This window comes from Spermophilus citellus, assembly GCF_964194105.1.
Source record: "Spermophilus citellus genome assembly, chromosome: 1".
Classification (NCBI taxonomy): Eukaryota; Metazoa; Chordata; class Mammalia; order Rodentia; family Sciuridae; genus Spermophilus; species Spermophilus citellus.
In genome coordinates, this window is record NC_138182.1 from 264979055 (window position 1) to 265123233 (window position 144179).

Below are 144179 nucleotides of genomic sequence, written 5' to 3' on the forward strand. Positions count from 1 at the left end.
TATGCCCTCAACTGAAACCAAGAAATAAGCAAAATTAAGAACCAGAGACAACAGAGTCCACCTAAAGGCCAAGAGCTAACCAGATGCGGAGGGCAACACTAGAAAACACTAAGCTCTCGGGTCATAACCACTTGGAAATTTCATACAGATATCAGAGAACTGAAAAGTCTGCAAGGAGAGCTTGGATTCCAGGGAGGCTTCAAGGCTGGCTTTCTGGACACAGGAGGGGGCCTGATCAGAGGGAAGGACAGTGTGGACAAGCAAAGAAGCGGCAAGCCTGCTGTGCAGGTAGGGAAGGTCAGAGAAACGAAACTTTTAAGACCAGACATGTCTCAATCTAATAAGTACTAAACAAAACTAATTAGATAAAACCCTACCCTCATAAATCATTTCACTGTGCTAGCTCAAGGATCCCCTCTGGGAGGAAAAACAAAGCCTTTTCTGTCAGTTTTAAAGGAACCAGATCCCTTCCAGCAATACAACAATAGATTCTAAAGTCACATATCCCCGCAAAAGCAAAAAAACAGTGGTGTTTAATCTCAGGAGTTAAAAACTCTTTTCTTTTAGTTACCCTATAAGGCCTCCTAACCCGACTTTATTTTTCTTGATAGCATTTTATCACCACCTGGAATTTTAAATATCTGTTTAGTTACACATTCCCTATCACCAGCCAACTGCACACGCGTGCACTCATGCACAGGAACTCCTGCCTGCTCTTCAGGAGAGCACAGCCTTGAGATTGTCACAGCTCTTAACGTCTGTGGTAGGGCCTGCCAGGACCCAGGCAGGCTTACCAACATTTCCTGAATGAATGAAAAAGATTTCTCCATGTGTTAGTTCACACCAAATACAGCAGTGCTTGTAAATTGTGCTTTAATTTCTGCAATCAGATATGATGCAGTGAGATACAAATACAAACTTTCATTGTGCATTCAGAAAATAAAAAGCACATTTATACAGATTTAGCCTAACAGCTTATTCCCTAAAAAAAAACAAAAAAAAACAAAAAAAACCCAAAACAATAAAAACCAACTTTGACTTCCATTAAAGCTAGTTTATCTTCAGTGTAAAAACCTGGAGGTATAAACAAAGTTGAGACATTACATACAGTGAATTATTAATGTACAATTCCAAACTTGCACAGTGCAGCATTTTAAACAAAGTAAATGGTCTCATTTCAGCTTTTACTATTAAGCATGATCCACATCTAAACCTTGAATATAAATTTCACTATATATAAACCCACTGAGAATTCTGTACACAAATACAAGTTATAGAAATTGATTTCAAATATAAATACATAAATCATCATGACCTTACATGTTATAACAGCTTGCTTGTCTACTTATTTTTCTATTATAATTTTAAAAAATTATAGAAAAATATTTCGATGCACATTCAACTGCTATGACAAGGGCCATGACCTTGTGCCTTTAAACCATACTTCGTGGAGTGTAAAGCATCACACCACGCATTTTTGGAATGAAAATTACTAAGACTGAATAGGTGACTATAAATATTCATGTTATAATATGGTAACAAAAATAGTTAGCTCCATAGTGTAGCTGGGAGGCAATGGTGCAGATAAGTGAGTGGAGGTTAGTGCTGGTTTAAAAAGGCCCACAGAACAAACGAGAAGTGGTAGCTAAGGAAATAATGTATTTTAAAAATCCCTACTGCAAGCCTAACACTGACCTCATTCACAAGACTTTTTTTTTGGGTACTAGGGATTGAACCTAGTGGTGCTTTCCCACTGAGCCACATCCCCAGCCCTTTTTATTTTTTATTTTGAGACAGGGTCTCACTAAGTTGCTTAGGGCCTTGTTAAATTGTTGAGTCTGGCTTTGAACTTGAATCCTCCTGCCTCAGCCTCCCAAATTGCTGGGATTACAGGCATGCACCACCATGCCCGGCTCATTCACAAGACTCTTAAGGCAACCAAGACTGCATGTGTGTTTGGCCCCCAGATGAACAGATGTCACCCTACCCTCCACCTGTCATCTTAACAGACCAACCTGGCTTGTGCATTAAGGTGAAATGAGCAAAATGATTGTATGTACAGAAAACGATTCAGTGCAAATCAGAAACTTCTCTTTATCAATAGTTTCAAATTTTCTTATTGCCCTTGAGCAACTGAAAGTTTTTTCTAAACATCTAAATGGTAATCTATCCTGGAGAGCAAATATATATAAAAGGCAAACATTCAATTTAAAATATTCTAATGTAGATTTTTTCCTTCTTTTGTAGGATTTGACAGGGTTCCAGTGAGCATGAAAACACTGGTCCTTACAAAGTACGCTTTCCTCCATTAGAATATAGATCACTTAGACAGCAGACCCAAGGGGGCCAGGCATCGCTGAGTTTCTTTATGGCTTTTAAATCACTGAGGTATCATGTGATAATCATCACTTCTGACGTCATGCTTCACTGCTTTCCTATGAAAGCCACATTCAAAAGTGACCCAGCCAGCAGCCTGTGAAGGTAATATTGAAGTGGGGCAGGGGGGAGTAGATGAGGTGCTGCTGCAAAAAAATACAGTCACAGGTGCTCCAAACCCTTGGCACATGATTAGCAGAGGGTGAAACACACTGTGTAGACACTAAGACTCCAGAGGAACAGAAGTTCCTCTGCGCAAAGAGATTCTGCCAGGTCAGCTGATAAGTTGAGCAGCAAGACACTGGACTATGTGCACCAAGGTGGGCAGCGGGAAGGGACAGTGGCATGTGGCATGGAGCAGGCAAAGGAAAGACCTGGAGCTGTCAGCACAGGAAAGAGGGTGGGTAGCTGGCTAGCCACCCTCACATACAATGTGATACAGTCTATGACACATCCAGGAAGGTGGAATGGACACATCTGGGAAGGAAGGAGACCAGACTAAATGTCAGGATGAGTGACACACTGAATTGCTCAGCTTTTCTACAGAGAAGGAGACAACAGAAAGGAAAAATGCTATTGGTAAAGTCATGTCATATGACTTACTACTTTTATCTCAATCTTTCAACTTGTAAATACCACAAAAAACTGAACTTGCTCCTTACTGAGATGGGTTATAGAGAACCCATTCTCAATGGCTGGATAAATTATATTGGCACAGAAAGGATTGGAAGAAAGTATCATGTCCAAGCACATCCTATCAAAGTTCTTTGCAGGTTGTATGTGATGCTTAGACCTCAGAAAATGGCCACAAACCTATGATGGGTCAAGTAGGAATTTCTTCCAATTAGTAATACTGGAGATATGATTTTAATTGCATAGTCTTTTGTAACCATGAAAAAAAAAAAAATAAGAACCCGATCTTTTCCTGAAGGCCCAAGTTTTCTCCAAGAGCGCCAGGCTAATGACCCTCCCAGCCTTAGCATAGGACCAACCCAGGGATCAACTGTCCCATTCTCTCACAAGTCATTTTCACAATCATTGTGCACACAAGTCACACATCCCCTAGATCCACAAACTCATCTTCTCGTTTGGCCAGATCTTCTTCATCTTCCAAAGCTTTCCAGCCACTGGTGGGCAAGACCGGCTTAGATGAATGTCGCTGGAGCAAAGCGAAAGGAAATAAAGAGGACAGGCGGGCAGAGTTCCTCAGCAGGCAGGGGGCCTCTGCCTGGAGGGCCTCCTGGCTGTGGTGTCTCTCATCGATTTTCTCTTGTAAGCTCTGGACTTCCTCCATCATTTCCAAGAGTTTGCTCATCGTGGCCACTCTGCCACCACCTGGGATTTGGGCTTCTGGAATCCAGCGCAAGTAGCGCTGGGCCCAGACTTTGATTTCTGGCCCCTCTACACGAGGCAACAACAATCCATGGTAGTCAGTAGGCTTGCTATGCCAGCTGTCATAAAACTCTCGAAAGTTGTCTTGCAGCTCATCAGAAGAATTAATAAGTTTACTAATTCTCTTGCCCAGAAGGTTTTTAATTAAATGATCTGTCTCTTCCCTGAAAAATCCTCTTTTGGGAGATGACTTCGATTGGGTGAGTGGCAAAGAAAGTTGTCTTTGGTGCTTTGAGAGAAAATAAATAAAAATATCTGGTTAACAAAAGAGGTAAGGTTACAGTTACTGTTATAAAAAAAAGGCACAGCTCTGCTTTAACAAATATCAAGAGATATCAAAATTGTCATGTGAATGCATACTCATTAAAATGCAGTAACATATAGAAAGAAAGAGTGGGTTCTTATTTATTCTCATGATGCAAACATCAGACGCACACTGTACTCTCTTATTATAAAGGTGCATATGGCAGCAATGCAGAAAGCATGCTGGGACAGCAAGTGGTGCTTTCCATCCCCCACCCCCTGGAATAGGGGTACCAAAGGACACAAAGTACTTTTAAGGAATGGGTTTAAGATAGGTTAATGATTTAGGAGAGTTTAGGGATGAAGACTAATCATTCTTTAAAGGGAAACAAAATGTTTCTTCTTTGAGAATATCGGGACTGTTAACTGCTACTATATTCTGAACATCTCCAAGGAAGCAGCACTGACAACCTGAAGATTCTATCATGTGGCTGCAGCAACTTGGTAGTTTATCAGGCATTTGGCTAGAATTCAAGCCTCAAATCATAAGGATTCTTTTGAACACAGAAAACAGGCAGACGGAAGCAAAGGAATTTTGCTAAGAGGAACCGACTAAGTTGGCCAGTTGTTCTTGTCTGACATCTATATAGAGTAGAAAATATGAGAGCATTTAAATGTTTTTCCTCCTTGATAATTCTCTCTACAGCCAAAGCAAGGCGTTATTTTTTTGGGTATGCTCTAAGAGGTAATAAAGATGGCTGAAGTGATCAGAAGGTTCCAGGAACTCCTCAGTGCCCAAGGGAGAAGGTAAAAACTGTCAGGAAAAGCTGTTTTGTTTTGTTTTGTTTTGTTTTCCCCTGTCTCTTTTGTTTCTAACATGTTCATTTAAATTAAGAATAGATAAAAAAATTTACTTTCATCCTAGCTTTATAATCTAACGTATTTTTGCCAGTGGGTCTTCCTTGTAAAAAAAAAATGATCATGGAGCAAAAATTTCCTTATGATAGATTATGAAATAACAATAAAAATATAAAGAAGAAAACAAAATTATCCACAATCCACAACTGACCAGATCAGAAATGACCAGGATTTTTGACTCTGTATCTGGAGATAGGACAGATGAAGGCCAGGAGTCTTTCTCCATAGTCATCAAGGTAAGTGAGGCAGGAAAGGGAGTTGGGGAATGTGGAGGAAACCTGTTACTGAGCACTTACTGCCTGCTCAATTCTGTGCTCACTGTTATATGTACTGACTTACCCAATTCTCAAAGTCACTATTATTGCCCCATTTTATAAAAGTAATCTGTCCAAAGCACCAACCACCGTAGTTTTAAACAAGCTTGGCTCCAGAGTCTGCGTTCTTAACTGAACTTACTTGGTCTTGGAAGCCCTCTTCTCTCAGCCTCCTCAGTGAATGGCACATTCAAGATGTGCCTAAGGGGGAGGAGTACCACATGCCCAAAGCCTGGCTGAATACTGGAGTGAAGCTAAGACTACCTGCCTGAGTGAATCCTGCCCCTCATGAGGCAATTCACAGAGCAGTGCTTGATCCTTTACCCTTACATACAGTTACTATGGAACTTCTCTGAGGCCAAGGTCCCAAGGTCCCAAGGTTCCTGTTGCCCAGCCCCAACTCTGCTTTAATCTAATAAAACGTCTAGCCCTTCAGCACCAATCTCTCCACCAACCTCTCTTGGAGGTGAGGGACACTTAGAAAAACTGGGTCTGAGGAGAGAAATTAAATCCATTCTTAGAAAGAGCTGTAGGCCAGGTGCAGTGGCACACTCCTGTAACCCCAATAGCTCAGAAGATTGAGACAGGAGGGTTGCAAGTACAAAGATAGTCTCAGAAAAAGCGAAGTGCTAAGCAACTCAGTGAGACTCTGTCTCTAAATAAAATACAAAATCGGGCTGGGGATGTGGCTCAGTAGTGGTACAATCCCAAGTGCCCCTCTCCCCCACAAAAAAAGATGGTGTTTCTGAGGATCCTTGCTCCAAGGGCATTCAGCAGTTCTACCATCCCAGCCCAGCTCTCACAGGAAGCATGCAGGTAACCACCAGGGGGCACAACACACTGAAGGAAAGATGATTTTTATAGCCACCTTGTTCCTGGGTTTGTAGCAATTTTGGTCAAACTAACAGAAAAGTGGTTGAATCAGAAAAGGGAAGCAATCATCTAGGGCCTGAGGACAACTAAGAGGGTCAAGTGGTAGTTCTACACTGCACAGCAGAAGACACTTTCTCTGAGTGCTGGCTTTGGTTCATGTCTTAAGAACAGAACCAACTGAACTGCAAGCTTCCTGGAATCTCTCATGATCAGGCAGGACTGGAAGGATGGTCACAACAACTTGGATTTATCATTACTGCTATCCATCTCCTCTATGGCTCCACTGGCAAGAGATTCCAGGCCAGACAGAGTTGGAAGTGTGTGAGGATGGCCTAAGGCCTGAGCCTAAGCAACTCCATTTTAAAAACTCCAGTTTGAAACTCCAGTCTCATTAGGCATATCCAATAGATTCCTCCAGTATGGCCTCAGACAAGTTACTTCCCCTCACCCTGATAAACAGAGTGAAGCCTCTGGCAGGCTATACTTGCCTGATAAGAGAGAAAGGTGAGAAGATCAGGGTGGATACCACCAGACCAGATGTTTCTGACCCCAGGGTAAATTATGTAGTGGTAGCTGATAAGGATTGAAAGGGGGGGGGGTGTCAAAGCCCCAAAATTTAGTATAAATAATGGAGCTAAAGAATAGGGATTCAGCCAGCTGAAACAAGGATGCACTAGAGCTGGAGAGCCTGATGAGAACCTGGACTGACATCCCATCACTTGTCATCGTTTCCTGATCCTCTGCGTGATCCACACTGCTCTCAAACTCTACTGCCTCATCTGGACCCCGGTGAGAGCTGCAACTTCTCCATACAACCCTTTCCTCAACCGGTCATCTACTCCACACCTGGAAAAGCCTACCTTGGTTCTGGACCTGATCAATGTGGACTGAGTAAGTGTGCATCTGCTGGACGTAAAGCCTAAGGCTTGAGACTTTTGAACTTAGCATGCAGAGGGAATGTCTGTCATTAGCCTGTCATGATTAAGTATGTTTGCAGTGCTAAGAATTGTTTGCAGTGTCCTATTGCAGTGCCTAGCATTAAGAATTGTCGTTTTCTTGATTAAGAACCTATAGAGTGGAATTGTATTGAGTAATTTGAGTGAATAAAGCATTGAAAGGGGCAAAAGCATGTGGACATTCTTTATTTCTCCCCTCGACTATGTACGTTGCAATTTTGCCCCCTTGAGACAAAGTGCCATTTAAATAATTTACCAGTGGAGGAATTTTTGAGTAAAATAAAATCAGGAATGAATAACTGAAAGGAAACTAAAGCTTTGACATTGTGGTTGGGCAAAATCTAGTGTGGCACCTGTTTTCATAAATATTGCAACACAGCAAGGCCCATTGATTTGTGTACTGTCCAGGGCCACTTTAGTACCATGACAGCAGAGGGTAGTTGCAACAGAAACCATATAGCCCTTGACAAAAAACGTAGCCAGCTCCTGGTTTACAGCTACAGCTCATTACCATGTAATGCATGACTTACACTATACAATCAATGTTCCTTTTACCTTACTAGCTACCACAGATGTGGGGTAAGAGGCATGATTCCACACAGCATGACTAAGGGAATAGCATCCACAGTGGCCTGCAGCAAACAGCCACTTCTCATCAGGCCAAAGACTACCTGCTAAAAGCAAAGGATTCATGTAGTGGGCCCTAAGGACTTGACCACCACACATCTTGATCCTTTACCCTTACATACAGGGAAATGAAGGGGATTTAGATGTGAACATCTTACTTTAAAACGCATTCCTTTCCGTTGGCCTTTGTCCAGTTTTGACTTTTCCACATAGAGAGGGTTTTTGAGCAACATCTGGGCTTTGGGTTCAAACTGTACAGACCAATCCCACACGGTGAGCAGATTCAAAGGCTTGCTTTGTGTATCTGGGCTTTCTCTACCCTGCCAAAATAAGCACAGGTCACCATGGCTTCCAGGGAGGACTGAGGAAAGAAAACATGCATTCTCAGAAACAGGCACCAGGAAGGGGGCTCCACCCTGCTCTGAGGCTGAATGTTCAGGGCACTTCATTTTCCACAGCCCAGGATATCAGTGCTTACTCACTAAAAGCTCTAGGTGGGGGAGGAAGGTGTGGAGCACACTTCTTTGGGAGGGACCACATATCCCTCTGGGCTGGACACTTTACCAACATCCTTGTAAGGTAGCTATTATTTTTCTAATTTTTTATTTGAGGAAACTGAGGCTCAGAAAACTGAAGTAAACTGCCTGAGATCACAAAGCTAGTGAGTCCCAGGAAACTCAGATTCGATTACTCCCACTTCACTATGGGATTTGGTAGCACTACAATCTCAAACAAACCCTGAGGCCAGAAGGCTGCCTGGAGGCAACTGATTTGTTTAGCACAGCTTCAAGAGTGACTCAAGGGCTTTAAGAAGCAAAGTCAGGCTGGCTTTTCTGTTTTGCAGTATTCAGTATCTGTTCTCCTAGGAACTCCAGACATGAAGATGAGGGAAGAGAAAGCACCTGGTCTTTCTGGAAAAAGAAGAGCTTTTAATTTGGCTTAACCCCTGCTCAAACACTAGCTTCAAATATTTACGATGTGACCTTGGGCTAGTTGCTTATTCTTTGTGTGCCTCAGCTTCCTCAGGGATAATAATATGTAACCCAGAGGGTACTGTAAAGATTAAATCCTTTCCAATTGTGAGTACCTGGAAAGTACTTAGAACAATGCCTGGCACACAGTCAATGTTAAAAGAAATATTATTTTTTAGTATCAATGTTATTGCATCCTATTTGTGAGATGCAGTTTCTTTGATATACAGGTTTCTTAGAGGGACTCTTACCATGTTAGTATCTTTTTGATGAGGTGAATTGAAGAAGAAGGTGCTAAAAATAGGTATGTACAGGCTATCTGACAACACCGTCAGGTAAGTCTCTGTGAATTCAAATGCTGGGGAATGCTGGTGCACCAGCTGCCAGACACAATCTAAGAAAAGCAGGAACACAGGAACCTACATGAAAACAAGATACAGGTTACTTAGAAGGCACAGAGCTCAACATGAGCTGTAAGGAGCTCACTGTATAGCCATTTCAGCAGCTTTGAATTAACCACTTCTGAGCCCTATATTCTCTGGGAAACATAGTATGCTCCATTCCATTCCAAAAAATAAACATGCTCAACTGAAACCACATGCTTTCAACTAATAATGGTATTTGGCACTACCCATCTGTGTCAGAGACTTCAAAGATGAAATATGGATCAGCATCACCAGATGAACATTTGCAATTAATTCTGATGACACAAAATAGCAACTTTAAACTCCAATTAAGTGAAATGTTGCCTTCCCCCCAAAGAATTCCTTGTCCTAGTCCAATAACTGTTCAATGCAAAAATCTGTACTCAGTGATTGTTATTTTAAATTTTGTCAATAAAAAGTTGTGTGTTTGTGTGTGTGTGGGACTACCACTACCATTACCCACCCACACACCAACTAATAGGGTTGGTGTGAAGAGGCTGGAATGAGAAGCCTTCCTTCTCCATATCCCATGATGAGGGCCCAGAAGACAAAAGGGATGGGAGAGAAGGCAGCAAGAATGAGTTCCTAGCATTTTTTCACAAATGTTTTTCTTAAAAAATTTATAGGCTTCCTTTACTAGCCACTCAGAAGTGAGCCCTTTATTTAGTAGGGACAGTAGTTTCTAAGGTGCTTTATATTTACAAATGCTATTCTTGATTCACCAATGATTCTGCAGGCTGCATAAGACAAGCTATGTGACAGTCTCTCCCTTCTGGAAGATTAGTGGTGATGAGAGGCTGGTCAAGGTCTCAAATGGAGCTGGCAAGAAAGAGGAGTTAGGAATTCAAACTATTGGTTCAAAGGCTATATCTACTTCAGTTATATCACAAATTAGACCACCTGATTCTCCTTCAAACTCTGATTTATTGATGCTGAGGTGCTAAGAACCCCTTTTCAGAAACTTTAGTTCACACTTCATTTTAAGCACAATATCACTAAACAGAATGAAAAATATATGAATCTCACTGTATAGTCAGGGAAATGGGCTCATAAATTGTGAGTGACTCTCCAAAGGCTGAGTGAACAGTAGATTAGGTCTTCTCTTGGCTCTTTCCCCACTAAATAGGGTGCCAGTCACTATCCCTTTTCTCAAGATATACAAAATCATATTTTTATTCAGATAATACTAGTTCTATCCTGCTTCATGAGTACCATCAACCTTTCATATTATTTCCCCAAAGTTCCTTCTAAGACTAAAAGATGGTGACTTCTAGTCAGCTCAGTATCACACAGAGGCATACAGACTGGGCCTGAAAGAAACTGCCTGGCCTAGCTAGTAACAGAGGCCTTGGTTTCCCCAGAAACCCACCCAGCTCTGCATGGCAGAAACCATGGCTCTCTATTCCCACAGCATGCTGTGTCAAACTGCTCTGCACCACAGACAGACATGCTGTATATCAGGAGTAAGAAAAACCACAAGTCACAATACCAGTACATGTTAGCTCTACAGTGACTTATGAAAGACAGTGGGTCCATTTCCATTCTTCCTTCTACCCATCACCAATGAAGCAGCCAGGAGAGTCTGTATGGCTGTTGCTTAGACAAGTCAACCTTAATTTGGGAGTGAATTAAAACACTAACTTTCCTGGTACAGGTCTGAGGCCATTTACCTAGACACAAGCAGAAGAGGCTGCAGTATAGCCCACACACATCACTGCTAAGGCCCTGGCAATCAGACAGCATTAACTCAAACCTGTACTTTCCTTGGAAGAAGTTTATGTGGTAGGAAAATTTACCTTGTTATCATGTATTTCCTGTAGGAAATCTGCACAACGAATATCTACTTATTGCAAAGATTAACTTGGCAAAATTTGTAGGAGAATCTCTCACTGGGTTATTATATATGTAAGCCGGGTGTGGTGGTGCACGCCTATAATCCCAGTGGCTTGGGAGGCTGAGGCAGCAGGATGGTGAATTCAAAGCCAGCCTCAGCAAAAGTGAGGCACTAAGCAACTCAGTGAGACCGTGTCTCTAGTTAAAATATAAAATAGCACTGGGGATGTGACTCAGTGGCCAAGTGTCCCTGAGTTCAATCCCTGGCACCCAAAAAGAAATCAATATTACTCCTACTATAAAATGTATTACATTCTTGCTATACACAACGTAGAAGAGAAGACTCTGAACATGCTTATCTATATCTTTTCCTTTGGGAAGGGCTTCGATATTGTTTAAAGCATTTAAAGTTACACATGATAATCTGATTCAGTTTTCCTAGTGACTGTGTGTAGCAGGTACTTTGTAAGCAGAAACTCTACGTCTGAAGAATGGTATTGGTGAGAGACTGGGGAGTTCTCCCTGTGCCTGAAACAGTCTTCAGTGAGGGAACTCACCTCCTCCTTGTCACTCTGGCGGAGATGGTTGCAGCGATCCAAGAAACAGTGGCCACCCATGACCCACTCCTTTTGGATGAGGCTCTGGAAACCAATCTTGGTTCGGCAGTGGGGGTCCATCATCACTTGCACCAGAGAGGAAAGGAGGCAGCAGAGGTCGGAGGCATTTTCCTCTAGGAGGGGCCCAGTAGCAGTGCCAAGAGGAAGGAGGGCATGGAGTGTTAAAAGCTGCAATGCTCTCACCACACAGTTAAAAGCAGGGTTCCCAATACCAAAATCTGCTATTAGCACTCAAGTTCTTACTCCCTCCAGGAAAAACAGGTAATGAAAAAAAAAAAAAAAGCTTGATATTTTCAGACCAAGAGACAAAATATTTCCAGCTTGTCTAGTACAGGTTCTAGCACACACTGGTGCTAAATATGGATTTGCTTACTGAATAAATGCAGCCCTGAAAATCCACTTTCAGTATTTGGGTGTTCAGATATACCACATAACCAGAGTGGAATCATCCACATGACGACAACCTGCCAGGCACAAACTGAGTCTGAATTCCTTCCCTCCTGGTGGGGCAAACCCTCAATCACTGAGCTCACTGCCCCAAGGCTTGCTATTTCTCAGACTCACCTTAGAGCTCCTTTCCTCTACTTCTTATTCCTCCTCTAACTCAACTTTGCAGGAAGTTCAAACTTTCTGGACTGTACCAAAATGATCTTATTTTCTGCCTCAAGGCTCTTTTCTTTTCTGTTTGAGGAGTGGTCTACAGGAGAAATTCTGCTTGGTCCACCTCCATGTGCTCACTTGGAATTCCCTTTACAAAACTCAAATGACTGAAAAGTCCATTTATATACCTGTTTAACATTCATGATTCAGAGCAAATAAAATCATGCATCTACAGCCTTATATTTGTCTTAAAGGATTTTTTAGTACCAGGGATTGAAATCAGAGGCACTCAACCACTGAGCAACATCCCCAGCCCTATTTTGTATTTTATTTAGAGACAGGGTCTCACTGAGTTGCTCAGCACCTTGCTTTTGCTGAGGCTGGTTTTGAACTCATGATCTTCCTGTCTCAGTCTCCCAAGCTGCTGGGATTACATGCATATATCATTGCACCCAGTTCAACCTGCTTTTTAAAAATGTCCGTAAGGGGATGTGAGGGCAATATGGCTGTGACATCTGTCACCCTACTGATCACCAGGGTTGATCTGGCTGGCTAGACTGGTGTCCTCTTCCTCCCTCACCCCTCTATGTACACTTCTCCTGAAGCTGCATGCTCTGTGGAAGAAGAAAACCTTCCTCTTTGGTCAAGGGTGTATGAGTAGCTGTACTTCTCTGCTAGAACCTCCAAACAAGCTCTCAAAAATGTCCATGAGCAGAATGGTGTGTGTATGATTAAAGAAACAAGGATAAATTTATTATTTTGGGGGGTAGTACTGGGGATTGAACCAAGGGACTCACATGTGCTAAGCAAGAGATTTACCACTGAGTTACAGCCTCAGCGTCTTAAATTTTGAGACAGGGTCTTGCTAAGTTAGAGCTTTGCCTGACACTTGCGATCCTCTTGCCTTAGTCTGGAATTGCAGATGTATATAGCACTGTGCCCGATTTAACTAAGGATGAACTTCAACTAGGAAGTTACTCCTACTCTTAGCACTTTTTCATCCTGACCCCCCAAATCATGAAGTACCACAGGTCTTGGCTTACACTGGTCTCTTCTAGGAAACAAACCTAAACTACAGGAAGACATGACTTCAATGAAAACAGATTTTTGTGCTTATCTTCTAGTGGTGTTTTAATTTAAAACAAGTTTCATTTTTCTTTAGCAGTGCTGGGAGTTGAAAGCAGGACCTTATACATGCCAGGCAAGCATGTTATCACTGAGCTACATCACCAACCCTACAGGTTTCATTTTTAAGGGAATCTTTCTTCTTGCATTTGAAAGATAATTATATCCTTCTGAGAGATGGGAAGAAGAACTAGACAATGAGACTTCAGAGGAGACAACTCAGAAGTCCATCAAGGAGTGGAGGACATCTCACTTCCATTAGCCAAAGATTCAGACTTCATTTCATGGGACTCTGATTATTGCAGTCTGGCCTTGAGTCCTACATTTCTCAGACTTCCAATCTTCCTCCTTTCACCAGTTATTTGGTACTCAAATAATGCTCTTTTTCAGGTCCTTATAAATACTAAGGTAGAAGCACAAAATCTGCACATTGTAGATGCTCAACTCCAAGTTAGTAAGCTAGTATCAGCTGTTCCAGAAGCCACCAGAAGATACATTTTCTAGATTGCTCTTAGAAACTAAGTCCCAACAGTCAAGGAAAGCATCAGAAAAAATGACAAAAGCTTGGATTTATAAAAGCATGAGAAAAAAATTTCACATGTAGTGTAGGACTAGAAGAAACAAAATATTATAAAAACCAAGCTGGGGGCTGGGGTTGTAGCTCAGTGATATAGCACTTGTCTAGCACTGGGTTCCATCCTCAGCACGACAAAAATAAATCAATCAAATAAAGGTATTGTGTCCATCTACAACTAAAGAAACAATACATATATTAAAAAAAAAAAAAAAAACCAAGCTGGACATAGTTGTGTAGTTCCAGCCTCTCTGGAGGCTGCAGCTAGAGGATCAATGAGCTCAGGAGTTTGAGGCCAGGCTGAACAACATACAAAGACATTGTCTCCTAAAATAAAATTTTAATAAGGTCTTTTAGTTTGAAACAGGATCTCAATAAGTTACTCAAGTTCGTCTCAAACTTGCAATTTTCTTGCTTCAGGCTCCTGTGTTGCTGGGATTACAGGTGTGTACCACTGGGCTTGGCTACAGCAATCATCCTTGTAACACAATGGTTTATACTTGCTTTTACACATTCTGAATGTTTATGTCACTGCCTTCATGTTTGCCAAATTAAATCCACTGAGAAAAGGGAAATCACAGCTCACCAACTTTCTATGGAAAGTGTCAAACGGGGGACTGTGTCAAACGGGGGACTGGGGTTGTGGCTCAGGGGTAGAGAGCTTGCCTCACACGTGCGAGACCCTGGGTTCGATTCTCAGCACCACATTAAAAAAATAAATAGGTGAAATAAAGATGTTGTGTCCAACCACAAACTAAAAAATGAAATTTTAAAAAAAAGTGTCATCGGATACAAAAATAATAATTAAATCATCTATGAGTCTATTGGAAAGGGATTACTAAAAAACTGTGACTTCAACCTAGTTAATAAAAAACCAAATCCAAAACATTAAGAAATGTGAGCTTTGGTAAAGATATCAAATAATTTCTTCTTGGGTTGTGAATAGATCTGCCAAGTTCCAAGTGAAAGAATTTTATTTTAAACTCTAACTCTGAAATCTAAGGCAAAGGATTCCAAGGTTCAGGAGAAAGACACTGGGAGGATTTTTACAGTAGCTTACTCTCTCATAAGACAATTACAATCCTGTTAAGTTACATACACAAAAAATTGAATCACAAGTGAGATAAAATGGAAAATAATTTTTGTGCTTTAAATATGTTACCTAAAAGAAGAACGTTCATGTTTTGTGCTTCCATACATTCTATGATCTCTATTGCTTTTTTCAGGCAACGTCTGAATAGGAAAGAGACAAGAAATGGGCATTAGGTCTTGAGTTTGGTACCATGAACAATAAGTTTAGAGATAGCATGAATTGTTCTTCAGCTTTTCTTTTTTTTAACACAATACCTTTATTTTATTTATGTATTTTTACATGGTGCTGAGGATAGAACCCAGTGCCTCACACATGCCAGGTGAGCACGCTACCACTTGAGCCACAGTTTTATTCATGAAAATAAAAATTAAAAAAAAATACTTAACATTTACACTATTCAGATACTGAGAGATGTTTATCTGCCTATTAGAAACTGAGGCTGGGTGTATATCCAAAGGGATTAGACCAGTTTCTCAGGTATCTGTACTCCCATGTTCACTGCTGCATTATTCACAATAATCAAGATATGTAAACAACCTAAGAGTTCACTAACAAATGAATGGATAAGTACAGTGGGGTGTGTGTGTGTGTGTGTAATGGAATATTATTCAGTACTTTAAAAAAGGGAAATTCCACCATTGTCATACCATGGATGAACCTGGAGGAAATATGTTAAATGAAATAAGCCAGGTACATAAAAACCACACAGCATGACCTTGGTTTTACATGAAATGTAAAAATGCTGAACTCGAGCTGGGGTTGTGGCTCAGTGGTAGAGCGCTTGCCTCGAATGTGTGGGGCACTGGGTTCAATTCTCAACACCACATATAAATAAAAACTAAAGGTCCATCAACAACTAAAATGAATAAAATAAATAGATTTAAAAAAAAAAGCTGAACTCTATTTATATAGAGTAGAATCCTCCAAAGGGATGTGAGTGGAAAAAGTGGAGAGAAGTCAAAGGAATCAGACTTTCAGTTATAAGATAAACAAACCTGGGGGACCTAAAGTACAGCATGATTGGTGATGGATGTGTTCATTTGATTATGGTAATCATCACACAATATATGCCAAACCATCACACAGTGTGTCTTTTAAAAAAACACTGAGTATTTTGATACATACAATCTTTATCAATTAAATACTTAAATATTTAATTCAGAATAGTTAATAAAGAATATTTAATTCAGAAAGATTTAATAAAGAAATGGAAATTTTTTTCAGAAGGGAAACCCAAGCTAACATAAAAGTGCTCCTAGGCAATTTCTAAACTATAGATTCTAACTGAAAACTTACATCTGAGTCTTCTGGTGAGTCCTAGTAAAACCCACAAACATCAATTCCTGGAGAATATGATCTATATTGCTTTATTCAAGGTGAATGTATGAGAGTGTCTGAAAAGATCCAATCTACTCAGAAAGATTTTTTTTTTTTGTAGTTGTACACAATAACTTTTTTTTAAAAATTTATTTTTATGTGGTACTGAGAATCAAACCCAGGGCCTTGCACATGCGAGGCGAGCGCTCTCTCGCTGAGCTGAGCCATAACCCCAGTCCCAGAAAGATTTATCTCTTTCTATCCGTTATTCCCTTTAGGACTGTAGCCACAGCTTGCAGCTTTGATTTGTCCCTAACTTCTAGCTAAGGAGCCATTTAATATATGAATTAGGAAAGGCAACATAACCATCCTCTGGGACTCTTAACCTAATTCCAAAACCAAAAATGACTAAATGACATTAACCATGGTTTAAAAAAAAAATTAAGTGGGTCATATACATATGACACAAAATTCAAAAAAGTATTTAGTGAAGTCAGTATCCCTCCTATTTTCATTCCCCAGTTTCCTCCTGGAGGGCAGCACTGTAGTCTCAATTATAATTTTGCATCATCACACCCTTTATTGTAGTCTTTCTATAGAGTATATTTCTTTGTAAGCAGGTAACATGTTGGTAAGTTCTGTCAAATGTGCACAGAAATAATAAATATAAAATGTAAAATCCAGCCAAGCCCTGAATAGAACATATGGTCTAAGAATATTTAATTGTGAAATATCAAAGAGTTAAATTATTTGTCAATTAGCTCTACTACTCTGAATTAGACAACTGAAATTCATGAGCAAAACAATGGTTTGGAATACCTGATTATGTCAAGCCAGCTGCTATTTTCCAAGAGCGAAAACCATTTTATGTCTGTGTCCCAAAATTCAGTACTGTTATCTGAAAAAAGGAAAAGCAGAAAGATATTACACTTGCCACAAAACACCTGTTATTCCACTGTGCTGTTCAGATCATTGGTCCTAGACTTAACCTGCAGAATCCAGGCACGAGACTCTATTTTAAGTAAAGAACATTTCAGAACTTCAGCTGAAACAGTTTATGAAATGTAGGCCTCAAGAAGGGTGTGGTTGTCAAGAAGAGGTCTTCCTTGCTGAAATAAGAAAAGCCTCTACCACATACTCAAAGCCATGGTCTACCCTATAATTCAACTGAGAGACTGACATGCTTTAGGCAGAAACAAGTGACATGGAGGCTGCTATTCCTAGAAGTGGAAAATGCAACCAGATGTATACTGCCATGGACATCTAAGGTGAGACTTGACTTTTCTAAGAAATTTAAATACAAGTTCATGTACCTTGCACACCACTGTAGGATTCCCCCTTATACATCTTATAAAGCAGAAAATCTTGAATTTTAATACATTTAAAATAAATTTAATACATTTAAAAGTTGCAAACTCAAATCAGTAAAGAGAAGATATTCTGGAAATCCTGGGTAATTAAAATAAAACTGTAGAATCTCAGTCCTGGATCAAATAGGACCTTGCCTCCAGATCTCTACTTCTTACAATCTGTTTTATAACATGTATCACAACATGTTTTAGTTAGAGGCATATACTTCTGTTTCCCCTGTAAGAGTATGAGCTTTTGTGTTACATTCGCCTTGGGTAAATGCCTAGTGAAGTTAGTATATACAATGGGAATTCAATAAATGACAGCTGAGTAAATCCTAAAATAGTTAACCATTTGTCAGGTTAAAAAGTCCAAGTTAGGAAAAGTTACCTTTAAGCAAGCACACCTCAGAGAGTAAAGACTCATTCAAGAATGGAGAGAAATGAGACTAGTTCTAATTGTTACTAGCAGACTATGAGAGTAGGGAAATTGCCAAGGGTGTACATTTCTGATTAATTGTATTGAAATTAATTTTCATCCTAAGAAACTGAACATGCCTAATCAGGAAAGAAATATTAAAAATATTTCCCCTTTGGGAAAAAAGTTCCCTAAGGAAAAAAGATCATTCACTTTATAAATATTTATGCATATCAGTGATTAATAGGTAATGCATAGTCCAGAATTTTAAGTAGAGAAGCCAAAATGCTCACCACTGAGCAACCTGGTATGCTGGGAAAGAAAAGAGGAGAAGAATGCCTGTGTGATCACTGCCACAACAGGGGGGCCATGGAAGAAAAGCCTGAAGAGAGATGTTCTGCATGCAGCATGGCAGTGGCAGCTGGCCCCTTGGCTATTGACTCTTCCACTACATGATAGTGACCTTCGAGGCTAGGAGCATCTGTGTATCACCAAAAGGGACCCAGGGGAAAGGTACCAACTTGCAGCTGATCCATGTGGCATGTCTTTCCCCATTTGACAGAAAGTTTTGCTCAACACTCTTCTCACCTATCAGAAATAGCTGTTTAAATTTAGAGTATGCCGTCTGGATTTCCTGCAAGGATATGAAGTTGCTTGATAGATCTTCATTTTTAACAATTTCATAGGGTGGCCTATGGATGATCTTGTAAATTCTAGGTATGAAAAAGTAACATGAAATTAGAAGAGCTACATGAATTAAAAGATATTATATTTCCTAAGCAATTACTATGTGCCCCGATATGTTCCAAAAGGTCTGCAGGTATCCCCCTCCCTACCCTTACCTCTGAGGCAACTGCTGCAGGACTGCTCTCCCCAGTTAACAGTGGGAATGGAGAACCCAAAGTAGAACTGCCCAGCCCAAGGTTATCAAGTTTCTAAATAGATGGGGCCATGATTTGGACCAAGGCAATTTAACTCCAAAGTCCACTTTTTTTTTTTTAAATTTATCCACTTTAGATTTTTTTAAAAATATTTTTTTAGTTGTTGATAGACCTTTATTTATTTACTTATATGCGGTGCTGGGAATTGAACCCATTGCCTCACACATGCCAGGCAAGTGCGCTACCGCAGAGCCCTAGCCCTAGCCCTCCACTTTGGATTTTCTTTTCTTTTCTTTTAAATACCTTTATTTATTTATTTATCCATTTGCTTGATTATTTATTTATTTATTTATTTATTTATTTATTAATTATGGTGGTGCTAAGGATCGAACCCAGGGCCTTACACACGCTAGGCGAGCACTCTGCCACTGAGCCACACCTCAGCCCCTCCACTTCAGATTTTCAAATTTATTTTGAAAAATTCCAATCATGTAGAAAAGTAGAAAAAGAACCATAGTGACATATATCATGACCTAGATTTGACAGGTATTAACATTATAGACAATGAGTGAGGGTGGTGGTTCAGTGATAGAGCACTTACCTAGCATGTATAAGGCCTGGGTTTACAAACAACAACAACAACAAAAACCAGACACAAAAACGAAACCCAAACATTATAGATACTATGCCACTTCCTCCCTAAATACTTCAGTGTACATCTCTAAAAATAGCATAGTTGACATTCTTTATTTTTTGTCATTTTTATTGCAGTGCTGGGCATTGAACCCAGGGCCCTGTGCATGCTAGGCAAATGCTCTACCATTGAGTGGCATCCCTAGCCCCCATGAAATTTTGATTAGTGATTATGTTATACTAATTAGTGATTATGTTATATTGACTCCTTGAAAAGTAATTAAGAATGACCCCTATAGGTTGTATTTTTCTAACACTAAGCTACCTGTAGATACACAGAAATGGACACTACTAAGAACTAGTCCCTGCTTCTTAGAAAACAAAAACAGATGAAGAATAAGTACTGACCCATCCAAGACACTCTTCTGTATTTGCAAAACACCATCATCCTGTTCTTTGGGCGGTGCTGACATTTTCAAAAGGGCACTTCCATTGTGGCAGGACCAACACCATATCTGCAGGGGGCAGAAGACATTTGCCAGATGGAACATTCACAACCCAACAGGGAAGAGGTAAGCTTAGCATTCAAGTTCAGCCAGGGAAATTTATCTTTATGAAATAGCTGGATATATTCAATTTTATTAAGTCAGGGAGAATTTATTAAATGAAGAGAACTGATTTAATATTAAAATGAAACTAAAAAACAGGAATAGGTAGTTACATTCAGACTTGCTTATGGTCTAACATACATCTTTTGACTTGACACTAAAGTGCTGGTGACCTCGATAATGATGATGACAACATTATTATTAGGATAGAAGCCATCACTAGAGTGCAGCTTACATGTCAGCCATTTTACATGAATTAATTCATTGAATTCTCATGGTAAGTCCTTGTGATGGGTATGATTATTATCCCCATGCACAGCAAGGAACTGAGGCTTAGGGAGACAAAGGATTGCCCCAAGACATGGAAAAAGTAGCTGCAGTATAACTAAAGGTGATGCTTTACCTTGATGGCAAATTGAGGGGTCTTCCAACATCAGAGAAAGTTCATAGGAGAAAAACGGAGAGCTGGCTAATCAAGACAGTGAATAAAAGACTCGCACACGGAAGGCACTGCACCAGGTTGTGAGAGGACAGAAAGGTGATTAAGGGATTGCTCTACTTTTGGAGCCCATACACTCAAAATATGATAGAAGGTAGAACATGGCAGACAAGGGGATGACAAAGAACAATAAAGGGGAGGCAAGGAATAAAGATATTCTATGAATGACCACAAATAATAGGCTAAGGGGTTCCACCTTTTTTCTGGATACTATGAGAGATTTCAATTACTTATTTTGCAGGCATAAAAGGAGATTAGAACTAATCTTGGAGCAAAGTAATCTGCCAGTAGAGCCTAGAAGGGAGATAGGAAAGAGCAGGTTGAATAAGTAGGTTCAGCTGTAGTCTCTGCCCTGCATACAGGCCTGACTAAGGGCTTAAGACTGGCTAACATCTATCTGGTCCTTGCTCTGCTGACGAAGTCATCAGCCCTGGATCAACAGTTAACCCAATGAGAGAAATACTTTTGTAATTGGCTGCCTGAGTAGGCACCATTTTGGCTTCTACCCACACGCATAAACCATTCACTGGTTATGCTAGCAACAGCCTGGGCCAAGAGGTAAAGACCAGCATTACAATCCAGAAAACACTTCGTACTATACTTGGAAAGTCAGAAAGAGGAACTGGTTTGGGGTTTCTGGGGAAGATGATGGGATTGGCACTGTGTGTTGCATGTCTAGTGCCATTAGGACATCCATATGGAGATACTCAGGAGGCTACTGACATGAAGGCTATGAGTATAAGACAGGAAGGCAGGACTGGAGTGCTGGACATGATAACTGATGGCCAGCTAAAGTACAAAAGATGACAAGTCCACCAGGAGAGCAAGGACACAGAAACACAGAACAGCTTTAGGAACTGCCAAAAAGAGCAATAACTCCCGAGAGCTAAACCATACTTTAAGACTCACATGCAGTGGAAGTATTAGAACACTATGACAAATTCAAGGGACATTTGCTGTTCTCTTAGTCCCTTTTCTAATGTCATGCTAAGCAATGTGCAGAAACCACCACAGAGATCTAGGGCCTCTGTGAAAGGTGGGGATATTCTTAATGCTCAAGGAGTTATGACCCCTAATTGGTACAACTCACTCAGACATAAAGGAGTGTACTCTTAGTCATGACTGGATGATGGGATCTAAGAAATTAAAGTTTACCTCCCTTCCTGGGGCAAAACCAGTAGGCCCTTGGTGTCATCCAACCACATTTCATTTTCTAGCTGGGACATGTGTAGTGATAACCTCTAATCAGAATTACCTTATCTTATCTGAGCTACAAAGAGGTACCTATTCTTTATTTGAAAGATTAAGTAGAAAGGAGTGAAATTCCTGGTCAGAGAGAGACTTCTCAGGAATTTAGCAAAAAGTCTTCTCCTATCATTATAATATGTACAGCTTCTCTTGGGAAAGAGCCACAGAGTTCTTAGTACTAATTACTTAACAACAGGCAAGAATCAATTTATTGATCACATTTATTTTCTAAAGGAAGAATTACTTGTTACTTGTTTTCTTTTGGGGTGCATTTTAAGGTGTCTCTCTGTAGAGTCAAAGAACTTTAGAGTAACACCTATAATCCCAGGTTAGAAAATAGTGCAGTAAGGGGACCAAGATAGTACAGTATTTCCAAAGTCAGGACTGGAATTTTAAAAAGGCAGGACATAATTAGTCAAAAACTGCAACAATGTTATAGAGAGGTGGGGCTGTCCAAAGCTCAATGTCTTCTGAGAGGGTAGTGTCCAAGTTGGGGGAGAAGTCGCCTTGTAAGAAGAAATAGCAGCTGGTGGGCGTGCGTGTGTGTATGTGTGTGTGTTGTGTGTGTGTCTCTCTCTCTCAGTAGTAGAGTGTGTGTGTCTCTCTCAGTAGTAGAGTGTGTGTGTCTCTCTCAGTAGTAGTGTGTGTGTCTCTCTCTCAGTAGTAGTGTGTGTGTGTGTCTCAACAGTAGAGTGTGTTTAACATGTGTGCAGCCCTGAATTTGATCACTAACACCCCAACCAAAAAAAAAAAAAGAAAGAAAGAAAAAGAAAAAAAGGAGTAGAAAAAAACAAGTATAGACTGTTTACATATACTGGCAGTATAGGAAAGAACAAAGTAGTAGCTTCACTGTTAAGAAAGGGCTTTCTTAGAAGAGACTTAAAGATGTCTTGAGAGAGAGAGAAGAACATGCTTTAGAAATACAATGGAAAAGGGAAGGCTGATGATGGAACCAGGCTCCAGACAAGGCAACCAATATTGCTGGCAGAGGTTCAGATTTGGTGCGAAGGAAGCAGGAGCACAGAGAAACAATAGGAGGTCAGAATAAGGAAGCTGTGGGAGTCTCGGGTCCCACTATAGTAGGGGAAAGGCTATAGCTGAGAGTGTAAGAATTAACAATGATTTTACAAAAGAAATGAAAACGTGTTTACTCAGGAAAGTATGATACAGGAACCACATCAGGGCCTGAGCAGGACAAGGACCAGCAGGGGCAAGGATGCCTACAGTTTTCATGAATCCCATTAAGCACAGTCTGCTATTTGGTTTGAATAATCTATAGAAACATTCTTTGCCTCAGAGCAAAAATTAAAAAAAGATAAAAAAAAACCTCAGGGCTGGAGACTAGAGGAGGGTCAAGGAGGCCAAAGTCTCTAAAATGGTAGCAAGAATTTGAATGAACTGACAAATTATGCAGGTCATGGCTTTAGAGATATATGTGAAGGTAGGAAGGAACAGAATAGATGAAAAGCCAAAACAAAAAAGCATGGAGATATGAAAATGTTCTGGAACTAGATCAATGTCGCGATCACACAACATTGTGAATATACTAGGTAATATGTATCTTTTTTTTTTAATATTTATTTTTATGTGGTGCTGAGGATCGAACCCAGGGCCCTGCATGTGTGAGGCAAGCACTCTACTGCTGAGCCACAATCCCATGTGTATCTTAACACAATTAAAAAAACAAACCCTATGAATGGTACTGTAGGCCCTTCAGAGTTTAGGCCCAAATCATCTCTTTACTCTTGCTATTCTCTGATGCTCCTATTGCATATAACTGCTGCTATTATTTTTGTTGATGTGATAGTCCTGGGGATTGAGGTCAGGGGCACTTTACCACTGAGCTACATCCACAGTCATTTTTATTTTTTTATTTTGAAACAGGGTCTCACTAAATTGTGGAGGCTAGCCTAGAACTTGTAATCCTCCTGCCTCACATATGTGCCACCTCACCCAGCTTAACTGCTACTATTGATGTACGTGTTTACTTACCAAATCCTGGAGGAAATGTTATATAACATTATAGATCAGTGGCTTTCAAACTTTTTGGTCTTATTCCTTTAATACTCTTAAAAATTATTTAGAACCCAAAGACTTTGTATTTGTGTGGATTATAGCTATTTAACACACTAGAAATTAAAACTGAAAGACTTTAAAATATTAATTCATTTTAAAACAATAATAAACCAATTGCATGTTGGTATAAATAACATTACACACACACACACACACACACACACACACACACACAGAGTAAGAGAAGTGGCATTTGTTGAGTGTAGTAGTTTATGCCTATGATTTTGCTACTCAAAAGGCTGAGAGGCAGGAAGACTACAAGTTACCCCGCCTGGGTAAATTAGTATAATCCTATCTCAAAAAAAAAAGTGATAGGGGTGAGTAGTTCAATGGTAAAGTGCTTGCCTAGCATGGGTGAGGCCCCAGGTTCCATCTCCAACACCAGTCCACCAAAAAACAAAACAAAACAAAGTAGCATTGTTTCATATTTTTGCAAACCTCTTCCTTTGCTTTAACATAAGCTTAACTGTGTTATCTACTCAATAACAACCAAGAACAAAGGAACACAGTACAAATAGATGGCAGGCTTAATAGAAATGAGAAGGAAAGACAAAGAGGATGCTTATGAATCCTCATGCTACTAACAGTCATATTTTCTATCTGGTGAGACATATGCTAATTAACCAAGAAAAAACTAATATAGATCATCTTAAGGCAGAATTTTCAACCTGTGTTTGCCCCACAAGGGACATTTGGCAATATCTGGACATACTTTGGTTGTCAGCAATGACGTTAACTATTCTATAATGATAACCCTGAAACAAATAATTATCTGGCCTAAAATATCAGTAGTGTCTAAATTGAGAAATTACGCCTTAAACAAAACAAAGAGCAAGTGGCCCCAGATTGCAATACTGATAATTTTAAAGGAACATTTGAAAGGTTTGGGTTTTCTAGGTCAAGGTACATAATTTCATCAATTCCAAATATAAAACACATTGCTTTCTAATTTGTCTGAGGTCATTTCTGGTGATCTTCCTATTCTAGTCAAATGAAAGTCTGAAAGAGAGAGAGAGAGAGAGAGAGAGAGAGAGAGAGAGAGAGAGAGAGAGAGAGAGAGAGCGCGAGCGCGCGCGCGCATGCGCGCGAGCCAGCAAGCCAGGAATGATAACCTACACACGTAATCCCAGAGACTCAAGAGGCTGAGGAGGGAGCTCAGTGGTAGAGCATCCCTGGGTTCAATACCCAGTGGAAGGCAGGCAAGTAGTTAGGTAGGAAGGCAAGCTGGGGTATAGCAAGCACAAAGTCTTGGATTTCATCCTCAGCATTGCAATGGGTAGTGGGAGAGGGAAAGAGGGAAAGAGAGAGAGAAAAAGGGAGGGAGGCAGAGAGAGAGAGAGAAGGTGGGGAAGACTGACTGAAAGCTCTGTGTTCCCCTGGATAGATGTGTACATTCCATCTTGTATATAATTTTTCTGCTGTCTATTCATACAAACTCAACTAATGATTTTCAGAATATACAATTAAAGTAGAACTAATGATTAAAAAGTTGGTGTTCCTTACTTAGGTCTTACAAGAACATATTCTACTTCTCAACCCTTAGGCTTGGCTAGAACACTGTGTATATAAATCTACATATGTGGATCTTTTTTTTTTTTTTTTTTTTTTTTGGAACATTGAATCCAAGAGTACTTAACAACTAAGCCACATCCCCAGCCCTTTTTATTTTCTATTTTGAGACAGGGTCTCATTAAGTTGCTTAGAATCTTGCTATATAGCTGAGGCTGGCTTTGAATTTGCAATTCTCCTGCCTCAGCCTCCCCAGCCCCTGGGATTACAGGAATGTGCCACTGCACCTGGCGACAATTCATCTTTGTTTCTTCCAATAGAACACTTTCTTTTCTAGGTTGCTCTGAGAGAGGCTGATCATTCCTCTAAGACTCTGATTTTCAGTAACTAACTGGGAGGTCTCAAAACCCTTTCAGGTGGTCTGAGAGGCCACAACCATTTTCATAATAATCCTAACAATATAATGTCTTTTCCATGGTGTTGACATCTGCACAAATGATGCAAATGTAGTGGTAGCAATGTGTTTTGTATTTGGAATTGATGAAATTATGTACCTTACTGAAATGATACAAATGTAGTGGTGGCTTAGCACCAATCAAGGAAGGGCCACACAACTGTAGTGGTTGTCACTGTGTTCTTCATCGATACCATTAACAGGAAAGAAATCTGATTCTTTTGAGATTGTCCTTAATGAAGGATTAACAATTATTATTTTTATTATTGTTGACCACCACATGTATTTTAAATATTCTGTGTGCAAGAATGGGAAGTAAGCACTGAAGTTAAAATATTTGTCCCAAGAAAAAGCTCTTTTATAACTGAGTTGAGAACTGAACTTGTACCCTCTTTTAAACAAATCATGGGTGTTCTGACTTTGGTATCTGGCAGATATTCATTTTTAAAAAATGAATAAAGTGGCCGGGTGTGGTGTGCACACCTGTAATTCCAGAGGCTTGGGAGGCTGAGAAAGGAGGATTTCAAGTTTAAAAGCCAGCCTCAGTAAAAGCAAGACTGCTAAGCAACTCAGTGAGACCCTGACTCTAAACAGAACACAAAATAGGGCTGGCGATGTGGTTCAGTGGTCAGGTGCCCTTGAGTTCAATCCCAGTACCAAAAAAAAAAGAAAGAAAGAATAAAGTGAGTTTATTACTTCATGGGAAAAAACTGATAATCTACTGTAAATGATAACAATTAGAATTTTGGAAAACTAGTACCTGCTACTTTTGCTGGGCAGATTCCCAACATTTAAAGACTCTTCTGAAGAGACCACAGTAACAATGAATAAGATTTTTTAAAAATTTTATAATAAAATGTGTCAATAGATAGGAGTTCTTTATAACCTATGAACCCATATTTTCCAAATGGTCAGGATACACTAGTACAAAATCATGCACGTTTTAAGATCCACTCAAAATGTAAGACAGACCAAAGGTTTTAATTTAACAGAGAATGGAAAGTTCATTATGTTTTCAGATAAGTTATTGCAAATAACCTTTATGAAATTTTCACTTGCCAACTTTTTGGTGTACCATCAGAGAATAATATTCTCAATTAGGCTGTTAAGTATTCTCTAAAAAGGCTATTAAATATTCCTTTCTTTTCCAAATACATAGCTTTGTGAATCTGAATTTTCTTCATGTACTTCAATCAAACCCCCAAATTACCACAATAGACTGAAAAAAAGAATCAGATATTAGAATCTAGCTGTCTTCTATTTTCAAGAATGTAAAATAATGTTATTCAAATTTACTGTTTTGAATAGTTATTTTTCATAGAAACATGTTATTTATGCTAACATGTAATGTTACTTAACTTTTTTTAACCACAGGTACTGGGGATTGAACCCAGAGACTCATAAATGTCAGATAAGCACTCTGCCACTGACCTATATATCCCCAGCCCCTTTTTATTTTATTTTTGTGGTACTAGAAATTGAACCCAGGGGCACTCTACCACTGAGCTACATCCCCAACCCTTTTTATTTTATTCTGAAATGGTCTAAGTTTTCCAGGCTGGCTCAAACTTGTGGTCCTTATGCCTCAGCTTCCTAAGTAGCTTGGATTACAGGCATGCGCTACCATGCCTTGCTGTTACTTAAATTAAAAAGAAAAATTAGTCTAAATTTTTATATGGTTAAGTACCAACAGTTACAACCCATATAAACAAAAGCTCTTGGAGAAAACTTTGATACTTTCTAAGAGTATAAAGATTCTGAGACCAGAAAGTTTGGGAACTGCTGCCCAAACTGCCCAAAGGTTGCAGATTGGTGGAATGTGTTTCAACTTTAGCCCAAACACATGTTTTTTAAGCTTTTGGATGAGTTGTATATATTTTGAGATCAGAAAAATGCACATGGAAATTATATCTTCTGGCTACCCCTAAAAAATCAAGAATCTGGCAACACTCAGCTCATTTTCCCACATGGTGCTGAAGAGCTGTACCCTTGCACCAAGCAGAGGGGCCCCTGTTCACTGCAGGGGCCTTGCTCAGTACCTGCTTGGCTTCCATGGGCTTCTGAGCATGTAATGTTGCTTCGCCACCTTGCTTTCCACCCAGAATTGATCCTTTTGGTGAACCAGCCATGTACATAGCATACCATTTATTTATAAATTCTCATTCCTTACTAAATTCCCCACAGGCTTGGCAACTCCCAACCACCAATTAGAAATGGGGATGACTGCCAGAGTCTTGCCTTCTTTGATCAGTGACCCATTAAATATGGCTCCCATCCCATTCTATTTAGTAAAAACTAAGAAATGTTGTCTCTAGGAGAAGACACCACCATGCCCATACCAAGATTAACTGTGCCAACCAAAAAGAATCTGAAATTTTACTACCCTGAGTGGTCAGCTCAGGTTCAAAATGATTTACGTGTTAAACCAGGCTTGCTTTCAATAGCAGACAAATCTGTAATCCTCTTAAATCTTTTCAATGTCTTTTCTAAAACTCAAGTGTATTTATGAAAACTTCAGAACTCTATCTCACAGAGCCTCATGTTTAAGAGACTCTTCTAGGGAGTTCTTATGGTATTTTTGGATCACTCTTGGACTGAGGACAAACTCCTGAGTACCAAAGCCAAGAGCTTTAAGTAGGATCATTTTGCTAGGATGGGCCAATGAGCAACCCATGTCTCTTCAGGATTTCAGATACACTTACTGGTATGTTGTGACCCTGAAAGCGTTGCATATCCTCTTCAAGAAGAGGGGTAGGGACAACAAAGTATGCTGGCAACCTAGAAAAAAAGGATATCATCAGACTTTAGTATTATACATGATTTACAAAATATGAAAGCTCAATTTCAATGAATATAAGAAAGCTAAACAGAGTGTTATAAAAATGACCATATCTCCCTGTTAAGAAGAATCAGCTCAGATGAACTGCCATTCTGTTTGGTATAAAGTACTGTGACCAAATTACTAGTTCTAATCCTAGCTCTGAATCCAATTCTGCATAATGTTGGGTAATTATACACCTCTCTAGGTCGATTACCTTTTCCATAAAATGACGGGACTGGAAAATATGATATCTAAACACACATGAATTTCAAAAATGGAATAATCTTCCTTTCATAGTAACAATATAATATATATAGTAACAATATAAATACTTATGTTGCTTTTAGTTAAACATGAAAACCTGTAATGATGATGACATCAAGTGCTCTAATAACAAACATTTGAGTACTAGACACTGCTGTAATATATATGAATGTGTATGTATATATATCCATGTGTGTGTATATATACATACACACACATTACATACATATGTACAATGGTACTGGGAATTGAACTCAGGAGCACTTTACTACTAAGACACATCCCTAGACCTTTTTATTTTTAATTTTGAGAGTGAGTCTCACTTTGTTGCTTAGGGACTTACTAAATTGCTGACGCTAGCTGAACTTGCAATCCTTCTGCCTCAGCCACCCAACTCACTGGGATTATAGGCATGTGTCAATGTGTCCAGCTCCCAGGGCCTTGAACACACACTGGTCAAGCACGCTACCACTGAACTACTTCCCTAGAACACTCTCCGCCCCTCACTTTTTTGAGACAGGATCTAGGTGAGCTATTTAAGCTGGCCTCAAACTTGTAGTCCTTGCTGCCTTCAGCCTTCTGAGTACCTGGGACTATAGTGTAAACCACCACATCCAGTCCCCTGGGTGGTTTTGATGTACAGTAAGCTCTGATAAGCACTGACTGGATGGTAACTTATAACAGGCTGCTGTTTCTCACTCTTCTCAGGACAGTCAACCTGTGGAGTTCTCAGCTCCCCACTCAGTGGCTCATGCTATAAAACTGGAAGGGGGCCGCCTCCTAAAAATTTGCATTTTTCAGATATTACTGCATTCAAATAACGAGGTTAAATATTTTATAGTACTAGTTCACCAGTTAATTTTCTCTTATAAAAAGACTCTTACCAAAAAAAAAAAAAAAAAAAAAAGTTGGAACCAAGGGTATTAGTCTCCATTTCTCAAGAGAGATGAAGATGACTGCACCCAGTGAGGGATATGGAGGGTGCCCTTACCTGTCCCAGTGAACTCAGGTGGATTCCACAGAGTTTGCTGTGAGACTGCCAATGGATACAAGCAATTAATCCTCCCTCCCTTCCTGCCCCATACTGGAGATAAAACCCAGGGCCTTGTGCATGCAAGGCAAGTGCTCTACCACTGAGTTACATTTCCAGATGAAAACAGTCTTTGGTATTGGGGGATGAACTCGGGGGCACTCAGCCACTGAACCACATCCCCAGCCCTATTTTTATTTTATTTTATTTAGTGACAGGGTCTCATTGAGTTGTGTAGCACCTCACTTTAGCTGAGGCTGGCTTTGAACTTGAGATCCTCCTGCCTCAGCCTCCTGAGCAGCTGGGATTATGGGCATGTGCCACTGCACCTGGCTGAAAACAGTCATTTTAGTTATTTGGATGAGTTTAGAATACAAACAAATAGACTTTCTACAGGACAACTTCAGTCATGGGAAACTGAAGGATCCACTCAGGCTCAGCCTGGTTAGGGTGAGGGAATCCCCAGAGCAGTAATGTATCTTCTTGTTCTAGCATCAATTCATAAGTCTTCTGTTGTACATACCCCATAGGGCTGTAAAATTCATATCTCCAAAAAGAGGTGGATTTTTTTTTTTCCTGGGCTGGGATTGTGGCTCAGTGGTGGAGTGCTCACCTAGCATGGGCAGACCCAGGTTTGATCCTCACCACCACATAAAAATGAAGGCATTGTGTTGTGTCCATCTACACCTAAAAATAAATATTTTTTTAAAAAGTAAGTTTTTTTTTTTTTTTTTTAGGATAAGACTGAAAAAAAGAGAAGGAACAGACCTGTGGCATTAGAAGCCAGCTCTAACCTTGGGGAAGGTGAAATGGATACTCAAGTTTCTCATTCTTTGTGTGTGTGTGTGTGTGTGTGTGTGTGTGTATGGAGCTGAGGATCAAACTCAGGGTTTCATGTATGTGAAGCAAGCACTCTACCACTGAACCATATCCCTATCCCCTGAACGTCTCACTCTTATTCAAACTGACTGGAGTCCATTCCCCTAATAAGACTTACATTAATATATTCAGTTTTTCCTATTTATTGAGCATGTCTCAGAAGCCAGACACTGTACTTTGCACTGATAAAATGATAAGCAAAAACAGTATATCCTTGATTTCATAGACTTATAGGCTGTAGAAAAAACATTAACCAAATGATGATACATATAGAAACCAATTTGCAGTTGCAGAAAGTGCTACAAGGGGTACAGTGTAATGAAAGTTCTTGCAAGCAGCCCTGACCTAGTCTTGGAAGACTCTTTAAAAGAGTGGCACTGAGCTGAGATTTGATCAATTAAGTGGGATTATCTACCTATGTGCAGTTGGAAGCAAAAGGTGCTTCCAGACAGGAAGGAGATGGTGAGTCCAGGCCTGTGGCAAGGCTGTCAGTATGGATGGTGGAGTGTGAAAGAATTGGAGAATTAGGTGGAAGTCAAACCATTATGGGCCCTGGAGTGTTAAGTGTTCTGTTCTATACCAAAACCAGTCGGAAACCACTAAAGCTAGAATAAGTCTGATCAGATGCATATGGAGAGGTTCATTTTACCTGCTGTATGAAGAATGAATGCTGGGGAAGGGGTTATGGCCACATAAAAATAAATAAATAAATAGTATTGGAGGACCAGAGAATATAGGAAAGGCCATGGAGGCAACTACTGTAGTGGCGTAGGAGAAACAAAGCACAGCCTTTCCTGTATTATGTTGACAGCTGGGGCAGTTCAAGTAGTATGTGTCAGCACTGAGTGCTCAGAGTCTTAAAATCCAGCTAAAGCTCAATTCTCCCCATTCATCACTAATCATAAAGTTTTCCCCTCTGACCTCTTAACCAGGTTTCATTTATTTATTCTTATTTCTTTTATGTAGTACCAGAGACTGAATCCAGAGCTTCCTGCATGCTAGCCAAGCAATCTACCACTGAACTACACTCCTAGCCCCAACCAGGTATAGTTTTGAGATGCTGACACCTATGTAAACACCCCAAATCAGTATGTATCTGAATTAAAAAAATAATAATTTAGGGCACTGTGCATGTGGCACATGTCTTGGGAGACTGAGGCAGGAGTTAGAGGCTAGCCTAGGTAACACAGCAAGACCCCATTTTAAAAAACAAACAGAAAACAGTTCTGGGAATGAGGATGCCTTACATTACTACCAACCTCCCATTACACCTCTTAGGAACAGGGGTTTCTAACTTCTTACTGAGTGAGCGCTAGCTTTCCCCTTTCAAGCTTTTCATCTGGGAAGTGGAAGCAGCAGTGTGGGGCTAACAGAGAAGTTCTGGGAGGATCCTTCATAGGCCTCACACTGTCACCACAAACTGCATTGTTGGGTGTCACCTGATAAATGCTTGAGACTGATCAAAATCTAAACTGACCTGCTAAAGAGGCCTATCAGAACCTGAATACAAAAACACTAACAAACAACAATATTTTATGAAATTGTTAGCAGGATGCTAGGGAGTATGCTCCAAAATGATAAGAGTCAGGTTTCTAAAAACAGATTATTCAGAGTCATCCTTTTAAAAAGTAGGTCAGATCACTCCCTGCCTCTGCTCAAACTCCTCCTCACTATTTTCAGTGTCAGGAAGGATAAATTCTTCTGAAAGTGCCCAACCATCCCCTCTTTTCCCTCTCCTCACCTCTACTTTTTCCTTCACTTTTTCCTCTGCTATCCCTCATCCCCTCACTGCTGCTCACACAGCTCTTGCCTCACTGTTCCTTCCACCTACAACACTTCTCTGCCAGCCACTCTCAAACTCAATCTTTCATTTGCTTCAAGGCTTTGCTCAAAAGTCATTTAATCCTGAGGCCTTCCTGACCAACCATCCCCACCATAACCCCCAGCACTCCCCAGCCCTTTGCCTGATCTATTTATATATATATATAAAACTCTCAACTGAGCTACAGCCCCAGCCCAATTTAATTTTTCTAAAATATTTTTTAAATTGTGGATTGACACAATACCTTTATTTTATTTATTTATTTTTATGTGGTGCTGAGGATTGAATCTAGTGCCTCACACATGCCAGATGAGTGCACTACCACTGAGCCAAAACACCAGCTTAATTTTTGTGTGTGTGCGCCAAGGATCGAACATGTGCATTCTAGAAACACACTCTACCACTAAGCTGTACCTCCAGCTCCCTAGCAATTATAATATATGATATTTTACTTCTTTATTATTGTCTTCCTCCCACTAGAAGGAATGCTCCAGGAGGACACAGGTTTTCAGGTGCTTGTCGACTACTATCTTTCTAGTAATTAGGACACTTCTTGGCATATAATAGGCATTCAAACTTTTTGTTGAATGAATAAACAAAGCATTCAATAAAAGGAAACAAAACATTATAAATTAAGAAATTCCTTTTTTACACTTAGGTTATAGCACAAAAATGGCAACAATCACAAAAAGATACAAACTCACTTTTGAGTACTTTAAGAGGTTTCTTTTAAAATCTAGTGTTGAGGGCTGGGGTTGTGGCTCAGCAGTAGAACGCTTGCCTAGCACATGCAAGGCCCTGGGTTCAATCCTCAGCACTACATAAAAATAAATAAATAAAATAAAGGTATTATGTCCAACTACAACTAAAAAATAAATACTTAAAAATAAAATAAAATCTAGTATTGAACCTAGCATGCATAAGGCCCTGGGTTTGATCCCTAGCACTGCAAAATAAATAAATAAATAAATAAAAATAAAAAATAAAGCTAGTGTTGAGGGGTTCAAGGTACAGTTCAGCAATAGAGCAATTGCCCAGAATGTATATGACCTGAGTTCCATCCCAGCACCATGACAAAAATATAAACAAAAGTTTCCAAACACAGTGACACATGCATGTAATTCCAGCTACTCGGGAAGCTGAGGTAGGAGTATTGCAAATTTGAAGCCAGACTGGGCAACTTAGCAAGACTCTGTTTCAAAATAATTTTTTATTTTTTTTTTTTAATTTTTTTTAATATTTATTTATTTTTTAGTTCTCGGCGGACACAACATCTTTGTACATGGTGCTGAGGATCGAACCCGGGCCGCATGCATGCCAGGCGAGCGCGCTACCGCTTGAGCCACATCCCCAGCCCCCAAAATAATTTTTTAAAAGGTTTGGGGATGTAGCTTAGTGTTAAGAGGATTCAATCCCCTGGATTCAATCGCCAATATTGCAAATTAAAATTAAAAACACAAATACATAAAAACATAAATACATAAAAGCTAGTGTTGATTTGAAGAAAAGAATCCTTATACACTGGTAGTGGAAAGTAAAATGGTACAATCATCATGGAAAACAGTCTGGCAATTCCCCCCCAAATTAAACCATAGTTACCATATATTTTGGCAATTCAATTTCTAGATTATATATCACAAAGAAATAAAACCATATATTCATACATACACAAATGTTGTGAAGGCCTAATTTACAAGAGATGAAAAGTAAAAGTAACCCAAATGTCCATTAACTAATAAAAGGATAAATAAAATGTTGTATATCCATACCATGGAACATTATTTGGCAATAAAAAAGAGTGAAATTCTAATAATATGCTACAACATGGATGAATTTTGAAAACATTATACTAAATGTAAAAGGCCAGTCATTGAAAGACTATATATTATATGATTCCATTTATATAAAATATTCAGAACAGGGAAATCTATAATAGAGACAATAATTAGATTAGTGGTTGCCTAGGGCTGGGGAGAGGGAGATGTTCAGAGGAAATATAGAGTGATTGCTAATGGATGTGAAGATTTTGGGGGGATGATGATGAAAATGTTCTAAAATGGACTGTGATGATGGTTACACAACCCTGTCAATAAATTTAAAAACACTAAACATTTCAAATGGTTGAATTATATGGCAAGTAGCCAGCAAGAAGAGCTTACCTCTCAGAGATTCTATAGCCTTCATTGACACTCACTGCTTTGTACTTCACATTGCCTTTTGTCCGTTCCAACTCCCAGCACCAGTCCTTAAGTGTTTCAAACATTACTGTCTGGTTCTTGGGATCAGTAGCTATCAAAACAAAATCAAAAAGACAATAAAATCTTTCTTTGAAGCACTGGTATTTTAATTACGTGGAAGTCCATCCTCAGACCCCAATTTCTATCACTAAGCCCATTTTTATCCAAGCAGAACTGGCTGCTTAATACTAATCTTGCTCCATTTTTTTTAAATCTAAGTTAAATTATGACTGAAGTTGTTGTTTTATATTGTAGGAAAGGAATTATTCACATTCTATTTCTTGCAAAAGTCATTTATAGCTACATTTTCAGTCATTTGACTATGAGACAATTTATATAAAACAAAAGGATCATGTGAAACAATAGAAGACAGGCTTGCACAAAAGCTAAAGTAATGAAATACTTTTAGTCCTAACAATATGTTCATAAGACAGTAAACTGATTTAAATAGCATGTCAGATTCTTAAATGTAAACTCTTTTTTTAGTTCAAAGATGCAATGCCTATAAGAGGACTGTCCAGAGGACTGTCAACACTTTGTTACTGATGGCCATACACAGACCAAACAGCTATGGTAAGGGTCAGGGCCTGCTTCCAAGGGCCACATGATGGTGACAGGTACTTTTGCTCCTAATGCAGTCCTGACACTAACCGCTAGAACAAAATGCCCGGGAGTACTGCTCTTACAGCCTGGCAGTTGGGTCCTTGGTCTTCTCCTGGGCCATCACAACTTGTTGAGGTGACATGCACCAAAATAGTCTTTGCATATCTAAAAAACCAACCAAGCCTTCTGGGAGAAACAAAGTGTTTGATAAAATAACCTCCTTGCTCCTTTTAAGAAATCCAGATCATGGCAAAAATAATAAGAAAAACGATGATGACAATATTCAATTCTTAGGGCTGGGGATGCAGCTCAGAGGGAGAATGCTAACTTATCATGCTCTAGGTCCTGGGTTTGATTCCCAGCACTGTGAAAACAAAAACCAAACAAAGAATGCTTATATAGGCTGCATGTCCCTTATCTGAAAATCTTCACACCTGATGTGTGACAAGTTGCAGTCAAAACCCAGGGGCACTAAAGATACTGTACTATCTTCATATAAGGTATATTTATGCATTTTATGTTTAGACTTGGGTTCTCTCCCCAAGATTATTTCATTATGTATGTGAAAATATTACAAAATCCAAAATACTCCTGATCCTAAGCATTTTGGATAAGGGATATTCAACCTGTACAGCACTATTGTCCCAGAAACTGTTCTGAGCATATTATACTTTATTAGCTTAATCTTCACAACCTTACAGGATAGGTAATGTAAGAGGTAATTTAATTTCCTTGATGTTACAGATTTTCCTTGATATTACAGAAAGGGCAGCTAACTTGCCTAAGTCATACAGAGCTAGATAATGTAGAACTAGAATTCAAACCCAGGCAGCTGTAAAGGAAATATCCATAATGAATGAATGCAAAAAAAAAAAAAATCCCAGTAAGTAATAACAATAGTAGGAGTAAGAAAACATTCTTAGTAATATAGAAAAATCTTTCCCTAAAATGCCCTGTCAGAGACATTTAGGACCTTTCATTCAAAACACATTTGTGAATTATGAAGCCAGGGAATAATGAAATATATTCAGTTGGTAAAGCTCCCACCTGTACAAACCCCTACTCAATTAAGAGTAAGCTAATTAGCCAAGTAGCATCTGTCAAATTATAACCTTTACTTAAAAAAAAAAAAAAATGGAGGCTAGAAGGAAGAGAGGAGAAAGATGGAATTAAAATAAAATAAAGATGCCTCAGATCCTGAGTCTCTGGCACAAAAGCCACCAGAAGGTAATGAAACAGCCATGATCAATCAAGATAAGGGTTCTGGCATGCTGATCAACATGTTGGCTGGCCTGGAAATCATCCTATGCTAAGTCCAGACCTAGAATCAGAATATAAAAGGCTGAATTTAAAAATCTGAGCCCAATAAATGCTTATATGAATTATAATAATAAACAAAAAAGTCATTTTTTAAATATTTATTTTCTAGTTGTAGTTGAACACGATACCTCTATTTTATTTATTCATTTTTATGTGGTGCTGATGATCCAACCCAGGGCCTCGCATGTGCTAGGCGAGCACTCTGCCACTGAGCTGCAACCACAGCCGCTCTATTAACTCTTAATGCCTGCACCCTATGTGCCACGCTATTCACACTTTGTGATCTTCACAAAACTTCAAGGGAAGCATTAACATTGCTGTTTTTAAAATGAGAAAATGGAGGTCCTGAGGGATCACTGTCATTTCCAAGATCACAAAGCCAGAAAGTAGCTGGGCAAGGATTTGAACTCAGATGGGACAGACACCAAAACCTATACCTGTATCATTTCATCTAAATTATCACAGTTCCCAAAATGTAACATGCTCTCTGAGACAGCTCTGCCTCTGCACTCCTCTAAACCTACCAGATGCTTCTACCATCCTCCACTACTTATTCAGGCATAGCCTTCTCTGATTTTTTGCCCCCCTCAGAGAGGGTGGGTATGTCCATCAGAGGACACATCTCTCAGCTTCTACTCCTATTTGTGCACTCCTTGAGGCAGGGATTAAGTCCTGCTCTCCTCCACGTCTGTATGGGATGTGTCCCACAGCAAGCATTCAATAAATGTTTACTAAATGAGTGGATAGTAACTCTGCAGTCCAGAAAACTTTATTTGTTGGTGGATTTTGTTTGTTTTTGTTTTGTTTGACACTGGGGCCTCAAACATGCTGGGCAAGTGGTCTATCCTGAGACACATGCCCAGCCCTATACATAGGCTTTTAAACAAACCTGCCACTTCCTTGATATGGGATTCAGGATCAGTAAACATCAACTTTATGGTAAGAGTAATGGGCACAGCAAGTGAATAGACTAAGGGAAAATAACTGGAGAATGAAGAAGACAGACATCTACAAAGACATATGCTAGGCATGGCTAATGGTTAATTCAGATGGCCAAAGTTTGTTACTAAATGCAAACTAAGGTCTGGGGATGTGGCTCAAGCAATAATGTGCTCGCTTGGCATGCGTGGGGTGCTGGGTTCAATCTTCAGCACCACATAAAAATAAAATAAAGATGTTGAGTCCACCGAAAACTAAAAAATAAATATTAAAAAATTCTCTCTCTTTAAAAAAATAAAAATAAAAAAATAAATGCAAACTAAATGGAAAACATTTGGTATTTTAAGTTTTCTCTTAACAAAACAGCTTTCTGAATGGGTTTCCTTATGTACAGATGTCTTATTTCCCTCAAAATATTTGCTATAAAACAAGCTCTGGTTGTTTAAAAACTTTCAGGAATGCAGGACATTCTCTAGAATCTTATGAAATGAAATCAAGTATATTTAAAAGAAACCAGGGATTAACAGGGTTATTTTCAAATAAAAAAGAATCCAGGGAAAAATAGGGTTATTTTAAACTTGTTCCAGTTTTTTGTTTTTATATAGTTTCACACTCCTAGTATAATATATTGATTTTACTTTTCATAAAAAGCAACCAAATAGGGGATGGGGTTGTGGCTCAGAGGAAAGAGCACTCACCTAGCACGTGTGAGGCACTGGGTTTGATCCTCAGCACCACATAAAAATAAAATAAAGGTACTGTTTCCATCTACAACTAAAAAAAATGTTTTTTTTTTTTAATAAAGCAACTAAACAGCAATCCAATTCAAAAAGCAAATAAACAAATCTAAAAGGTAAGTTAAACAAAGATCACTGGAAAAGGCAGATGAGTTAACGAATGCCTATAATCCCAGCAACTTGAAAAACTGAGGCAGGGGGTTGCAAGTTAAAGACCAACCTCAGTGACTAGCAATGCCCTATAAGTAACTTAGCAAGACCCTGTCTCAAAATAAAAAATAAAAAGGGTTGGGATATGGCTCAGTGGTTAAATGCCCCTGGGTTTCATCTCTAGCACAAAAAAAAAAAAAAAAAAGAAAAGAAAAGAAAAAAAAAATCACAGGGAAAAAATATAAACCTTTTGAATGAATCACCCAAGCAATAGATGACCAACTGCTAGAGAAAAGAAAAACAAAAAACAAAAAACCCTCTCATGCTTACAGATTTTTTAAAAAAGTATGAAGGACACTGTCTATCCTCTAATTAAACCCAGAGATGCTTACCTGTATTGTTTTGTGCAGCAGTTGCATAGGAAAACAGAAATAATCTCTTAAGAAGTATAGAGGTCTGGGTATGATGAATTATGCCACGGACAATCTAGAAAGAATGGACCAATGGGTATAGTTATGATTTTGACAGGTAAACACTAAGAAAGGCAGGAGCCAAGTTGTCTAGGCTCTCAGTCATGCTAATGGAGCTCTAGAGTCAACCCAGTAATCCTTGTTAAAGTATGAATCTATAATTTAGTTGTTGGAATAATGCCAGACCAACAGAATACTATTTTGTCAGACTTATTGAGCTCTGAATTTGTAGGGACAAGTTTTTATAATATAGTCAAATTTCTCAAAAACAAAGTGCTAAAAATCTTAAGTGCCCTATTAAAGTCAGGTATTCCAAATATCTGACATGTTGAAGATTTACAGGTTATATCAGATAATAGCCAAGACACTTAGCTGTTCTTTCTGACTCACCTGTGGTCTTTAGAATCTTCTAGAAGATGAAGAAGAACTCAGTCTACTGTGCCTTCTGTTTGTCTACTGTACTAAACAAAATTATGTTTTGATAGATGACTAAAATCAATGTTCTAAGTGAGGAGTCCAGATTCTCAGTGCCTTCTCCATATTTATACCACTCTTTCTCCCCTCAGAATATGTACACAAGTCATGTGTGTCATTCTACCTGAAATACCACACTACCATATGAAAGACAATCAAGCAGTGACCTGGAAGTAAGTGTACATGACTCATTACAGAAAAGACGCACTAGACTCTTGCTAAATCTCCCCTGATGTATGATACTGGCAAATGTGAGATCTTTATAATCTCAATAAGACAAATCTTGGAAGTTATAATGAACACCAAATTGCTACAGCCATTTTTTCAGTTCACTCAGTTATGGATCTCAATTTGCCATGACAACCAGGGAATCATGTTCACAGTCTCCAAAGGCACACCCAGTGACTCGGCTTTGTTCCTCTAACCTTAGCTGTTCTTAGCTGTACCTCCTCCTTTCAAGCACAACCACTACCTCCAAGAGTGACTCATTTATTCACAGGAATAGGAAGACAGTGCAACTGTCTTTAGAATAGGTTGTCAAACATAGGGAGGATAGCAATGAGAGACAACTTAAACCTATCCCATCCTTCTCTTTCTCAACTACTTCCTGACCTGGCTTATCACCTCCCATCTTTTAGTGGCTCTAGAAATCAAAACATTACGAATTGAAGGAGTAAAGGTAGCATGTGCTAAGATGATATGCAGGCATGCTTTATCCAATTACCTCTCACATTCTGAAGAAAGAATATGGGATCCACAGGGTGGGGTGGTGCACACCTGTAATCCCAGTGGTTCTCAAGGCTGAGGTAGGAGGATCACAAGTTCAAAGTCAGCCTCAGCATCTTAGTGAGGCCCTAAGCAACTCAGTGAGACCCTGTCTCAAAATAAAAAATAAAAAGGGTCGGGGATGTTGCTCAATGGTTAAGCGCCCCTGGGTTCAATTCCCAGGATCAAAAAAAAAAGAACACTGGATTCAATTTCACAGAATAAAAGGCTCCCCTCTACCTTCAGTCAATGTAAGCAAAATCTAGAGTCAGTGGGGAAAACCTGAAGGGAAACAAAACCTAAAAACAAATGGGACTAGTTACCCTTTTGACTTCCTCTTCTTTTGTGTATCTCAGACAAAAGTGAAACACTCGGAGGTCTTTGCAGTGGATGATAAGTTTCTCAGGGTATTTCTTCAGTTGTCCAGAGAGAATTTTTTTTTTCTCATCAAACACTATAGACCAACGATGAAATTGGGAAGAAAAATTATGTTATACAGCAATAAATTAATGTGAAAACAAGGCAGACTGCTAACTTCTTAGAATAGGCATTCAGACTGTCCCAGCAGGGGCCCTGACTCTGAGAGCACACAGGGTTATTCACTGCCCTGGAGCAAGCATAGGACCCAAATGGACTGGCCACTATTAGCAGAATAGATTTCACTGGCATGAAGAAAACACAGCTCTGAAAGCTGAGATCATAAAGGGTGGAAGAAAGAGCACTAGGGACATGCATTTCTGCCAGTCAATCCCTAGTTTGTGCTGAGGCCCCTCCTGACACCTTCTTTCCTGTCCCAGAGCTACCCAGTTAGCACCTATTGGTACTGAGAACATCATAAATAGCTATTGGATAACTTCTGTAAGTGCCCTGAACACAAAAATGGAGAAGGGAAACAGAGAATGAATTGGCAGGAGAGGCCTGTTTAACCAGCAGAAAAGATATTCTGATGCAATACAACAGACCTTCACAAATCAGCCTTAAACATGAATATAGAAGGATCAGTACTCCTCTAGCTAAGTAACTCCAAATAAGCTACTTCGCATTTCAATTTATCATCCATAAAACTGACTTAAGTAAGGTAATTTATATGAATATATTTTTGTGAACTATAAAGGGCTATAATAATATTATCATCATTACTAACTATATATTCAAAAGCTGGCAATAATCCAAAGGAAAAGAGATCCTTACCTCCATAAATCTGATCAACACAGTGGAGTGTAATGTCATTTTCTCCCATAACCTTATTCTTAAACTGAGTTTCCTAAAAGATTCAAAAGGAAATAAATGTGACTCCCTTCTATGCACTGTTAAGACATTTATAAGCAAAGTAAATCACCATTCTCCACTTGCACATTGAAATAAATGGGGGAATGCATCTGTATATTCCTAAGAAAGGGACAAGTGAGTATGGGAGAAGAGTTTATAAGCACCGATTCTTTCAAACTTGGGCAGACCATGCAATTTCTGGGCTGTTTCCAGGCCCACCACTCCACACAGTCACTTTGAGAAGTATGGGCAAGTGACGTGCAGGTTAATGTTCCTCCACATAAATGCTGAGATGACTGACAAGCTACCTGAGATCTTTGGGAAGAAAACACTGGGAGATTAAAGTTTATGGTGAATGCTGTCTTTATAAAGGAAAAGGAATTAAGTCACCAGAGTGGACAGCAGCACAAGAGACCAGACTTGGAAGCAGCAATCATGCTGCTATTTAAGAAGCAAGGGAGGAGCCAGGCAGGCTGGCACGAGCCTACAACTACAGCTATTGGGAAGGTGAGGCAGGAGAATGGCAAGATTGAAGCCAGTCTCAGCAACTTAGGAAGAACCTGTCTCAAAACAAAAAGTAAAAAGGGCTAGGGGTGTAGCTTAGTAGTAAAGCAACCCTGGGTTCAGTCCCTAATATTGCATAAATAAATAAATAAATAAATAAATAAAAGCAAAAACAAAAAGCCAAGGGTGGTCCAGGATGGCCTGCATATTGTGGGCATAGGGCGGGGGCGGGCCTGACTGGGCTTCCATTACCACACAGTGCTCTTCCAGTGTTGCAGACAGTCTTCTCCTTCCCCAGCAGCTCAGTAATAAGTAGGAACAAGTCTCACAAGAATGTTGCCACTAGATTAGGCATAAAGTAGACCCAAATTCAAATGCTACACTTGCGATCCATTTCAGTATCGAACTTAGTTTCTAGATTTGAGGAAGAGTTTAGAATAGAGAAAACATGGGGAAGTAGTACATTTGGGGACATGTTATTTCAATGATTGGTTGATTTTTTTTTTTTAATATATTGGGGATTGAACCCAGGGGCACTTAACCACTGAGCCACACCCCAATCCCCCCTTTTTTTCCTAAAGTTGGATCAGTATTGGTGACCCATAAGTCTCTAAGACTCTAGCCATTCTTTTTTTTTTTTTAAATATTTTTTTAGTTGCCAGTGGATTTTATACTTTATTTGTTTATTCATATGTGGTGTTGAGGATTGAACCCAGGGCCTCACACATGCTAGGCAAGCACTCTACCACTGAGCCACAATTCCAGTCCCCGTTTTCTTTTTTTTTCTTATTATATTTTTAGTTGTAGATGGACCTTTTATTTTATTTATTTATTTTTACATAGTGTTGAGGCTCGAACCCAGTACCTCACACATGCGATGCAAACACTCCATCACTGAGCCACAGCCCCAAACATTCTTCCCCCAGCTCTCACCTTTTTAAAAATGTTATCTTGTAGTTGTAGATAGAGGACAGAATGCCTTTGTTTTATTTGTTTACTTTTATGTGATGCTAAGAATGGAACCCAGTTCCTCACACATGCTAGGCAAGTGCTCTGCCACTGAGCTATAGGCCCAGTCCCTCTAGCCCTCTTTGTTTTTATTTTGAGACACGGTCTAAGTTGTTTAGGGCCTTGCTAAGTTGCTGAGGCTGACTTTGAACTGGTAATCCTCCAGTCTCAGCCTCCTGAGTTGCTGGGATTAGAGGGGTGCACCACAAGGCCCAGCTTCAATGAGTGCTAAAATACAGAAGAAAATTAAAAAACATTGATGGTGTCAACTTTTGAGGTTAAAAGCAAGACAGCATGACATGAGGCATAGGTGGGAAATTTCTGAATGGTCCTACAGCTGAAAGAAACTCCTGAAGGACAGAAAGCAGATAAGTGATGAGACTTCTCTCTTTTGTTTTTATTATGTGTTAGAGTTGGGGTGGAAGAATTGAGAAGCTGAGGGAAGAAACAATGGAGCCATAACTCCATTCCCTCCAAACACAGCTCATACATACACCATTATCCAATGCAGATTCGTCATCGCCTAAGAAGGCAATCTTGAAGTCTGTGCAAACAAGTCTCCCATAGACTCCACGCTGACAGGAATCTTCCTGCACATACTTCAGGACAGTGTTGGCTTCACAAAGCAGCTGTTCACCTGGTGGAAACCAAAACAAGTCCTTCTTAGGGTCCTCAGTTAACAAAGTATGCAAACATTAAGAACTTTCTGCACTCTATTTAATGAGGACAAACATAGTACAATGCAGCACTTCAAAATGAGCCACTTTTCGAGAAGGTCAAGAAGTGCAAATTTTAGGAAAGAAGATGAAGCAGAGTATGGAAAACAAAATGGCTCAGATACAGGCTGGGGACTCAGCTCAGTGGTAGCATGTGTGAGGCCCTGGGTTTGATCCCTAGCACTGGAGGAAAAAAAGAAAGAAAAAAGACTCAGAGGTGTCTCACTACAAATAATGGAAGTTTCCAAATAGGTGGTACTGATTTCAGTTTGCACTTTCAAGCATATATTTTATTTTATTTTATTTTTTTAAAGAGAGAGAGAATTTTTTAATATTTATTTTTTAGTTTTCGGTGGACACAACATCTTTGTTGGTATGTGGTGCTGAGGATCAAACTCGGGCCGCACGCATGCCAGGCGAGCGCGCTACCACTTGAGCCACATCCCCAGCCCCTCAAGCATATATTTTAGTGTTTTTATTACTTTGACCCCAGCAGAGGTTCAACAACTGCAATACCCTAAGTGAGCAAAGACTGGAGCAGCTCGCTTGCATGCCTGGATGCAGGTCCCACTCCCTTTTCCTGTGAGAGCTCCAGGATTTCCTCAGACACAAGAGGCACTGCAGCCTTCCACAGCATGACCACCTGGTTCTGGCTGCACACTGGGAGGATGAGAGGAAAAAAAGAGGTCAGAGGCAGTGTGTGTGTGTGTGTGTGTGTGTGTGTGTGTGTGTGTGTGGTGGTGGTGGTGGTGGGGGGGGGTGAGTTTCCTCTCTTTCTTAGTTGAGAACATTTCCTCTCCAGGTGTCACTTCTCCTGCTCTATCTGCAGGCACCCAGCCGACATGAGAAGCTATATTTCCTAGAGACAGAAATTCTCTTTATAGTTAAAAAGTTAGAACTGGGGTACAGGTAAGCATTCTCTGCTCCATGGAAGCAGAGATACTCATGAGGGCTGAGATGTCTTGGTGAGGGTAGGAAAGAGAAGAAAAAGGGGAAAATGAAAAAACTAAATGTAAATACTCTGCAACAACAACAACAAAAGGAGTTTTCTTCTCATTCAACTATCTTCTCCCAGAATCTCCCTCTGGATTTTTCCATCTTTAAATTTATTTTTTGGGCTGAAAATACATTTTGTCTAGCTTGCAATAAGAAAACAAAGAAGAGGGCTGGGGTTGTGGCTCAGTGGTAGAGTGCTCACCTAGCACATGCGAGACCCCGGGTTCCATCCTCAGCACCACATAAAAATAAATAAAATAGAGGTATTGTGTTCCACTACAACTAAAGAATAAATATTAAAAAAAAGAAAACAAAGAAGAATTTCAGGCACTCAAACAATCCAAGGGGCACATATTACAGCGTTTTCTTTTTTTATCTTTCAAGGGGTTAATTGCCCCTGGCTGAAACACTAAGGAAATATTGGAAGATGGCTCAGTCACTAGGTCATCCTCTTTAAACAACAGAGTTTAAAGAAAACAATGAAGTCAGAGCCTCATTAGGGTTTAAAATAGTCCCCCCCAAAATGTCACAGCTTGGTTCAAGGTGAAAGACACGTGGGCAAAGTTTCCTGTGCTCCAACTCCTAATGTGCAACAGCTTTTATCAGCGAGGCTCTCCTCAAGACCAGGATAGCCCATTACCAGAGTTCTGTATGGAGCCTAGAAATCAGCAATGTAGTCCTATTACAACCTTCCTGGCGAGACTCTCCACAGACATGGCAAGCTGCACCATGGTTACAAATTGTTTGTACCAGACAAACTCTTGAATCATGAGAGTTGGGAGTTGAAAACGATCTTAGTCTACTTTAGAAAACTGAGACTCAGAGAAGTTAAACTGTAAACTCACAGCTGTGCACCTAGAAGAGACGGTCTAGTAAGCCAGGAGAAGGGAGAATATGACACAAAATTTAAAACAAAAGTTAATTTCAGAATCTATAAGTCCAAGAAAAGAAAAAAAACAACAGGAGATATGAATCAAGGTTTAAGTCAACATTGTAGGAAAAAAAAAAAGCCTTTGAAATTTAAAAACATTAAAAAAAGGTGGAAATGATCAAAATGTTATATGCAAGTACGAATATGCTGTATTGAAGCCCACTATTCTGTAAAAATAAGATGTACTATTAAAAAAAGAAAAAAAGTTAAAGGGTTCTAATATGTTTTACCAAATAACATGGATCAGTCAGAAACTTGTACATATTCACATTCTCTGGACAAACTGGAACAAAGTTTAAAAATACCAGAATTGCGTCTCTATTGTTTTGGGAAAATGCACATAAAATTTTATTTTAAAAGTTATTTTGAATTGGGAAAAAATGGAAAAAAGAATACATAGCTGACAGGAATTTCCATAAATGGAGAGGATATTTCACCAAATAGTTTCTGTTCCTGAACTCAAATGTGATAAAACCCAACTTAAGTTACTGCCACTTTTTCCAGTCTCAAAAAAATTCAAGCAATCCATTCAAATAAATGACTCAGAGCAAAGCCCCAGTGGCCCCAGGATTGGTAAACCCCAGTATCCCCAGGACCCACTCTCAGATACACCAGCACAGATGGCAGGTGAGACCATCTACCAACACCTGCCCTGGGAGGCATGGGTAGCTGCACTGTCCAAGGGCAACTACAGACTTGGGCAGCAAGGACTGGGATTTTCCTGACTAGAAACCACAAATACTGGATGGGACCAAGTAAGACGACCTCATTTGCTTGTCAAAGAGGCAAGAATTTCCCAGGTTTATTTTCATCAGCTGGGGGTAAAAGGAAACAAGAAAGATTTTTTTTCCAGATAGTGTAATACTCAGAGTCAGGTGTACAGTTATTGAACTAAAAACCTTGATATCTATGTCTAACTCATTACTGTTATATGCCAAAAGATAAAAAACAAAGAAGTTTATATACAGAAAAACTAGGGATGATGTAATTTATCATTGGTTTTGAGTTGCACTGGAAGTATGAGGCTAACATTACTGTTACCTGGCAACAAGTGAAGAGTTACTTCCTTCTCTGTTACTTCCTTTTCGTTTGTGTGAATTTCCTAAAAAAAAAAAAAAAAAAAGAAGGAGAAGAAGAAGAAGAGCAAAGGATAATATTTTTCTTTGTTTAAAGGTTCATAGTAATATAAAGACATGCTTATAGAATACACACTAAACCACAGGAGCTTTATTTGACAAGCTAACTTGTTAACTAAAGGAAGACAGAAAATTCCAAAAAGTTAGTGATAATCAAGATATTAAACTAATTATTTAGGATTGATAACTATTAGTTGTCCCAAGCACAAATGCAGGGGTAGGCATCCTTTATGTAAAGGAACAAGTTGAAATAACACATAGCAAAGTAGAGTACACAGAATCAGAAAGAAAAGACACACCCCAGCAATACTGCTTTCTATCCAGTGAGAATCAAGGATTGAAAGCAAAAGATCATTAGTTCTTGAGAGAAAACTGACATATATAAAAGGCTTAAAGGCAAAAATAGGAAAATATGACTGTACCTAGTTGGTCCAGATCCACTTACTTTATAGCATACTAAGGCTCAGTAGAGAAAGCTGGAATGTTCACTGCCTGCTATTAGTTACCTAAATCCACAAGACAGTGCCAAGGAGTGCAACCACCTAATGGGTAATCAAGACCTTGTTCTGTGTCTGTTTCTCAATAAATGTATCTTCGAGTTACTCTATTTCAGGCTCAGTATTTATTGGATATGCAAAGATAATTAGCAAACTTTAATGAATGATGCTTTCAAAATAATGATCATGAATGGCTATTAAGACAACAAAAAGAGTGACGTGGTAATAAGCCTCCTAATGAAGTCTACCGTACCTCTATGAAGTATTCTTGCCAAAATATCTAATCTCAAACTGCTTGAGCTTTTATGGCAATTTACTAATTAATAAGAAACACTCAGACAAGAAACACATTAAATAGCACCATGGGAACATAATCAGTCCAACCTTAATTGGAAAATTCTATAACACAGGCTGGGCACTGTAGCACATGCCTGTAATCCCAGCAGCTCAGGTGGCTGAGGCAAGAGGATCACAGGTTCAAAACCAGCTTCAGCAAAAGCAAGGTGCTAAACAACTCAATTTAGAGACGCTGTCTCTAAATAAAATACAAAAAAGATCTGGAGAAGTGCCTCAATTAATGAGTGCCCCTGAGTTCAATCCCCCTCCTCCCAAAATTCTATAAAACACAACAAGTTTTGTCAACAAATAAAACTGTATTATTTTATTTTATTTTTGGTAGAAGGATCCAGATATAGTAAGTTTTCTAAATTTGTTAGTTCAGAATGAATTAGAAGAAATTTATATATACTTGAGGCAGGGGAGATTAGATAGTCCATCTTAAGGCTGCAATAGAATGCCACAACTTTTCCAGGGAACCCATATAGAGCATGGTCTACTGTGGAGGTGACTATGATTTCCATTCCAGGCAATGGCCACAAATCAAGTCCCTTGAGGCAATGCTTCTCAAACTTGGGACATGTTTGGTCATCTGGAAAGCCTGTTTCATACACAGACACTCAGACCCACTCTACCACAAGCTTAAGGATGCAGACAGGGCCTTTGGTTTTATAAAAAGCTCCCCTGCTGATTCTGATGCATTGTACTAGGGTTTATACAAGAGGAACTATTACTGCATATGTAAATACTACTGAGTGTTTTTGTAATTTAAAAATTCTCATTGAGAACTTTCATTGTCTGTCATTTGCAAAAAACAAATTAAAGCACAATTATTTTTGACAGGTTCTACCATCATTATCTGAGAAGAAAGCAAGCTATTCATTAAATTTAGTCAACTGTTGGAAAACTACAGAGATCATCTTGACTAGTTCTTGGAACTCGGTACAAACCCTGGAACCAGCACAGAGAAGACTAGCCTATTGTTAAATCAACAGAAGTATACCTTCCACATTAACTTAAAACTACCTATATTAATTCTTGAAATGGTTAGTGAAACTCTTTCTTTACATTTCAGAAACAAAAACACCCAGAGGTACCTTTTAAGATTCTGTCCTATCCAAAGCTCCCTTTCCCTAAACCACTGGTACCAGCTCCTACAACCCTCTGGAGTGAGATAACTGCACAGAAAACTAACATGGATACTGGTCCCACAGACATGGGGTGATTCACTTTTGTCTTTCCTATGAATTTAGCTGAAGGCTCACAAATCAAGCTGGCTACTTAAATGACAGATTTGTAAACTGAGCCATGAATGTGGGGAAGGAGATAAAGCTGTTCTGCAGAGAATGGGATACACCGCTGTCAGACACACAAATAATGGCCTGGATTCCCATGGCTTTCCAGGCTTTTGTAAGGCCCAAGCATACCTTTGGCACAGCTCCATGAGTCATGCCTATATTGTTATCGTAAATTATCTTGTTAGTATAAATTAGCTAGAGTAGGATTCTATTAATTGCCAACAAATATACTGACTTAGGTCAACTGGATTAACAATAAGAAATTAGAGATGATTAGAATCATGTCACTCAATATGACAATGTACAGTAAGTATATACAGACCTCCAAGAGGAGAATCTAATGTCACAGCTATCATCTCATGAGTAAGACTGGCAGAGAAAAGTCCTCAAAGTAGCATCTACTGTCTCAAGTATGTGGGCTCTAGGTGAGGGCATGATGTATGGAGTTTCTAAACAGAAAAGCCCTAATAGGATTTTACCATCATTCAGCTGATCAATACCCCTGTCTGCTACCACCTCGTTCCCATCATGATCCCTGGACATAGAGGTATACAATGCCCTCCTGCCAAACATACACCAGGCAGAAAGTGACTTTAAAACTTAAAATTTAACAAAAAAATCCATTTTATTCTTAGCTTTGTAATTTCTAAACTAAAAAAGCAGAACACGCTACACTTCTAAAAGTAGCTGACATTTGTAAATGGTCAGGAAGAAGGTCATTTATAAGTGACAAACTAAATTTAAGGTACTAAGTGTTAGTTTTACCAGGCACCCAAAGGCAAACAGGAGTTTGTAGTCCAGTGAGGAGAACAAACAATACTGACACACCTTCATAATCATATATACAATGGGTACGCTCTAGCAAAGCATGAATATGAGGGTATGGCAGCACAAAGAAGGAGCACCTAACTGTAGTTTAACAGTGGCCAATATTTTGGGAGTTGTATTTAGCAGAGTTGCTTTAGCTTCCCCTCTCTTTGTCTAGAACTCTAAATTCTAAAGAAAAGTTACACTTAAATGATTAAGATGTTAAGTGTTAAATAATCTTTCTTTAGATTTATAGACCCTAGAACATTTGTTAACTGTCAGATTATATCAGAAAGTGTAAAGATGATGCTTAACTTATAGAAAAGTAATATTTGTCTAAATAAGTACAGGAAATAGCTCCAGCAGGTCAAGGTCAATTGCAGTGTTCTAGGCAAAGAAAAAAAGACATTGTATCCTGGATGATGGGAAGACCCTATTCAGGGAAGACCCTACTCAACACTTAATCTTTCTGCCCATTGTCTGTCCCACTGTACCTCCCAATAAAAGCACTTTTGTGTGCACAAGTTCCCTAATATGGTGCTTTAGGACAAAAACCCCCTTCATCTTCTCATTGCCAGTCCTTGAATAAATCTGACTTTCCTTCCTACCAACTCTCATCTACAGAGTACTGGGTTTTGAGCAGTGAACTGACAGACTTGGGTCCAGTAACAGTAAAAATATCAAATGGGGTGGAGGGGGTAATTATTCAAGCCAGTCCTTCTAAGAAAATGACACATGTGAATCCAGGTATGGAGACACATGCCTGTAATCCCAGCTACTGTGGAAATTGAGGCAGAAGGATTGCAAGTTTGAAGTCAGCTTTAGCAACTTTGTGAGACTATTTCAAAATGAAAGGGTTAATGATGTAGCTCAATGGTAGAGTACTTGTGTGAAACCCTGAGTTAAATCCAAGAAGAAGGAGAAGAAGAAGAAGAAGAGGAAGAGGAGGAGGAGGAGGAGGATGAGGAGGAGGAGGAGGAGGAGGAGGAGGAGGAGGAGGAGATGGCACGTGTAGAATGTTCAGAATTTTAATAAATGGACAGAAAGAAGAGGAAAGAAAAGAGAAGTTGTAAATACTTATAAAGGCAGGTAATGTTGCAAGAGAGGTAAGAAATATGGCTGGTATAAGCACAGCCTAAAGGAATTTGAGGAGTTTGGGCTTAATCCTGTCGGCAATGGGGAACAACTGAAGGATTCTAATCAGGGGAGTGAATTAAGCACATATTATTTACTATCTCAAACTTTCAGGAAAAAGCACTGGACTAAATCAGGAACCTGGGTGGCTCCTACTCGACAAAGACACCAGGAAGTCCTTGGGCAAGTGTCCCAGTACCAGTGTCCAATCTGGAAGAACAAAATGAGGAGCTGTTCTGCCTACTTTGTGAAGTGATGCACAAGAGAGCTGTGCATAGTTAAAATCACAATATGATTTGAATCTGGGTATCTGTGTTCAGAGGGAGGCAGGGTGCTTGGTGGCTTTCCCTCATTAGAAATGGAAAAGGAAAGCTAGGATTGTAGAGTGCATGCCTAGCATGAGTGAGGCCCTGGGTTTGACCTTCAGCAAATACTCTCTACCATAAATAAAAGAGAGAGAGAGAGAGAGAGAGAGAGAGAGAGAGAGAGAGAGAGAGAGAGAGAGAGAGAGAGACAAGAAGAAGAAGAAGAAGAAGAAGAGGAGGAGGAGGAGGAGGAGGAGGAGGAGGAGGAGGAGGAGGAGGAGGAGGAGGAGGAGGAAAAAGGTGGGAAGGGAAAGAAGGAAAGAGCAGGAGAAAAGAAATGGGTCTCCATTCTCAACATCCCAGATCAGTCATAGAATGTATGATATTCATCCCTGTGAATACCTGTTACCTGGAGCATTTCCTGAAAGGAAAAAGGAGGAGGCAATGTGACCTTTTCCCACTCACCCTCATTTTATCAGATGCTTCAAAAACTCAGTGTACATTTTTCATTTTAGAAGTATTGACTCCTCTTTTTCCCCAGAACAAGGTTAAATATGTTTTAATGTTGGCAGTATGCTGCTGACCAAAAATCAATTTGATAGAGAAAAGGGAAAACTCAAAAAGCAGTTAGGTCATCCAGGAGCCAATATTTTATTAAGCATGAGATAATTCTACAATGGAAGAGGATGACAGAAAAACCACCAAGATTCCTGACAGCATTCAACTTCCTACTAAAGTTGCTGCTATTCATCTGACTTCCTTCAGCACTGCAGATAGGGAAAGGAAAGGTCAGAACAACAAAGTACACTGCTGTTGAAGAGCCAGTGTCTAAGAAAAATAACCAAATCAAATACATGCAAGCCCCTGCCTCAAAAGCAACTAAATCAACTATACCAAGACCCTATTCATTCCAAACCTAGATCATATAGCAACCTTTCACCTATTTGGAATACTGCCCAAAATCATAAGTCAAAAAGACTTCTGAGCAGTAATAAAAACATGTCCAACTCTGCAAAACAGATATCAAAGTCCTCCACAATCTGTTTGCCAGACCGATTCCACCACAACTAAATGCTTTTAATTCTAATGATAATAGCCAACTATCAGTAAGTTTCTATTATGTGCAAGATAAGTACTCTTCATTAGTATCTCATTACTTCTCATAACAATTCTAGTATTACCACCATTTTGTGAAAAGGAAACAGATTTAGGGAGAATCAATAACCTGCCTTAGATTTTAGAGGAAAAACAAGTTACTAGTCAAGTATTAGCCCAAGCCCTATCCTAACTCAGGACTCACAATCTTTCTGCTGTTTGCTTGTAGAAGTTGAAACCAGTTTTACTACAAAACTGATTAGAACAAATTAGAAGAAATCTCTTAAGAGAACTGTATTTCACTGTACAAGGAACTGCCACATACAGGATAAAAACACACAAAAGTTAAAGTCGGCTACAGCTCCTGAACATCTGCTAAAAAGACCAAGAGGCGGCCTGGTCATTTTCACTCAACTAGTTCACAAAAAGTCAGTTCTCTGATTTCTTACCAAGTTCACCTTCAGAGCACACATCTTGTCAAAAGTCGATGGACCTGAGGGCACCTCACAAAAGTCAGAAAAGGGCCCTCCCTACCAGAAAGACCAATGACCTTGAAAAGAACCAGGTGGGGGTTCACAAAGACACTCTCAAAGGTCAAAATGCTTATAAATGCTCAAATCAACAGCTTTCAGTCAAAAACTGAAATTACTGTAGTGATATGAATTTTATCCAGCAGGGGAACAAACTCTTAATAGGCAACATCCCTCAAGATCCCTAAAGATTCCAAAACACAATTTCTTTCCATTGCAACAAAATGCTAAAAGGACAAAAAACACAGACACTGCACTTCCTCAAAGTTGCCCTATTTTTCTACAATGAACATTTAATACTCTTTGTTTTCTCCACTAAATAGAAAATCTGAGAAAAATGTAGTTGCATCCACAAATTTGCATCTACATGTGTATCTTAAAACAAAATTTACCTTTTTTAAAGCAAAAAGTTGTACTATAAATATAGCATAATACCAATAATTTAAATTTTGCCTTTCCCCATATTTCTCTAATCTTCTTTCTGTGCATGAATTAAAAACAGAAATAATACAGATTTGGGGAACACAGTCCAAATCTGGCTTTGGTGCCTACAGACATAACTGGGCATGTCACTTAAACTAAACTTCAATTTATTCCTATATAAAATGGAAAAAGTCCCACCTAATAGAAAAGCTTCAAGCTGTTTATATTTGTAAACAGCTGGCACCAGTATTTAGTAAATGGAATTGTTATAACTATTGAACATAGCAGTCTGTGCTGCTTCTTCCTTTCCTTTCATGAGTAAACAAATAATTTAAATATAATACTTAAGAAATGAAACTGTCCAAGGTTCTGTCACATGAGTACAATAATTTTTTCTCTCACAGTTGTTTCCCACATTAAAATAACTGTACTCAGGAGGTCCCTCATTCTTTTTTCTGTGATTCAGAAACTCTGAAAACCTGCAAACCGAAGTTGGCCCTAATTCTATAAGACTCTGACTACACAAGAATATCTACAGCCATAGAAAAATAAATAAAATGGTATTTTTCTATTAATAGGAAGCTAAATCCATAGTGATTTAGCTCTTATCACTGTGAATCCTATATTCATATTTTGCAAAGAACATACTTTGAATTCACCATAAGACCAAAGACCAAAAGTGTAGACTAATTTTTTTTTTTTTTTTTTTGTACTGAGGACTAAACCCATGGGTGCTTTACCACAGAGCTATACCCCAGCTTTTTTTGTTTTTTATTTTGAGGCAAGGTCTCATTAAGTTGCCAAGGCTGGCCTCAAATTTGTGATCATGTGGCCTCAACCTCCTGAGTAGCTGGGATTATCGGCACATGCTAACATACCTGGCTACTATTATTGCAAATAGATATAGTTGCTGTAAATTGGTAATAAATTGAAAATAACTGATATAAGCACTCAAACATTGCAATTTAAGGTCTGACACTGTACTCAATCATCACTGATATCTAACCCTTTTCTGGTTAACACTTCAAAAAATTACAAACTATGCAATTCTTACATATAATTAACCAACATCAATTACATCAACCACCCCCCCAATTAAAATATACACCAGTCCTAAGAAGAGAAATAACCTAAAGAACTCCAACAAATCACCGTATGCAAACAAAAAACATGAAGAAATCCACCTCTCAGAAATAGCTGACTGAAATTTTTCTTTGAATTTGGTTTTCAAAAGTTACCTGCTGTTTGGTAAGGGAGGGAATAGAGGAACAGAATGGATAGTATTCATTGTTAATGTCCTATAGTCTCTTTATACCCCTGTGTTTCTAAACAGTTTTTTTAATTCTACAAGAAAAACAAAGAAGGTACTAACAAATAGGGAGGTAATATATCGATATTCTTAAAATAGTTATACCATCCTTTGCTTGTTGATATCAGAAAAATGAACAGAGCTGATGGGAAGAAAAAGGAGGTAGATACTAACGAGATACAGAAGAGTCCAAATCTGGATGAGCTGAGTCCTGGAGGTGGACTTCTGTTGGTTCTGGACAAGATAAAATTTCCACATGTGAATCCTACTCCCGATCATGCTATTCTGATGGCATATAAGCTACTGTCTTCCTCAGCAAGTTTACTGGACAATGATTACAAGCTATGCAACTTGACATTCACAACTGAATGAGTACATATAATTTCTTCCTTAGCACATTGTAAGTTACTACAACTTGACTCGCGGATTGTTTGTGGACTGTAAAGAGCACATCTATCCAATCCGTGAATGCCAAAGTCTACTGTCCCTCTTTCCAAAGTAGGTACAGGGCCAGCCCTGAGGTAGAGAGCTAAACAATAAACATTTACTAAGCCATAAGTGCCAAGCATTGTTTAATGAGATTTTTATTTCTTTTGTTCATTTTCATTTTTTTTATCTTTTATTGATTTTATTTTTTTAAATACACAATAGCAGTGAAATGCATTACAATTCTTATATATATAGCACAATTTTTCATATCCTTGTATATAAAGTATGTTCACGCCAATTTATGCCTTTATGCATGTACTTTTGCATTACAATTCTTATTACACATATATACCACAATTTTTATCTGTTTGTATATAAAGTATGTTGACACCCAATTCAAGTCTTCATACATGTACTTTGTATAATGATGTCCATCACATTCCACCATCCTTGCTAGTCCCCTGCCCCCTCCCTTCCCCTCCCACCCCTCTTCCCAATCTAGAATTCATCTAATCCTCCCATATGAGCTTTACATTTATTAACTCATTTAATCCTCACAGCAAGTCTCTGAAGTAGAGTTATATCCTCAAGCATCTCCATTTTACAGATGAAAACACCAACTGGTACATGTTGAGGTGGAATTCAAGCCCACGTACACTGGCTGTCTGTGTTCTTATCAGATGCCTCTTATGTGGAAAGAAGGAATAAAGTTAAAGAGGAAAAGCAAGACAGAATGATCGGCTAGACACCCCTAAACCAGATGAAAACAAGCATTACAATCACCTAGGCAAAACCTCAACGAGCACTGTGGAGAGGCCAAAGGAAGCTGAAGGGGAAAACACCTACCCTTCACAAATAATGAACTTAAGTGACACTGGCCAGTCACATGGGGAACAGAACCTTGGGGCTTCATCCACACCTGCTTAGAGTTATCTCTTATTGACTTACTCCATTGTGCCCCAAGGCATCAGTGTCTAGGATCTTATTCCAACTGACCTTGAAGAGTTCAAGGAGAAGGGACAGATCCACTGCACTCTGGGAGAGCTCTACCTACAGAAAACATTGCTACGTACTACACAGAAATTCTGCGTCTGCCTCAAAGAGCATATAATCTAGAGGTCATTCTCTGAGTTCCCCTTTACACCTCCTTCAATTTTATCCTCAATATCCAATCTGTCCCCTGATCCTACCAATATTATCTACTAAATACATCTATAATCCATGAGTTTCTTTTATGTTCACCAATACCACGGTATTCCAAGTATTCTCATCTCTTTCCTAGACTCTTTCCTAGACTACTTTGCAACTGTTCTACTTGCATCTGTTTAATCCATCTTCTCTCTTCAGGCAGGAGTGATCCTTTCACTTTCCTTTTCACAATCTACTTTGCCTTACTCATGGGATGACATGGTCTCCAAGGCCCTACACAATCTGGCCCATACTTACTTGCCCAATGTGATCTCCTTCTATCACCTTCCCTCATCTCTCCATTTTGGCCTCCCATACCTGCCTTGTGCTCTACCACATTGACAGTCATTTCCACAGGCTGTTCCTTCGATTTGGAATGCCTATCTCTCTTCGCCCTGTGAATTTTTTGTTTGTGGTAAAAGGGGTTGAACCCAGGGTCTTGCCCATGCTAGACAAATGCTCTGCCACTGAGCTACATCCTCAGCCCTTGTCCTGTGAATTTTTTGTGTAGCTATCAGATCTCAGGTCAAGAGTCACTTCCTTAAGGCAATTACCAGGTTCTAACAGCCTCATGGGTTTCTTTCTTGTTACATCTGTTTACAATTATAATGTAATATTTGTTGAAATAATTATTTAAGTCTATCTCCCCACCATCTATAAGTCCTTTGGGGACAGATATTTGTCCCTCGAATCTAATACAGGTCTTGCACTCACTAAGTATTCATGTTTTTTGTTAATGGCTGGGGATGTAGCATAGTGATAGAGCACTTGCCTAGTACTGCACCAAGTCCTGGGTTCAATACCCCGTACTGAAAAACAAACAAAAAAGATTTTGTTGAATCATTTCATTAATAACAACTTTAAGTAGTGAGAGGTTTATTTATTTATTTTGTGGTACATATTTTAATTTACTAAAGAAAGAGAGCATTCCCTTAAAGTCCACCGTGTATGAAGGCTGTCCAAAAAGAACTGCATCAGGGCAAAAGCTGTGGATCTCATAGCCAATTTGCCCAGCAGCCAATGAAATGATTCAACCAAGTGCCTCTGTAGTACCCTTGTTTTTAGGGGTGGTAGAAGCTTCTTAAACCACCACCTAGTTTAGGAGAGGGGACCAGAATTCCCCTTATGCCTTTATTCCTTCTGTCATGCTACCTTTTCATTCTGCCACTCCCTGCCAACTGCCTACTCAGAAAATGGGGGCAAATCTTATTTCTGCAGCTATAAAAAGTGATATAAAATTCCATGCCAACCTCATTAACTATCACATTAAGTGTGAATGTGTAGGGAATAAAAGAAAGAAAAGGTGTGGTTATTTAATAATCAAGAAGAACTGGTTTTACTGGTTAGGCTAAAAGACTTCTCAAACACTCATTTGAAAGCTACACAAATTTTCAACAAATGGGTCTGTTAAAAATGAACTATGTGCTCTGTGTAGCACCTCTTGCCATTCATTTAGTTTTCACAAAGCTTGCTATTATGGCACAAAAGAAAGGCAAAATCTGCTAGAGCCATAACATGTCCAAGTTTTTAAAACTAGGCTATCTCAGTGTTCTAAATTCAATTAGAATAGATGCATGATGGAAATGAAGAGTAGTTCTGTCAAAGGGGTAGGATCAGGGCTAGGTTTTTGTTGTTGTTAATTTCATATTTTAAAGTTTATCTAAATGTTATGGCTACTCTTTTTTATTTGTTTGTTTTACTTTAAAAAGAGGATAAGATCATGAAAAATAAGTCTTTCAATTTCCTTATGCTTTATCCCACAGATCAAAAGGAGCTATCTATTCTAGCTCCCACGGTGAATAAATAATTCCCAGGATGCACAGTTACTACTTTACCCATGACATCTAAGAACCTCACCCATGCTGAGCCAGAAGCTTTCCTCTTCTAACAATGTCTACCCCAGACAAGATACAAGAGTTTGAGAGCTGTCATCCATTCTTCAACAAGCATACGGTCCAAAGACGACACACCTACTGGAACTCACATCAATCAGCAATGAGAAAGTTGTCAATCTGATCTCTTTGCTTCTCTGTTCCTGAGAAGGAGTAGCCCAAATCACAGGGCTCCAATAAGGCTAAATCAACACTCAAGCTATATGTCTGGTTCTTCCAAGAGTTGCACAACAACTTTATTTCTCATATATATTAGTTCATTTCAACAAACAGCTCCTGAATATCCTAAAAACAGGGTCCTCTGACTTCCTCATAAGGCCTGTGTTCCCTGGATGAGTTCTGATCATGTATTTCAATACTTTTGGCTGATGACCCCGAATGGTTCTTCACCAAGATCTGTTGTCAGGGCTTCAGACCTGGACACCCTAAAGCCTTCCAGCTGCCTGTACTAGAATGTCCCTCAGATCCTTAAAATTCACATTTCAAACCAGCTCATCACCACCTCCATTTCCTAGTATTATCCCAGTTACTTGGGAGGCTGAGGCAAGAGGATGGCAAGCCTGCTCCTGTGGGCTCTGGCTAGCTTACCTAATCATACCAGAAACCTGGAAGTCACTCTTAACTATTCCCACCTCTTACATACTTGTGCTCTGCTTTCTGAACACCTATAAATCCATCTACATCTGCCCCTGCCTGTTGCTGCTCTCTTACCTCAGGTCACCATCCTTCACATGCTCCTGTGACTGCCCATCTAACCACCTCTGTCTAGCCCCCATGCACCTACTAGGCCCACCCAATCTACTATCCCCAGTCCTGTCCATCCAACTCCCCATTCAATCCTCTGTCCACACAGTACAAGCCCTTTGTGAAGCTTTCTTGGATTGAAACTTTCTCCATCAGAAAGAGTGTGTGAGGGGGGACACCTTTTCTGGGTGCCCAGATCATATCCTGTATATGATTCCATTGCAGCACTTTTCACACTGTAGTGCAATAATCTCTTACCTAGTCTGTCTGGCCAATCAAAGACACAAATCGAGGGCTTAGGTTATATCTTTATGGACTTTGAGCTTCAACTCCTAGTATATAACTCCTGATAAAGTATATTGTTAATGAAAGTCCACTGAAAGTACACATACATGAAAAAATACAAAAAGACAAATACTTCTTGATCCTGGTAATGTTCTTTAATGCCAGGCATAGTTCCTTTTTTTGTGGGGGGGAGGGGCAGGTACTGGGGACTGAACTCAGGAGCACTCAACTACTGAGCCACATCCCCAGCCCTATTCTGTATTTTAGTTAGAGATAGAGTCTCATTGAGCAACTTAGGGCCTTACTAAGTTGCTGAGACTGACTTTGAACTCATGATTCTCCTCCATCTTCAGCCTCCCCAGCTGCTGGTATTATAGACATGCGCCACTGCACCCAGCCCAGACATAGTTCTTCAGAGGTAAAGAAATAGTTCTATTAAAAATCCCCAAGCTGGGCACAGAGGTGTACATCTGTAATCCCAGAGGTTCGGGGGGCTGGGGCAGAAGGATCTCAATTTCAAAGGCAGCCTCAGCAACTTAGTGAGGCCTTAAGCAAGACCCCATCTCAAAATAAAAAATAAAAAGGGCTGGGTATATGGTTCAGAGGTGAAATGCCCCTGGGTTCAATCCCTGGTACCAAAAATAAATAAATTAAGTTCCAAGTGCTACAGTTAAGACCTGAAATGTACATCAAAAGCCCATGTGCTAAAGGCTTAGTCCACAGCTTGGTGCTACTGGTAGGTGATGGAAACTTTAAGAGGTGAGGTCTAGCTGGGGGTGGTGGCACACATCTGTTATCCCAGCTACTTGGGAGGCTGAGGCAAGAGGACAGCAAGTTTAAGGCCAGACTGGACAATTTAGTGAGACCCTGTCTCAAAATAAAAACTAAAAAGGGCTGGAGATTGCACGAGGCCTTAAAAAAAGGAAAAAATAAAAAAAGAAGAAGGAAAAAAAAAAAGGTTGGGCCTAGTGGGAGGTGTTTAGGTCACTGCAGGCATGCTCTCAAAGGGGACTGTGAAACCCAAGTCCATTCCTTTTTTCTACATCCTGGCCATGAAGGGAACAGTTTGCCCTAGCACATTTTCCTGGCAGGTTCAACTGAACTACTGTTCCATTTTTCCCTTAGCTAGCTTTCTGAAATATCCTTTAGTTTTATTGATGGAGTAGGGGCATACTCAAAATCAGACTTTAAGACTTCTCATTGAGGATACAGACTAGAGTCTGAATGAATCCATCCCTTATCCAGTTCTAGGGAGCTAGAAAGAGAAATAGGATCTGTTTCCTACAGTTAGTTCCTAGAGCTGCTGATTGCCAGCTTCTGGCTGGAGGGGTTGGCTCTCTCAGAGTCAGCCTGACTAGCAGCCTCATTCCATAAGCCTCTGAAAGCATGACCAGGTAATAGCTTTGCTGCTGACCACAGCTCTATTCCCCTAACTATACACTGCCTGTGGCAGTTACAAGCACCAATTACTCTGACAATAAACCAAGAGAAACAGCATCTGAAGCCAGGGAGGCAGACATGCAGTAAGACTAACCGACAATCTCTGTCTGGTCCCAAGGTAACAGACCACATACATAGATGACTGTACCTAGTCTTTAAGGACTCTGCTGTTTAAATACTTATTATGCAAATCAGTTATCAACCATAAAAAATGCTTATCTCATAAGGCTATTTGGAAACTCCAGACAGCATTTACAGACTAAGTGCTGTTACAAAGATATACATCTAACTAAACACACAAAAATATAATTTGTTGGAGGTTTTACTGTGACCACTTTCATATGTCTCATGTCACTTGACAATCCTGTAAGGTATTTTCATCCCTATTTTACAGATAAATCCAATGAAGCTCTGAAAATTTAATAATATGCCCAAGGTTCATATAGCTAAATAGATGGTAAAGCCAGAACTCATTTTCAGACATTCTGACATCAACTTTAGTACTTCTGATCCTTAAACTTTTTTCTTTTTCTTTTTTTTTTTTTTTTTCTGGTATCAGGGATTGAAACCAGGGGCACTTAAGCATTGAGCCACATCCCCAACCCTTTTTATTTTGAGACAGAGTCTCCTTAGTTGCTTAGGGCCTAAGTTGCTGCGGCTGGCTTTGAACTTGTGGTCCTTTTATCTCAGTCTCCCAAGCCACTGGGAATACAGGTGTGCACCATCAAACCTGATTTGAGGGCTGGGGATGTGGCTCAAGCGGTAGCACGCTCGCCTGGCATGCGTGCAGCCCGGTGTTCGATCCTCAGCATCACATACAAACAAAGATGTTGTGTCTGCCGAAAACTAAAAAATAAAAATATTTAAAAATTCTCTCTCTAAAAACCTTGATCCTTAATCTTTTTTTTCTTGTTTTTTAAACATTGGCTTGCCTGCCTGCCTGCCTGCTTTCCTTCTTTCTTTCCTTCCTCCTTCCTTTGTACTTTTGCCTTCTAATTTTACCTCCTACTCTGTTCTGGCCTGCAAGCAATGAGTTGCTATCTAAATGTCAGCTCTGGAAATTAAAAACATAGCAGAGACTGATATTTTCCTACCTAATTATTTGTTTTTCTCCTCCTAAAATATACATTTAAATGTCTTCAAATCATAATGCACAGCATTTAGGCAAAAATTTCTGGACATGATAAAAAAATGTGATCCATAATCAGGAAGAAAATTAATCAATAGAAACTGATAAAATAATAAATAAGACATAAAAACTACTCAAAATGGCTAGAACTTAAAGGTGTTTATGACCCAGGGTTGGGCATTTTTCTTATACCTTATGTCACGTAGAAAACTACACCCCTAGATTTTAGATGATCTAACAGCTGGAGACCTCCCCTTCCCAGTCTGTAGAGATTGCTCACCAGATCCCCATAATTGGCTGGGTTCAGATTTTGTTATGCTTGTGGAAATCTGAGAAAATGTGACTACTATTTTTTTTTTTTAATATTTTTAACCAGACAAAACATCCTAAACTACTACTTTGCACTCTCTGTGCTACCCAAGCACAACATCTTGGGAACCTAATGTGGAAACCGGGACAATGGAGAGGAAGGACCGCTGATGTTGTCTGATGGATGTCGTCTGGTGGTTCCCTTGCAGCACATGCCCCTTCTCTGAAATAGTCCTTGAGGTCACAATGATTTGTGAAAAAACCTTCCCCTCCCTACAGTCCCCGCCCCCTTGTGCCTGATCCCGGTGAGTTGTTGCCCTGAGCAGGTCTGGTTAGTTGATAAATCAGGAGGAAAATTAATCAACAGAAACTGATGAAATAATAAATAAGACATAAAAACTGCTCCCAATGGCTAGAACTTAAAGGTGTATGGCCCAGACATCAACCCTACTCTGTTTGGGTAGGGCTGAGGGAGAAGCCAACTCATCCGCAGAGTCTACTCTTTCTCTGTGCACCTAGTATGGCTCCTCCTGCCTAGAAGAAACCAGTTCCACAACTCACCTATTTAAAGAGTTTAATAATACAAAGTATTAAAATGGTGTTCGATATATTCATAGAGTTGTATAACCATCACCATAATCAATTTTAGAGCATTTCCATCACCCCATAAAGAATATTTTGGCAACCACCAATTTTAAACCCCTTTCTTCTTACAAAGTAACACCTACCAATGTCCTTTCAACTGTAACAAATTTCTCGGGTGGGGAAACCAGCAAGGACTTGTAAAAGTACACTACTCTGATAGCTAAGCAATATTACTTACTCATGTGGCAATTAAAAATCCTTTCTTTCACATTTAGACTTACTATTTTTTGTTTTTGTTGTTATTATTGTTGTTGTTTGCCCTTGCCTTAGATTTCTCTCTCTTTTTTTTAAAGGAAGATAGTAACTGGTCAGTAGGGTGTACACTGAATTCCTCACTCTGTTTTGACAGCTCATTCTTTATTGAAGGCAGTAAAAGCATTTCTTATTCATACTTCTTAGCAAGAATTATCTTCACCAGAATTTATTAAGCCTTTAAACAATCCAAACACTATATCAAACTCTCCCTAGTAAGAAATTCAAGTCAGAGAAGAAATGGTAAGACCCAAATGCCAGTGAATCCACAGAACCTACAGGTCTGACTTCACCAAACAATTGACTGGCTTGGTTCTCTCACTCTCTGAGTCACACCCAACAAAGAGAACCTATATACCTGATGGAGTAAGGAGTTGCCTGTGGAAGCAAAAGAGCAGCCAGAGACATAACAGGGGAACAACTGGGCTTCAGGCACCATGACATGTCACTGGTTCAACAACTAACTGCCATACTATTAGTAAAAGGAGTATTTCAAGGCAAAGCACCTTATGCCAGAACTGATTACTGGGGCATAGAGACTGAGACTGGAGTCAGGGATCACTCTAAAGAGCTAACACAGGGGCTGGGGATGCAGCCCAGCGGCAGAGCACCTGCATAGCGTGTGCAGCTGCAAAAAAAAAAAAGCAAGAAAAAAAAAAAGCCTAACATATCTCACAACCTAAAATCTTCAAAACATATTCAACAGAAGAAAAAAAGCCTCTGAATGATGCTAATCACTAAGAACCAGAAGTGCAGACAACTCATATACAGACCAAAAAAAAAAAAAAAAGGCGATGCCAGTTATGAGGACAGACAAGGCTGCAGAGGCTGAAGGGACAAGGGCCTAGATACTGCTCATTCAGGAGCTTGTCAAACTGCTTCTCACATCTCTCCTTTCTCTCTACATATTGTTGAGTTTTCCATGATTTCTTTTGAAATAGCAGTTCTCAACAAGGGATAAGGGAAGAGTTCAGTTACCTAAAATTTTGAAAAATTTTAGATGATCTAACAGCTGGAGACCTCCCCTTCCCAGTCTGTAGAGATTGCTCACCAGATCCCCATAATTGAAAATGTAGATTACTACAGTGCCTCCCTCCCCTACGGTATAATTATGTCTCCTATGCAAAAATTTTTATTTTAATTTTTTGTATTTACATATCTGATTCTCTAAAAGGTTCCTTGAACAAAACATGTTTTAAAATTCTATAGGAAATGAGACCTCAAGGTCACACAAAAATTGGCCAGAGCTCAGGCTTCCCAAATCCAAGCTGATGCTCTTTCAACAAAACCAGAGGCAGGCTGAGATCCTGCATGAGCCTTGAAAGCTTGTTAAGATTTGGATCAGTGGAAGGGGCAGGAGAAGCAGAGGGCTCTTAGGTGGGAAAATGACAACATGAAGACTGAACTCAGCAGGAGCCTGGCCGTGGTGTGCAGAGGATCTCTTGAGAGGTACAGATAGAAAGAGGTGGGAGGTGGAGAGGACAGTCAAGCTCTTGCAGAAAGTGAACTCAGAAACAAAGGGGGATACTAGACAGGAAGGGTGGCACCCTGGGGACTGTGACTGGTTTGGAGTACAGGTGTCTAGGAAGAGAAAGGGGCTGCTGACTTAAAAGGACAGAGAAGGAAGCTAAGCCGAATTGAAGGTGTCAGCTCAGGACTTACAACGCTACCAAACTTCAAGTCCTCCTAGAAGTTGGGACAAGAAAAGATAACTGCTACAGGAGGACAAAAAGGAAACCATGAATCTATTTACTGAAAAAGAAACTGCAGTTAAGGGAGGCCCTCTGGATAGAAAGTAAAGTTAGTCATGGTGGATAAGGTATAGTCATTCAAGAGCAAAGGCACCCCTGTCAGGTCCTGAGCTGGGTATACATAGTTGATTTCTTCTCATCCTCAAAATAAGCCTGCATGGAATATGCCTATCCACATATTATAGGTGAGGAGAAGTTTCAGGTGAAGTCCCACATTTAAGGTCACCATCAAATGGCTGAACCAGGATTGAAAAACTCCAGAATCAAAGGCTCTTCTACGATATCATGGTACCTCTTTCCCATCTCCAAACTCCCACTTCTGGGAATACAAGGAAGAAAAATGCTCAAAGGAAATGGAGGTCAGGTCTTACCATTATCAGAACCAGACTGACAGCTCAAAGAAAGGAAGAATAGCAACTAATTAACACTACAGGGCTGGGTTGTAGCTTGGTTGAAGAGCCTAACATTGGGGAGGCCCTGGGTTCAATCTCTAGTGCCACAAAACAAAGCCGGGTGCGGTGGCACATGCTTGTTATCCCAGTGGCTTGGGAGCTGAGCAGGAGGACCACAAGTTCAAAGCCAGCCTCAGCAAAAGAAAGGCGCTAAGCAACTCAGTGAGTACCTATCTCTAAATAAAATACAAAATACTACTGGGGATGTGGCTCAGTGGTCGAGTGACTCTAAGTTCAATCCCCGATACCCCCCAAAACCCCCAAACAGTAAAACTACACCTTCGATACTGTGTTAACAGCTTTCTATGGATTGCCTCATGTAAGACTAATAGCAATCTTAGGGGTTAGAACCTATTATTATTCCCATTTCAAAGATCAGAAGACTGAGGCTCAGAGAAGTTAAATAACCAGCCCAAATCCACAGTTAGCAAGTAGCAGAGTTCTGATTCCACAGCCACGCTCTTAACTACTACATTATTTGGTGGTGTTAGGATGTGTAAATGCCAGAGAAAAAGGTGGTAGGTGGCGGTTACAGAGCTGTCACTGCCTTATAATTTAAGCTACAGGATGTGACTAATGGCAGCTGCAGAAACACATGGTGTTGCCTTCTGTGCCTCCCCCTCCACCAACTCCCTTAAAACCACTCTATAAACTCCAAGTTAGCCAAATAGGTGGGAAGAGCTCAATGCCTTGGAGCAAGAGAAGGACAAGAGGAAGCAGGGAGGGACGAATGAAAAGGTATCTACAGGCTCGCTAAGGGCCAGTTGACCTAATGGTAATGCAGCATGTTACAAAAAGAAGGAGTCCTTTAAAAAAAATTTCAGAATCATGTCCTAGAGGTGCTCCTTGGATTCTACTCAAGACTTCTCTCTCATTTTCATGCATGAGTACACATGTCTTATATAAGAGATGGGGACAGATGCTGTAACAACCCAATCTCAACATACCTATGAGCCTTTCAAGCTGTCCCTCTTGCCTGCCTGCTACATTATCCCCCTCCTTCCCACACCAAATCCCATTTTAACACTGGCCTTTCCAAGTCCTACGCAGCCTTCATAGAAGACCAGATGCTGCAGTGGGTTCTGTAGTGGACTCTCCTCCTCCGTGCTCTGGAGCATTCTGGGTTCCCCTCCCTCTTAAGTAGGCAGCTCCTACCTCCCTGCATTAGAGCCATCTGGTGATCTATAGTCTCCCCAACAGAATGTGAAACTCCCAAGTACACATTTTTCTTTGGAGTCCTAATTTTAACCTAGTGTTTAGCAAATGGTAGGTACACAAAAATGTTGCTCAAACAAATACTCTTTCAGTGCAAGTTATTATTAATAATAAGAGCATCTAGCAGCTATTGAGTATCTTCCATTTGTCAGGGCCTGAGCTAGGTACACAAGTTTATTTCTTCTCATCCTCAAAATAATGCTGCATTGAAACTATCCACATGTTATAGGTGAGAAATCTTACAGGGTGAAGTTCCACATCTAAAGTCACCATCAAATAGCTGAAGCAGGACTGGAAACCTCCAAAATCAAAGGCTCTTCCATGATAACATGGCACCTCCACTATAGGTTTATTCCTCAGATGTCCCTCTGTTCAGCACCAGCCACAGTGACATCCTGGCTCATACCTACTGAGGGCTGTTCTTATGTACCCCAGAGTGCTCCTACCCCTCTTCTGTCTGCAAAACAGATCACATCTGAAATATGGAGTTCCTTAGGCACTAATTATACATACACTGGGGTTTCTCTTATCACCCTTTGAGCACAGACCATCTTCTTTACTCAGCAGGTAGCAGACAAAGGCCTTTAAAATATAAAGGAAAAAGAGCAAAGCAGCATAAGGGATTACTGAGGCAAGTGAAAGTGAAGCAAAAACTAAGCAAGCTGGGTTGGGGTAGGGAGTACAGATAGATGATAGGTAGGTAGATAAAGGTGAGAAAAAGAGGGGCCATGGGCTGGGGATGTGGCTCAAGCGGTAGCGCGCTCGCCTGGCATGCGTGCGGCCCGGGTTTGATCCTCAGTACCACATACCAACAAAGATGTTGTGTCCGCCGAAAACTAAAAAATAAATATTAAAAATTCTCTCTCTCTCTCTCTCCTCTCTCACTCTCTCTTAAAAAATATTTTAAAAAATTCTCTCTCTCTCCTCTCTCACTCTCTCTTTAAAAAGAAAAAAAGAAAAAGAGGGGCCAACAGACGGTATTTGTGGTCAAAGGAGAAGGCATGAGATGTGAACATGGAGCCCCACCCACAATACCCTGGGAGATAATACAGGTCGGGTTGATGAGACACAATTCATCCCTATGACAGAGTCCCAGACTCTCCTTTAACTAACATGATGTCCAATACCCCAGACCACGTCACTGGAGAAAGTGCTACACCTACTATTTTGCAAACACAGGCAGCACATCTTCAAAGGGAGACAGAGTGAAAGAATCATGTGTCCCAAGCACAAGGAAACACTGGGAAAATGATCTTAAAAGAATTCAATTTTTTATATTGTTATATAAAATCATCGTTATACAGAATACATGTATGATGTTGTGATGAGAAAAAGAAAAAAAAGTATGTCACATTAGACTGGATAGAGAGAAATGATGGGAGGGGAGGGGAGGAGTAGGAGGGGATAGGAAGGGCAGCAGAATAGAATAGACATTATGACTGCTGTATGTATATAGGTGACTCTATGACCAGTATGATTCTGCAATCTGTAAAATTAAAAAAATGAGAAATTATACCCCAATGATTTAAATGTATGAATTGCCAAGATCACTGTATCATTGTAATGTCATGTGTAGCTAATAAAAAAAATAAAATTAAAAAAAGTATATAAATTATTAGTCTGGGCCTATGACTAGAGAGGAAATCAGTAGAAATATAAGAAATAGAATAAATGGGAGTAAGTTCAGAGTTGGTTTTTTTTTTTAATTCAAGAGGCAAGGATTTTTTTTTTTTCTTTGAGGCTGCCTTCCTCTCCCACTTGACTCCATCACTAGGCTCCTAGCAATCTCCCTCCTTCCATTCTTCCCCTGCTAAGATCTGTTGTGTGCATAGCAGCCAGAGTGATATTTTAAAACTTGAATTAGATTATGTCCTGGCCTAAGCAAAACCCTCCAGGATGCCCCTTCACCTTGGGAACAAAAACACAAAGTCGTGACCCCCAAACCCAAAGGCCTACACCATCTAGCCTTCAAACAACTCCCAAATCTCATTTTCTATGAATCTCTTCTGAGCTGTTGTAGCCCTGGATTCCTTGGATAAGCTCAGCACATTCTACCCTCAAGGCCTTTGCACTTGCTATTGAAGAGGCAAGGATTTAGCTAATGCAGTATAGCAGCCAGATTATAGAAGTCTTGGTGTTTGATATTTGCTGAGGCTCATCTTCTATAGTAGTTTCCTAGGGCTTTCATAACAAATTGCCATAAATTGACTGGCTCAAAAGGAGAAATTTATGTTCTCATAGTTCAGGAACCAGACCTCTGAAATCAAGCCGTTGGCAAGGTTGACTTTTTCTTGGAGACTCAGGGAGAGAAAATAATATGTTTATGGTTTTGTTGTAAAGTAGAAATCTCATTTTATTTAGATTGCAGAAGTTTCCAGACTTACATGAATTTGGGGATGGGACACTATATAACCCACTACATCTTCTATTGCACAGTTGGAACAGGAGGAAAAGTTAAGTGTGGATCAGAGTAAGTTCTGTTCTAATGATTTCCACATTTTTCTTGTGAAGTTGGTCCATCAGATAAATCTCAGATACATGTAGATTTCATAATATTTAACTGAAAGATGGAAGTGGCTGTTGAGAATGGGTGATTGTTGGCTGACAAAGTGTATTACCATTAAGGTTTGTGATCAGTAATTTAACGTGGTGCTCATCTACTGCTATGAACTTGAACCTCAGATTTCAAGGTAATGCCTTCAGAGCTCTCCGTTATCCTAACACAAATAACATTTTCACCTTTTGTGTTTGACCACCAACACATTATATACCCATACAAATCTATTGTTGCATAAAATTTTTATAACAAAATCATAGCTACATGTTCCTAGTAATTTTTTTCCAGTTTATAATTTCTTTTTCTCCATTGTCCGTCTACCCAAAAAGATTCTTCATGTGTATTTAGATAATTTCATCCTTGCATGTACTCTGAATACATTTGTTAGATCCAAAAAAAAAAAAAAAAAAGAATTCAATTTTTTATCCAGAAAAAAGGCAAGAATATAGTGAGATTTTTTATTTTAAAAACTGGGCTCATTCCCTTCAAGGCATTCGCAGGTATTTTAAACTCTCTTAGCAAAAACAAAAATAAAAAGACCAGCAGTCAGCTGGATGTGGTGGCCCATGCCTCTAACCCCAGCAACTTGAGAGGCCGAGGCAGGAGGATCTCAAGTTTGAAGCCAGCCTAAAACTAAGACTAAGTTCCTAAGCAACTTAGTGAGACCCTGTCTCAAAATTAAAAAAAAAAAAAAAAAAAAAATTAAAAGGGCCCAGGATGTAGCTACGTGGTCAAGTGCCTCTGGGTTTAATTCCCAGTACGGAGGGCGGGGATATGGATATATATATATATATATATATATATATATATATATATATATATATATATATATATATATATATAAACTCCAGTAGCTCAGGACCATTGTCTGAAACAGAGATTGACAATCTGTCCAAGAGACAGGTAGATTTCAAAATATTTCGCCACTGTGGCCAGGGCTTCCTTTGTCACCACCCACACTTAAGCTCTGCTGTCTTGTGGCTAAAATCCCTTCCTTCCCAAAAAATAATGGAGTTAGCATGCCACTTCTGACAGGTTGCCCACCAGACAGGTCTATAAGAAATGATGAAAGACAGGACACAAGAATATGATGACAGTATTTGGGGGAAAAGTATTTAAATATGAAACCAAAATACCACAGTCTTGCAACTGCCTTTGAAATAAACAGTTATTATTCTGAGAGATAATTTGATTTTACTTAGGCTAATTGTGATTTTACTTGATTCAGAAATCACAAATATTCATAAATGAATATTGGACAAATGAGTTGACTGGACAGTATTTGGTCTTTGTCAGAGTGGCCAGTTAGAAATGAGGAAAGAGGAAAAATAAGTCTTTAATGAAACTAGCAAAATGTCAAAGGACACATGTTAATAATGAAAAGAGACAACAACTAAGTGCTGTCATTAGACTGGAATTTTAAATATAATCAAATCATTCTCAAATGTATAAAGGAACAAAGAAAAGAGGAAAAGAAACTTTTAGAGATAGTGAAAAATATTCTAAGAAAGAGTTACCACATGTAGTGAACTTTCCTGGCATGATACTATGGCAACAACCACAATAACAAAATACTCCACTTTTATTAATACCTTTGCTGGGAAAGATTTTTGAACTCCAAGATTAATGATTAAGCACTTTATGAAACCATCTCAGCAGCTCTGACCAATTTCTGAATAACAGTAATAGCTCACTTCTATTGAAGGCTAACTATACAGCAAGTATCCTGTCTAGGGCTTTACATATGTAATTACAGTTAATAAATTCATAATTATTTTTGTGGTTCAAGGGATTGAAGTCAGAACCTCACACATGCTAAGCAAGTGTTCTACCACTGAGACACATTCCCAGCCCCACAAAAATGTTCATACATACCTATCATATAAGATGGGCATTATTATTATTATTATTTTTCCCACTTTTCAGGCAGAAAACAAGCAAGGCTTTAAGTAAATTTCCTAACCCTCAGCTAATATGAAGAGCCACTGACAAGTTTTTGCTTTCCTTAGAGATGTGATCAACAAAATAGGCAGAGGGAAATAAAGGAAAGGTGAAGCCCTGGAAATGAAAAGAGACAACAACTAAGTGCTTTCCATCTCTGACAGATTTACTCCCTCCTAGAGTCCTTCTCTGCTTTTACTTCTTCTTCCTCCCAAAGCAACAGTAGAGGTTAAAAGAATTATCCACTTTAATCCAACTTCCCAATATATCTCATGAGGTTTATATTTTAAACAATTCCATTAACGATTTAGAAAATATTTTAATATGGCTCCCATCACCACAAAACTTACTTCAGTGACAGTAAACTCAGGGTGTCAAACTGAGACAACTTTGGTTTCTCAACGTGGGTGAACATGTATTTGACCAAAATTCCATCTATCCAAAACCTCTGCTATTTGTTAAACTTCACTTAAGTCCCCACATGTGGCTACCAAGGCATAACCCTAACAAAACCAGAGACTCGGCTTCAGCCTTTTTCTGGATTCACATATTCTCTTATCAAAGACTACAAACCCACTGATGAGAAATAGAGGGTGGTTCCCAGCTATTAAAACGACTCAAAGTATATGCTCCACTCATATGCATCAGCAGTACCTAATCCATATCAGATTCCAAAAATGACAACCACACATGAAAGCTATATATTTTTACACACAAGTAGAATCACACACAAGAACAAAGCTTGGGCATACTATAAAAATGGAATAATTGCTTTGGCTAGGGTACCATAAGTAAGGGCAATTTTTTAATTTTTAACTTCCAAATACCAATGTTATTACACTTGACTTTATTATAACAAAGTATGGACTTTTTACAAAGATTTCTGGTCCCTGAAAATCAGATTCTCTCTAAAGCACACTGTTGTATAGGATAGTTTTATGTGGAAGTATTCCAAAATATCCAACATTCTATTGAGGATATTCATAGAAAGATCTAGAACTTTTAAACTTCTAAGTGTGATTCCCACAAACTAAGATTCTGATAGTAGTACTGTGGGGGGAGGTGTACATGCACACTGAAGATCAAACCCTGGGCCTTGCACCTGCTAAGCATGTGCTCTACCACTGAGCTATACCCGCAGCCGCAATAGTCCTTATTGTAACACTGCAGATGGAAGGCTACAGAGGAGTTTCTGGCTCTCAGCTGAAGGCTATGCGTGTGGCAGCTGTTTGATCGCGCTACAGGAAGTGTTGCTTGGCAGAGCCTCATGATGCTTTATGATGCTCCATCTGCAGAAGTTATGTGGTGTTGGATCTGGCCCAGGGATAAGCTGCAGGAAGCACATGCAGGAGAGAAAAAGCGGAAGCTTTAGACAGATCATCAGGCTAAAGCCACAGCTAAGAAAGTGATTATTTTAGGAAGAGCTTTTATTGTCCTTTGTTGGCCTGTTAAATCACTATCAGTGATTCAATCTGAAGGAGAAAATTCCACCATGAAAAAATTATTTGGGGAGCTGGGGGGATAGCTCTGTGGTAGAGCGCTTGCCTGGCATGTGCAAGGCTCTAGGCTCTAGGCTCACAGCACTGCACGCGCACGTTCACACACACACACACACACACACAAGCCTGTGGAGGGGCTGAGGACAGGGGGCTGGTTGTGTATTTTAGTATCCTATCCCTATTAACAGAATCAAAGCAGTGTGTCTCACACACAGTAAGTGCCAAGTTAAGCACCGAAAGCATTCAAAAGCCAGAGGGGAAGGGGCTGGAAGTGGCTGCTCAATATAGAGTACCTGCATAGTATGCCAGAGATCCAAGGTTCAATCCCCAGCACTGAAAATAGACAGACAGATAAATAAATAACAAACAGATAAATAAATAAAGTCAGAGAGGCAGGTGTTCTGGGTTACAAAAAATCAGTTGGGAATGGAGAAAAAGTTTATGAAGTTATAGATTCTTTTAAAAAAACAAGCAGGGAGGTGGTGCATACCTATAATCCTTGTAACTTGGAAGCTGAGGCAGGAGGATCACAAATTTCAGACCAGCCACAGGAACTTAGAGACAGACCGATCTCAAAATTAAAAATAAAAAGGGCTGGGGATGTAGCTCAATGGTAGTGTGCTTCTAGATTCAATTCCTAACACCACCATGAAAAAAAGAAAAAGCAACCAACGGATCTGGACTTTTCTTTCTTCTTTCTTTCTCTCTTTCCCTCCCTCCCTCCCTTTCTGTCTTTCGTACCAGGGATTAAAACCAGGAGCACTTAATCACTGAGCCACATCCCCAGCCCATTTTTATATTTTATTTAGAGACCGGGTCTTGCTGAGTTGCTTAGGTACTCACTAAATTGCTGACGCTGGCAATTTGAATTTACAATCCTGCCTCAGTCTCCCAAGCCGCTGGGATCAGGTGTGTATACCACCACACCCAGCTGGACTTTTCTTTAAAGTTTTTTTTTTTTTTTTTTTTTTTTTTTGATACCAGGAATTGAACCCAGGGCGCTTAACCACTAAGCCACATCCCCAGCCCTTTTTTGTATTTTATATAGAGACAAGATCTTGCCGAGTTGCTTAAGGCTTCACTAAATTGCTGAGGCTGGCTTTGAACTCAAGATCCTCCTGCCTCAGCCTCTCCTGCTCCTGAGATTATAGGCATGCACCAAGCTAATGCTACTTTTATTTACCAGGACTGAGAGAAGGAAGTCTGTTTTAGGATAAGTCATCTTTTCTTGTTATCATCATCATCTTATTAACATCTATCCACCAAAGTTAACAAAGTCAATGATCCAGCAGAAAAGTCACCTCAATAATTTTGTTTTGTAGACTGATATAGTCCTACTCAATACCTAGAATAATGTCTGGTATTTAGCAGGTGCTAAGTAAACATCTGTTAAACTAACGAACTGCATCTGTTAAACTAATAAACTCTGCCTCTAAAGACTAAAATATTTAAGGGGTCCCTGTATCTTTTTAGCAGTCACCTAGTTGATCATCTAACAAAAGCCTAGAAAGAAATGGCTACTGGAGAATACCAATGAGAAAGCACTTTAGTGTACAAGGGCCAAGTATAACTGTAAGCAAGTTTCATTAATATTTCTTGCACTCATAAGTATAAGGATAAAAGAATGAGTCCTGGAGTCAAAACTTTTTTGGAGGTGGGGTACACTGGGGATTTAACCAAGGGGCAATTTACCATGGAGCTACATCCCAGGCTCTTTTTGTTTTGGGATTTCACTAAGTTGCTTAGGGCCTCATTAAGTTGCTGAGGCTGTCCTTGATCTTGAGATCCTCCTGCCTTGGCCCATCTCAAGCTGCTGAGATTACAGGCATGCACCATTGTGCTCAGCTGGAGTCAGACTTTTAAATCTGGCACCAAAAATTGCTAGTTTTGTTTGTTTTTGGTGGTACTGGGGATTGAACCCTGATCTTGCTCTACCACAGAGCTATATCCCCAATCCCACTAGTTATGATCTTGAACAAGGTACTTAACTTCTCTGAGCCGTTTTCCACATCTGAAAACAAAGGGGAGGGGGGTTATAATAGGATCTGTTTCATAAGATTGTTGAAAATATGAAATAAGTATAGATCCTGGGCACAGAAATGCCTAATAAGTATATTAGGAATTACTCTGTCTGTTTTGGTATATACCCACAGTCCTATCTCTGGGAAGAATACATTATCACAAATTCACTTCTCCTCACCAAAGGAATGGGTTAAAAAAGGGCTGTGCAACTTTTCCCTGAGGGATAAATTAAAAAAAAAAAAAATGGCTCTCACAACCATTATCTTATTTATTTATTTTTGCCCTTCTCAATCTTCATCTCTCTTCTTGCCTTTTCTTCCCACATCTATATAAAGCCTTTCATGAGTTCCTGTGGGTCTTGGCTTAGCCACTGACACTGCTGGATCTTTTTAGAAGACAGTTTTTAACTCTGATCTCTATTCTGCAATACCACTGTGCTCTTGAGCAGGACATTTAACCTGGTAGGTCTCAGTTTTTCACATCTATATAATGGAAAAAAGTAGAGAGGTGGACTAGATTAAAATCTTTCAAACCTAAAAATCTATCATTGATAATAATTATTATTATATTCTAGTGAAACATCAACTCAAGCTCTATTAGAAAGTACATTGTAACCATATTTGAAGACCACACAAAAATAAGTACAAGTACAGCAGCAATTTAAAAGCTAAATTTTTCCAGGTCAGTTTTAAAGAACATGCAAGCTCCCTGAAGCTCTTATTTTACTGACTATCACAATGAAACGGATTCTTGTTAAATCAGAACTTTCTCTTAGGATCACCAAATTGTCCTTTATGTAAAAGCTTCACAGTACAGTGCTAAGAATTTCTAATCATTATAAATTACCAAACCAGTGCTAACAATTTCAAGGTATCTGAGCAAAGAACTGATACTCTTGAAGAATCAGAATTGTCATTCAGCATCAGAAAAAGTTCCTAACAAAACTATTTGAATTTGAAAATCATCTCCTTTAGCCGTTTGTGCTACTATAGCTTTCCACCACAGTGTGTTTCTATTCAGGAAGAGGTTTGTTTGTTTGTTGATGTAGTAAACACTGAACCCAGGGCTTCAGCATACTAGGGAAGCACTCTGTCACCGAGCTACATCTCTAGCTCTTGCTAATTTAAAATAATGTTGTAACTGAACAACTGACATGGTAAGATGTTTATAATACATATTTTTGGAGAAAAACATTAAAAAAACAGTATAATTAGCAGTATTAATCCCATTTTTGTAACATACATACTCATATATATACATATATATATGAGTATGTATGTACTTATACACATATCTGATGATACATAAATTGTTAGTAAGTTTATAATTTTTACTTAACATTTTTGTATATATTTGTCTTATTTTTCTGTAATGAACACCTATGTACGGCTTCTGATAAAATAATAATTTAAACTTTAAGTGTCATATTTTAAGATGAAAGATGGATCCAGCATCCAAACTATAACTAGATACCTGCCTGGAGCAGATCTCAGTACCCAACAGTTCCCTTGCACATAGGCACCAACATCCTTTGTATCTTGTGCTTGGGACTGAGCTAAGATAAGGGTGCTGAGATGTTTTTAGGCACCTAACATCAAGTACAAATATGGCCCCAGATTCCTCTCTCTTGTTCACCTAAATGTTCAGAGCCTTCAGCTTCCTATTTACTAGTAACTCTCTGAATAATTTACAAAACTTGGCTACAGGTCCCCAATTACAGTTCAGAGTTTTACTTGTCATATTCACTGACTTACCAGAATTAAAGACAGAAGAGCACAAGTTACTCTGGCAGAGATTCAATTTAAAAGTTGGGGTTAATTATTATCTCTCATTTTAGGCTATCAAAAGTCAGTTCTTTGTTTTTTTAATTGTAGATGGGCACAATATCTTTATTTATTTTTATGTGATGGTGAGAATCAAACTCAGGGCCCCACTCATGCAAAGCAAACACTCTACCACTAAGCCCCAGCCCCAGCCCAAAAAGTCAGTTCTTTTTTTGTTTGTTTGTTTCTAAACAGAGAGAGAGAGAGAGAGAGAGAGAGAGAGAGAGAGAGAATTTTTAATATTTTATTTTTTAGTTTTCTGCAGACACAACATCTTTGTTTGTATGTGGTGCTGAGGATTGAACCCGGGCCGCATGCATGCCAGGCGAGCACGCTACTGTTTGAGTCACATCCCCAAGTGCGCTACTGCTTGAGCCACATCCCCAGCATGTCAGTTCTTTTTGATCAAGGAAAAAATAAGCCTATGTTTAACAACATTATCTTCAAATACTTTATCAATACTTTATTTTTGTTTTTCAACACAAAGTGCTGACTCTTGATAGACTTTTTGGTATACTGAAGGCCACTGACATTGAACATTCCAGGATCTGATCAGCCAAGAATAAGCTTTTCCCTACTTAGCTATCATTACACTGTAAGGCTTAAAAGTTGTTCTGGCAGCTCAGACATCTACCCAAAAAAAAAGCACTGAGAAACTGCAATTTCCAGCTAGCAAAAGAAAGAAGTGGTAGCAAGCCATATACCAAAGGCTTGTAAAGATGAAGGCAACATGAGGGACACAGGAGTAGAAACAGTGAATGACAACTTTAAGTGTTCTGAGGGACTCTCCCACTGGGTGAGTGTAGAGGTTACTAGACCCAAGGCTCTGCGACACATAAACAATGCCTCAATGCTGCTCACATGCATTTCCCATAATGGGAAGTCTTGAAAAGCTATATACTTAAAAATAAATTCTTTCTCACCTCCTCCTACCCTTACTTAAAAAAAAAATCATCCATGATTTAGGTGAGAGCCTTATCCTGTTACAAAATATTTTTTTTTTAAAGAGAGAGTGAGAGAGGAGAGAGAGAGAGAGAGAGAGAGAGAGAGAAAGAGAGAATTTTTAATATTTATTTATTTATTTATTTATTTTTTTAGTTCTCGGCAGACACAACATCTTTGTTGGTATGTGGTGCTGAGGATCGAACCCGGGCCGCACGCATGCCAGGCGAGCGCGCTACCACTTGAGCCACATCCCCAGCCCTACAAAATATTTTTTAGAATCAGAATACAACAGAGAAGAATAGCATCTGACAGCATTATTTTAATGCAAGAAAACAAAACTGCCAACTCTAAGGATCTGAAAAATGCAATCACTCAGGCTTATCTGGGGGCTGAACTACTCTCCTTTCCTAATTATCCCTCAAAAGAAATATATCAGGAACTGTGGGCAAAGAGTGAAAATATGTCTAATTACAACATGTGCATTTGGTGGATGAGGAATTTGAACATTCTTGAACTCTGGCCACATTTCCGAAGACTTTCCACTTGTAAGTTTAATCTCACTGAAGAGGAAAGGTTAAAGACCACTTGTTCTTCAACCAGGGCTCTATTAAAAAAGACACAAAAAGAAACTGACCAGGCTGGGGTTGTGGCTCAGTGGTAGAGGGCTTACCTAGCATATGTGAGGCACTGAGTTTGATCCCTGCACTACAAAAATATAAAACAAATGAAATAAAGGTATTTTTTTAAAGAGAATATTTTAAAAAAAGAAAAGAAACTGACCACATTACTTACATGTGATTACACAGGAAGTCTGCTGAAAATTTAAGATGACCGTGACTCCATATAAAGTACTAACAGAGGAAGTGGTTTTTATTTTAAAATTAGGACTAAAGATAAGGCCCATATCAAAAGTACTCTCCACTAGAGAAAACACACTCATCTTGAATTTGAAAATTCATATGCAAAGATTATGGAGTCCAGGTAGTCTTGAAGAAGCAGTCCCTGATTAAGACCTCTCATCCACAGCTCACTTGTCTCTGCCTTACAGAAGTGAAAAGTGGGAAGAGAAGACATCTGGAGATAGGGAATTTGATAGTTGTGTGTGTTGTTGATTAAAGTGCTGTATGTAGGGAAAGGTAGATTAAACCTTCAACAAATCCAAAATGTGAAGGCATTTAATTAGGCATTCATTAAAAACTACAGTTCTAAGAAACCATTAAAAAGGTCCAGAAATTTGCCTTTACCTCTCCCTCCTGCCCATAGGGCATGTGCAATGCGGGCTTCCCTTGTGCTCCTCCAAGCTTTCATGGCTTTCACCAGGCCACACCAAGCCCAGCTACCTGGACCACTCTTCGCTCATGTTTTGGCTCAAATGCCCCTTTTCAAGGATGAAAAAGATGCCTTTTGTTTCCCATTCTTATCTTCTAATACACCCTATAATTTGCTTATATATCTATGATTTAGTCAGTTTCTCTTCTCCCTCTCATATAAGCTCCGGGGAGAGATCTTTGTTCTGCTCACTGATGATGTACATCACAAGTGTTCAGAACAGTGCTTCCTGGCACACAGTAGGAGCTCAGAAAGTATTTTAAGAATGAATGAATGAATGAACGAACGAACTTCTTGACAGTAAAACGGCAGGGGAACCACAAGAAGCGGGGGTGATATGAAAGGGAAAGAAATAAAACAGAGGAATTCACAAGGGTCAGACAGAGACAGGCTGAGGCCAGGGCCGACCCACATTCTAGCCGCAGCGCAGCGCTGATGGGAGGCAGCAGGTGGTGCAAAGTATCCCCCCAGTGGCATCAAATGGCACTCAGAAACAGGCAGCTGGGACAGGAGAGCCCTGAAGACTCACGGACAAAGTCCAGCGCAGGACAGACCCACCGGGCTGCGGACTCTAGGAGCCGCCCCATGCGGGTCCCGAACACGAGCCCTTCCGTCTCAGAGCGGTGCCCACAATCCCAGTTCACCACTAGAGTACCCCAGGGCGGCCCAGCCGCAAGACCTTCCCGGCTCCGGCCCCTTCATTCGTTGGCCAGAGAGCCCGGCGCTACGCTCTAGCACCTGCCTGCCCGCCCGGGGGTCCCGGCCCCGCCCGACCGAGGCCGCTGCGGCCCTAAGGCCTCGCCCCGCCCCGAAGACCGGCAGGAAGCGCCCGGTTCCGCGTCAAGGCACGGTTGCGATACCCCTGGTCCTGGCCACTCCAGCCCGACGCTGCGCCCGCGCGGCGCACTCTCACCTCCGGGCGCACGTACGACACGAAGGAGGGCTTTGGCGCTTTGGTGCCACCGCCACCGCCGACTACCCCTTTCCCCAGCATTCCGCCGCTCTGGGAAGCAGCGACGCGCGGGAACTAAGGCGGCAGCTCGGTCTCCGGCTTGGGCAGCGGCGGTGGCCACTAGCACAAGCGGCCGGGGCTCCGCCCATTCCTAGAGCCGCGGCGGCCGCGGCGCCGCCCGCATCCGGCTCCGCCGCAGAATCCACTCGCCCCGCCCAGGCCCGCGCGCCCCGCCCACTTGCCTGGAGCTCGCAGCTGGAGGCCACGCCCTCTCCCTTCACGGAAGGTAGGTCTGACCGCAGAGATTTTTCTCCGGTGACTTGTTCTATACCACCCCCCTGCGGCAAGGCCGGCCCCAGAATTCCTCTGATTGGCCAGAGGTGCTGCCTGCCTTCTTGAATTACCTTGAGAGATGTTTCCTGTCACCAATCCAGACAGCGTTCACTCCGGGTTTCCTAGCGATTGGATAGCGAGTATGTCGCTGTCATCCAATGAGCCTGCGATCACTAAGTTGTTGTGAGCAGTTTTTCAGCGGCGTTGCTCCCCTCCGTTGCTTGCCGCTTTGTAATAAAACGTCCAGAAGTGTGATTGTATAGAGTCTGACCGTATGAATTACAAGTCAATAGCGTTCAAGCTTTATTATTTTTAAAAGGAAGAGGAACCAAGAGTTAACAGACACTAAGCAATAGGTTTGAGAAATGATAAAAAGATTTTTTAATGAATTTTTTAAAATATTGATAGATCTTTATTTATTTATTTATTTATTTATATGTGGTGCTGAGACTCGAACCCAGTGCCTTACACATGCTGAGCCCACAGCTTCAGCCCTGATAAAAAGATTTTGTCAACCGAAACTTTTTCGTTTGTTTCTAACAGAATGTCAAAAGCCCTTAAAGAGACTTATCTATTTCTCAGGTTAACAACAAACTCATTTTTAGTCAAGATTACATAAAAAAAAAAAAAACCTCAAAATTGTTGTTTCACCTTTAGGGGCTGGGGATATAGCTCAATGATAGAACTTTTGACTAGCATTGAGGGCTTGAGTTTGACCCTCAGCACTGTAAAATAATAATAATAATAATAATAATAGGGCTGGGATTGTGGCTCAGTGGTAGAGTACTCACCTAGCCAGCTTAAGGCACTGGGTTTGATGCTCAGCACCACATAAAAATAAAAAAAAAGATACTCTGTCCACCTACAACTAAAAAATAAATATTTTAAAAATTGTTTTTTTTTAAAAAATAAAAATTTTTTTAGTTGTAGTTGGACACAATACCTTTATTTTATTTATTCATTTTTTATGTAGTGCTGAGGATCGAACCCAGGGCCTCGCAGGTGATAGGCAAATGCTCTACTGCTGAGCCACAACCCCAGTCCCTAAAATATAAATATTAAAATAATAATAATAATAATAAATTCCAGATGAGTAAGATGGGCTCCACCTTCCAAGAAATTTAGTGTAGTGGGAAACACTGATAAATATTTGCAGTTAAGTTTCAAGTATCAGGTATTATGCTATAATTAAGCATTAGTCATATCAGTGACCTTGCTTTTTACCCAATTAATCTTTATGTGCTCTCCCTTCACAAATTCACTCTGGGTAAATATACAATGTAAGTGAAGCAAGTGTGGTGGCACACACCTGTCATCCCAGCGGCTGGGGAGGCTGAGGCAGGGGGATCTCGAGTTTGAGGCTAGCTTGGGTGACTTAATGAAACCGTGCCTCAAATTTTTAAAATGGGCTGGGGATATAGCTTGGTGATAGAGAATTTGCCTGGTATGGGTAAAGCCCTGGGTTTAATCCCCACCGCAAAATAAAATAATTAAACAAGTTGATCCCACCAAGAGCTGGTAGATAAGAACTAAAGAGATGATGGCTATTCTCTCAACAAAAAGGACATAACCTACTTTGTTTCAGGAATGGCAGAAAGAGAGAAAAGTGACCCCTCCCTGTTCTTCAGCTGTGGGATCCTGTTAAACAGATTTTGATTTTAATTTTTATTTTTGGTGGTGCTGGGGATTGAACCCAGGGCTTTGTGAATATGAGACAACCACTCTGAAAGGAAAGTGACCACAACACTCGGAGTGACCAAAAGATCTTTATTGCAGCAGTGCAACAAAGAGAAAAGAAGGAAGGAAAGAGAGAGAGAGAGAGAGAGAGAGAGAGAGAGAGAGAGAGAGAGAAAGAGAGAGAGAAAGAAGAGATGAGATGAACAGAGAGAGAGCAAGAGCAAGAGAGAGACAGAGAGTGAGCGCAAGAAAGATAAAGAGAGCAAGAGAGAGAGAGAGAGAGAGAGAGAGAGAGAGAGAGCAAGAGAGAAAGAGCAAGAGAGAGAGGGGCCTGGCAGGAGGGAGTTTTTATAGCCCAAATCTAATGGGGCCTCTGGGTCTGCAAGCTGCCTTGTTGGCCCAAGTGGGGTTGAGTGCTCAGCCTTGAGCAGGGTTGAATGTTCAGACTTGACACAAACAGGTGATAAAGGACCAGATAGAGGGGGGTTTGAGTGTGTGGGCTATCTTGCAGCCAACATCTGTTCAGCCTGCCCTGCAGACAACACAGTTCAGCCTGCTCTGCACCCAACACACTCTACCAACTGAGCTATATCCCCAGCATTGTTTTTTTTTTTTTTTTTTTTTTTTTTTTTTTAGTAATAGATGGACACACAATATCTTTGTTTATTAATTTATTTTTTATGTGGCTTGAACACAGTGTCTCACACCTGCAGGGCAAGCGTTCTACCACTGAGCCACAACCCCAGCCCCCCAGCATTGTTTTTTTTTTTTAAGAGAGAGTGAGAGAGGATAGAGAGAAGAGAGAGAATTTTTAATATATATTTTTTTTTAGTTGGCGGACACAACATCTTTGTTGGTATGTGGTGCTGAGGATCGAACCCGGGCCGCCGACGCATGCCAGGTGAGCGCACTACCACTTGAGCCACATCCCCAGCACCCCCAGCATTGTTTTTGTTTTTAACTTCTGGTCCAATCTTTGAACCAGAAATAATGGGTTTTAATAGAAATTCAAGCAAATTTTCCTTCCTTCAAATCACCCTGCATTAAATGCTTACTTTACCCCGAACTTCACCATTCACTTGTGGTCACCTTGGTTTGTAATGTAATGATTATGAAAATGTTACCCTACCACAAGGTCCATACACTTGCAGAAAACTATAGCTAACAAATGCAGAAAGTTTTTAAGGAATGAAAGTCCAGCTCTTATGTCCCCACAAAGTCATGTTGGAACTTAATCACCAACACAATAGTATTAAGAAGCAGGACCTTTAGGAGGTGATTTAACCTTGAGGGAGGAGCCCCCATGAATGAAATTAGTGCCTTTATAAACAGATTGGAGGGAATTCCCTTGCCTATTGTCCTGAGAGGATGGAGAAAGAGGGTGCCATCCTTGAAGCAGAGCAGCCCTCACCAGACAGAATCTGATGGTACCCTGACACGGAACTTACCAGCACTCAGAATGGTGAGAAGTAAGTTTCCACTATTTATAAGTTATTTTGAACAAAGTAAAATCTGTTCCCATCTTGCTCTTAAGGTTCCCCAGCAGCATATTTTTAGATGCTCGTAAGGTGTAGTTCTAACCTCAGAAAAGTCTTACCCAGCCTACTGAAAAATTCCTGTCATGCTGAAGTCAAATAATACGCTACCTACTAATAAACTCTGATGGTAGCCCCTGGGATTTGAAATAACTTACACACACAGTAGTTGAAGGCCACTCTTTTAAAAATATTTTTCCCTTCGTTGTTGATAGATCTTTATTTTATTTATATGTGGTGCTGAGAATCGAACCCAGTGCCTCACACATGCAAGGCAAGTGCGCTACCGCTGAGCCCCAGCCTCAGAAGGCCACTCTTTCTCGCAATGCTGCCTTAATTTCTGGGAGAATTAAATATTTGCACTTGAGTGAGTGAAATGGCATTGGATGAAAAGCAGACAAAGCTGTGATTAGTAAGCAAGCAAGATATATGCATACATATATATTCAGGGACTAAAATGAAAGTGCTGTTTAGTGGCTACTTGCCAAATTTCAACTTTAGCAAATGGTCTGGTATCTTCAGACCTCCCTCTTCTTTCACAGGAAATAGAAAATTCCTTAGCCTCTGGCTATAACAAAGGGTGTTTTGATTCTCCTATGAAGATGGTGAGGGATAAATTTGAAGAAAGAAGCATTTAGATCATTCTTAATCTTGTGATGCCATAATATAAGGATCTGCTAGAGAAAATTTCTGGTGATTTATTTCTCTGTGTGTACATTGAGTGTAAATTGGTAGGGCAAGAGGGAAGGCAATTTTAAAAAGTGTATCAAAAATAGCCTCAGAAGGGGCACGTGTGAGGTCCTGGGTTTGATCCTCAGCACCACATAAAAATAATTAAATAAAATAAAGGTATTGTGTCCAACTACAACTAAAAAGTAAGTAAAAAAAAAATAGTCTCTGAAACCCGTGTCCAAGCTTATTCACTATAGCATAACGGAAGAAGATTGGGAAAAACCTAAGTGTTTATCAATAGGTAATAATAATTTACAACAGCCATTCAATGGGATATTATGCAGCTGAGAAAATGAATTAGAAAGTTCTTTAGGTTGAAATTGTAAAGTTGGGTGGTTAAAGACAAATATTCTGAAATCAGACTGCCTGAGTTCAAGTCTGACCCACACCAATTATTGGATCTGTAATTTTTAACTTAATTGAAACTCAGTTTTTTCACCTCTAAAAATGAGGTTTGGGGACTGGGAGTGTAGCTCAGTAGTAGGGCATGTGCCTAGCATGCATGAGATTCTGTATTCAATTCCCAATACATATGTGCTATGCACCCAAACAAAAAAAAAAAAAAAAGGAAAAAAAATAAGGGTTATGAGCATATTAATAGCATCTACCTCATATGATTGTTGTGGGAATTAAATTAGTTAAGTGTTCAGTGTTGGCGCTTGTGGTAGATGATTAGAGCAAGGTACAGAACAGTATGCGTAGTAGATTAGCTACCATTTGTGTAAAAAAAGAGAGCATTAAAAACATAGAACATCATCAGATAGTTACAAAAGAAACTACACACACACACACACACACACACACACACACACACACAAATCCTATGACACCAGTTGCTTTCAGAAAGGGAAATTGGGTATTTCAAGAAAAGATAAAATGTTCTTAATGTACACACTTTTTTACCTTTGGATTCTGAACCATGAGAATTACTATTTAGCTTCAACAATAAATAAAATTTTAAAAACTTTTTTTTGGTTGTTGCTATCTCAGTGTAGCTTCCTCAGCCTGCTGAGGTGAATGTCACATTAGCCATTTTATAGTGAAAACTTTAAATAATTTGAATTATTTCAGTGATACTGGGGATCAAACCCAGGGCCTTCTGCATGCTAGGCAAGTGTTTTACTACTGGGCTGCAAAGCTAGCCCTGAACAATTTGAATATTAAAGACATGGTCCTTCAAGAATTTGCCATTTTCTGTCTGCCAGTCTTGGCATAGGTCTCTTATCATTTCCTACTCCCAATATCAAGCCTCTGTGGATATGTTCCCAAAGATGGCCAGTAATAGGATAGACCTTTTCTGAATTCCTGGGCATCTAGAACTGTATGGTGCCTTGTACATGCTTGGGATAACTGGAATTAAGTCCGTGTCTTTATCGTCTTCCTCAGAGTATGCTGGGAGATCCTCAAGGTCAGAGGCCCCTCCTGTGCTTCTGGATGCTTTTATTCTCTCCAGAAGAGTCCTCAGTGCTTTGAATATACTGTCAAATGGCAAAGTCTTCAGGACTTGCATGATCATGCGAGCCCCAGGGACAGGGAAACTGCACCCTCTACAGGACTATTTAAAAAGTGGTGAGAGGAAGGTATTCTCAGTCAACTGGGAAATTTTCTTAGCTCCATAGGGAAAACACTAAAGGAGTTGGCGCACATTCCTTTCTTGCTAGCACTCTGTCACCAGGCTTCCTCTGCTCAGCTACAATCACATAAAGTATGGAGTATTAACTGAGCTGAACTGTGGGCTCTAGGAGCGCACAAAGTCCCTGTGGGGGATTGGGGGTACAGCCTCCCTGACCTGAGTCCCAGGGGCTTATCTCATCTGTCTCTAGGCCTGGAAAGTGCTCACTCAGGAAGTACAGACACTTCCTCCTGCCCCTGTATAGCTCAATAGCTTGTTTTTTTCCCTGGTGATGAAGCTGAGTCCTTATCCCTTGGCAGTTTATGCATAGCCTTTATTGGATGTGCCTTTTTCCTCTGCTGGGCACCTTAGTTTTCTCTCCTTATTACCTTCCATATACTTGAGGGCCATGGAAAACTTGGGAGACACAGAAGCAAGCACCAGGTAAAGCCATGCCACCATTTCAAGTACTTTGGCTGGGGGCTTGGACTAGGATCAGCAGGGCTACCACGTTCCTAAACTTCCATACAAGGGTGTAAGACTCAGGCCCACTCTTCTTGCAGTTTCCCACAAATTATAGGGAAACTGTAAGGCAGGTAGGTGATTAAGTGTATGGACACTCTCTGGTCCTTACTCTGTCCTCTCTGTTCAGAGCTAGTTCTCTCCCTAGCTCACAGCCCTCAGTATCTGGGGTGTGTATGTGCTGGGAGGAAGAATTAAAGTGTCACAGGAAAGTGGGGAACTGAAACTCCAAAACTCAGTCCTTGTGCTCCCACAAAAGAAAATTTAAAGTCAGGCACCAAAAGCAAGCACCAGAGAGAGGTGGGGAGGGGGTGGTGGTGCGAGCGCGCATGCGCTAGCCATCTCTGATCAGATGTTGTCTCCAAATTTATTACTGTTTGATGTTTACCGGAAGAACTGGGGAATCATCTATACCCTTTGCTGATCAGTTGTTGGACTCCTTCTTCATGTAGGGCAGTGTAGTTTTGTTTTTTAGTTGTCAATCCATTATTTATACTTGGTGCTAAGGATCGAACCTAGGGCCTCACACATGCCAGGCAAGTGGTCTACCACTGAGCCACAACTCCAACACACAGGGCAGTGTAGTTTTTGACCTTAGTTGGTCCTCTCCGGTACTTCCACGGTGATCATCCTATTTAGGGGGCTTCATCTACAAGTCAATCCCATGTTAATGTGGGCACTAGGGTCAGTAGCTGGTCAGAAGTTACCTCAGTGTGTCTGCACTACTAAAGGAATCTTTCTTCCCAGGCAAATGGAGACACCTATAGCCATAATTTCTAGCTTCATATCAACATCAATGGACCCTGTCAAGAGTTAGTCCCATTTTCTTTTGACACATTTTCCTATTAGCTCCTTTGTTTATTTTCTACAAATTGAGTACCACCCTTTGCTTTCTTGTCTACATTGGAAGTAGTTTAAAGAAGATCCTAATTTAAAGAACACTTGTGACTTGCCATGCATTTCCCTGCTCATTGCTAGCTACTACCTAACAAAAGGGAGGCCAATAAAACCTGTTGTTTTGGTTGGCCCTCCATTTAAATTTCTCTGGACTCATTCCATGATGATAGAAGTCAAGATCTGGCATCCAATTTGGGATGATCTCTAGGAAGGAGGAATGAAAAAAGCTGTTGATGTATCTCAAATCATTAACAGCTTGACACTTTACATATCATTGACTGCTACTGGGTGATATCACAACTGTTACGAAGATTGTGTATCAAAATAAAAAATGTGTTATTCCTTTTTGAATGTTAACTAAGATCAAAGTATTAAGTTTATGAGTTTCTGGTGGCTGGAGTTGTAGCTCAGTGGTAAAGCGCTTGCCTAGCATGAATGATGAACTGGGTTAGATCCTTAGCACTACATAAAAATGCATTAATAAAATAAAGGTATTGCATCCATCTACAACCAAAAAAATAAAAGTTTCTGGTATTGCTGGACAGGGGATCACGAGGCACCAGCAGCCATCAGTTTAATTTGGTACTCAATATGGCTTAAAATATGGAAGAAGAATGGGAGGGTGCTTCTTTTCTACAGTAAAGGACCATTGGTATTTGGAGCCTAATGATTTTATTTTTTTTTAATATTTATTTTTTAGTTTTCAGCGGACACAACATCTTTGTTTGTATGTGGTGCTGAGGATCGAACCCGGGCCGCACGCATGCCAGGCCAGGCCAGGCGAGCGCGCTACCGCTTGAGCCACATTCCCAGCCCCATTCCCAGCCCCGAGCCTAATGATTTTAGATGAAGAAAGCTGTTGCAATCTTAAGTGCCAGCACTTTCTCAACTAAAAACAAGCTAGACAAGCACTGGGGCTCAAAGAACAATCAGGCCTGTTTTGAGCTTGGCTCACCGTTCTCACTCTCTGAAAACCTGAAAGGTTTATTGTTCAGGTGTCTGTAAAAGAAAAACAGGGATTTTAAAAGGCCCTGATTTATGTTAGAAATTGTCCTTTGTCACAAAGTTAAGATGTAAGGAAAATTTTTGAAAAAAAAATTGTCCAAAGGCAGAAAGAGAACATAAGGAATTGCTAAGCTGCAAAGAAATATCTCCATGTTTTTTACAGACTAACTTTTCTGCTTGAGCCCAGCTGAACAAATAAGCCATTTTCCCACCTCCATACCTACCTCCAGAACACTAGAGTCTTATTCAGCATTCTTTCACCTGGTTTTTGGAATAGGTTGTGAGGGCAGCCAAGTAAAAGCTAGAAATCTCAGACTACAAATACCTGAAGACCCAGAAAGAGTTGGGGGGAAATCAATTCATCTTCTCAACTCATTTGATAAAATACTGAGAAAATCATTGAAACCACAAGAGGTCAGAAGTAACCCATTCATTTTCAGAAAGAAGTCCGATCCACTTTCTTCCTGGTCCTCTCATATCATCAGGGTGGCACCTCTCCTCACCTCAAAGGAAAGGCTTTTGCCACTCTTGGTCAGAAGAGGACTTCACAAAGGCTTCTCAGGCTGAACTCAAAGAAAAACCAGGACTAGGACCAGCATGTCAATGTAGAGGTGAGAGCAGTTGGCTCTGGAGGTTGCTATACTGTGGGTCATAATGCAGAGTGCTGGAAGACTGGAAGGACAGGCTGGAGGTACATTTATGGGCCTTGAATGTCAAAGGATTCTGCAATTTATTGTTGTGTGTTGCCATCTATCCTTAGAAGGGTCTTCACATCTTTTTTATTTTTTGTAATATTGGAAATTGAACCAGAAGTACTTTACCACTGAGCTATACCCCCAGTTCTTTTATTTTAAAATATGCGGTGCTGAGAATCGAAACCAGGGACTCAAACGTGGCAGGCAAGTGCTCTACCAGCCCCTTATTATTAATTATTTTTTTTTTATTTTGAGACTGGTATCCCTAAATTGTCAAGGTTGGCCTTAAATTTATGATCCACCTGCCTCAGCCTCCCAGATAGCTGGGATGACAGGCATATACCACTTTACCTGACTTTAAAAAAAGAATTTTTTTTAATTGATTTTATTTTTTTAATATTTATTTATTTTTTAGTTCTCGGCGGACACAACATCTTTGTTGGTATGTGGTGCTGAGGATCGAACCCGGGCCACACGCATGCCAGGCAAGCGCGCTACCGCTTGAGCCACATCCCCAGCCCTAAAAAAAGAAATTTTTAAGTATAATTTAAGAACTGATCTCTGGCTTTTAACTTTTGTCACTTAACAGTAAATCTTTTTAAAATTTTTTTAGTATCTATTTTTTAGTTTTCGGCAGACACAACATCTTTGTTTGTATGTGGTGCTGAGGATCGAACCCGGGCCACACGCATGCCAGGTGAGCGCGCTACCGCTTGAGCCACATCCTCAGCCCAACAGTAAATCTTAATAAAATAAAGTCAGGTGCAGTGATGCATGCTTATAATCCCAGTGACTGAGGAAGCTGAGACAGGAGGATCTCAAGTTCAAAATCAGCCTCAGCAACTCAGTGAAGCCCTAAACAAGTTAGGGAGAAACTGTCTCAAAATATACCAATAAATAAATAAAACAAAAAATAAAAACTCCAAACAGAAGAAGCGCCAAACTGGAAGCATTTTGGGAAAAAAAAATGGTGTGTGTATGCATATAAATGCACACATATTAAAACAAGAGAATACACATGCGTTTACTCTACTTTTTTCATTGAATGTACTACATAGTTTTTTCAACTTTTCTTGACCACATTGCTGAGTAACAAGGAAAGGGTTTTAAGGATGGGACTTTCCCCTTTATAATCACTGGTCTATAATATCATTTAATTGGTTGGGCTGTATTTCACTGAACTCCTTAACAGATTTTTCAACTGTTTACGAGTCTTATGCTGATAATGTATCAGTAAATATACTAGAACTTAGAAATTTATACATGTATCTGGTTTTTTTTTTTTGGTACCAGGGATCGAACATGGGGGCGCTTGACCACTGAGCCATAACCCCAGCCCTTTTTATTTATTAATGTTTTAGACAGGGTCATGCTAAGTTGCTCAGGGCCTCACTAAATTGAAGAGGCTGGCTTTGAACTCTGGATCCTCCTGCCTCAGCCTACCAAGTTGCTGGGATTGCAGGCATGCACCACTGTATCTGGCTCTATATGTATTTTTTTTTAAAGTTAATTTATGTTAACTCTGCTTGTGCTCCTTGATTTTTGAGATCTTGGTATTCCTCAGACCTTAATATTTTCAATATTACCTTTAATAAAAAAAAAACCTTATACTTATTTGATTACTAGTAAGGTTAAAAAACCGACTTCATATAGTTATCAGCCACTTATATTTTGAGAATATGTATTTTTTGAGAATTGTCTGATTGTGTAATTGTACATTTACCCTTTTAAAGAAAACTGATATTATAGTATTACCAAAATGTTTCATGTTCATTTCCAAATAATAGGAATTAGTTGAAAAAAGTCATGAAGAATCTCATAACCCAGGGATAGCCAGTGTTATTTTTTCCCCCAGACATGAAGACAAGCAGGCTGCTCTAATGTTACTGAGTTTATTGAGATGAGTGGTTTTGGTCTCACCTCTGAAATAAAAGATTCCCTCTTAAGCTTCTAACTTGCTTCTATTTCAACCCTCCTTCCCCACATTTGTCTTGAATTTACTGTGAAGGAAGTATATCATTCTTTCTCTGTGGTAGTTTCTCTCATTAAATTTGGAACATTAAGTATCCTCATGCATAACAAGCATCTGATCCCTTGACTGAAGAATTTTAGAACCAAGAATAACTTTAGCAATTATGCCCAAGAGATTTGGCTACACACTAAAATTTGAAGTATTTAATTTCTGACTTTTGACCAAAGATCAAAATGCAGAACATTAATGGAATCCCCTCCTTTTCCCTAACCTTATTTAACCACTGACCTTGGAAAGAGATATAGCTTTGTAGGTTCTTTAGAATAAAGAGAGAAAAAAGGCTGATGGGTAGGTAGTACTTTCGAGCAGATCAAAACTGGAATATCTGAAATCTACTTGAATACTTAATAAGCATTACTACCCTATATAGAAAAAGGCTTTGTTAAAAGACATTTATAAGAGGTACCTAGTGTTAAAAGCTCAGGCTTTAAAGTCAACAGAATTCCCCAATTATGAAGCATTTTGACGATGTGAATAATTTGGATGATCCTTTATTATACCAACATTAAGTTACATAACCTTAAACCTCAGCTTGCTCATATATAATGAATACTTATCATAGCAATACTATAAGTATGAAATAATATATGCTGTTGAGCCATGATGCAGCTGTCTGAAGGCCTTTGAAACATTTTTTTTGAGACAAGGTCTTGGTAAATTGTCAATGCTGGAGTTGAACCTGTGATCCTCCTGCTTCAGCCTCCCAAAAGATTGGGTTTACAGGCCTGCACCACTAAGCCTGCCTTAAAGGCTTCTAAAAGTAGCAGTTATCAGAATTAGAAGGAATATACAAGAGCTGTATGATGATTAGTACAGACTGGAGTTTGAATAAAAACAGGATTTGAAAATAATTTGAATAAGGGAGAATATAAAGCTTGGAAGAGAAATGAGATAGGTCATAAATCCCACGTACATGTAGAAAAAACGCTGTACCAGAAGAACGAAAAGTACCACTTAGAAACAGAAAAGGCAGGAAAAATAACACACACACACACACCCAGAAAATTCAGAGCCAAGACAAGTGTTAAGGTAATAGCAAAACCAGCACCAATTGTCCCAAAATTTTATGTATCTTAGCTGCCATGAAACCATTTGGTTGTGGGGTGGGGGTTAAACCCAGGGTAATTCAACCACCACACTACATCCCCGCCATTTTTATGAGAGGGGGCTCAGTGGCAGAACCTTCACCTAGGATATTTGAGGCCCTGGGCTTGATTCCCTACAGGGGGGAAAAAGGGAGGGAAACAAATTCACTTAGTCATTCTCTCTTGAGCATCTCTTACACTTAATGCTCAGAATGGAACACCATATTCTAGATCTGATGTGACCAATGTCAAGTGTAGGAGGACTTTATTATGTACATCCATCATTTTTTTTTTAAAAGAGAGAGTGAGAGAGGAGAGAGAGAGAGAGAATTTTTAATATTTATTTTTTAGTTCTCGGCGGACACAACATCTTTGTTGGTATGTGGTGCTGAGGATCGAACCCGGGCCGCACGCATGCGAGGCGAGCGCGCTACCGCTTGAGCCACATCCCCAGCCCGTACATCCATCATTTTGATGTTATTCAGACACGGAAACTTTTCCTGTTAAGAGTTTCAATGCTAGCTCACTAATTTAGCGGATACTGGCAATAGAAGTTTTAACTACCCTACGACCCCTAAGAACATATATTACCAAAAGTCAGGTCTTCTGTATTTGTTTACATTATAAGTCAAAGATTGTACTAGGAGCCTGTGCATGTTAGGCACATGCTCTACCGCTAAGCTACAGCCCTAGCCCTTTCAAAATTTTTCAGACAGGGTTTTGTTATATCACCCAGGCTTGTACTTGAACTTGAGATCCTCCTGCCTCAAGCCTCCAGAATAGCTAGGGTTAGGGCTGAGGATATAGTTTAGTTGGGAGAGTGCTCACCTTACAAGAACAAGGCCCTGGGTTCAATCTCCAACACACACACATTAAAAAAAAAAAAAAAAAAAGTAGGGTTATAGCCAGTGTGGATGACCACATTCAGCTATTTATTTTTATTTTTTTATTTTAATTTTTTGTGGTGCTGGGGATTGCACATGCTAGGCAAAAACACTCTGCTACTGAGCCACACCCCCAGGCTTACAGTTTACTTTTTTAACAACTCAAAAATCTTTTTTTTGCATTACAATTCTTATTACACATATTTACCACAGTTTTTCATATCTTTGTTTGTAAATAAAGTATGTTGACATCCAATTCATGTCTTCATACATGTACTTTGGATAATGATGTCCATCACATTCCATCAACATAAAGAACATTTTTATTTGGAAACATCCTATATCTTACAAGGCTTATTTTTATTCAAGTGAAATATGTTGCTTCCCAACGCCCGCTTTTAAAAAATTCATCCATTTTAAAAGTAATTAGTAGGTTTTGGGATCAAATTAATCATCTATACTTCTGATCAACAGGAGATTGCTGCTTTTTTAGAAAGCATTTCATAAAGGCCAGTTACTATAATGACTAAAGTTACTGTTATGAAGAATGTTTATTAAAGCAAGAACCACAGGCCACTTGTATGAGAACCACATCAATTAAAGAAAAAGTCTGGGGCTGGGGTTGTAGCTCAGTGGTAAAGTGCTTGCCTAGCATGTGTGAGGAACTAGGTTCGATCCTCAGCACCACCTAAAAATAAATAAAGATACTGTGTCCATCTACAACTAAAAAAAAAAAAAAAAGTCTAATTTACTAATATGAAAGATGTCCAAATACATCAAATGAAAAACAGCGAGCTGCAAAATAAGTTGCAGAATGTACACAGCATTTGTGTACAAAACAAAGGAAGCATACATTTGTGATAATGTGTGCAGCAATCATCTGTGAAAGAATACAAAGAGTCAATACTGACTGCTCCTGGAAAAATGACAACTAAAGGTAAGGTGAGGTAGAATACTTACACCATATACCACTTTACATCTTTTTGACTTTTTTTTGGCAGTACTAGGGATTGAGTTGCTGAGGCTGGCCATAAACTTGCCATCCTACTGCCTCAGCATTTGACTTGTTGGGATTACAGGCTATAGGCATGTACTACCATTCCTGACAGAAATCCATCTTAAAATGAGGATTCTCAGGCTTACTCTGGCCTTCTTCAGTAACAATCTGTAATTAGGGCTGAGAAATCTTAATCTCAAAATGTTCTGCAGGTGACTCTCATGAAAAAATTTGAGATGACTATTATGAATATTATCATCTTTATATGATACTAAAATCTTTGCTTTTTATTGGAGAAAAAAAATTTAAATTTAAAAAAATTTAAAAATTTCATAACAAAAGGTTTTTTAAAAAATACACAGGAAAAAAATGATTTTATACTGTTGACTTAAGAAAAAACTGGATTCTTTGCTAAGTTGTTTATGTAATTTTGCATTTTAATTTTAGATTATTGAGAGAAATAGAAACAGGGCCTGGGGATATAGCTCAGTCGGTAGAGTGCTTGCCTTGCATGCACAAGGCCCTGAGTTCAATCCCCAGTACCACCCCCCCCCCAGAAAAAGACAAAAAACACCCAAAGAAACAGAAACATAATAGTGCTTAAGACAAAGAAAATAATCTAATTTGGAATGCATTATATCATTAGGGCATGGTGAGAAAGAATAAATTTATTTGGTTTACCATTAAAGTATTTTAAAATAAGCATGCAGTAATAACAAGGAAAGCCAGTCTGAGATGCAGAGAATAACTGGTAAATAAACCAGCTGATGAAACAACTAGCTCAAGCATGCATTAAGGTGAAAATCAATGCTTCTTTATACTACAGAGTAAATTATTCTTTCATATAAGATGGTTACTATGGGTTTAGCCATAGTTACTACAACAATTAAGCCGTGCCAAAAAAAAAAAAAAAAAAATCAATACACAAGTAATTTAGCAAAAAAATGTAAATGGACCAATTGTATTTCTGGATAAAGGCACCCAAACCAAAGGCAAAATTTTGAAACATGGGTTGAAAACATTTTTTGAACATAACTGCAATAATGGGGCCAGTCTGACAAAACGTTGTTGACCATAAATTTTGAAATTTGGGTCTTAATTTCAACTGTCACTTAATACTGAAGATGTATGATCTTTTATTCTGGGCTTCAGTTTCCTCATGTGGAAAATAAGTAGTATGGTACTTTCACTTACTATGAATAGGTTTATTGATTTATATTTTGGTGCTGGAGACTGAAGCCAGGGCATCAAGCATGCTATGCAAGCACTCTTAACAATGAGACTTTGTTATGAATAGTTTTACATGGAAAAAAAGAGAAAAAAGCTAATACGGTGTTTGTCATCAGTGGAAAAAAAAAATTCCTTCCCTTAAGAGAACTGTAAGGAAAAAAATTCTAAAATTATAGTGGAAGACTACTAGGGTAGACTTGGGGGGTGGGGGAGAGAAAAGAAAAGAGAGGAAAAAAGGAAGAAAAAAAAAAAAGGCTTGACAAAGTCATACAGATTGTGACATATCTGGGAGAGAAGCCTATTTATTTCCCCAGTTGTGTCTTACAGTTACCTGGTGACGTAAAAGTCTGGGGGAAAATCATGAGCCTAGAATTAAAATGAACCAATACAGTAAAGAACTATAAAAGTTTCTGGTAATTATGCACTAAGGTAGCACTTACGTTAGGAATAACGATATGTAGTACCCAAGAAATTTGAATATAATTTTACTGAAGCATAAGTCATTTAAAAGCAAAAGAAGTTAATGATATAAATTCTAACATATAATACAGTTAAGTCATTATATGAATTTAAGTTTTTATTTATGTATTTCACTGTAGTGCTGTGACAACAAAATGACATCTGTGTACCAGAGCATACATACATCAACAGTAAGATGTAACTTTTCATTACACCACTGCTAGAATATTTAGTTATTTGTAGAAGACATTAGCATATAAGATGGCCACACCAAATAATTTTCTGGTTTTTTTTTCCTTAGATAATCTTAATTTTTTAAATCAGTAATACTTTATCAACCTCACTGTTAATAGAACTGTAAATTATCTGGATGATGGGGTGTGTGTGTGTGGGAATCATTCAACTGTGTTATACTGTAATAGTTGCTAGAGTAATCTCACACACACCGAAAAGAAACTGTCACCATAATTAAGGGCTAGTTGTTAGTTGCACAATGATAAACTTCTTCTGAAAATAATAGCCCACTTATATGTGAAAAATGCTCTTTCCACTTATACAGAAGAAAAAAATATTCAGAAAGTTATTTTCTGGCCTTGCTATGTCAAAAAGTCAACTGTACAAAGATCTACGTGTTAAACCTAAAATTATAATTTTAAAAGTCTATTAAAAACAAAAACGTCATGCATTTTTATTATCAATTATGCAGAGGTTTAAAACTGTTGCAAGACCATATAGTATATATTAGCTTTTATACTGCTAATGCACAACTAACAGCAAACTTGATTAGATTAACAGAAATCTGTCTTAATTACACCTTTATATATCACACTAGAGACAAATGCCACAAGATCTGCAGAAACATTTTGTTCTGAGCACTTGAATGGCAGGATAACTTTTTGTGTTGTAATCCTTCACATACAGTAACAAAAGGAAAAGATCCTGCAGTCTCACGTTACAAAAAAACGTACTGCTGTAAAATATTAAGGGGTAAAGGATATCATCTATAACACAAAGTAACTTAACAACTAATGTCAAAAAGCAAACAAAACTTCTAAATAAAAATATCCAAATACACAGAGCAACTAAAGCACAAATCCTGCATTAAATACAGTAAAGATTTAATAAGACAATGCACTAGTTAATAAGACACAAAAATAGGGGGTGCTAGGGCAATCAGGAAATAAAACCAAAATAATGGAGAAAAAAACCCAGAACCTCTGTTTTTCCTTAGTTGGAACACAATTTTTCTGGTGTCTTTCCATTCATAATACCTAACACTGTACATTGTTTTTAATGCCATAGAAAAACTTGGTTCTTCCATGAAATTCTTAAATTCTTGATAAAATTTTCAAAGTAGACATTATTATGAATGAAAAAGAGCCAACAAACCGGCACCTGTTGTTTTTAACACTGAAGATTTGCAGAAACTTTTTAAAAGTTATCATAATCTTTTTTGTCTTTCTTCCCCTCAGCTTCAAATCCATCAACTCCATCACTATCCCTTCTTCGTTTCCTGTTGTTGTGGATGTTAAAACGTTGGCTCATTTGGGGTAATGGATCCATGCCTAGAACTTTATGTATCTGGCGGAATGCAAGGAGTCTCAATGCAAACTGTAACAAAGAGTCAGAATTTAGAATTAATTTTTAAAACCAACATATTCTTATGTTTATTCCCTCCATTTAACAACTTTAAAAAAGCAAGTTTAATGAAATACACACGCTGAATTAATTAGTTTCATAACTCATCATCAGAACTGACATCTATATGCTCTGATGTTTTTTTCCCCCAGGATTTTGTATGTGCAAGTTGCTTTCTGAAACATTAACTTAAAAAACAAATTACCAGCCAGGTGCAGTGGCCCATGCCTATAATTCCAGTGGCTTGGGAGGCTGAGGCAGAAGGATTGCAATTTCAAAGCCAGCCTCAGTAACTTAGCTGAGATCCTGTCTCTAAATAAAAAATATATAAAAAAGACAGGGTCTAACCCCAAGCTAACCTCAAACTTTAAATCCTACTTCCTCAGCCTTCTGAGTAGCGTGGAGTACAGGGGTGTGAAACCACAGCCAGTTAAAAAATAAACTGTTAATAAATTTAGTGTTATATTCACTGGAAAAAAAAACATCCTGAAATAAAAGGTCTCTTTCTCAATGAGCAAACTGTTCTTTTGTTCATATCTACCTATTTTACTACTTTTTCTTTGGAAACCCATGAGCACAGGCTCAAGGCACGTGTTGTACACACATATACGGCTTTACAAAAGTGAACCGTACTTCAATTTCTTTCCCATTTAGCCATTCATTCATGTGCTTGCTCCTTTTAGATATCTAAGTAAGCACTTACTATGCCAGAATATAAATAACATTTCTGCTTTCACGAAGCTTACTATTTAGTGAAGATACATGAAAACAAACTAAAACATAAATTAACTATAAATTATGATACATCAAAAAATATATAGAATATAAAAAACAAAAAAATGCAGGTTAACTGCTTTCATATAATGGTTGGTGACAGCCTTCCGAGACATTTTATAAAGTACAACTTTGGAACTACAGTTATACTCAAAAGTTATTGGTTTTTTGGATTAAATTCAGGAGCACGTTAGTACTGAGTTACATTCCTAGCCTTTTCATTTTTTATTTTGACAGGGCCTTGCTAATTTGATCAGCCTTGCCCTTGAACTTGTGATCCTCCTGCCTTGAGTCTTCTGAGTAGCGGGATTTCAGGTATATGACACCATACTTGGTTTACTGGATATTTTGGTATCTGGTAGTTACTGTTTATGTTTTGTAAGATCAGGCAAACTTCATCTTGAACCATGCCAACTTGCCTTTTGCATTGTCCCTCTACCACTGCACCCCACCCCCACCTGCCTCTTACATGGAGTATGTATGATACTTCCCATTCAGTGCTTGTACATGATGTGGAGTTATACTGGTCATGCCTATAATTCCAGTGGCTTGGGAGGCTGAGGCAGGAGGATTCATATATGAACATAGGAAAATTGTGTCCAATTCATTCTACTGTCTTTCCTATTCCCATCCCCCTCCTTTCCCTTCATCCCCTCTTTTTTACTTTATACATTTTTAATTTGTTTTAATTAGTTATAGATGACAGCAGAATGTTTTTATGCACTTTGATACACATAAATGGGGTATATTTCCTCATTTTCCTGATTGTACATTTTGTAGAATCACACTAGTCATAAAGGCATGCATGTACATAAGGTCACAATGGTCACAATGTCTGTTTCAATCTGTTATCCTTCCTATCCCCATATCCCCTCCCATCTCCTCTACCTAATCTAAACTAACTCTGTTGTTCCCTAATGCCCCATCCTTATTGTGAATTAGCACCCACATATCAGAGGAAGCATTCGGCCTTTGCATTTTGGGGACTGGCTTATTTCACTTAGCATGATATTCTTCAGCTCCATTTATCAGCAAAAGCCACAATCTCATTCTTCTTTATGGCTGAGTAATATTCCATTGTGTATGTATCCCACATTTTCTTTATCCACTCATCTGTTGAAGAATACCTCGGTTGGTTCCATAGCTTAGCTATTGTGAACTGAGCTGCTAAAACATTGATGTGGCTGCATCACTATACTATGCTGATTTTAAGTCCTTTGGGTGTATGCTTGTTTATGTTTATTCACTATAAGATATCTTAAAGATATTCTGTTAGGGCTGGGGCTGTGGCTCATCTCACATGTGTGAGGCCCTAAATTCGATCCTCAGCATCACATAAATAAAAATAAAGTTATGTGTCCACCCACAACGAAAAAGATATTTAAAATAAAGTTCTGTTACTGTAGCTGGTTTTCAATGAGTTGAAACGATCCCCTAACAACAGATAATCCCCAAATGATCCCTTGGAACACACACATACAAATTATACTTTCTAGTAACACAGTGGAAAAGGCTAAACTACAAAACCTAAATAATTCTGGGTAATTCATAACATGTTATTGAATAATCATTAAGCATCAAACCATTACGCAAACCAACTTTCTGTCATTGTGAAAACATAATTACCAAGAATATAAAAACACTGCACGACACTGATATCCCCATGGTTTAAAAAAAAAAAAAAAATCCTTGTTAGTCATGAATAAAAAAGATTTTCACTATAAGACTATGTCTATAGTGAATAGTGGTGTCTTTGACACCAATGGCAAGATTTCATGAAATCTTGAAAGTTGGGCTGGGGTACAGGTTATTGGTAGTGTGTGTGCTTAGCATACACAACACCCTGGCTTCAATCCCCAGCACCACAAACTGAACTATAATTCACACATCATAAGGTTAACCCCCTCTTCCTTTTCTAGTATCAAAAGGGATCAAACCCAGGGTCTTGCACATGCTACTGTTGAGCTATATCCCCAAACCCAAGACTCACACTTTCAAAGAGTAGAATTCAGTCATTTTTAGTAATACTTATGAAGTTGTTAAACTGTCTCCATTAATTCCCAAACCTTTACCACTCTTAAAAAGGAACTCTATATCCAACAACAGTTACTCCTTAAGCCTTCTACTTTAAGGCCCTCACAGCTAAACTATATTTTTCTGTATCTTACAGATTTGCCTATTTAAAATAATTTGCATAAATGTTTGTGTGTGTGTGTGTGTGTGTGTGTGTGTGTGTGTGTGTGTCTGGTTCCATTCACTTAGCATTAAGATTTTCAAGATTCATTTTAATGACTGAATAATATCCTACTATATGAATATACTACATTTTCAATCCATTCATCAATTGATGGACATTTAGGTTGTTTCCACTTTTTGGCTATTATGTATAATGCTACTATGAACATTTGTGAACAAGTTTTCATACGGATTTTTTTCTTCTGATGTAGAGAGGTGATCTAAATCATGGCCTATCTGACTCTTGTGGCTGCATTTGTGCTGGGAGCTGCCTGTGTGAAGGTGTGGGTCAAGATGCCCAGTTGCTGTGGTAACGCTGGGGGAGGTGGGCTATGTGAGAAGGCATGTGGCTCTATTAGCTCTATTCACTTCTCCCAGGGATAGTGAATTCTGAGCAAAACAAGATGACCCTAATGTCTTGCCAATCCTGCATCCTTCAGATTGCCTGCTTTGCTGAAACTTTCCCACAAATAAAACCTTTGATGAAACCTGTATAATAAAACTTGCTTGGCTAGTTCCGGAGTCAGTCAAGCCTCACCAGGACTTGGCTCCAGTTTTTTCTTCCTATGTGTGTCTGTCTTTTCTTTATCCACTATGTCCGGTATCACCTTAATTAATGGCCGTGGCTGACAGAGAAGAGAGGGTCACAGCATTCTGATTTCATGAGTTTATAAACAGGAATCAAAGAATTGATGAAGCACAGGATAATTTATGTATAACTTATTAAGGGACCGTTAACTTATTTTTCAAAATGGCATACAAGAAGGTGAATGTTTTTGGAAGGAAAAGAGGAATAGTCCTAAAAAGGGACAAAGGAAGGAAAAAGAAACATAAAACATGGACATGAAGAAACAAGCTAAAAATTGGTTCAATATAGAGACTATTCAGATTTCACTATTTATATATGTACAGCCTTCTTCAATTTTATAATATATGTAGCTGTACATTATTTAACCACTATCACAATCAAGATATTCAACTGTATCATGAGCACAAGAGTCCCTTTAAAGCTACAATGTTCTCTTTTCCTAGCCCTAACTTTCAGGATTCGCTAATCTCTTCTTAACTGCAATTTCAAGGATGTTTAATAAACTGAATTATGGACTCTGTAACTCCATCACTTTTAATAAGAACATTTCTAACTACCTCCTAAAATTAGACAATTTTCTTCAAGGCTGCTTTAAAAAAAAAAGTACTTTTTAAAATTGTCAATTCTAGTTGGTCATAGTGGCACAAGCTTTTAATCCCAACAATTTGGGATAGGCTAAGGCAAGATGATTGTAAATTTGAGGACCATGTGGGCAACTCAAAGAGACTCTGTCACAAAATAAAAATGGCTGAGTACATGGCTCAGTGTACTGTGCCCCTAGGTTCAATTCCTAGTACAGTGAGGAGTGAGGGGGTGGCTTGCAGAGTGAGTTTTCAAATGCCTGCTCCTAACCCCAAATTTCTTTTCACTTAAATTCACAATTAATTCTTTCGAAAATTAAATCAAGGAAATCAAAACTAGTTTAATACTGTAGAATTGGTTCTATTTTAAGTCTATAAAATATCCCTAATATTCTAATACTACTGCCTCCCACCCAGTATACTTTCCAGTGTAATATTTACTTATGCCTGACATCTTTGAAATTCCAAATTACCCTTGCCAGTAGAGGCAATAAATCAAGATCTTAAGTTTAACAACTCTCATCTACCATAGAATGGATTACTGTTGTTCACAGCTAATGTTTTTTTCCCCCCTACTCAGTACATTTCTGGGATCATAAAAATTATGGATAGCTATAATAATTTTAGATTGATAACTGATGATGACACTAACATTTAAGATCTTTCAATATACCTAGTAGTATAGTATAATTACATATATTAACCAATTTAATCTTCCCAATGATCCTGTTTGAGCTAGAAACTGCTTTCCTCCCATTTTATAAACAAGATGGCAGAGTTGGTATTCAAGCCCAGGGAGTCTGACCCTGGAGTCCATACTTGCACTTATTATATTGTGCACTGTTAGGAAAGGCTAAATTATATCAATAACGTCTAAAACCAGATACCCTATAACTTCCATGAAATGAGAAAACATGACTTTCTGCTTATCTTGATATATATATATTTTAATACTCTGATTTAACGAAACATTGAAAATACTGTGTTTATAGTACATGATGTTTTTAATTGAAAATTCTAGTAGCAAAATCTAATTTAAGGTAAGTCTTTTTTAAAGGTTTACTTAATAAAGCAGCAAAATATTATACAGTGACTTCATCTAAAAAACAATTATGAAAAAATAAAACTTTAAAGACAGTAACCCAACAAAGCTCCGGGATTAGAAATTCTAGTACCTGTGCACTGGATGTAATATCTTCCCGCTGCTGGTCAGTCATAGTTGCCAAGGTGTCAAAGGGATCTTTTTCACAAGGATCCAAAAGTCCAGGGCTACCTACAATCATTACCACAAGGAGACAAACGTATTAGCAATACCCATCTTTAAGAGAACTTTTATTTAACTATCATACAATTTTACTTCATTAAGAACAAAATGAAATATACCTTTAAGAATAATCCCTGAAGAAATGCATTCAAACACTCTTCTCAGAGCATCCCCAGGGCTCTGAGGACTGGAAGCACTACTAATTGCTTTCTCTACTAATAACTCCATCGCCTAAAAACAAAAACAAGAATATGTTTTATAACATACAGATAAAAGAAATTATTCTTTTTTCCCCTTTTTTGGTAGTACTGAGGCTTGAACCCAGGGCTGCTCTATCACTATGCTACATCTCCATCCCTTCAATTTTTTTTTTTTTAATAACTTTGACATAGGCTACAAAGTTACCAAGGCTGGCCTCAAATTTGTGATCCTCCTGTCTCAGCGTCCTGAATAGCTGTAATTTACAAGCCAATAAATAAAATTCATTTTCAAACACTAGAATGAAAAATACATATATTTTTTTGGTGGTACCAGGCATGTAGTACCTGGGATGACTTCACCCGTGAGCAACATCCCCAGACCCCAGCTCTATTTTGAGATAGGATCTTGCTAAATTGCTGAGGCTGTCTTCAAACTTGGGATCCTCTTGCCTCAGCCCTCTGAATAGCTGGGCTTACACACACATGCTACCACTCCTGGTTGTCATTAAAAATATTAGATTGCCAGGCATGCTGGCACATGCCTGTAATCCCAGGTGTTCAGGAGGCTGAAGCAGGAGGATCCCAAGTTCAAAGCCAGCATCAGCAATTTAGTGAGACCCTCAGCAACTTAATGAGACCCTGTCTCAAATTTAAAAGAACTGAGGGGGTAGCTCAGTGGTAAAGTGCCCCTGGGTTCAATCCCTAGTACTAAGGGGGTGGGGAGAGAATAAAGGGTAAAAATGAAAAGAGAAAAAATTTAAAGTTTAAAAATATTACATAAAATAAGTCACAGGGCTGGGGTTTGGCTCAGTGGTAGAGCGCTTGCCTAGCATGTGTGAGGCACTGGGTTCAATTCTCAGCACCACATAAAAATAAATGAAATAAAGGTCCATTGACAACTAAAGAATATTTAAAAATAAATAAATAAAATAAAATAAGCCACAAAAACAGAAAATAGAAATTTATACTATAGGGACTGGGGTTGTGGCTCAGCAGTAGAGCACTTGCCTAACACGTGCAAGGCCCTGGGTTCAATCCTTAGCATCACATAAAAATAATTACATAAAATAAAAAGATATTTGAGCTGGGGATATAGCTCAGTTGGTAGAGTGCTTGCCTTGCATGCACAAGGCCCTGGGTTCAATCCCTAGCACCAAATAAATAAATAAAAGTTAAAAAATTAAAAATTAAAAGTAAAATAAATTTATAATATAGTATAGAACTTTAAAAATTAAATACAAATAAAGAAATAAAAATAGGGGCTGGGGTTGTAGCTCAGCGGTAGAGCTCTCACCTAGCACGTGTGAGACCCTGGGTTCGATCCTCTATACCACATAAAAATAAGTAAAATAAAGGTATTATCCAATTACAACTAAAAAATAAAATATTTTTTTAAAAAAAGAAATAAAAACAAAGGATTGGTAATATGTACTCATAATCCCAATTATTTGGGAGGTTGAGGCAGGACTACTGAGCCAAGGAATTCAAGGCTAGCCTGGGCAACCTAGCAAGATCTCATCTCCCAAAACCAAAACACCAAAAGTAATAAGACAATATAAAATCTACATTTAAAAAAAAACGTGGATGTGTAACCGATGTGATTCTGCAATCTGTATACGGGGTAAAAATGGGAGTTCAAAACCACTTGAATCAAATGTATGAAATATGATATGTCAAGAGCTATGTAATGTTTTGAACAACTAATAATAAAAAGATTGTGCTTCTCTTTATATATGTACATACATACATATACATAACTATTACATACATGTATTGTGTGTTATACATATTTTGTATTATAATTTATGGCTTAATTAAAACAGATTGATGCTGCTACAAATTAGGACAATATTCTACTGAAAATACTTCTGCTTTTTCTTTACAAAATACATGTATCATCTATACTTCCATTAGATGTATAACTGAACTTCTATTATCTGAGGAAAATACAAAGTATACAATCACTATAAAATTACATTTAAGAAACTCAAAATCTAAACCAATGAATAGAAGACAAAAAAGTACAGAATTAAAAAGCAGCCAACTCGGGACATGTTTTGAAGGGTCTCTAATTAGAAAAATGTGTTTTCAAAAATATTAAAAACTGTTTTCTAATTCACATAAGATCCACTTTTTTTGTATAGTACTGGGGGGATTAAGCCCAGGGGTGCACTCTACCACTGAGCTACATCCCCAGTATGTTTTATTTTGAGACAGAATCTTGCTAAGTCCTCCAGGCTGGCCTCAAACTTGCAATCCTGCGTCAACCTCTGGAGTAGCTGGAATTACAGGCAAATGCTACCATGCTCAGTGATATTCACCCTTTGAAAGTAAAAGTGTAGAATTCAGTGGCTTTTAGTATACTTACAAAATTGTTCAAACATCATCATCTAATTCTCGAAAACTTTTCATCATTTCATAAAGAAACCCCATATCCAAGACTGTTCTTTTTTCCATTCCCCTTTTTTTCAACCCTGGGCAACCACCAACCTATTTTCAACTTCTTCAGATTTTCCTACTCTGAACATTTCATTCAGGTGGAACCACATGAAGTCTGGTTTCTTTCACTTAGAATAATACTTAGATTTCATTCATGTTGTGGCTTTTATTTAAATTATAAGTGAAACCACAAATAACAATTCAAAGAAAAAAATATTTTTTTAAAATTAGATGGACACAATACTTTTACTTTATTTGTTTATTTTTGATGTGGTGCAAGGGATTGAACCCAGTGCCTCACACATGCTAGGCAAGCACTCTACCACTAAGCCACAGCGCGTCCCCAAAGAAAATATATTTTATGAAACTATTACAAAGAAATCCTTAAAATGATATGGGAGCTAAAAAAGATTCCATGTTTAGTTATACACTAAAAAACTCATAGAGAACAGAGGTAAAAACTATTTACTTCAAGACCATTTCTCAAAATCTAAAATGTAAAAAGTTGGACACAGAGAGAATATAGTTCCAAAGCTAGGAATACACTTCAAGAGAGGTGTAACTTATAGAAATTGCACATTAATGGCTGTGAAAAAATGATAGCTTGCATAAATGAGACTGAAAATGATAAATGCTTATAATATAAATCACAGTGAAAAAAATTAAAATAGCTCAGTTTATTCAGTTGAAGAATATAGAAAGATGGTGAAGACATTTTTTAAAGGAATGTCATTTAAAGGTTTTAGTGTTTTAAGGAATAAGCTTCAATCATCTAGAAAACTCCATACATGTGAAAGGAATATCTCTCATTTCCAAAATATTAAAGATGTCCAAAAGACTGAGATTATTAAAGTAGATATTTATTTTAATGAGATTAAGGTAGATATTTATTTTGAATTTCCGAAACTAGCATAAATTGCCAGCATATAGTAAATAATGTTTTGAAACAGAGTATTTCTTTTTTCTTTTCTAAAGAGAGAGAGAATTTTTAATATTTATTTAATTTTTTTAGTTCTCGGCAGACACAACATCTTTGTTGGTATGGGGTGCTGAGGATCGAACCCGGGCCGCACGCATGCCAGGCGAGTGCGCTACCGCTTGAGCCACATCCCCAGCCCGAAACAGAGTATTTCTAACCTAATTTCAAAACAACACTGTACTTGCAAAAAAATAGACATGTAGATCAACGGTAGAGAATACAGAGAAAAACCCACACAATCATATGATTCTTTATACAGGTGCCAAAAACATTCAAAGGAGAAAAGGCCATCTCTGATGGGAAACTGAATATTCATATATAGGAGAATGAAACTAGAACCCTCTCACTTTGCACAAAAGTCAATTGAAACGAATCAAGTGTAAGACCTAAAATTTTCTAATTGTTAGGAAAAACAAAACATCAACAACAACAAAAACCCAAAACAACAACAACAACAAAACCCAAAAAACAAACAAACAAAAAACCCCGGGAAATTTCAACATATAGGCTCAGACAAAGAATTCCTGATTGGGAACCTTACAGCTTAGGTAGGAAATAAGAGAATCAATAAATGGGATGGCATCAAATTGAAGAGCACAGCAAAGGAAACAACACAGTGAAGAGAGAACCTATAAAATGAAAGAAAATCTTTGCAGTTGCCCTTCCTACAGAGGATTAATATCTAGAAAAAAAAAAATATATATATATATAAAACTCAACACTAATAAAACAAATAAGCCAGCCAATAAATGGGTAAGTGAACTAAACATACATTTCTCAAAAGAAGTAAAAATGGCCAACAAATTACCTGAAAAAAATGTTTAACATCTCTTGCCATCAGGGCAATTCAAATCTTGATATTATATCTCACTCTGTTATAATGGCAATCAAGAATATAAATAATAAATGCTGGCAAGGATGGGGGGTGGGGAGAGAAACTATTTATACACTGTTAGTGGGAATGTAACTTAGTATATCCACTACGGAAATCAGTATGGAGGTCCCTCAAAAAGCTAAAATCGGAACTACTATATGATCTACATATTTCTCTAAAATAATTAAATTCAGCATATTTTCAAGATACATTCATACTCATGTTTATCACAGCACAATTCACATTAGCCAAGTTATGGAATCAGCCCAGGTGTCTATCAACAGATGAAAGATAAAATGTCGTGATGTATGTACAATGCAGTTTTAACTATAAAGAAGAATGAAATCAATATTTGCAGGATAAAAACTGGAGATGATAATTTTTAGCAAAATAAATTAAAAGAAGAAAGCATTATGTATTTTCTCTCATGTGTGTGGAAGTTAGAGGGAAAAAAACAGGGGAAAAAAAGGTGATGCCATGGAAGAAGGGAAACCATTAGGGTAGAGAATAGGGATGAAATGGGGGGAGGAATTGAGGAGTAAAATTGATAAAATTACATTTTTATGTATATATGAATATTCACTAATAAAAAAAAATTTTACAAAGAATGTGAGAATAGCACTGACAACTCAGTGATGAAAGAAATTGAGACCCTGTCTCTAATAAAATACAAAATAGGGCTGATGTTGCTTAATGGTCGAGTGCCCGAATTCAATCCCTAGTATCCACCCCCCAAAATATTATAAAATATGCAGCTTTTCAAAAATGTCTCAGATTTTCACAGTGTACTTCTAGAGAAAGTTGTGGGAAAATTAATCAATTATAAATTTAGGTATGTTAAGACATAACATGTGGGGCTGGGGTTGTACCTCAGTACCACATAAAAATAAATTTAAAAAAAAGGGTATTGTGTTCATCTACTACTAAAAATAAAAATAATCTATGATTATAATATTTGCTTGTATTTAATTATTAGTTATTTTTTTGGTACCAGGGGCACTTAACCCATGGGCACTTAACTACTGAGCCACACCCCCAGCCCCTTTTATTTTGAAGCAAGGTCTTGATAAATTGCTTAGGGCCTCACAAAGTTGCTGAAGCTAGTCTTGAACTTCAGATTCTCTTGCCTCAGCCTCTAGAGTTGTTGTGATTACAGGCAAGTATTCATGAAGTGCTAAGCACTTTAAATACATGATTTCATTTAATTCTCATAGATGCTATTATACCACAATTTAAAGATATAAAAAAAGATACCTTAAAAGATATTAAGCAGTTTGTCTAAGACTATTGTAGGTAATAAAGCTATCACCTAAGTTCTTCTGAGTCAAAACCAACTTTTTCAAACCTTTCCTTAGACATTAATTTCTAGTTCTGGTAGAGGTTAAAAAAAAAAAGTCATGTTAAAAAAAAAAAAACCCACACACATATACACTTGAAGAGACTGTAATAATACAGGCACTTTCATTAGTGGGAGTATAAAGCAATAAAACCATTTTTAGAGCACAACCAGCAAGCTCTATCAAAGTCTTAAATGGCACATATTAATTAAACCAGGAAAGTCAGTATGTTACACTTAACAAAAGCACAAAAAATACTCATCTGTGACTAGAAGAAATCTCTAGCATTAGTTCTGATTAAATAATAGTAGTACCAAGTATTCTCTTCACCATTTTAGTTACTATTTACTTAGCACTTATCCTGCAGTAACCACTGGTCTCAGTTTTTATATACCTTGACTAGTTTTTACCATTAAAACCACCTTCTGGAGGTAGATATAACTATTATTCACATTTTACAGATTATATTTATGCTATTAAAAAAGGATTCTATAGATCCATTATGAACAATTCTATATACAACAGCCAATTATATAGTCTAGTTGACATAGATAAATACTAATGCATGAGTGACAGATTTCCATTTTTTAAGTCCAATCACAGGAAGTTGTATTTTTGTAACATAACTTATGCAGAACAACTTACTTCAAAGTGCTGAAATCTACAAAAGTCTTAAACCGTTATGACTTTTGGGGGAAAGTTTACTTTTAGCTAAATGCTGAGTTATTACCCTTTTTTAAGTTAAAGTAAATGAGATGATACTCCCGTACAAGTTGCTGATTCTTTTGTAAGCAAATATAATGTTAGTTCTTTGCCTGGAGTTATCAATATACTATCATTTAATTTTTTTTTCATTGATTCCATCAGCGATAGACAAGAACTCTCTTGCTACCAGCACTAATATCTAAATTACTTACAAACACACTGAAGAAAACAAAACAAAAATATGTGAAAAGTATTATTAGAACAGTTCTCCCCACAATCTGCGAGAACTTAAAAAGCTCAGGTAAAATTTACGGAATGTAAAATTAACTATTTTAAAAAGTGAACAACTAGTATTTTATTCACTATGTTGTGCAATCATCACCTATACTTAGTTCTAAAAGATATCCAAAACACCTAAGTAAACTCCTTACCCTTTAAGCAGTCTTTCCCTAGTCTATAAAGATACACATTCCTTGTATGAAATTTTTAATTCTCATTATTTCATACAAATGGAAACAATATGACTTTTTGTGCCTGGCTTCTTGCACATTTTTTTTCAACATTTATTTTTTTAGTTGGACACAATATCTTTATTTTTTATTTTTATGCCTCATGCATGCTAGGCAAGCACTCTACCACTGAGCCACAACCCCAGCCCAGCTTCTTGCACTTTAAACAATGCTTTGGAGATTCATCTATACTACAACAGATTATTATTTTTTCCGTGTGAACTATTTATCATCCAAATACACTGTTCAGCAATAAAATATATATTTTTAGAAATTCAACTACACCCCATTCATAATTTACAGCATGTATACCATACTAAAGAAGCTATGGATACTATATAGCAATTCTGATGTCAGACCAACCTTACAAATGAACTCCACTGAATTTTTTTGCACTTCATCATGACAAATTCAGAACAAAAGAACTAATTTGAAGGTAGAATACCATTTTGAATACTATTGCAATGTATGTGAAAATCCATAAAAGCAAGCATTATTAATTATTTGTTCAAAGTAAGTAATCAGAATGCTATATAAAATTAAAAATAAAGAACCTCCAATTTCTTTTATGAAAATCAAGAAGAAAGGTTATTAAAGTGACAACACACAAGAGCCAAATCCCAAGATCTTCTGGCCCCCAAACATGACTATGATTAAAAAATAAATTACAGGGCTGGGGATGTGGCTCAAGCGGTAGCGCGCTCGCCTCGCATGCGTGCGGCCCGGGTTCGATCCTCAGCACCACATACCAACAAAGATGTTGTGTCCGCCGAGAACTAAAAAAAATAAATATTAAAAAAAATTCTCTCTCTCTCTCTCTCTCTCTCTCCTCTCTCACTCTCTCTTTAAAAAAAATAAATAAATAAATAAATAAATTACAAGCTGGGTACAGTGGTGCACATTTGTAATCCCAGTGACTCAGGAGGCTGAAGGAGAAGGATCACAAGTTTGAGGTCAGCCTTGGCAACTTAGTGAGACTGTTTCAACATAAAATTTAGAAAAGGGATGAGGCTACAAACCAGTGGTAGAGCACCCCTGGTTCAATGACAAGTACTGAGATTTAAAAAGAAATACATTATAATGTGCATGTGCTTCTGCCAGTAACCAAGACTGCAATAACTTGAATCAAATACAGGAAGTGAAGGAGAACATTTACAAGAAACTGAGAGCTTACCCTGTCTGGGTAACTCTCATGTAGGTCTTGGTCTTATTGGGCTCTCCAGACCGGGGGTGGGGGGGGGTGGGGGGAAGTGAGGGAGGAATAGGGTTGACTGAGTGAACAAAATCCAAAAGACTTCATCAATAACCTCCAAGCTGTAGAAAGGTAGCATGAGTTATGCTGCAGGTAGTTCTAGGAGAAGAAATGTTCCTGAAAAGAAAAACCTCTTCTGATCACCTTCTACCTCAGCAGGAAAAAGGGAGCATAATTTGCAATGCTGAAGTTTTTGTAGAAATCAGGAAAGAGTAGAAGAATCATACTTATTCACTTCTAATTATGCCCAATAATAAAAAGACATGGCTAAAATACAGGTAAAATACAAGTAAATAAATAAATAAACATAAATAGGGGGAAAAAATAACATCAAAGATGGTTGTAGCTGGGCATGGTGATGCACACCTGTGATCCCACCTGCAGCTCAGGAGGCCAAATTAGGAGGATCTTGAGTTCAAAGCCAGCCTCAGCAAAAATAGAAGAGTTAAGCAATTCAGTGAGACTGTCTCTAAATAAAATACAAAATAGGGCTGGGAATGTGGCTCAGTAGCCAAGTGCTCCTGAGTTCAATCCCCAGTACCCCCAACCCCAAAAAAGATGGTTATGAACTCTCAACATAAGGGCTTCAAACACCCTCAGTGGTGTCACGAGTGAGGTTGTTCCTAAAATGATATGGCAATCAGATTCAGGAAACAAATGGAGATTTTGCAAGAGAAAAGGCTCTTGGATTTAAAACCTGAAGGAGATACAGTAGAGTGCATAGCCCATGTCTGTTAGCAAGGGTGCATATAGCCAAATCCAACTCCTTTGTAAAAGCAGTTCTTATAATGCACAGTGGAAGAAAAAGAAGAAATATTAAAAACATTCTTGATCTGGGCATAGTAGACATGCCTATAATCCCATTAGCTCGGAGGAAGAGACAGGATCAAGATCAGCCTCAGCAACTTAGCAAGGCCCTAAGCAATTTAGTGAAACCCTGTCCCAGAATAAAAAGGACTGGGAATGTGGCTCAGTGGTTAAGTGCCCCTGGGTTCAATGCCCAGTACCAAAAATAAACAAAAAAAACAATGTTTGTCAACAGATAACTGAATAAAAAAAAAATAAGGCATACAAACACAACAGAATGTTATTCAGTCATGAAAAAGAATGTAATTCTGACATTTGCAGCAACATGAATAGAAATGGAGAATATTATTGTAAATAAAATACCTCAGGCCTTTTTTGGGGATTGAACTGAGGGGTGGTTAACCACTGAGCCACATCTCCAGCCCTTTTTAATATGGGGTGCTTAACCACTGAGCCACATTTCCAGCCCTTTTTAATATTTTATTTAGAGACAGGGTCTCCCTGAATCGCTTAGGGCCTCACTAAGTTGCTGAGGCTAGCTTTGAACTCATGATTTCCTGTGTTAGCTTCCCAAGCTGCTAGGTATACCAGGCTTTTGAGAAAGATTAATACTGCATGTTCTCACTTATATGTGGCAGTTAAAAAGTTGATCTCAGGGGGATGGGGCTGTAGTTCAGTGGTAGAGCACGTGCCTAGCACACATGAGGCCCTGGGTTGAATCCTCAGCATCACATAAAAATAAATAAATAAACGAATAAACAAACAAACAAATAAATAAATGTATTGTGTCCATCTATAACTTAAAAAAGTTGATCTCATAAAGTACAAAGTACAAGAGCAGTTATCAGAGCCTGGGAAGGGTGTACAGGAGAGTAAAGTAAATGAACATAGGATTGTTAATGGGTACAGGGGAGCCAACAGGATAGGCAGAATACCTTCTTGTGTTCTATAACATAGTGGGGTAATTATGGTTGACAGCAATTAATTATATGCTTCTTTTTCTTTTGGTGGTGCTGAGGATAGAATTCATGACCTCACACATGCTATAATCATTCTATCCCACTTAGCTTTATTACTAGTCATAAATGTATATTTCAAATTAGCAAAGAGAGGGTTTTGAATGTTCTCAGAATAAAAAAATGATGTTTGAAGCGATGAACATGCCAATTTCTCTGATATGATCATTACACATTACATAAATGTACTGAGATGTCACATTTTACCCCACAAGCAACTAAGAATAAAAAAAACACATTTAAAAAAAAGTGGAATAGATTTGCATGATATTTTGTACTTTTGTGCCCTATAATATAGAAAATAGAGATGAAAAATCTATTCTTTATATACTTTAGATGATAAGGACATGTCAAAGTAGTTCAATTGTTGTTGAGCAGGATGTTGATGGTAGGAGAGGCGGTGCATTTGTAGTGATAAAGAATATGTGGGAACTCAATATTTTTCACTGAATTTTCCTGTGAGTCAAAATCTGCTATAAAATTTGAAGTCCATTAAAGAGTTTCTAAAAAATCTGTTCTGAACGAATCTTAATTTATGGGAATGAAAGTAAATTCTAAAATTTGAATTCTAGAGTATGATGTGTAATTGAAGGCACTTAAAATTAAGAGCTCAAAATTAAGAGGTTATTAAAATTATAGAGCTAATAAAGCAAACTGAAATGCAAAATAACTTAGAGAACCAAGCAAAGAATAGGACATAGCTGAAAACTAAGTTGTTGCCAAGGAAATAATCACTGGGGATACAAGAAGAAAGAAAGAAGACAGAGACTAAACAATTGAAAAAAACAGTAGATGTTAGACAAAGGCAACCAAACAATAGGACAATCCGTGTTCCTAAAATAAGCATATTGATCAAACATAACAAAATTATTCTTCACCTTTAGCTATAAGAAAAGTAAAAAGTAAGGGGCAAGAAAACACAAACATTTTAAAGAAATACGGATAATAAGAAAAAGATTTTCAGACAAATGTGGTTAAGTTACTCAAATTCCAGGATAAAGAAAACAATTTTAAATAAACTCATGCATCAGATAAAGGGAAAAAAAAAAAACTTAACTGGGATTTAGATTTAGTAATACTAAATGTCAGAAGATAATGGAGTAACAATTACAAATGGAGAGGGAAAAACTGTAACCTAACAAAGTATTCTTCATTGAAATAGTGGTGAGTGGCAGAATCTCAAATATGTAAGAAATTTAAAGCATACTTTTTGTTAAGAACTGTTTGATGATAAAATGCAGTCAGTCAAGAAATGAAAAGCCACCTCAATAAAGACCTAGTGAACCATTCAAATATAGAACTAATTTAGCAATCTGTCTACAAAAGTACACAGCTGGATTCATCTTTGATCAATTTGTAGTTTTTTAGTTAATTTTTAACTAAACAAGTAATACTTAGTTTATTTCCTGGTAAAAATTAAAACATTATAAGTCTTTTTAAAAATCATTAAAAAAAATTTTTTTTGTAGTTGTAGATGGACAGAATGCCTTTATTTTATTTATTTTATGTGGTGCTAAGGATCAAACCCAGTGCCTCACACATGCCAGCCAGGCTAGCGCTCCGCCACTGGGCTATAGCCCCAGACCAAACATTACAAATCTTTATACTAACCATCCCTTCCTCCCACTAAATATGCAGGGAGTACACATATGTGCCACCACACCCAGCAGAATTTATAAAAATTTAGAAGACTTTTATATAGCAAGAATTATGAACTGAAGAGCACATGAGAAACTGGAAAATATCATTTAACAGAGACAAAGGCCAATTTCTTTTTTTTTTTTTAAAGAGAGAGAGAGAGAGAGAGAGAGAGAGAGAGAGAGAGAGAGAGAATTTTTAATATTTTATTTTTTAGTTCTCAGCGGACACACATCTTTGTTGGTATGTGGTGCTGAGGATCGAACCCTGGCCGCACGCATGCCAGGCGAGCGCGCTACCGCCTGAACCACATTCCCAGCCCAAGGCCAATTTCTTATTGTGGAAAAAGTTAAGTCTAGGGCCAGTCTCAGTAATTTAGTGAGATCCTGTCTCAAAATAAAATAAAAAACTGGGAAAGCATCCTTGGGTTCAATTTAAAAAAGAAAAGAAACAAATGAAAAATGAGATAGCTTATTTTGTCTATTATATATTGTTAAACATTAAGAAGTATGATGAGCTGGGGGCGGAGATGCACGCCTATAATCCCAGTGGCTCAGGAGGCTGAGGCCCTAAGCAACTTAGCAAGACCCTCTATCAAAATAAAAACTAAAAGTTTTAGGTTAGGGATGGGATGTGACTCAGTGGTTAAATGACCCTGGGTTCAAGTCTCAGTACAAAAAGAAAAGTACAATGATATCCCAGAATATTTTGAAATTTTAAATGATCCAACTTTCTGATGAACAATTAGAATATGTTCTTTGATCTTGGAATTTCAGCTGTAGCAATTTATTCTACCTTCAAAAACTTGAAAATAATATATAAAATGAGGACTTAAAGCTGAAGTCTGCAAAAACCTCCAATGTCTATCAAATGAATACTAAATAAAGTACAGCACAAGGGAATACTACATAGTTAATACAGAGAATGAGGTGCTTTTCAAAAAAATCTATTTTGTTAAGAAAGATGCAAATAGTATATAACAGTACAGTTATTTATAAGTTAAAAAAAAAAAAAAAAAAAAAAACAGAAACACAGGGGCTATGGAATAGCCTAAGATATGCAAGGCCCTGGGTTCAATTCCCCAGCAATACCTGCCACCCCCAAAAAACAAAAGACTTGACTGAAATCAAATATATGGGATGCCTTTAAATAAGGAGGCTTTCAATACTTATTTTTAACCATTCTGAATTATTGAATTTTTGAAATTTTCAACTTTATACATTATTTTAAAAACATATGAACAGAATTCTGCACAGGGGGTTTAACAGCTCATTTTCAGTCTTTTAAATATACCTATATGTGTAAAATCCAACTAATTACTGCTGTAATATTAAAAAAAAAACCCACACACTGGGAAGAGGAAAAAAAGAGCAAAAAAAAAAAAAAACAAAAACAAAATAAGTATGACACATAATTCTTTATTAACTTCTGAGAAAAATCAAACATGCTAAGATGCCCAGCATTTCCCATCAAAAGAAAACAAACAAAAAATTGACAAAAAACCAACAAAATACTGGACATGGTGGTGCACAGCTATAATCCCAGTGGCTTGGAAGGCTGAGGCAGGAGGATGAAGAATTCAAAGCCAGCCTCAGCAACCAGGAGGTGCTAAGCAACCCAGCGAGACCCTGTCTCTAAATAAAGAAAATACAAAATAGGGCTAGGAATGTGGCTCAGTGGTTGAGTGACCCTGAATTCAATCCCCAGTGCCAAAACACACACAAAAATAAACAATAAAACCCTGTATTTAATAAATAAGACTGATAACTATGATAACTAAATAGAAGCTTAAGGGTAAAAGTAACTGCAGACACATTTCCTGAATGTCTATTTTTTTTACACCATGCAGTTATATACTACTTACCCAGCTGGGAAAATCAGACCACGTTGGAACTCGCTGACAGAGGTCTCGGAGAATACGTATGATAATCACACAGGACTGCAGACCATTAGCTCTAGCCTTGAGGGCAATACAAAAACCAACTGGATTAAACTTAGAAATACTGAAAATATCCCTTGATGAAAAAAAATTAAAATACCACTGTTCAATGGAAGCTCAGATAAAAACAAAAACAATCACACTTAAAAGTTGGATTCAATGAGCTGCCATTTACAGCAGTATTTTATGCCAGGGTTAGTATATAAAAGTTGGTATTTAGGTCAAAGTAAACAGATTATACAAGAATAAAATTTCTTGATCCCCTGTGAACCTTGACCTATATTCATTTAAAACAGTAAACTTAAAAAAAAATCTGCCTACATTAGAAATAAAAGAAATAGTGAAGAGCTAAAAAGTTTGTCTAGGGACTGAAAGGCTAAGGAAATCTGTTTGGTTTCCTTGCTGTGCCTTTGCATGACTGCAAAGTCACTAAACCAAACAGCTGCTTCCTCACCTTTCACTCCCTACACTTATTAACTTAGGGAAAGAGGGGGAAAAAATCTTAAAAAACTATACACAAAGCTTTAAACACATATTCCATTATTTAAAGCAAAGTTAATCTGCAGCCTTATGGAATATAATACATATACAAACATGTGATGTTCCTAAACAAGTTTAAATATAGCCACTAAAAATAAAAAATAAAAACCCAAACTACAAAACACCCCCAAAATGAAAGTTTATTGTCAAATTAATAGTAACTGCAATATGCAGAATCTTCACACCCAGCTTTCTATGTTAACATATTTTCTGAGATTTAATTTAAAATAATATTGCTTGGGCAATCTTTTGAAATGTTTAAGCACAGTTAAACATGTGTACTGAACGACTCTCTCATAAGGCTACAAGAAAAAAGTAAAATGATGTTCCGAACCTGGAACCACTTAGCGTGGCGTAGAGCAGCCAGAGCGTCAAGGCATTTTTGCCTGTCCAAGACGTCCGGTGGGTCTTTCACCATACCCGAGGTTACATCTAAAATGGATTGAATTGGCAAAATGCAGTAAGGAATGGGTGTTTGACCAGGTAAGCAAGACACTTCCTTAAAGTAGCATCAGTGTCACATGAGCCATTTGAAGTTTGTCAGCACTTTAACACACCCAGGGAGTTATTTTCAACAAATTTACATAATTCAATTTTAAGAATAAAAGGAGAAATTAAATTTAACTCTTAATTTAATAATATAATATTTTCTGGAAAAATAAACCCTACCCACCCAAATGAAATCCAAAGGAAAGATTACTGGACACAGCGCACCAGCACAAAGATGACAAGACAAAGGGAACACAAAAATCCACCTTAATAAATGAGAATGTACAATTAACTACTGAGTTTGTTGAGTATTCTAAGTGATCAAAGGTTATTCTGAGGCTGATTATAGCAAAGAACTGATGATAAATATGAAATGATCAATAGAATATGGGGCCCCCCAAACAGACATTTCTCTAAGAGATCAATGATTTTCTTCCACAAGAGGATTTTAGAATATGAAATGCCCCTTAAAATTCAAAGTTTTCACAAAATGTAATCCAAAGAGTAACTAGAGAAGCAATGGGTAAAGCAGAAATGGGTAATAGAAACTAGCATGGTTAAATGGAATTAAGAACAGAGAAGGTGAAATAAGATGAATGAATGTTTTGATGATAAATAATATATAGGGATCTTTCAACTTGGTTAAAACATAAATGATGTACATAAAACTTGTGGAGAAAATATGAAACTAAACCAGGACAAGAAGTTAACTTTAAACTAAAAAAAGTCACTCACATAAGCAGTCAAAGGACCAACCATATATTCAACTAAACAAATCTATAAAATGTACATGATATATCAAATATGCAAATCAAACTATCAGCAAGCAAATAGTAACTTTTTAAATCTAATTCACAGTTTCCAGTGACTTTATAGTACATTTTCTATATCATCAGTTAATTATAGCAGTCCTTTGGTCAAAGAAACAAAATCACGAGGCACTCAGGATATAATACATTGAGAACCCCAAATGAATATTGGGGACAAAGGAAGAAACAGAAGATAAAACAAGAAAAAGGTAAGGATGCAAATTACTTCAATGTATATCTTATCATGAGTATTAAGAAATCTTAAAAAAGACAGCTTGTCCTCATTCTAAGCAGATGACATATAAAGAAGTATGTTAAAAAACTGATGAAGAATTTCATCCCATTTGGGTTTTCTTTTCTCAGTTATTATTCCTCAAATAATCAGATACAAAATTTTTAGAAGACCTATAAAAAGGAAGTCTTATAGATATAATCAAGGAAAATTATGTAGTATTTTCAGAATGGGCAATGAAGGAGGGATTTGGTGGTAAAAAGAAACTATTAAGGAAAAAATATTAGTAGGTAATTTCAAAACTTGAAAGACTAGCTACTGAAAACAAGAAATAAATTTTAATATAAGAAAAAGACTTCTTTGAAATAAGGAAGAAAGACACGTGAAAGCACAGTTAAGGGGGGGAAAAAAAAAACCAACTCCCCAAACCATTCTTGCTCTCCAAAGTATCTAGAACATGCTTTTAAAGGACCTCTTTTCCATGTTCCTTTATTTGCATTATTTGCTGAAGCTAAAATGCAAAGGTGATGGTGTGCAATCTCCTTTTAAGTTTCTAAATAATATAATGTTAATGCACCATTTTAAAATTTCCTCCAATACAGAAGAATTTTGTTCACAAGCATTCATAACTTTGGAAATTTTAATCAATGACACAAATTCAAAGATGTCAAGACACCTATTTCAAGTTAAAAATATATTAGAACTATAAGTAGGAAATTGCTGTTAAATTTAGAGTGTGGATTTTTGCACCCATTTTTTACTTCAAGTGGATTAACCCCTTAGATATATCGTGCTAAAATCATACTTACTGCCTAACACCCAGTTAAAACAGAAATCAGTTAATTTATAAAAACAAAATGCAAATTATTATTCTACATGAACATAATTCAAAAATTTTAAGGGGTTAATCACCAATTAGAAGACATGCTGTGTCCACACTATTTTATGATTAAAAGTTAATAAGAATATATTAATTTAAATTAACATAATATATAATCCACTCAACCATTTTAAAACTAGTGTGAACACTGCTTAATTCTAGAAGAGACAAAGACAAAACAAACAAAACAGCCACACGAAAGACAATAAATGCCAGACTCTGCATCCAAAATCCCTCCTTAACCAAATGGCAGATGTGACACTGAGCTTTTGAAAACCTTGGTCAAAAATCCTTCCGATGTCTTGGCAGCAACCCCTGACAGGAATCAATCCCCTCTGTTAGAAGGCTTTGGACCGGGCCTGATAAGCTACAGGTGAAAAAAAAAAACACACACACAATACTTGACTTGCTGCAGAAAACAATTCTGTAGCAAGGGTTAGAGCATTTTGAACATTTTTAGCTTTAAGTCAATTAAATGTTTAACTGTCAAACACAGTACTATAAAGTAAATCTGTCATGCGTTTAACAGTTATTAGAACAATTTAATAGTTTCTTTTATTAAATATTTTTTCATATGAAACAGGGCTTTTACACATCAAAGAGCTACCACACTATGTGCACGTAGTCAGTCTCATGATTTACAATGTTCTTCCGGCAAAGCCTTCCTTAACCCCTGTACTAACTCCCCAAAGCAAGCTATAGGCTTTAAGTGATTTTAAGACACAGAGCATCGGGAGCTGCAGTGAGAGAGAATACATACCGTTACTCTGCAGCAAGAAAGAAGCAATCTTCGTAATGAAGCTAAAGACATGATTTACTGCAGTTATCTGCAGCAAGGAACACTCTATCAATGTTTCTACACTTTTGCATATCCAACTTTCCAGCTCAGTGTCTTGAAGCACAATCTTTCAATTTTGAACTGACCATTTCCCTCAGGTTCATTTTTATAATTCAGAACAGTAATTCTAACTCAAGTCTGGGTCAGACAAAAATATAATTTTGTTTCCTTTAAAAGGGATAGGTTATCAAAGAACTTATACTTATGACACTATTAACTTTAATTTTTTGCAACATTATAAAAAGGCTTGATACTGTACATAATTTAATTCAGTCTAAACATAATTGGACAGAATGTACTCTGAAACAAAGTTAATTGTTATATAATTTCACACTAAAATAGCAACATTTATAATATTTTGTATTAGAAAGTTTTAAAACTTCCAGTCCTAAATAAAAGGTCATATGCTACATATGTTAAAAGTCATATGCTACATAAGTAAAAAGTCATATGCTACTTATGACCTGATCAGATTGACTCAAACTCTTTCTCCAGCAACACCTTGAGTGGAAACTCATGTTACATAAAAGATCCTTTACACAAAACTCAAACTCGTTTATTTTGAAGATGCAAAGCTTAAGATACAACATACAAATCCTAATATGGTAAATAAACAAAGTATGCAAGATAAAACATGTCTCCCAATGACATTTTAGGTAAAATGCCTTTTTCCTGGGTTGTAGAAAGCCCAGTGCCATTAAAAAACAAAAAAAACAAAAACACAATGCTTTGCTGTAAGAAAACAAATTTAAAGGGACAGTAATTGAGAGGCTTTTCTCAACCTGTATCACAAAGAAATATTAGTGTAATTCCATATTTAACAAGTTAAGATGTATAAAAACAACATGAAAGGAAACAAAGTAAATTTTATCTGACCCATAAAACAAAAGAACCAACATACTGCAGACACTGATCATGCTTTTTGGCTTAAAAGCTTTTGAAGCTTTAAAAATGTTACAGAACAGTCCCTAAAGCAACATTGCTGGCACCAGCAGGATTCATATTCTACAATGGCAAATTAAGTTTAAAAACGCTGAACTGTACTCTAACTCACTAACTGTATCTGCCTAATTTATTTTTAATTCTAATATGATATTCAGGCCAAATATCAAAATCTGTGTGCATTAGGATGATCAACATTTATGAAAGTGCTCCAAACCAAAGAGCAACCTCAGAGAACTAGAAATATTTACCTCAGAACAAGCCAAATCCATGATTACATATATAATATCCTCAAATGTAAATGCTAAGAATAGTTAGCCAATTTTGTCTGTGAAACTTTCTTGTCTTCTTTTAAGACAAGCCAAGATTGAGAACTTCTTAATGAAAGTTAAAGTTGTGGCCCCTATACTAGTAAACATTTAAATTTTTTTTTCACAAGTCAACTATGCCAAGTAAAAATAATTTTGAATTTTTTTCCAGAAATCTGAGGTTAGCAAGAAAAGAAAAAAAAAATCAAGAAAACCAATCATATCCTATGGGTTTCATTTAAAAATTATCATTAACAAGAGCATTTACTTTGTGGGAAATGATCCCAACCCAAACTGGTTGCTAAATAAGTCAAATCTATTAAATATGTAATGCCAGCATGTTGCCTTCTAGGGCTTAATGCCATCTTAAAGAGTAGGTAAATTGAAAATAATGATAAAACAAAACAAAAAAACAGTTAATAGAAAAGTAGAATGTTTAACAGCTTTCCAACCTCCTTCCCTCATGTTCTCTTCTCGAATAATTGGAGATGTCAGGGTGATAGTGACTTGCATTTTGGGTTCCACACATGAATTCAAAATTATCGCTGCTTCTGATACAGCACATTTTATGTCATATTTCTCAGGACTTATAACCTATGTAAAAAAGATTATAAGAAATTAGTTGGATATAATGCATTTGTTAACAGACAAAAGCAGTTTCATTATGATTCTTTTAGTTTTCCACTACCCTAACCATTCTACATCATATACTACTATATACTACTATAAGATCTGCCATATATATCCATATCATTAATCTCTTGTACCTCTTTATTTTCAAAATCTTTGTTGAGCTAATATTTAACATTATCAGTATTATTTGGGATATTGGTAAATGTGTATATCTCTTAGATGATGAATTCTTAGATAAAAAAAATAATGGCATTATTTTTCATATTTATAGAACTTGGAACTAAAATAACTGGACCTAACAATTCAACCATTGGATCCTACAGCCACAATTCAACCATTCCCAGTATATATTCTCAGTGAATTCAATAGATCTACATCTTATCAGGAAGCAGGAAGTCCCACTTAAGAACAAATAACAAACCCCAAGATTTACCGAAATTTGGTAGACATGTAAAAAGTCACAATTTATATGAACAAATTAAAGTTTTAGACAAAAATTATATGAAGTGTTTACAGTGTAGCGTCTAGTCTTAAATCTTAACTCTACTTTATAAGCCACGTGAAGATGGGCAAATTATTTACCCTGTGATTGTTCCTGTAAAATATGAACAATAATTGTACCTAACACTTAGGTTGTTAATTACGTAAAACCCATTACTATGTAAATGTTAACTATGATGATGATGAAGAATTAATTTTACTTGCTAATCCACTTACATAATAAGAGCAGGTAGCTTTGAAAGAGCTATCTGCTTTAGCTTAACTGTTAATTATTTAGTTAGGATACAGGATTTCCTGCTCTGTAGTTTTATTAAGCACCACATTAGAATGGAGATGTTTCTTAGAAATTCTATGACTTTATTCTAAGGCCCCTAATCTTTTCTTTGCCCCTTTCATTGGCCTAACAGGGACAACAAAGAGGTAAAAAGACAAACAGGAACTTCCTCTCTAGAACAATGGTAAGAGAACAATAGAAAGTGCTAGAGTGGTGCTAGTTTAAGTTCAACAAGGTGCTTTCACTGTTCCTTTTATCATCTGTTGTAATATTGCTGTCAGGTAGTATTCTGACTTAGTACTGTAGGATCCATATTGCCAATGAAATTTTAATCCCTGAATTCAGAATGGCTAAATTGAAAGGTTTTGAATAAAATTTATTCAAGGTATCATGACTTTATACCCTCCCCACAAAAAAATTAAATTCAAGCTTTAAAGTAAGGTTGTTTTGTAAAACCAAAAGGGAATATTCTTGTCGCACGACTATAATCCCTGAGGCTTGGAGGATGAGACACGAGGATCTTGAGTTCAAAGCCAGTCTCAGAAAAAGCAAGGTGCTAAGCAACTCACTGAAACCCTGTCTCTAAATAAAACACAAAAATAGGACTGGGGATGTGGCTCAGTGGTTGAGTACCCCTGAGTTCAATTCCTGGTACACAAAATAAATAGGAATGTTCTCTTAATTGCGAACATTTTTTCTGGAGACAAGAGAAGTACTTCCTACCATTATAAACATTAGAAAATTGAAACTACAGAAGTCATCCCTTATCTGTAGTTTCACCTTCTGTAGTGTGTTACATGTTGTCACTGCAGTCTGAAAATATTATACAGTAAATTCTAGAAACAGATAATTCATAAGTTTTAAATTACATGCTATTCTGAATAGCATGATGAAATCTTGAGGCACCCTCCCCTATCTGGCCAACTATGTGAATCATGACTTTGCCTAGCCCATACTATATATGCTCATTAGCCCCTTAGTTGAACTGTTATTAGATTGTTATGGAATGGCAGTGCTTGTGTTCAAGTAACCCTTACTTTACTTAAAGGTCCCGAAGTGCAGAGTAGTGATGCTGGCAATTAAAATCTACAAAAGATAATCTGTGCCTAACATGTAAATTAAACCTTATCAAAGGTATGTATGAATAAAGAAAACACAATATACACAGAGTTTGGTATTATCATTTAAGATACTGACTGGGCGTCTTGGAACACATCCCTGAGGATAAGGGGGTACTATTGTATTAATAATTAAACTAAAGAAATCAAAATCAGGGGCTGGGGATGTGGCTCAAGCGGTAGCGCGCTCGCCTGGCATGCGTGCGGCCCGGGTTCGATCCTCAGCACCACATACCAACAAAGATGTTGTGTCTGCCGAGAACTAGAAATAAATATTGAAAATTCTCTCTCTCTCACTCTCTCTTTAAAAAAAAAATGAAAAAAAAAAAGAAATCAAAATCAGATCCTTTTAGTTATATTTTATTAAAAATATGTCAAACTACATAAGTAAGAGGTTCATGAATTTAAAAACTTAAAATTAAGCACTGGTAGTGTGGCTTTGTTAAGAGGGGAAAAAAAATCACTTTTTGTCCCCATCAACTGCCTTACACTTTAAGTATTGGAAAAAGAACAGGAAAAGGAGGGCATATGCTACAATTTTACATTTCAAAATAAACTGGCAAGATGGCTTCATGTCAAATACAAGCACCATAAAACCTAAAAAGACAAAGTAGAAAATAGTTTTATCAGTTTGCACAATTAAGCAAAAAACTCAATATGGAAAGTCAAGCCAAAAATTTAAAGGCTGGCTGAGGTTTAAACTGAAGCACAGTTAGTCCTGCCAAAAACTTTTGAACCAGACAAGGGGTAAATTTAACATTTTCCATCATACTTACAGCAAGCTGTTTGGGTAGGTTTTCTGCAATACGGCTTAATAATGTCTTTGAAGGTTTTTCTGAGCACAGCAAAACAAGGTTGACATTTCTATCTCCCCGGAGAAGTAGTCCTTTTGCCAATACTCCCACTCGCAACACTCCTTTCAAAGCTCTGTATCAAAATCAACTCATATTATAATATGACATTTATTTCCTTTTTCCCCGTCTTCTTTCTTTTTTGCAGCGCTGAGCATCGAATCCATGCTAGGCATGCACTCTACCACTGACCTATATATGCCCTCAGTCAGAACCATGATATTCTCTAAACACAATATTAAAGGGAAATTATTTTAATACTATTAAAATCATCATCAACTACACTAACAAAACTATAGTATTTTTAACTATACTTCATTAGATAAGCAATATGGATTAAAAATAAATCAAGAACAAAGTTCTTGGCTGGGCATGGTAGCACACACCTGTAATCCCAGTAGCTTGGGAGGCTGAGGCCCTGGGTCACCAGTTTAAAGCCTGCCTCAGCAAGAGTGAGGTGCTAATAAGCAACTCAGCGAGACCCTGTCTCTAAATAAAATACAAAATAGGGCTGGGGACTTGGCTCAGTGGTTGAGTGCCCCTGTGTTCAATCCCCAGTACCTTCCCCCCAACCCAAGAACTAAGTTCTCACAGGCAAAACAAAGGATACCGAGTACTTCTGTTTTTCACTTTACCGTTAATAAAAGTCATGTTTGAATTAATACAAAAATATTTCCAAATGGTAAAAGGAAAAGTAAAAAGTTATAGATCATACTATACAAACTCAATAAGAAAGATGGAGCTAAAGTTTGGGCTTATTCATGCTTTATGGTTAGTGCTACTACAGAATAGTAAAATGAAGACTGCAAGGGGGACATACCAACAAAAAAATAGAGAAATTAGCGGCTGAATGCAACTGGAAAACCATACCAGAGACTTTGTTTTTATGTAAACTTAAATGAGTAGAATCCAAGGTTTAAACTGTGTTGTCAATGGGACTATGTATTTCTCATTTTAGCTGAAAATATTACGTATCTAACACAAGGATAGTTAAGAAAGGTAGACTCACACAGGAATTATCTAACTGTGATTTCAAATATAAAAAGTGCACGTAAGGAAAACTAAAAATATGTACAGTAAATAACATGAAAACACACCTGTCTTTACCTCCCTCTTTTTTATCATCTCCTTCTTTGCTCTTGCTCTTCTCATGTTCAGACAAACTGTCTGAAACGAGTTTTAAAGCACGTTCAGTGATAGAAACAATTTTCTGAACTGCTTGCAACTCCTCTTCTGTTGGATAAATGGTTGCATGTTTTGTCATTACATAACGGTCATCAGATGAGTCAGGACGACGTAAGGGCTAGTGAGAAAAGTTATACTTTAATTTAGCAAGGTCCTAAGCAACTTAGTGAGACCCTGTCTCTACATAAAATATAAAAAAGGACTACGGATATGGCTCAGTGATTAAGCATCCTTGGGTTTAATCCCTGATACTAAAAAAGTCTTCTGAGCAAAAGTAAATATTATTTTTTGACTACACTTGATCATATCTTTAAAAAAAAAAAAAACCAGTTAAGCAAAATATCCACTTAAACAAATTTCAATTTTCCATTTCAGTAAAATGAAAATGCAAGACTACATGTGGTAGTAGAAATCAAACCCAGGGACTTGACCTCTACTACTGAGGTACATGGCTACCCCTGAAAATATTTTTTAATAAATTTAAAGTATTGATGATTTTGAAATTTTGATTTCCGTAACTCAAAATTTTACAACAGCCAAGACTTTATGATGACAAATGAGAAAGAATAGGCAAAGGAGTTTGCTGTTTTATTCTAACTGCTGAATGTTTGTTCTTGTTTTTAGTAGTCTGGACTTCTTTTATGAGATGTTCCTCATAATCCTTTTAGCCAGTTTGTTCAGAACATAAACTCTCAAGACACAGATCTTTGTGAGAAACATCTAAATCAGATGAAAAAAATTCCATTAGATTAAGAGATTTAGTCTACAAACTAGCCCTCCAAACGATCTCCTAATGTTGAAACAAGTTTAAATTTTCATTTCTTATGTAAAAAACATAGACACTCACTGCAGGACCCTGTGGTTGAGGAGGCATGCCTGGTCTAACACCCAGAAGACCTAATGGGCCTGGAGGACCATGAGGATAGCCCCCATCGGGCATTCGGCGACGATCATCCCAATGATGCTGTTCTTCCTCCATTCGTCTCCAGTACATGTCCTCTTCGTACCGTCTGAAACACAAAGAATATTACAAGGTTATGAGAAGAAATACAACCCAAGGACTTGCATCAGTGATGACATAAAAATTCTACCCAAGTCAGCCTAACATTTTTCTTCTTCCCTACTTATCTGATTTCCCAAATTTGCTTTCATTGAGAAGTAAATCAATGTAAAAACAGAACCAGAGAGAACAAAAAGCAGAAGAAAACTTCAGAGCTGAAGGTCAAAGTAGAAAGAACAGAAATGTTTCCTTTCAATCTCTCCCCACTGAAATTTTGCTTTCTATAACTTAAAATTTTACAACAGCCAAGACTTTATGATGACAAATGAGAAAGAATAGGCAAAGGACTGTAAACAAGGCCAAGATTGGAAACCCAAATATCTACTCCTAAGGGGGCTCAACCAGTAATATATATAAAACACCCAATGTGCACACAGACATTAATAGCATTTTCTTGGTCTTTATAAAACTAAAACTCTCTCCTACATTTTTACCTTAAAGAAAGCCTCTTAAAATACCTTTAATTTCTCTATTTGTGATACAGGCACAACATATATACTTCTCTAATATGCGCAAAATCAATGGTGTATAGTAATAAATGGCAATTCAAGGTCAATGAGACAGTCTCATTGTTGGGGACCTATAAAGAGCAACAGAGATTACAGTACAGTACAAAGCAAATATCCTGTCTAGAGACAACAGCTGTGACTTAGTTCATAATAACTGTTGCCATAAGGAATAATGAATGCATTTGCCAAGGTCATCAGGGTTTTTATGAAAACTTCATGGTTCAGATGAAAATTTACTATGTATTCCAAATAAAACACCCATGAACTGAACCTGGAATGTGGACATTTAGTGTACAGGTGACATCTTTCTAATCTATTCTACAATCTTCTTCACCATCTCTTTCCCTCTGGGTTCTACCTTTACTTTCAACTTCAAACTAGCATAGTAAGAGCTCTCAAAGAAAATCATGTGTCAAGCAAATATTGGTAGCAAGTTTTATTAACAAATCTGTTTAAAACAAAACTTAAAGAATTATGCTTCTTGTCCACCACTGTAACAAACTACTCATTTCTTCATGTTGGGAATAAGCATCACTTTTTAGGTAATCCAAGGACTGAGGGAACCAAATATCCTGTTATGTAATGTAGGCCTTGAGAAAAAAAACCATAAAAACCATAAAAACAGCTTGAAGGTTCTGAAAAATCATGTTCAGTCCAACTTGGAATAGTTTATTAGTGCTAAAGATGTTTAAGTAAAATAACAGCTGGGACATTTAACTGTTGTTTGCCAATTCACATTATACTACGTAACACATTACCGGCAGTTAGGTACTTAATAAATTTTAGACATGCAAGTAAAACAAAATAATTATATAACCTACTAGAGAGAGGAAAGTCCTAGTATAGGGAAGAATACATTACAAAGGCAGAAGCTCCAAAAAGAATATAGGACTTATTTTTATCTTACACATAAAAACTGGTTTACACGTAATGGTAAAAACTAAAGGTAACATACAATAAAAGCCAAGTAAGTACCGTATAGGAAATGTGTACAAATAAGTAATAAAAAATAAGAAATTTTTAGCACAGTAGTAGAGTGCTTTCCTGCCGCAGTCTGGCTGGGCACAATTTAGGAGCCACTTGTCAAAACAAACGAACTTTATTTTTAGAACTACACACCCCAAACCACACAGCTCTTCAGGAAAACCTTCAGAGCCCAACTGCCACCACTGGCTTCCCACAAGCCTCTCAACCTCCCCCACTCCTCCTGCTCTTGAGGCTGATTGGCTGGGTCACGTGGGTGGAGCCAAAAAAGTCCCCCAATGAGCAGCTCCATGGTCTGAAAGGGCGGGGAAACAGCCCAATGAGCATCACTGCAGAGGAGCCAATCAGTTGGCAGCTAGAAGTTTGCTGGGGGCTGTGAGCCAATCATCAGCTGGCAGCTGGAAGTTTGCTGGGGCCCCTTTGGCTGTGGCTCTCAACACTTGCCTCGCATGTGTGAGGCCCTGGATTTAATCCTCAGCACCACATAAAACTAAATAAATAAAATAAAGGTATTGTGTCCATCTACAACGAAAAACCCTTATATTCAGAATACTGTTATCAGGTAACCAGTCATTCTATTTTTCCTGTTTTAAATTGAGGTACTTATTCATTTATAACATGAAATTTTTTATATGATAACACTTTCAACAAAATTCCTAATCCCAATAATTTAATTTTAATATAATTTTTCCTAGACTTACGATCTTACTAAACACTAAAAGTACATTAAAAAAATATGAATTGCTCTAAATGGAAGACATATACCCAGAAACTTTTTTTATGAAGGAAGAATCACTATCATGCTATTAAAAGTTAAGGATATTACCTCATTTCCATTCTCCAGCGTTCCTCTTCTTCCCGTCTTCGCCAATATTCCTCCTTCTGCATCTGCTTCCTCATTTTCTCTTCTTGAATCTTTCTTGCTCGAATACTAGGTTTTACTTCTACTTGCAAATCTGGGTTTACTTTTTTCTGTTAAAAAAAAAAAAAAAAAACATAAAAAAAAAAAAAAGGAGCCACCTTCAACAATCTACCTCCATCTTTAGCCATACAATTACACATATTGATCATAGAGGCTTTTACTTACAAAATTTCCTAAAGAGAAAAATCAGCATAACTAAATTGAATCAGAGAAAATAATTCAGAATACATTAACTAAAATGCAAAATTACTAGGCTGGGATTTGTGGCTCGGAGGTTGAGCGCTTGCCTTGTATATGTGAGGTACTGGGTTTGATCCTCAGCACCACATATACATAAATAATGGTATTGTGTTCATCTGCAACTAAAAAATTTAAAAATATATATATAAAATTACTAAGTATGTAATTTAGTGTTGACCAACAGAAAGTCCTTGTGGGACTGATAGATGAATATTTAATTTTAGTTGTTTATAAATAGATGAAACATTCTAAGTATCTGCCTTGGCAATATTTCTTTTCATGAAAATACTGCCATTTAACAGACTGTTTTGCCAGCCGTGCATTTTAAAGAGAAAATATGAAACTAGTTCATTAATCCAACCTAGTTAAAAATTTAAATATTAAGATTTATCTTAATATTTATCTAATCTAATGTCATATTAGATTGGGTAGAAAGAGGTGATGGGGGGGGATAGGAAGGGCAGCAGAATAAAATAGACACTAGTATAGCTCTATGTATATACGTGGCCGTATAACCAATGTGATTCTGCAACCTGCACACTTGGAGAAAATGAGAATTCATACCCCATTTGAATCAAATGTATGATGTCAAGATCATTGTATTGTCATGAGCAACTAATAAAAAATAAATATTTTTTAGTTGTGAAAAAAATAAGAAGGTAAATTAATTAAAAAAAAAAAAAAAAAAGATTTATCTTAATTCTTACAGTGTATCCAGTGAAGAATTCCTAGGGCAAGATGATAAAATTTTTCAAAAAAAAAAATCATCTTACAATTCATTTTATTTGGAGTTCTACCAAGTTAAAGGAAGTAGATAAAGATTTGACACGTTTTTCAAACACTATATGGAACAACTATCTTTAAATGATTACTTGATCAAAGCAACATTTGTTCGTTTTTCCACAATTACCAAAATTGATGAGAAAATAGTTATATTGGTTTTACTAACTACTAAATAAAAAACAAACATCTGATTTAGTACCTATGTGAATCTTTCAAGAGCTCATGCGAGTTCACTGACTGGGTGAGTTGTGGTTAGATGTTTTGTTTTACATAAAGAATATATGTGTTGTAAGAAAAACAGAATAGTTAAAATTTACTTACTTTATATTGAAGTCTGTGTCTCCGTCCTTTCAAGTGCATCTCCTTAGCATTGGGATCATTAAAGCTGCATTCACATAATTTACAATGAAACCGTATTACTTTTCCTTCATCATTTCGTACCTTGGTGTAGAAAAAACAGGAAATAATTGTAAAATTTCATTCATAGACCCTTACAGATTCTTTGTTTCTGTATTTTTTAATGTGTGTAATTGTACATAATGGTGTAATTCATTTTGCAAATTTCATACACACACACAATATTCATGGATTATTTAATACAGATGTGAACAACTGGAATTTGAAGTGGGAGAAAAACATAAATGGCATGGATAAAAGGATAGAAACTGAGAATGAAATTATTTTTAACTTTCAAAATATTTCATACATTTGCTTTTGTAATTCTCTTTCATTTGAATATTTTAATCTATAAACACTTAGATTGTAATTTAGCTAGATGCCTTAAATTTTCTCATCAGTAGTACAGAATACCTAAAGCTGGCCAAAATTGTTCTTGGAGATGAAGATATTTAAAAGCATTACTGTAGCATACAACTTCCTCAAAGCTCAAGATTTTATACATGTAACTTTAAGGAAAGTCCAGATTAATTTTTTTCTAACTGTACAATCAGAAAGATAAGTAGACAAGAATGTTATTACAAATTTAATAATGGATATGCAGTTGAAATTACAAGCGTTTAGACTGGCTCTGAATGCAAATTTCTGAAATTTTTGAGTATTTAATTAATCCAAATCAATCAGAAATTAGGATGCTTGAGTTAAAAACATTTTTTAAAAAAGAATACCAAATCTTACATTTTTTAAGTGATACTGCATACTGAACCCAGGGGTGCTTTACCATTGTACTAAATCACCAGACCTTTTTTTAGTTTTCAGACAGGGCCTAAGTGGCTGAGGCTGGCCTTGAACTTGCCATCTTCCTGCCTCAGCCTCTAGTCACTGATATTACAAGCATGTGCCACTGTGCCCAGCTCAAATTTTACTCTTATAAGAGATAAAGCTAAGTTAGAATTGTTTATAAACTACTTATAAATTACAGAATGCATCTTGTAAGTAAAGAACTCAAAATAATACGCAGTCTTCCAGGCATGTACTAGGTTCTTAGTTTCATCTAATATTCATAATTTTATTGAGGAATATTCCTATTTTATAGATGTGGACACTGAAGCTCAGAAAAATGATACAATGCTCTGCAATAAAATGAAAGTAAATAGCAGTGTCACAACACTGTATGGTTTCTTTCCTGCTAACAGCAAACGCTAATCCTAAACCTAATTTATTCAAGTCTAATGTCCCCTTGCTCCTACATTTACTAATTTATTTAACCTTTAAATAGGAATAGTGTTCTAATCAACTTGAGAAACCAAATAAATGTCATGTGTTAAATTAGCAACCTTAATTTTAAACATAAATCAAAATAATTGTTCAAAAAGAGACTTGCTCTCTCCATCATTATTTTTGCTTCACAGAATTTAAAAATATATGCATTTTTTTTTTATTTTTTAATATTTTTTTGTACCAGGGATTGAACTCAAGGGCACTGAACTACTGAGCCACATCCCCAACTCTTTTTATTTTGAGATAGGGTCTCACTAAATTGCTGAGGCTGGCTTTGAACTCACAATCCTCCTGCCTCAGGATACAGAGCCACTGGGATTACAAGCATGCACCACTGCACCCAGCAGAATTTTTTAAATTTTAATGTCTTATGATAGCTAAATAGAATATTACAAGAATATCTGCAAATAAATAAAAGTTACCTTACACTTCAGTGACACTGTTAACAAGAACAAAAAGTTAAACAGGCAAGCTTAAAGGACTTTTTTATAATACTCATTCCTTCATAAGTGACCTAAATCTAAAATATAACTAAGTATACTTTTATTTTACATGTAGAGCATGCTTGCAACAAAGTCACATACATCTTCCCTTTACCCAATTTCAGACCTATAGTATTCTCAAAGCAATACCTCTTCCACATAATCATGGCCCACTGGTTGCACATCACTCTGCAATGCAGCAAGAGATGCTGGTGTGACTGGTTCTGACATTGTGTCTGTCTTTACTTCAGGAATCTGCACAGCAGAAGTGACAGGAGTACTTTTAACACATTCAGTTCCTTTTAAGTCTTCTGTTTTATTTCCTGTTGACTGTAGCTTGTTACCACCTAGAACAACAAAGAATTACAGTAATTTTATTTCTATATAAAAGGACAAACCCTGATACAATGAAAACATCATAGAAAGTTATTTTCTACCAATAGTCAAACTTCTGTGTATATACTAAAGATGGGAACTTTAAAGAACCACATAAGTGGCTTCTAAAATCCTATTAATAAAACATATTTCTGAACTTCCCTTCTTTAGCTCTAAAATCCAAAATCTAATCAAAAAGTTTGTTATTCTAAACTGACAGTATGAATAATCTCAAAAACTGAAATAAAACCCCATAAATCATGGTTTTCATTTTAATTATCTACTAAAGAAATTGAAAAAAATTTTTTAGTTGTTGATGGATATTTATTTATATTTGGTAGTGAGACTTGAACCCAGTGCCTCATATGTGCTAGGCAACCCAGTGCAATAGGCAAATGCCCAGCCCACTATCAACTAAACTTAACATTTTAAATAACTATCCAAGAGAACGCCTGAGTACCTGATTGCGAATTTTCTATAAAGACTTTCTTTCAAAAATATTTTAAACAATATACAAAATGAGCGCAATGTCCTAAGTTTTGATAATACCATAAGAGAATGTAGCCAGTTGTGGTGGTACACGCCTATTGATCCCAGATACTTGGATCCCAAGTTTAAGGCCAACCTCAGCAACTTAGCAAGAACCTAAGTAGAAATTTAAAAAAACAAAACAAAAATGGGTGTGGGGGGCAGGTCGGAGGGTTGGTGATCAAGTTCAGTGTTAAGCTCCTGTGTTCTAGGGGCAAAAGACACTGTAGATGCCTTTTAGGTGCCCAAAATTAAAAAGAAAAAACAAAAAAGCAAATAATTATAATACCATGTGAGAGTGCTATAATAAGTAGGAACCAAATATTGTAGGAAAGCTAAAGAAAGAAGTCATTACTCTTTAACCTGATCCAGTTAAGAAAGGCTACACAAAGGGTGTGAAACTTGAACTGGGCTTGGAAAGAGGAGTAATGATTATAATACTGGTCAGGAAGAAAGAAAAAAATAATGTTTAAACAGAACAGCATGTACTTAAAAAACACAGTAACATGGGAATTGAAGTGGAAAATTCAAGGAAGAGTCAATAATTCAGTGTAAATTACTATCTAGGAAGAAGTGACAAGATATGAAACTAGGAAGGTAGTAGGAGGCAGATTATGAAGAATCTTATATGACAGAAATAAGGAATACAGATATGCTTGGGGAAAGCCAAAGTGAATTTTTAAGCAGAAGACTAATACAATTTGGTATGTATTTTATGATGACTGATCAGACTATCAAACAACATATTGAAGATACTGGATAGAGTAAGAAACAAAAATTCTAAGAAAGAGACTTCAGACCTAAAAATTAAGGCAAGGGTAATTAAAAAGACAGGAAAAAGCAGGAGGAAGAAATGAATAAAAAGTATTAGTAAACTTTTTTATTTGAAAAATCAGTAATTTTGAGAGATTATATTGTGGTATTCTTGTGACAGATTTATGGATTAGAACAGAACACATTGCAAATCATCTGGGAAACCATACAGAGAATGAACAGAGAATAAGTACGTAAAACACAGCTCTAAAACTCCGGGGTTTTTAATTTGCCAAAAAATATTTCAAGTCACCGAACATTATCAGAATGAATGAGACCACCCAGGAATAATGGAGCATAGTGAGATAAGAGCTAGAATCAGCATCTTAGGAACTATTTAATGAGCATCCAGAAAGTGGACCAATAATGATACTTGAGAAAAGGATGTGTGGACCTATAAAAAGAGATAAAGACGTATCTTAAGTTTTATAGTACAGCAGTCAATGGTACTGAATGTGTGGGGGGGGAGGGGTTGTCAATAGGATGAAACCAAGAACTGGCCACTGCGCTCAGCAATTAAGTCTTTGGTGAATCCTGAAATCAGTTTCAGGGAACACTATAGTAGACTGAATTGAAAAGGAACTACAGAAGTAGATAAAGTAAGGACTCAGGAGGGATATAGCTCAGTGGTGGTGTTTGTCTGGCATACACAAAGCCCTGGGTTTGATCCCTAACACTGTGCCAAAAACCCCAAACCAAACTAAAAAAAAGGTTTCTGTGTATATCCACAACTACGTTAAGATATGGTCATATTTCTATGGCTGAAGGGAAGAAAACAGTATAGGATAGATACAGAGAAAAGGGTAGATATCTGAAGAAGATAAAGGATGAGTTGAATAGCATAAGCAGAAGGGTTAATCCTTCAATAGAAAAGAAACACCATTTTGACAGAGTTAAGAGGAACACAGAGAAACTTCAGTACTTGCCAACAAAGTTTATTTTGGGTGTAGATGTTTTCTTGGCAGCCATATTGGTAGGCACTGCTGATACTTTAGTGTTGGATGTACTATTAAGAGATGAATTTCCTGTAGTCACAAGACCTTTCACTGAAGAAGTTGCAATTGATGAAGTATTCACAGTGCAATTGCTTGCTGCAATGCTTGAAGGAGAGGCAGTTGGTTTTGAAGCAGAGACAGCCGTTGAAGAAGTAGCTTGGCTAACAACGTTTGGTTCTGTTGAAGGAATAGGTTTACCAAGTTTTGTGTGTAATTTAACCACCTACAAAACAAAAGTGCATTTATTTGTCAGGAAACACAAAATGCAAACTTTTAAGCTTATCTAAATGACATTATTAATAAAATGAACATATTTTTCTTTGCTATATTTTTTCCATTTTATTAGCGCTTTATAGTTGTACATATTGATGGAATTTGTTGTTACACATTCACAAATGCATATAACATAATATGATAATCTGGCCCAGCACTTTACGCCCCCACTGGTTCTTTTCCTCTACTGATCTCCCTCTGATTTTTAGGAGATCCAATCCCACCTTTGTTTTCCTTTTTCCTCTCTAGCTTCCACATATGAAAGAAAACATTTGACTCTGAACCCTCCAAGTTTGACTTATTTCACTTAACAAATGGATGGTCTCTAGTTCCATCCTTTTTCCTGTAAATCTCATAATTTCATTTTTCTTTATGGCTATATAAAACTCCATTGTGTATATGCACATTTTCTTTATTTATTCATCCACTGATGGATATCTAGGCTGGTTCCATAATTTGGCTATTGTGAACTGTGCTGCTATAAACATAGGTATGCAGGTATCACTGTAGTACTTTAATTCTTCAGGATAAATAACAAGTAGTAGTACAGCTGGGTCATGTGGTGGCTCCATGCATAGTTTTTGAAGAGCCATATTTTTTAAGTGAAATGCTTTTATATACAAAACTCATTATTTTCAAGGTACTTTGTGAAGCAGGTATGTATACATATTCCATCTATTACCAGGTGAGGAAATAGTCAGGGAAAGATGAAACTTGGTCACATGTAAGCCAATCTATAATTAAAAAAGACCAAGTAGAAAGTGATTATATCATTTCAAACATGAAATAAGTGGTTTAATTCAATTTAAAGAAAGGAATCTAGTCTTTCCCTTTAAAGAATTATATATGTTAGCACATAAGCAAGGCTTAGAACACAATGTTTTCAAAATTTGAAGTCATCTTTACTAAAATCCCCATTGAAAAGGTAAAACAAAACAAAGACATAAGGCTGTGTGCCAAAAAAATCCACCTACTTTCTGATGCTTAGCACCACGAATGTGGGCAGCATATGCATCTGCTCCTGTACAAGACACATCGCAGAGCTCACAACGTAGCTGATTCTGAGTCCCACGAGTAGAGTTGTTGCTGCTGCTGGTATTTTGTGAGGCTTTCAATGCAGCTTCTTTTTTTTTATGTTTCTGTCCTTCTAAGTGTTCTTTATAAGTCTGTTTTAAACAAAAAGGGCAAATTTTGCTTCACTGATATTCTTTCTACAGAATTTCATATTACTTAATTCTCAAATTTCTAATACTCACTTAAAAAATGTAAATCTAAAAAGCAGCTGAATAAGAATGTGAGCACGAGCATGAAGAATTCACTATATATGTGATACATCCGTGAGTCTCTGCACGCTCTTTATTGAGATTACTTTTTTGTGCGTGGTGGTGCGGGGGCTAAATTAGAAACGTGTGTGCTAAGCAGGCCCTTCATCAATGAGGTATACCTCCTTCCAAGAATACATTTATCCAACACTTTGAGCTGCAGAACACTTTCACACATAGTCATAACATAAGCAACTTATTCCAGTTTCAAGAATTCATATCTTTTATTGCTTATGTATAATATTGAATAGAGAATGCTCAGGGAGAATGGTCATTCAACAAAGAAATTAATTACAGAATTAAGATGAGGGAAGAAAAATGTACCTTATACCAGTACCAAAAGCTACTGCATAGGGCTGGGGTTGTGGCTCAGTGGGAGAGCGTATGCCTGGCATGTGTGAGGCACTGGGTTTGATCCTCAGCACCACATAAAAATAAAATAAAGACATTGTGCTCATCTACAACTAAAAAAAATTTATTAAAATTAAAAAAAAAAAGCTATTGCATGGTAATAAGAGTCTTGACAAACAGGCATGTTTATTTATAAAACTGACTTTTCTAACTCAGAATGTATTCTGAAACATTACCTGTATTATAATCCATGTCACCTGCACAAAAGCTTATTTAAAATAGGAAGAGTCAAAAATGTATATATTTGTAAGGAAAACCATTATTATGGTAAAATTACCAATAAACCATGCAGATATTTTGCACATGATTAGGGAAGGCAGGTAATTAAAATAAGAGAACAATAAGAATTGCTAGGCAATTTTGTTTTCTGTGTGGCCAAATGGTTCTTCTTTCATGTTTTATTATTAAAATTATTTTTAAGACTCACAAATGATAAGCATCAAATTTTATGTTCATCATGGGATTTCAGAGCTGGGTGAGATTTTAAGGACCAGTTGTTTGATTCTCCTGTCATTACCTCAGTGGCCTCAAGTAGTTCCATGTAATAGTTTATTAATTACTTAAGACAAATCCTTGTTATGGAAAGAAAAGCTCAAAGAAGTCTGTCTCTAACATGGTTAGCGGTAGAACCAAGATTAAACCTTGGCCCTGAATTCACCTTAACTCTCCCTTTCTTGGCCCACACCTAGAGTCTAATTCAAATCTCAGTGATATTTTTCTTTAAGATTCATTAACACTTTAAGGCACAGTCTCTGACTTGCAGAAATACCCTTGGCCCATTCTTGTGTAGCCATCTAACTCTCCCCTCTCCCCCTGTAATCAACGGTCAACTTCATGTCTTCATTCCAAATAGTGCTGTTAAACTATCACCATAGTACCATGTTTCATGTTTTTCATATGGGCACCCACATAGTCAATAAATCTCCTATTTCTGTGCTTGCTACTTGTATCATAAAAATCACTTGCCTCCCCCCCCACCAACCATGTGGCCACAATGCCACCCTTTCCTATCATACCCAAAACAGGGGAGGAAAAAATAAAACAAAAAACCCACATGGTTTTATAAATCTAGCCACATATATTAAAATTGGTTTCAGTAACTCAGAGATCATCAGTACTAGTAATTGAAAACACTCCTCAAATTTGTAATTAAACATAGAAGTAATCTAGTAAATAAAAAAGAAATGTACACTGGATGGGCAGAGGGATAGCTGGCTACAATATAAAGAAACTACCAGAAAGTCAAAATGATTTTTTTCTTTTAAATTAATCTTTTTTTTTTTTTTAACCTACCAAGCTACAAGACTGGGAGAGGCGTTGAATTTAAAACTGGAGCCAAACAAAACCAGAAAATAAAGGTCTTACATACTTCATTAATTGTTCTTTTTGAAAAAGACATGTGCTTATATGCTTATATCTTCCTTATTCCCAACATTCCTACAGTCAGTCCTTATATGAAAATTTATAGAAACAAATTATATTATACAAAACATGTATAAGTCAGTCTCAGAAAAGTTATAAATTTGAATATAGAACTTTAAAATTGAATTTAGCTTTTAATTAATAAGCAAAGCAGCCATCCTGAAAAAAGTTCAATTTCCCTGTTTTTCATTTATACTCATAATCATTTTTATAGCTTCCCCCCCCACCAACAATATTTTCAAATTGCAATACAAAGAGCTTCTAAAAAATGATCGTCAGACATGGTTATACATGCCTGTAACCCCAGCAACTGGGGACATTGAAGCAGGAGGATCAAAAGTTCTAAGCCAGCCTTAGAAACTTAGTGAGGCCCTAAGAAACTCAGCAAGACCCTGTTTCAAAATAAAGAGGACTGAGGATGTGGATCAGTGGTTAAGTGCTCCTGGGTTCAATCCCCAAGACCACCCCCCACCCCTACTCCCAACCCCCCATCAAAAAAAGACTATTTGAGAAATACAGTCTTCCTTTACTGCCAGTGAGAGACTGGTTACCAAATTCCAAGGCTGTGCATCCTTAGATAGAATGGCACAGTCCTATTTATTTCCTCCTGTATACATCAAATCATTTCTAGACTATATTTATAATACCTAATATAACATAAATAGCTGTTGTACCGTATTGCTTAGGGAAAAATAACAAGGGAAAAAATTCTGTACATGTTCAGTATAGATGTGTTTTGCCGCACATATTTCTGATACATGGTTAGCTGAGACCATGGATGTGCTAACCCGCAGATGTGAAGGATCAACTATATGTATGTATTAGCTAAAAGCTAACAGGAAAAAAAAAAAAAGTAAACCTTTTTTTTTTGTGTAGGCACAAGAGTCAGAAAATCAGCATACTTAACTACCAAAAATAACTACTGAGATTCATGATAAAACATACAACACAAGTACCTGCGGTCCAGCACAGCTGATCTTACAAACATCACAATAGTGAATCTGGGGTGGTTTGGGAGGCTGTTTTGGTTTCAGTTGTTTATTTTGGAATGGTGCTTTTTTAGTAAAGGTGGTCCCTGTCCAGGCAGCTGTTGCAGCTGCAGCAGCTGCTGCTGCTGCTGCTTGCTTCTGTTGCTGCTGCTGCTGTTGGTAGTAGGAAGATGCAGCTGAATACACTGCTGCTTCATAACCTGAATAAGACGTACCTTACAAATAAAATCAAACAAAAATTATGTTACATAATTATAAAACAAGTTAAATATTATTTATAAATTTAAAGTCAATAAATCCCGCCAATACAGGTAGATTTACATGTGAATATTTACAATAATGTATACCCAGAAACTTTTTATCTTCCATCTACATGTCACTCAAGCAGTGACTCAACACATGCCAGGTGTTACAGAGGTATAAAGTATAAGATTTGGTCTGTCTTGAAGAAGCTTATAATTCAAATAATTCAAATGGAGGGATGTAATAGTGTTTGACAAACTTAGGCAGTCAACCTATTAATATTTCCCAAACAAAAATCCTCTGAACAAAATTTGGGAAGCATTGGATCTGAGGTGGAATCTTAAGTAGGATACTAGACAGGAAAAATCACCCCCCCCCAAAAAAAATCATGAAAATAAGAATTGATTTGCTTAGAGGGTAAGAGGATAAAAGAGATTTAAAAAAGAGAAAAACACACAAAGATGATATCAAGATCATAAACTCCAAGACGGACTGATGGGTTGCGCAAATGATAAAACCAAAGAACTGATAGGAGCTATAATGCAAGTTACTGACATACTACATATATGTTAAATGGTTTACAGATTTTGGAATTTATAAAGCTGTAAAATTTGACAAAATTGCTGGATTTATATATAAGACTATCTGAACACTGGAAAACGTAATTGTCATAAACCCAAATCTCCAGAAATTTGGTATACTCCCTCTTCAATGTATTTCAGTTAGGCCTTTATTTCCTTAAGTGAGACTAGTCAGGCAAAGAGTGAGTGAGGCTCAGGAGAGAGATTCCTAGTGGTCAAGATGGCAAAGAACACTACTCAAGAGAACTCAACTCTTTGGTCCCTTGAATGTAGGCTCCTCTACTAAAAGGTCTTAAAACCCACTGATTCTAATATATATACACACACTGGGAAGAATGCATAGCTAGAAGAATAAGAGAAAAAATGTATAGGAAATCAGAATCATAAGTAACTGGAAATGGACATATCCAGGAAAGAAAGAAGTCAAGCAATTTTTGAGAAAAGCATTCCCAAATGTCTGTTAGTTTGTTAAAGTATACAAATGCTTATGAAGTTTTAAGATAGAGTGTTGAAATAGACAAGTGATACCTAACATCAAGTAGGAAAAAGTAAGCAGACATTATCAGTGAAAAGCACAAAATCAGATAAAACAGAAAATAATTAATATGACTAGTTAAGAGAAAAATTCTATAGTTCCAAGAATTTTTTTGTGTGTGTGTGGTAGAGGGGTGGTGAAACTGGGGATTGAACCCAGGGCCTCACCCACATCAGGTAATCAATAGACTCTTTTTGTTGTTGTTGTTAATTGACCTTTATTTTATTTATATGTGGTGCTATGAATTGAACCCACTGCCTCACACATGCCAGGCAAGTGTGTTACCACTGAGCCACAGCCCAGATTCTTTATAGGCCATCCTATCACTGTCTTCTGTTACTTAAGAATGTGATTAAAAAGATCATAATTAGGGCTGGGGTTGTGGCTCAGTGGCAGAGCACTTGTCCAGTGAGGCACTGGGTTCAATTCTCAGCACCACATATAAATAAATGAATAAAATAAAGGTTCATGAACATCTAGAAAATATTTTTTAAAAGGATCATAATTAAACTTACAGCTAAAGGCTTTCAAATTTATAAGCAAAACAGATACAGTTTAAATTTCTCTATAAAGAAACACAATAAATTTGTTAAATTAAAAACAACAAAGCTAGATGGACAGAGTAGCATGTACCCGTAGTCCCAGCTATTTATGAGTCTGAGGCACTAGGTTCAATCAAGCCCCGGAATTCTAGGCTAGACTAGGCAACACGGTGAGATCCTGTCTCAAAAAATCATAAATTAAGAGCCAGGAGTTATGGTGCATGCCTATAATGCCAGCAGCTTGGGAGGCTGAGGCAGGAGGATCACAAGGATCGCAAGGCGCTAAGCAACTCAGTGAGACCTTTTCTCTAAATAAAATACAAAATAGGGCTGGGGATGTGGCTTGGTGGTTGAATGCCCGAGTTCAATCCCCGATACCAAAAAAAAAAATTAAAAATTAAATCATAAATTAAGAACAAAACTATTTCTAGACTATCACTTATTAGGATCATGAAATCCCCCCCCCTTTTTTGGGGGGAGATCCTTGGGGTCAAACCCAAGGCCTTGCATGTTCTAGGCACACACTCTATCACTGTTGTATACCCCTAGCCTCTATGAAGTCTTCATAATAGACATCTTCCAAATGATTTCAGTCCTGTATAGAAAATGTAAAAATGCCATTTAAATATAACTTCATGAATTGTTATGAAGAAAACAAAGAGAAAAACGGCAACAGAGGCCAACAGTACTGAATGACCAGGTCTTCTAATTCTTTTAATTTGAGAGTTCACAATATGAGGAGCAATGTGTCAGACACAGAGCAGATAAGTACCACTGTCTGTACTTAACAGATGAGAAAACTTAGACTGAGACAGTATGAGTTCCTTTAACAGTGACTTATTTAACCATAAAATCACCAGGTTAAGCCTAACATTGAGTCATCTCCACTTGCACACAGGTAGTTCAAAACTAATAAAAGGCAAGTCTAATTATAGTTTATTACTCAGTTTATAAAAACAGAATAAACACTGAAAGGTGGGTACAATTTTCTGGAATTCTGCTAAAGAACAACTTAAATTCTCCTGTTAACTACTGTGGGAAAACATAAGCCTGTCAATAAATTGAGTAAAAGCTTGACTTTTTTATTTTTTTTGGTACTTAACACTGAACTGGGGCACTTTACCACTGAGCTACATCACCAGCCCTTTTAATTTCTTGCCTCATATTCCCAAGGAAGGATTACAGATAAGCTCTACTGCACACAGCTAAAAGCTACATTTTAAAAACTAAAATAGTTTCACTTTAAGCGACATTATTAGAACTGAAATATTCCTAAGTGTACAATATCAGAAACAAAAACATATAATTTCAATCAACCCTTCATGTTTCAAGTAATATTATGCTAACTTGGTAGCAATATTCTACAACTCCTTATTTTTTTTTTTTAGTTTTTGACAGACCTTTATGTGGTGCTGAGAATCAAACCCAGTGGCTCACACATGCCAGGCAATTGTGCTACAGCTGAGCCATAGCCCCGTTCCCCAGAACTCCTTTTATTTATTTATTTTTTTTTTTAGTTGTTAATGGACCTTTATTTTACTTAGTTATATGTGGTGCTGAGAATAGAACCCAGTGTCTTACACATGCTAGGCAAGCACTCTACCACTGAACTACATCCCCAAACCCCCTAGAACGCCTTATTTTGAGATAAAAATAACCTAAATTTTAATTGTCAAAGCCCACAAGTAAAAGAATTCAGAAGCCCTAAGAATGCTCTCTGGCAGGTACTTTCATAGTGTATATCACATATTCTAAAAAAGTAGATCCTCTTTGACAAAATGGTTCCATGTAGAAATTTATCTTAAGATAAGTACTAATCTATCTAGTTATGTCAGTAAACATTTAATACATTAATATCAGACTTGTTGAGAAAGAAATCAAGAATGCAAGCCTACCTGCAATAAGCACAAAAACCAAAAATCCAGAAATAAATTTAACCAAGAAAGTAAATGATCTCTACAACAAAAATTACAAAGTACTGATGAAAGAAACTGAAGAGGGAACACATGCAAACAAATAAGGACTCCATATTCATGAACTGGAAGAACTAATATTGTTAAAATGTCCATACTACCCAAAGTGATCTATAAATTCAACATGATTCCCATCAAACACTATTAACATTCTTCATGGAAATTCAAAACATTCCTAAAACGTACATGGAACCACAAAAGGTCCTTACTAGCTAAAGCTCTCCTGAGCAAACAAACAAAAACAACACAATACAAAAGACCAAAAACAAACTGTTAACAAAAAACAAAACAATAAAAACAACAACAAAAACCCAACCCAAACAGGAGAAAGTTTGTGCAAATTATTCATTCAGTAAGGGATTAATTTTAAAAACATAAGAAACAATTCAACAGGAAAAACAAAACCCACAAATAAACTGATTTTAAAATGGAGTTGGGAGTGTAACAGTGGTAGTATATATGCTTGCTGGCCAGTCACAGTTCAGTTGCCAGCACCTGAGGCTGGAGGGATGACTTTAACAGATATTTCCCAAAAGATACCTAAATAGCCAACAAGTACGACGAAATGCTCAATATTATTAATTATCAGGGAAACCCCAGTCAAAACTAGAATGAGATAGTATCTCATCCAGTTAGAATAGCTACTAACAAATGTTGGCTGGGATGTGAACAGAGAAGAACTAGTATAGCCATTATGGAAAATGGGAGATTCTTCAAAACACTAGAAATAAAACTACCATATCATCTAGCAATATTTCACTATATATTCAAAGGGATGAACATTTCTTTGATGAAGAGGCATTGTACTTGCTTGTTATTGCAATGCTATTCATAACAATAAAGATAAGGAATTAACATGGGTGTCCATCAACAGAAAAAACAGACAAAAATGTGGTATATATAAACAAAACATTAT

The 144179-nt window shown here is 37.8% G+C and overlaps 2 protein-coding genes across 8 annotated transcripts in view; both read right to left on the reverse strand.

Annotated features, from left to right (window-relative positions):
- Positions 1-862: 862 nt before the first annotated feature.
- Positions 863-79747, reverse strand: MTMR12 (myotubularin related protein 12). 5 transcript variants are annotated; one of them, XM_081283727.1, is made up of 17 exons: positions 79495-79589; positions 72756-72795; positions 46906-46966; positions 43716-43858; positions 41632-41704; positions 40764-40894; positions 39124-39217; positions 34905-35034; positions 28632-28707; positions 19944-20050; positions 18610-18734; positions 17074-17152; positions 15007-15077; positions 11486-11658; positions 8922-9089; positions 7858-8019; positions 863-3997 (listed from the first exon to the last, which is right to left on the reverse strand). In XM_081283727.1, the coding sequence occupies exons 2-17, from the start codon at positions 72759-72761 to the stop codon at positions 3428-3430; spliced, it is 2169 nt and encodes a 722-aa protein (XP_081139853.1). In that variant the 5' UTR covers positions 72762-72795; positions 79495-79589; the 3' UTR covers positions 863-3427. The 5 variants fall into 5 exon arrangements, with proteins under 5 accessions (XP_081139853.1, XP_081139851.1, XP_081139852.1 ...); XM_081283725.1 differs by lacking the exon at positions 72756-72795 and having other exon boundaries at positions 79495-79747; XM_081283726.1 differs by lacking the exon at positions 46906-46966 and having other exon boundaries at positions 79495-79747.
- Positions 79748-94189: 14442 nt separating this feature from the next.
- Positions 94190-144179, reverse strand: part of ZFR (zinc finger RNA binding protein) — a 76757-nt gene continuing 26767 nt past the window's right edge. For 2 of the 3 annotated variants that reach the window (XM_081298177.1, XM_081298176.1), the window contains 15 exons: positions 139357-139604; positions 136220-136411; positions 134904-135195; positions 132412-132608; positions 130424-130543; positions 128984-129129; positions 126452-126614; positions 125517-125722; positions 124345-124495; positions 121495-121636; positions 116879-116976; positions 115930-116025; positions 102429-102540; positions 102221-102318; positions 94190-96839 (listed from right to left, as the gene is read on the reverse strand). In XM_081298177.1, coding sequence (XP_081154303.1) covers positions 96660-96839; positions 102221-102318; positions 102429-102540; positions 115930-116025; positions 116879-116976; positions 121495-121636; positions 124345-124495; positions 125517-125722; positions 126452-126614; positions 128984-129129; positions 130424-130543; positions 132412-132608; positions 134904-135195; positions 136220-136411; positions 139357-139604 — 2441 coding nt within the window. In that variant the 3' untranslated portion in view covers positions 94190-96659. Of the gene's footprint in view, positions 96840-102220; positions 102319-102428; positions 102541-115929; positions 116026-116878; positions 116977-121494; positions 121637-124344; positions 124496-125516; positions 125723-126451; positions 126615-128983; positions 129130-130423; positions 130544-132411; positions 132609-134903; positions 135196-136219; positions 136412-139356; positions 139605-144179 lie in introns of those variants that run through there. The other variant, XM_081298178.1, reaches the window with a different exon arrangement.

Excerpts from the sequence above, each read along its gene's own strand:
- MTMR12 (XM_081283725.1), bottom strand. The coding sequence starts at position 79,575 with ATGCTGGGGAAAGGGGTAGTCGGCGGTGGCGGTGGCACCAAAGCGCCA. Across the intron at positions 43,859-46,905 it reads AACTCTTCACTTGTTGCCAG|GTGAACAGCTGCTTTGTGAA; the intron begins GTAACAGTAATG and ends GGTTTCCACCAG. Across the intron at positions 20,051-28,631 it reads TTCAGGGTCACAACATACCA|ATATGGTGTTGGTCCTGCCA; the intron begins GTAAGTGTATCT and ends TGCCCCCTGCAG.